This window comes from Plecotus auritus (genome assembly GCF_963455305.1).
Source record: "Plecotus auritus genome assembly, chromosome: 5".
Lineage (NCBI taxonomy): Eukaryota > Metazoa > Chordata > Mammalia > Chiroptera > Vespertilionidae > Plecotus > Plecotus auritus.
Genome location: NC_137776.1, coordinates 84,416,484 through 84,560,662, shown reverse-complemented (window position 1 = coordinate 84,560,662; position 144,179 = coordinate 84,416,484). Strand labels below are relative to the sequence as shown.

Here is a 144,179-nt window from a genome sequence, read left to right as displayed (position 1 = left end):
GTCAACTTTCCTAAACTTGGTAGATGTAACATTTGGGAAGAAACTGGACCAAGGCCAGCCAGAGAAGACCCATGAGACTGACTCCTCCTCGACACAGCACTGCAGACAGCCATTACCAGTTACTGTTATAGACGAGCCCCGTGCAAAGCGTTCCGTGTAGCTGTGGGAACACATTTAATAACATCGAACAGCACAAGATTCTTACATAGAGAGTGGAAGGAAGACTTGAAACACTTGGATTCTAGTCTTTCTTTTGCCCTTTTGGAATCTTGGTTTCTTCATCCGTAAAACGAGACGGTTGGACCAAATGATCTGTAAAATTTCTTTTGGAGCCTCTGGTCAACAATTCTAACTAAACAGTGAAGCAGGTTTTAGACAGTTGGAGAGACTGCATAGATTACGTAGAGAAGTCTTTTTGTAAATGGGGTCGTTTGGACAGTTGGGAAAGAAATAAGATGTAGTGATGGCCTCTTAGAAGCTTCTTGGTGATTTCAGAAAGAGCTCCCGTCAGGCCCAGGTTTCGCAGGCAGCTTCAACCGCCGAAATCCAAAGCACTTTTCACCTTGAATTCTGAATGAAAACGAATTGGCATCATCTTCTCAACATACACATGTTCAAAATCACCAACATCTGTATGTCATTGGGTCATCTTGGAACACAAAGGGCTACACGAGACAAATCATTATGTTTAGAATAAAGAGCAAAGAGTAATTAGAGATTCACCAGGAAGGATCCACCTTTCCCTGCTACCTGCCAGCAGGAGCGACAGGCCTCTCAAAGTGCCATAGGAGAGACTTATAGGCTTGCATGATAATGATGTGTCTGGATCAAGACTCGGGTATTTACTTCAAAAATTCCTGATATTGCTTCACAATAGCATGAAAAACAGTTCCCAGGTGCATGAAAACGCCCCCCTTTTTACAGGCAGCACTTCATTCGGGTCTTCAGCCATAATACAAATACTTACATGTTACTGTGATAGTGTGAATTTAGATGATAAATGATTGAAGTTCACTTTGTCAGTACAAAGTGCTTCATAAATACTTCATATGCAGAGAGACTTCAACTTAGAGCTTCTTACTCCATTTGGATTTCTGTTTATCCAGGTCACACAGGTCCCTGTTCCATTTGTAAATATTTCATGTTCTGCACTATCCGATTTACAGGTTCCCCTGCTTTCATGGATGCTGACTGGGATCTTGCCTTTTGGGAAGACTGAGAAATCAGGACAAGCCAGGAATGGTTTTGAGTAATTGATGATTTGCAAACAGCCCCACCAAGTTACCGTTTCTCTGTTTTTTCATGCTCTGAAGCAAAGACGAAACTACCTCTGTGACTTATCACAGACCAGAGGGATGGAAGGTTCATGGGAGGATGCTCTCCCCAGAGAAAAGCTCATGCTCTCCACCTAGCACTTTGGGCCCACCAACCATTCATCAGCCAATTTCCAAACCAGGAGCTAAATAGGAAGACAGCCAAAGGCTCGCATTCCCTGGGAACGCAGGGACAATGCAGATGCCGCCCCCTCTATATCCTTCCCTAAAGCAACAACCTGAAGACACTTGTTCAACACAGCTTTGGTCTGCACTGTAGAGCCTGAGGGCCTGGCTGGAGTCTTATTGGCCCAAGAATTAGTGGTTAGTAATGCAGCTCCGCAGCGATACTACTTCCTCTCCCTGGTCCTCACTCTTCTCATTTGTCTGTCTCTCAACGTTTTATAAATCATGGTAGCCTGTTTGGTGGACAGGCCTGAGTTCAGATCCCATCTCTGGCACTTACTGCTTGTGCTGCTCACTCTACCTGTCTGTGTAATAAAATAAAAACCTGTCTCACAAGGTAACTCTAAGAAACAAGTTAATTACGCATGTGAGGGCAGTTGTTAAACTGCAGTGAGCTGTTTTGCCCAAACACCCCTCCAGGTGTTGCTCTGAGCTCAAAGTGCAGCATCTGTGGACACGGCGGGAGCATCGCTGTGGCAGGTTTGGATGTGCTTCCCTTGTTGGGGACACCTAAGAAGTAAGAAAACAAGCCACCCGCTCCCACAAGCAAACCCGATATGGGATTAGGGACAAGGACATAATAAAAACTTCCATTTGGAAATGGAAGCACAGGAGCACACAGCAGGCCCTGACCCACAGCAATTGTAACGTCCTCCCCGCCACCGCAACCCCACCAGGCAGATGTGAGCAGCAACTGTCCTGAGGGTGAGGCACACTCCGTGCTTAGCCCCCACTGACTCAACCCCAGAGGAAACTCCCATCCACTGTGCTCTGTGGTCCTTGGCTCTATCCACTGGGAGTTCCTTCTTCTCTCATCACCTTCCTTAGCTACATCTCAAATGGAATATACTCTCGTTTGGTGGCTGAGCAGGGCCCTCAGCCTCCCTCCTACCTATAAAAGGTTGGGGGTGGATGCAAAGGTCGTTTTAAGTACCAAGTGGGCAGTCTTTTTTACTCCAGTCTGGTAGCTTCCTTGCCCATACGACTCTCTTAAAATGTTGGTTGGTTTCTTATATGTTTTATTCTACTCAGCCTCCAGAACCAACCAGGAAAGATAATAATAAAATGATTACCTTTGCTATAAGCCCCTTAGTTTGGGGTTGGTTTGTTATGTAGCCATAAATTAGCAGAACTACACACACCCCGGCTGCCAAGGCATAGTAAAAATCATTGTAATTTTCTGAAATTTAAATTTTAACTGGACAGCCTGTATTTTATCTGGCCACTCCCCAGGGGGCTCTGCTCCACATCCTCACTCTGGACTCAGGCTAATGGTGCATTCGCTGTCAGAATATTTTAGAAAGAAAGGGGATGTGGCCATTTGCACATACGTATACAAAACCAAACCACTGATTACTTGGAATTCAAATTCAGCTGGGGGTCCTGTATTTTTCTTTGTTATTCCTGGTACCCCAACCCCCAAGTGACCCATATGAAGCAGGTAGCATTAAGAAGAAATAAATCTTTGTTATTTTAAGCCCTAGAGAATCAGGACTGTTTGTTACAGACAAATAACTTAGCCTATACTGACTTAACTATTTCCCATCTTTGATGAGAAATTTTGTTGAGGCATAGGGTAGCACTAATATTTGAAATGAAGTAGGACACTTCTCTGCATGATAAAAGAGATAATTGAGAGCTCTGGGACATAATTTGGGAAGGAGAAAAAGACTTTAGAGGAAAGTAGGCTTGCCTGACTGAGGCATGGCCAAGTCAGTAGGATTTAGACCACTGAAGAGCTGGGTGCAAGAATGCTCTGAGTGGAGTGGGCACGGCTCTGCACCATCATGTCCAGCTCTGTCAGCACATGTGGGCTCAGGCTTCTGGGCAGGGCTGGAGATAAAGCTGTAGGGGGCCAGCTAGGCTCAGGTTCACAGGACTGCTCTGATGCTGAGAGATTGATTGCATTCCACAACACAGATGTCTGTGACTATTCTGGGCCTCTGGACCCAGAGGTGAAGTTAAGTCACTTTGATGGAGAGTTGACATTTCAACACACAAATCCAAACATTTTTGCTAATTTTTGATGGAAACATATGTGAGATGGAAAGCTCTGGATAGCAAGGGCCTGGCTGTCTCTATCTTCATGGACCAAGCTTAGTGCAACGTGGGTGAAATATACACTGAGTGGCCAGATTATTATGATCTCTGAACGCATAATAATCTGGCCACTCAGTGTATATCCTATATAATAAAAGGCTAATATGCAAATTGTCCCCTCAACCCGGAGTTTGGCCAGCAGGCAGGCCAGCCAACTGCCCATGTCCCCACCCCCTGGCCAGGCCAGGCTGGCCGGACCCCCACCCATGCACATATTCATGCGCCGGGCCTCTAATATATATATATATATAATGGCAACCTTCTGGTGTTGCAGAATGTTTTTAGAAAATTACTTTTTAAGTTTGTGAAATCACAAGTCAGATATCCATTAGTGGAGAATGTCAGAATCAGACAGGGCATATATATATACTGAGTGGCCAGATTATTATGCGTTCAGAGATCATAATAATCTGGCCACTCAGTGTATAGAGAATATAATCCATGAGACAAGGCCCTACGTATATATGTTATGAGACCCCGTTAGCCGCTACAGCTACTTCTTTTGACCACCAGGGGGCAACATGTCATCTTGAACTAAACTGAGTTCGGCATCAGGGTGGATTCAATGATTCTCAAAACCAGGATGCCAGTCTCAGCCTGACATTTTTCTAGGGCCTCAGCAATGGGGCAAAGTAGTCATTTTCCCCCCACAAACCTCTATTTATCCAATTTTAAGGAATATCCTTTATTCTGATTGTCTTTCCCTATGACGTTTTGTTATTAAAACATCCTTTTCTTTTGTGAAATGGTGGTGACTATATGTGGTTAGGGGTTTTGGTTGGTTTGTTTATTGTTAATGCTCTTTTTTAATCAAATAAATAATGGCAACCTTCTGGTGTTGCAGAATGTTTTTAGAAAATTACTTTTTAGGTTTGTGAAATCACAAGTCAGATATCCATTAGTGGAGAATGTCAGAATCAGACAGGGCTCATGACAAAATAAAAAAGGTGGGGGAGCAGCTACACCGAACCTCTGAGGCCCTGGGTCTTCTTTCTGCCACCCACTGCTCCTTCCTTTCCACTCCCCATGCCCTCTCCCTGCCCAGCTCCTGCCCTGGTTGAAACCTGCTCTCAGGAACGCATCTGCTATCAGCAGCTTAGACCTCGGTGAACATTTAAATGACTGCTTTTCCCTCCCGGGAAAGCATGCCTTCCGTGGCTTATCTCTGATTCCAGAACCCAGATGTGTGTGGCCAGTTCAAAGGATTTCAGACCTGAGCAGACAGAGGAAGATAGAGAGCGCAAAGCAGTCCGCATGGGGCTCCTGGGAGAGCCACCCCAGTGCGGGCACCTGGACCTCGGGCAGGGGGCCCAGATGCCTCCCTTTCTGCACCTCTCTGGAAGGTCAGAGGTCACACCCATAAATGCTGAGGGTATTCTGGCCCTGACCACAGAGAGCCTTCTGTCCATCGGACTAGCGCCTCCGGGCCAGAGACGGCACCCGGTTCATCAGGGCCTGCCGCCTCGCAAACCCGCAGGCACTGCCCCTGGCGCACTGGAGGATAGTGGGGTGTTAGCAATGATTACGCGACCGAATCACGCCCCTGTGGCCCTAGCACGGCGCCCCCTGCCCTGTGAGCCCTGCCATGGAGTGGGGCACCTGCTACTGTTACAGGGACAGAGAAATAGGGGAGGAAGTGTGTGTGGCGGTGAGGGGAGGGGGGGGCGCCCGTACAAAGACTCCAAAACGACCGGCGGAGTTGAAAGAGAGAGGACAGCTCGTCGGTCTGGAAAACTCCACAGGCGCCAGGAGCTGGGCCTGGATTCACAGCTGGGATTTTGACAGGCAACAGGAAAGGAAGGACCTGCGGGCAAGATGCAGCCTGATCTAGGGCCCGAGGAGAAAGCACAGGGCTGTGTTTAGGGTTCGGGCCCAGTTCAGTTTGTGGCTGCATCAAGAACGTCCTAGGAAAACACTGCAAAGCTAATCAAGGCAGGAGGGCTAGGCCAGCAGCGGATGGGGCTGGTCCCTGTGCACAGACCTCCCGCTGGCTGTGACCGACTCCCTGGCCTCGGCTCCCTGACCATCAAGTGTGGATAATAGAAAAGAATGGGTTTGTAATTGGTATTAAATTTTAACCAACAAACACAAACAGTAAAGAAGAAAAAAAGAACGCTTAAAGTTAATGTTTACTTTTTCCTTACTCAATGTCTGAGTAGCCTCATTCTTCCTGATGTCGGATGCACCCTCTCCTGTGCTTAGGACTCCACCGCAGAAGCCCATGCTGAGGGGCACCCAGCGCCAGCGTCCTCTCTCTGAGCTGCAGCTGCAGAGGCCTCTCTCCTGCTTTCTTGGGGCAGCCGGCACGGCTGCTTCTGCATCAGCCTTCCTCCTGTATGGGTTAGTTTGCCAGGGCTGCTGGGACAAAGCACCACAAACTGGGTGCCTTAAAGTCATAGAAATGTAAGCTCTGGCAGAAACCAAGGTGTTTGCAGGGCCAGGCTCCCTATGAAGGCTCCAGGGAAGACATCTTTGCCTCTTCCTGGCTCTGGGGGCTGCTGGCAATCCTTGGCGTCCTCAGTTTGTGGCTGCATCACTCAGTCTCGCCTCCCTCTTCACGTGGCCGACTTCACTCAGTGCGGGCAGCTCTGTGGGGGCAGCTCTGTGGGGGCAGCTCTGTGGGGGAAGCTCTGTGGGGGCAGCTCTGTGGGGGCAGCTCTGTGCGGGTAGCTCTGTGCGGGAAGCTCTGTGGGGGCAGCTCTGTGGGGGAAGCTCTGTGGGGGCAGCTCTGTGGGGGAAGCTCTGTGGGGGCAGCTCTGTGCGGGAAGCTCTGTGGGGGCAGCTCTGTGGGGGAAGCTCTGTGGGGCAGCTCTTGGGGGAAGCTCTGTGGGGGAAGCTCTGTGGGGGAAGCTCTGTGCGGGAAGCTCTGTGGGGGCAGCTCTGTGGGGGAAGCTCTGTGGGGGCAGCTCTGTGGGGGAAGCTCTGTGGGGGCAGCTCTGTGCAGGAAGCTCTGTGGGGGCAGCTCTGTGGGGGCAGCTCTGTGGGGGAAGCTCTGTGGGGGAAGCTCTGTGGGGGCAGCTCTGTGGGGGAAGCTCTGTGGGGGCAGCTCTGTGGGGGCAGCTCTGTGGGGGAAGCTCTGTGGGGGCAGCTCTTGGGGGAAGCTCTGTGGGGGAAGCTCTGTGGGGGAAGCTCTGTGGGGGCAGCTCTTGGGAGAAGCTCTGTGGGGGAAGCTCTGTGGGGGAAGCTCTGTGGGGGAAGCTCTTGGGGGAAGCTCTGTGGGGGAAGCTCTGTGGGGGAAGCTCTGTGCGGGAAGCTCTGTGCGGGAAGCTCTGTGGGGGAAGCTCTGTGCGGGAAGCTCTGTGGGGGAAGCTCTGTGGGGGCAGCTCTGTGGGGGAAGCTCTGTGGGGGCAGCTCTTGGGGGAAGCTCTGTGGGGGCAGCTCTGTGGGGGAAGCTCTGTGGGGGAAGCTCTGTGGGGGCAGCTCTATGTGGGCAGCTGTGTCGGAACTGCCTCTGCTTATGAGGACACAAACCCATTGGCTCACGCCCCCTCATCCAGTATGACTTCATCTTAACCTGATTGTCAAAGACCCTATTTCCAAGTCGGGCCACACTCTGAGGTCCCAGGTGGATGTGAATTTGGGAGGGACACGGTAACCTGGTCCACTTTCAGAGGCTCCTTCCAGCCCCCACTTCCCCGCTCATTCTGTGTTTCTGAAGCACCTGGACCTCTCTCCCTCTGCTCTGGGGCGAGGGAACAGCCCTCTCCTCTCCTCTCCTCTCCTCTCCTCTCCTCTCCTCTCCTCTCCTCTCCTCTCCTCTCCTCTCCTCTCCTCTCGGAGATCTCCACACCCTTCCCTGGCTCTCCCAGCCAAGAGGGCAGGCCCCTCACCCAAGATCTCACAGCCCACCCCTCCCCAGGGAGCTGGGCCAGGGTGGGTGAGAGGGCAGTGGCCTCCCTGTGCACAGCCCACCAGCGCCAATCTCTCACCCCACCACTCTTCTCTCTCCCCAGCCTGGGGAAGATGTAACGATCTGCCTTATCTCCTGACTTCCCCGAGTCTACTGAAGCAGGCCTAAATTCTGAAACTCAAAAGCCAAATCGACCCCCTTTTCTCCAGAGCTTTGTCTTTCCTGACATATGTCTCACTGGCTAAATGGGACAAGGGCATCTGGTAAGAAAACAACAGCAATAAAATGATTCATAATTGGACAGTATCATCCCCCTGCCCCAACCCCCAGGTCACTGGATGCGTGTGAGGGTCTAGCAATGTCCCCAGCGTGTACATTCCAGGCAACCAGGGACCAACCATGGAGGTTTCCTTTACTTTCAGTGTTAAAAGTAGCAAAGACCCAGGCAAAGCAGGACACGATGGTCACCCAGTAAAGATTAGTTGCCTTCCCCAAGGACTCTACACAACCTGGGGAGACTGTCTTGGGCCTCAGAACCCAAATTGCTAAACAAATGAGGAGGTCTCCCCACAAAGGCTTTCTTTACAGAGCAGCCCGTTCTCATGTCCAAGCTCCCATCAGCCCTGTGCAGACTCAGAGGTATCTGGCAACCAGCAGGATAACATAAAGGCACCCCAAGGACTGTCAGCCAGGCCCTGGGGCTCACCCTGCAGCCCTTCCCTCGCACGGCCTCCTCTGCGGCTGTTCCTTGCATGTGCCAGCGGCTCCCCCACCACAGAAAGGACACTGCGAGTTCTGTTCCATATTCTTGAAAATAAAAACACTGTACCACCCCCCCCCCCCCAAAAAAAAAAACAACTATTCCTTTCTTCGTAGCCCAAGTGGGCATCTCACTCGGTAGCTTGTCTGTGGGCTGGAAAACAATCTGAATTTCCACAACCTGAAACCTATTTCTGGTAGGAAGCTACCATCTGGTGGATATTTGAGAAACTGCTCACGTCCCGTGTTTGGAATGAACATCTGAGGGCAGCTGTCCTAACAGAAGGCCAACGGAAATATTACTGCAAGACGGGATGAGGGCTCCGCATTCCAACATGGGCCCGCCCCCTGCACATCTGGCTCCACACACAGGCAGTTATTCTTCCTCTAATCAGACACAGCTCGCAGCCTTCTCTGTTTTCTGACCTCCTCGGTCCAGTTTACAAACAATTAACACAGCTATTCATTGTCTAGTTTCTTCTCCCCAAGTGTAAGTCTTGTTCCTGGACACTCTCTCTGAGAGCTGTATCTTGAGGAATCGGTCAGGTCTCACTCAGAAGCCTTCTTCTTGTCGAGTCCAACCCTCCGGTGGACAGGGCCACACACTGGCCTTATCTTGGGCGGTTCCCTCCCCTGCTTGCCACAACCCGCCTCTGAAACTGTGCTCCCCTAACCAGGTGGGAGAGCTGCCACAGGACCCGTGCAGGTGTTGGCATGGGCTGAGCAGGCGGATGCTGCCTCCCCTGGGATCCTGGATTTGGAACCAGTGTCCAGAAAGCACGACCTGGTGAAGCCAAACCTGGGAGGGGACTCCAGGGCCTGGCAGCTGCCACCAAGTACATAGGAGAGCAGACCCCGCCGGGGCTGAGGCGGCGAGTGACCCTGGGCCTCACTCCACATCCCAGGCCACGGGCTTGCCCTTGGACTTCGTGAGTCTCATGTGTCTGACAAGGACAGCCCCTCTGAAGCAGGCTTGGGGGTGAAGGGGTGCTCACAGTTAGAGATGCACATGCACCTGACGAAGGTCTGAGTCGCCTGATAGTTGGGGACTTACCGCCTGCAGGGACCCGAGAATTTCATGGAAATAAATGGCTTCTAATCAAATTTCAGAGGGACTTTATACTCTGTATAATACATAGCGTCTGTGATCAACAGTGAGATAAAGCAACCTGCCCCAGGCCTGTCTGAAGGTTCCAGCAAGGGAGGTGGCTACCCTCTGCCCCCTGAGGAGCAGGTTTCCTCTGAGCACCTCCCATGATGCACGGTTTGGGGAGGAGTGCGTGGTGATGGGGGAAGGACACACTCACTCCCATCAGAACCACCGGGAGTGTTGGTGGAATGACAGGTGAGGTAGCCAGAGGGAGAGATTCCAGGATTGTGCCTGGGTTTGCAGGGAAGCAGTTTAGTGGGCAGGATGTGGGTGGGAAAGAAGCAGGGTGGGCAGAGGGGAATGGAGCTGGATGCAGCCCAAGAGCAGCTTGGCTGCCCCCATGGGAGCTCTGAGTGTAATTGGCTGGCCAGGGCTGCCTGGGGTGGGCCAAGAGGTCCTGACCTTTACACCCGCATGAGTCAGACATGGGATGCAGGTCACCTGGCAAAGACCAGGACCTTGGAAAAGGAGACTTTCTACAGCCCTAGGCTGTCTGCAACAGGCCTGCTGGCATGGGGTGACCAGTCCTTCCCTGGAGGAGTCCCTCATCTGTAAAAACCAACTCCTAATGTGGTGTTTACCTCCGTGTTACGGTCTCATTCCAACTAGGAGATGGCATCTCTCATGTTCTCTTCTTCCTTGCCCTCATTCAATGAGAAATCAAACACTGGAACTTACATGAAATAAATCAAAGCATCCTCCAAAGACCGGGACCTATGTAAGGAATATTGGAAAGTCATCAATATGTGTTCCATTTCCATATTTGTTCAATATTTTCTCCTTTACCCCTTCCCTTTACTGTACTGTTCCTCCCTTTTCTTGGTTTTCTACCCTCTTTCCAGTCTCTCCTTCTACAGTCAGAGTTTTTGTTTTCTAAGAAGATAAGCAACAGAACAGACTAATTCATGCTAAAGAGTGAGTGCTAACTAACCATTCACCCAATGCAAACTTCTATTCCTACTGTGGTCCAGATGTTCATCACAACTCTTCTACTTGGTCTCCCTTCTCCATTCCTCCGCTAGTTCACCCTGACCATGAAGTCCCCCACATCAACAAGTATATCTTATGTCATGTAACCCCTGTGTTCAGCGTCTCCTCAATCCCTTGCATGCTCAATCCAAGGACAAGGAGCACTGGACTAGGAGTCAAAGACCCAAGGGATCATGTAGCTCAGAAAGTAAGAAGATCACAAGCTCTGGAGTCCACCGTCCTGGTGTGAATCTCAGTTCCTCCACTTACTGGCTCTATGACTTTGGGCGAGATATTGCCCTCTTCTCCTCAGCTTTCCATCTGTGAAATAGAGGCGAAATAACATACCCTGCTGTACTAACTAACGCACTGAGAATAGTGGCTGGCATAGAGTGAGTTAGTTATTAGTACCACTGTTAGTGCTATTACTAGTAGTATTATTAGGACTGTTTTTATTACTCTCATTCATAATAGTATCACTGTGATTATTAGTTATGCCATTAGTACTAGTAGCAGTAGTACTATTAATCACCGAGTGCCAAAGAACTGAGTGACCTTGACCTTGAACAAACCACTTCATCTTGCTGAGGGGCCTCAGTTGCCTCATCTTTAAATTGAGGGGATGGCCTTGTGTGCCTTCCAGCCCCAAATTTTGTTTCTCTTATCCTCTTTATGTCATTCAGGATCTACCCCTCATCACGCATTACTACATTACTATGTGGTGGCTGTACGGTAGCTCTCCCCTTATTTGTGGGGATATGTCCCAAGGTGCCCAGTGGGTATCTGAAACCTCCGATGGTACTGGACACTACATATACTATGTTTTTTCCTATACATACATACATACCTATAGCAAAGTTTATTTATAAATTAGGCACTGTAAGAGATTTACAACAGTACATTATTTATAATACTATCTAATAAAAAGGGAATATGCTAATTGACTGCTCCACCCTCAAAGATGGCAGTGCCCACAGCCAAAAAGGAGGGTATGATGGTGGCGCCCACAGCCACAAGATGGCAGCGTCCAGTCCCCTCAGCCCCCCAGCCACCCAGGGCCAGCCCGAGGCACAGGCAAGCTTCAATGTCGGCTGCCCAGCCACCCAGGGCTGGCCTGAGGGACGACAAAACAACTGAACAAGCAGGCTGTGTGGGGTGACAAGGCTGGCAGGAGGGTTAGTGAGGGACGACCAAAAGACTGAACAGCAGGCTGTGTGGGGTGACCAGGCCAGCGGGGGTGGGGCAGTTAGGAACAACCAGGCCGGCAGGGAGGGGGCAGTTAGGGGCAATCAGGCCATCAGGTGGGGGCATTTAGGGGCAACCAGGCAGGCAGGCAGGTGAGCCATTAGGAGCCAACAGTCCAGGATTGTGAGTCTAGACTGGCACTCAGACATCCTGGCAGTTGGACATCCCCCAAGGGGTCCCAGATTGGAGAGGGTTCAGGCTGGGCTGAGGGAACCCCCTGCCCCCCGTGCATGAATTTCATGCACTGGGCCTCTAGTAAAAGCATAATATGCTAATTAGACTGGACATCCTCGGACAAAGCCAGGGCTACGAGGAAAGCCCGGGTCCTGGGTGCCAGAGGGAAGCCAGTGCCAGCATCTGGGGGAAGGAAGGCCTACTCTTGCACAAATTTCATGCATTGGGCCTCTAGTAATAAAATAGAATAATTGTAACAATATACTGTAATAAAAGTTCTGTGAATGTGGTCTCTCTCTCAAGATATCTTATGGTACCGTACTCACCTTTTCACTTAGAGGAAGCACTTCACAGCTTCTCTTTGGCCAATCTGAATTGCCAGCATCACTGCTCTTGTGCATTGAGCCATTGGGAAGTGAACTAGGGTGACTTGAACACAGCACTGTGATACTTACACAGTCAGTCTGATAACCAAGATGGCATCATTTAAAACTTAGGAATTTTTTATTTTTGGAGTTTTTCATTTCATATTTTCAGATCTTGGTTGACCACAAGTAACTGAAACCGAGAAAAGTGAAACCAAGATAAAGGTGGACTAATGACATTTTCAGCTCCCCCTTTCATAAGCCTTTGTTCCTACCTCCCATCCCAGACTTGCTCCTGAGCCCCTCCGTGTGCTGCCTTACTAGACAAAGCACAAAATGTAGGTGTGTGATCTGTGAGCGTCCCTATCATCTGGAATAGCTTATAGACCACACTGACTCTGAGCGCAGAGTTTCTGGCCACTTCCCAGCTATTTGCCCTCCCCATCCCTCCCTATCTGGAATCACTCCTTGAGCAGAGGGCCCAGAAATGCTCTGGCTCTTTCAATTGCCAGTTTAACTTGCCACCATCTGTCACAGAGAATGCAAGTTCCCAGAGCCCGAGCACATCTTCCAGAGTATAGCGCTGCCTCCCACCCAGCTACAGGCAGAGGAAGATCATCAGGGGGGAAGGAAGCTGAAGCTGGACCGAGTCCCACGGTGACAGCCGCCAGTTTCTGAACTATCCCCACTCAGTGTTCATAGATAGAATTCAGGATTTTTTAATATTTAGAAAATTAGTGTCCTCGAGTAATCTTCCGGAAAGATAGCCTCCTAGATACATCATCTATTCTTTTGTATGTTAACACCTTTAGTACCCACCACCAAGAGTTCGGGGTTAGGCCATGCTACCAGAAGGAACAAACAAAAAAATCTTAAGATCCACAGGTGTGGGAAGGGAGGTGGGAAGTGACTTTTTTCCCTAGAGGTATCAGTGGTAAACTCTGTCACATCTGATAAAGAAACCAAAGCAATGTGAATGAGTAGAGCAGCTTAGACCAGAGTCCTCTGCCTAGAAGGTCAACAAATATATTTACATCAGCTTCAATATTCATATATCTGGGCCTGTTACACTGGCCGTACAGAGAATTCTTGCTAGGGTTTTTAAAAAACATAGCCCTTTTAAGAAGTACCTGGATTTCTAGCAACTTCAACCCTCCAGAACCCACCCAGGAGCCTGGAGGTCAAGTAGAAGATATCACTGCCTCCCCCGAGCACCAGTGAGCATGCATTCGGGATACAGCATCATTCTAGCCTGAGCAAACCGTGTGCTCACAATCATGATATTAATTGTGAAGTCCATACAGTCTTCTGGGAGCCTCTTCTGTGCTGCTGATATAATTCTGTAAATGAACTCAACAAGAAGCACTTCTGAGTTCCAAGTCTGGCCTATCCTAGGGTCGCCTTGCCAACCTCCTTGGCCAATGCTAATCACAATTGTTAATGCGGGTAATTCCACCCCCAATTAATCCGATCAAAGGACGAGTGCCCAGAGTCCCTTGTTACCACCCCGTGGTCTGGTTCCTAACTCACAGCTTGCTGCCATGGGCCACAGCAGAATACAGTGTACAGTGGTTACAGCTGACGCTCGGGGGGGTGTGATCTCCACTACCTAGCCTTCTCTAGAAAGCCCTTCTCTGCATGTGCTGGTTTGAAATTCAACCACCTAAACACCAAAGAGGACATTTTATAAACTCCACATATTCAGAGCAAGTAGAACAACAACAACAAAAAATGTCTTAAGGAGCCATGTCATGTTGAGGACAAGCCCAAGCTACTCTACTCCGACCCAGGACTGTCCCACCCACCCTCTCCTCTACTGCTCCTGAGAAGAAGACCAACCCACCACTCTTTTCCAGAGCTAACCCACCCCCTCACTCTCCAGCCCATAGTCTCTTACCCATTCTGGAACTTGAGTCAGAAAGCACTCTCTCTCACCAAGCCCAGAAGTGCTCAACACTCCCCAGGGAACAAACCCACTCAACCTGTCCTCCATCCTTTCCATCCCCTCTCCTACCATTGAGCCCTCTTTTACTCCTTTAAATACACATTTATTGAAAAAAGGCTGTTTACAATGATCAGATCTGTCTCAGCACCTTCTCTTTCCCCTCGATCCTTGCTACCTGCTTCAGATCCCATTTCTCTTCTGAAGTTGGTCCCTCAAAAGCCACCAGTAAGCTCCCAATTGGGAAATTTAATAACCTTTTATTCAGACTTTAACTTGGTCAACTCTCTCTGCAGCTTTTGGCATTTCTGCCAGCTATTTCCTTAAAGTCCTCGGCTGTCCTGGTCCCCAGGACACTTATCTCTCTGATTCTCATACTAATTCCATGACTACCTCCTCTTTTTTCCTTTGATTTCATCTGCAGAGCATTCTCCAAAGCCCTGTCCTTGGCTTATTTCTCTCTCTTTCCTTTCTCAAGATGTCAGCATGTTCCTCTTTGTGAGGGGTGAATGCTGGATCTTCACCTTCAGTTCTGAAGATGCTATTTGAGCCAGAGAACTCTATCTGCACCTGCCTAGTAGACATTTCCATTGTTACCTTCAAAGTCAACAGGTAGCAAACTGAACTCATCATTTTCCATCCTAAACTTACTCTATGCCTCTTTTTGCTATTGGCACCAACATGCATTTTCACCCGTCGTCTTAGTCACCACCCAGGCTCAGCCATGCAGCATCGTCCTTCCTCCACCTCCACCTCCACCAGGTCTATTCTGTGGCAGACTAACTTGTTATAACATTACTTTGTGTGTTTTTGTGTTGCTTTTTCCCCTTCTCTATTCCATGAAGATAGCTAAACATCTTGTGCATCCTTCCTTACACACTGAATGCCTTTGAGGGCAACAAGAGGAGAGAGGGGATGCTTTAAGGAAAGAGGAAGATAGACTGAAAGACTTCACAGATAAAACAAGTGGAATCCTATTCAACAACAAGAAAGTAATACTAAGCAACAAAAAGGAACACATATTGACATACACAACAATGGGAGTGAGTCACTCAGGTATAGTGTTGGGAGAAAGAAGGCAAAGGATTTTATTCATATGAAATTCTAGAACAGGAATAGAACTCAAGAGTGGCTGCCTTGGGGTAGGAGGGTTGACAGGAAGGGGCACAAAGGAACAGCATTATGTGCAGGGTGGGTCCCAGCTGGCACCCTGAGCTGGCAAGATAGGCCACCGTGACCCCAAACTAGAATAAGCCAGCTGGATAATATCTTACCTTTATTCATCTTTCTTAAATGTATATACAGCTCACATTTATTTCAAATGTTTAATATTATAAGTGTTTTGGGTCTTTATTTAGAAGTTTAGTGATGCTTTTGTGACCAGAAATATGCCACAGGACTTTAACTCTTGTTTTATATCAATTGGGCTATGATAAAATTGGTTTCATTATACTTCATTTCACTTAAAGTCACAGCTTCCAAGAACCTATTGCCAACATTGAGGACTTACCTGCATCTCATCCTCCAGTCAGATGTCTGAACATTGAAGGTACCTGAGGTGGGGGTCTTCAGGCAGAAGACACAGGGCTCACCACTGTGGGCAGATCATGGCATTGTCAGCGAGGCCTACTGATCCCATCGGGCCCTAATGAATCTGTAGAATTAGGAACCAGTTGGCAGCAACAGATCATGGAAGAGAAGACAGCAAACTTCCCAGCCTCCCAGCCCCAGTGGAGCAGGAGCAGAGCAGGGAAAGAGGGCAAGGGAGGAGGTGGGGCCTGGGACATCCCGCCCCCAAGCAGCCTTGCCCACGTTGAGCTGTGCTCAGGACAGGAGCTTTGAAATGACTGGAGACTGCAGCGGTTCACAATGAATTTAACAGAGCAGACTGGGGGTCGCTTCCTCCTGGTAACTTCACACACGTTTGAGGGGAAAATAAAACCATTCCAGGTGTGTTCGTCCCCGAAGTGACTGGGTCCTCACACCAGTTAGTGAGCCTTGAGGAACATGGGCGCAGGAACACAGGTAAGCCCCTGTCACTAAGCTAAAATGCTGCAATTCCTGAGGGATAACAGCTTGCAGACTGCGTGTCTGGCCAGCCTGAATGAGGAGACCAGTGAGGAAGAGGGCTGCTCATTCTGAACGTGGACTTTTATCAGATCACCTCTGGATACCTGCTTCTTCCTCTGACTCCCTACCTCTGCTGGCTGTATGAAGACCTGCACACCTGAGCTTCAAGTGAGGAGAAGTGTTAATGACATAGGTCCCCTGCAGGCCACGAGAGCCAGAAATTCCTGCTTCTCCACTAACCCTCTGCATGAAGGGCAGGCCCACCTGGGAGGCAATGCGTAAATTGAGACGACTTTTTTGATGCTGCTCTGTTTAGATCTATTAATGTCTTCAGTGGTCCCCCTGAGCTATATCTTAATTAATGGTTTATGTGCCTCCATCAAAGTGGTGGGTGAGCAAAAGTAAATACGCAAAGATTTGAAAAACAAATCAAGTTCCGGTGAGGAATTGTGCAGTTACTTCTGCCCATTTTCAACTGCAAATGACAATCTGTATTTCCTCAGAGTGGAATCTGACAGCTTATCGCCTCTTTGAGTTCCTGAGCATCTATTTTATCTCTAATGATACTGCTAATGGGGGGCCTATTTGCACTCACCGCACATTATGACAAACACATCTATCCACTGACATTTAGGGGACTGCGGACAAATGGAGCCATAAAGAGCTTCAATTGCGCACTGCCTCATTGCCTAAGGGTGATTTGTACTTTATTAGGCAGAGGTAGGGTTGTGATGGAGAGGATATCACAATCTGTTACTTGGGTAAAGGCTCAAGGAAACTTCCCAGCCTCCCAGCTGAAGATGTGAAACTTCTTTGATTCCATGTGCAAAGTATTTATTGGACATCTACTATGTGGTCAAAACATTGAAAAAAAAATCAGGTGGAATTTTAAGCACAGACTCCACCCTCCAGGAAGAGATAATTACTTGGTGAAAGAAAACTATCTACACACAAAACCCTTAAAAGTGAAAAAATAGAATACAGGCATATGTGCAATGTATATATTAGGTAAATACATTACACACATATTTAATGATAAATTCAGAATTGTCAGAATGGAAAAAATTCAGTTCACTTGGTCTTACATCTATAACATTAAGTAAACTGTTAAAAAGTGACAACATCTAATAAATTATTAATGCAACTGCCTTCTTGGAGTGTTCCTGATACTCAGTTAAAATCAGTTCCTTCATCCCTTTGTCCCTTACACTTGGAATGTACTTCTGTTCTAGCCCAACAGCTGAAGGTTTCCAGAGCAACCAATCATCTGACAAAGGCAAGCTTATTGACCATTACTGTGAAGGGGACTGCACATGGAGGAAGTGTAAAAGTTACAGGATGTGGGGTGTGGACCCTTGTGCTGAGCCAGCTCAGCCAGGTTCGGTGAACCTGAGAGGGGGCGGTGAAGGATTAAGAAAAGACAGACAAGAGAATGAAAGCTGGGTCTGGGTGGGACGCTGTCCTCTCTGATGGACAGCACCACGGCCTATAAGCCTTGTCTTTATTTTATAGCCAGAGTCCATGAGGCAAAGTAAGGGCGTGGTTACAACGTTCTCATGAGTTTCGAATCTACTCAATTACATGCACCTGAACTCTATCAAGCCCACATCACTCAGACACGTGGGGCCACATGTTCGGACCACAGGTTCAAGCTTACAACTATAGCTGTTGGCTATAATTGTGCTGGGCGGGCTCTGCCCTCCAAGCTGGGACTTGCACGTGGCCATGAGAGGACTGTGCCCTCTCATTAGTCCGAGGCTTGAACCTGTCCAAACACTGTAGCCGCTCTCCACAGACCCTGACAAGATAGATTCATTATGTAAACTCTGAGAAGGAACTTAACTACTGAGATAGACTCTCCTGGTCAACTGGGGCCCCAAGTTTTATGCATAATAGGAGCCTATTGCGGACAGGGGCTCCTCATGTGCTCTGTCCACCGGGAAGAACCTGAGTGAACTCAGCTTCCCGCACTGCGCCTGCTGGTCAACCACTGCAGGGAAACCTGATTTTCTCTTTCTACCAACTGAGATCTGCCCTGTCCAATCAGAACCGCACATTTGGATGTCTCATTTACATAAAACAAACCTAATTGAGAACCAGGGCAGGAACTTTAGCTCTGAACTGGTGGAACACAATTTATGTGGCTACCTGAATCTGTATTTCCTGGGCTGCAGCTCCTTTGCTCAAATAAATGCTTCTTTAAATTCTTTTTTAGAGTCTAAAATTAATTTTGGTTTACAGGGGTAAGGGTGACATTTACATACATCAGCATTGCAACAGGCTCAGAGCAAAGCAGGGCTGCGCGGAAAGGGCTGGACCTCAGGTTGGAACTGCAAGTTTACATGTGGAATGTTGTGTTCCCAAACCCCTTTTCTGAGGCTCTGCACCGAATTTGTGAATTGAAGCAATTTTTCTGTATCAAAGTAAAATATGTTACAGTGGGAGATTCCATTTCATTCTTACTGATATACTTTCAAATAGCAAAATCTCTGATAGTCTATAATCTCAGAGAGCAAAGTTTCTCAGAATGTGAGAGCCAGTAGTCGCTCAAAGGGAGCTGTTATGACACGTTACAGCTGCAGCACGTCCTTGGGAGAGAAATTGCTTCCTATGAACTCTGCTGCTGGCTTTATCTGTGTCTGATGGAGGGCATGCGTATTTATATCTTCTCACCCTGAGCTAATTTTTACTTTCTCACGTCCATTACAACCCAAAACACACACCACCCTGAGTTTTGGTTAGTGTTCAGGGCTATCTCCATGCTAGGCTATAAATACAACATGCTCTGTATTCCCACCAAGGTCTAGCCCAGTCTCTTACATGGTGAATGCTAAAAAATATTTCTTGGATTGAATTTGATTTCCAAGAAATAACATTTCAAGTTCAGCAAAGATGGTACATCAGGCCCAGGTAAACCAAAGATTAATTAGGGCTAGTCCCGTGGGGGTTGGGGAGCTCTTCCACCGGAGAGGACACCAGGCTTGCAGCACTGGAAGCAGGACATTCCTTCTCAGCGGAGGAAAAAACATTATCTTAACAGGATTGCAACAGGCGTCCATTAACTTTCAAAGGACAGAGGCCTGGTTGGCTTTCCATGTAAATCCTGCTTCGGAACAATATGGTAATTTCAAACCTGTGTCCTTCAGATTTTGCTTTTTATGAATGGTGACAGTAATCAGCCTTTTCTTTGTCTTATCCTACCTTTAGCATATACTAATTGCTTTAAAAGGCAGAGCCTACCAAGTTTTATTGCTCAAGTAATGTATGTTCAATCATCTCAGCTCAAATATGTCATCATGAAACAATTACACCCGTTATAGAGAACATAATGAATCCATGTGGAGTGGAAACTGTTCTTAACCCGGCAGAACCCCTCAAGTAAAGGGCTTTTGTCTGACAGGAACACTTCCCACTTCATCTCATCCTGAAATGTTAACACACTGTGAAGAGTTGTTTGTAAATTGTTCTGGTGGGTATAAACGGAGCGCAGGAAGTACAGAGAGCTGTTGTTCACAAGACCTAAAGACGTGCCACTAGAATCTCTACATATTCAATAATTCTAAGGCAAACTTACTAGGAGTTGGTGAACACAAGACTTCTCATCTGATAAAGCAGTTCTGCTTTGCACCAAATTGCAGGCAAGAGTTCATCAGTCAATGCTTAGATTACTAAACAAAAACTAAGTCTAGATGACTAAATGAAAACTGTTCTTAAAGAACATTCCTCACTGAGCATTCCGCCACATCCTGTTGATCAGCAACACCTGGGGTTCTGGCCCTCATCTCAGGGGCAGCAAATTGCTTTTTCCATTCAATGTGTGGAGCTCCTTCTTGAGAGCAAGATGGACAGGATACATGCATTAGTGTAGTGGTGCCAGGTTTCATGTAATTTGAAAGCTCCCTCCCTCTAAGGTATCTCAAGACTACCTAAAATACTATACGCATGCAATGGCCCAGCCAGTGTTGCTCAGTGGTTAAGCATCGACCTGTGAACCAGGGGGTCGCAGTTTGATTCCCAGTGAGGGCACATGCCCGGGTTGCCAGCTCAATCCCCAGTGTGGGGTGTACAGGAGGCAGCCGATCAATGTTTCTCTCTCAGCATTGATGTTTCGCTCTCTTCCTCTCTGGAAGCAATAGAAATATTTTTTAAAAATAATTACCAGAATACAGAACAGAGGCAGGTATATCCTAAATATATTCTGGAATATAAAATCAAAATCACAATCCTCTCCCATGCTAAATCTCAAGTATGTCAGGGTCAGGACACCTCTGGTTAGTTCTATGCTAAAGTAGTAAAAGCAACTGGCTAGTTTCATACATCAAAGTAAAACACCCACTTATGGAGTTCTAGTGCAGTGGTCGGCAAACTCATTAGTCAACAGAGCCAAATATCAACAGTACAACGATTGAAATTTCTTTTGAGAGCCAAGTTTTTTAAACTTAAACTTCTTCTAACGCCACTTCTTCAAAATAGACTCGCCCAGGCCGTGGTATTTTGTGGAAGAGCCACACTCAAGGGGCCAAAGAGCCGCATGTGGCTCGTGAGCCGCAGTTTGCCGACCACTGTTCTAGTGGAAATGTTGCATAGCGGAAATAATTTCTGAGCTTCTTTTCTGAGTAAGAAACCTTCATTTACCCTATATGTTAATAGGAAAATGTGGGACATAACTTAATGGGTGCCTCAACTCTGCTTGATGAATTAAAGGCAATTATCATGTCAACAGAACTTGAGGAAATGAGTCTTAGATTTCTTTGTTGACTTTGCACCTTTTCAATCATCTATATCACTACAGAGAACTTGTATAAAGTCTTACCTTAAAGAAGCAGAGAGAATACAAGCAAGTACTGTTAGAAACTAAAATTTAAGGATGAAAAAACGTTTAGAATGTTACCCAATCCCTTACCTTTTCTGGCTTTCCTTAATGTTAGGATATAAACAATTTTGGTTCTGACATTGAAATTTTAATATATTTTGCCGTGACTTGGTTATTCCTTTAAAGTTCCAGAATGAAAACAAACTAGAAACCTCTTTTTTGCTATTATATCCTTAGCACCTTGAAAATGTTTAGCATATAAAACATTCCAAATTGATACTGCTGTATAAATAAATCCCACATTGAATTACTGCTGCAGCCTAAGAAATATCTTTATTTTTACTGAAGTCATGGGTTTATTACTGAAAATGACATCCTTTAAATGGGAAAATGAAATGTGTAATTTCTATAACCCAGACCCAATTTGCTTTTGATAGCAGCAAATTTAATTGAAATATACTCATTTACGGATGAGGGGAGAGAAGAGAGACACCTAGTGGATGGATTGAGAGACTAAACTCAAAACCCACCATCGGCCACTCCATCTCCTGCTGAAAGTCTGAAAAAGTCGTGTCTTTGAAATAGGTCAAAGCAAGTAGTTACTTCAATTTCAAGAATACTAGAATGCTAATGATTGAACAAAAAGTCTTCTACTCTAGGGAAAAAGAGTACTTAAAACCATTTCATTCATGCTTCCAGTACCCTAAGGACTAATGTTGAGGTGTAACTTTCCGTTTTATAAAGGTGAAGAGAAATAAGATCAAATACTATACTTTTCAGTGGCAGGTGAATCCAGACACACAATTCAAATGTAACCCAATGTGAGATCATTAGCAGACCCTTGATCTTGAGGTTATTAAAATATATGTATGTACACATAAGGGTTGAATCACTTCAATGGACTTGAAAGAGATGAATTTTTAAGACAGCTATAAATGGATATGTAAACAGAATTTTAATTTGTGCCAAATATGTGACATTTTTAAAGTAGCCATTACTCTGTGTCCTAAATATTATCTTTTAATTACTGGAGCAAAACAGTGATAGAGTCAGAAATACCATTTCTACATGTCTTTTCTGATCCAGATAACTTTATTCAACAAGTGTTTGAGCATCTGCCACATGTCAAGAATTGTATTTCATAACATTATCAGAAACCTCACTTTTATTTGTAGCCTAAAAATGCTTTCCCAGTCTTGAAAATCAGTTGTGGTACTTTCTGATTTACAAAAACCCAGTTATGTCTCTGGTAAGTTTAACTTTCAATATCAATGAAATCTGAAATAAGGTATCAATTTAGAGATTCATGGCTCAAATGTGCAAAGAGCTCAGAACAGTTTCAAGTTCCAATTGTCATTCTGAATAGAGTCCTTTTTTCCAATTCAGTCTCAAATAGACTTGCTGAGTTTTAGGCTCTTGTTATGAGCTCAGCACTTCAGCCTGGTAACTCTGGGCCTCCTGCATGGTTTGGTAGACATATATTGAGGTTATTTGATCTCTCTCCTCAGTAGCATCTAGCACAATAATGTTGATATCGGTTCTCCCAACAAAATGGGTCAGAGAGGCTAAGCAACATTGCTAAGTAAACTTTGAAAAAAAACTTTTAATAGACCATATGCTACTCGGTATAAACAAAACAAATTATTACAAGTCCTATTCTGTCACCATTTATGTGGCCTTTGCCAGCAAAATCCCTTCAAATGTTTTCTCATCTGTAAAATGTAGGACTAGACCAGACTCTGAACATTCCACAATGCAACTTATGTCAAGTGTGTGTGATTTCAACCTTAACTGCACCAATTTTTAAGTTTTCCTGTCAATGTCTGAATGGCAGATATCCTCCCATCTTATCCCCTACTCTTGCTTACAGTCACATCATGCTCATCCTTCCCCCCAATGACTAAGTGTTATGCAGGCGGTTTCTTTGATACCTAAAACATCTTCCCCACCTACACTCCATCTACCAAATTTTCTTCATCTTCCAAGCTATTGGAAAAGAGAAATCAAGTCTATTCTAGTAGAAACTATGCTATATAAAGTAATTTAGTCAACTCATGAATGTCTATGACATACCAACTAAGCATTGTGGCACCAAAAAACAAGTCTCAGATTTTCTTAAAGCCCAAACCTCTAAGCAGATTACAATTTGCTTGGGAAAAATACCATGCACTCTCAATAAGATGTATGGTTTCAACTCCCGTATTGACTCTCTAATAAACCTCCAATTTAAGATTAACAATCTACTGCACTAGTGACTCACTCACTGAAAATGGAGAACATTTTAAGTCATCATCTCTAAATTAATTGGTTTGAAAAGGGAGTTAGACCAGAGAAAATCAAAATTGTCAAATAAAATCCAGAACTGGAAATTAGAAGTGTTTCTGCTGATGTTCAATGCTATAAACATTTAAAGGCATTTCAATCAGCATTGTACAATGCTGTTTTAGAGCATAACATCATTTACACTATGGAGATTTCAAAATGATGACCTAATTAAGAAACTATTAAAGAACTACATCAGAAAATTTATGATCACTTTATAATCCCCCAGTGTTTTGTTGTTGTTGTTGTTGTTTTGTTTTGTTAATCCTCACCCGGGGATACTTTTTTTCCATTGATTTTTAGAGACCGGAAGGAGAAGAGACAGATAGAAACATCAATGTGAGAGAGACACATGGATTGGATGCCTCCCACACCCCAACCAGGGCTGGGAATCGAGCCTACAACCAAGGTACGTGGCCTTGACTGGAATCAAACTTGAGACCCTTTAATCCTTGGGCTGATGCTCTAACCACTGAGCAAAACAGGCTAGGGCAACCCCACTGTTTTATGTAGATTGTCGATGTTTAAGGCAAAAACTAGAATAGAAAAATGTAATAACCCAGTCTTATTTTCTGGATATTTTCAAAGGGACAAAAGTTGTATGCTCAAGTAATTCAAAGTTTTAATTTCAAAATGAAAACTGATTTTATTCACTCATTCACTAATCTATCAAACACATTCACTGAACCACTACTATGTGCCAGACAAAATGTTTAAGGCACTAGAAATACCAAATGAATAAGACGAATTACTTTCTTCAATTATTCAATTGTATACATCATTTATCATTTTAAGCATTTCAGGTGCACACAAAGTATTTTTAAACCATAGTCACCTTACCTGAGTCACCTTAACTGAGTTTTTTTTTTTTTTTTTTCTCCTCAAAACTACTGGGACCATCATCTTTATGAAGAGAAATTCTAAGCTTAGTGATCTCTCAAACTCTGGGCAAAATACTTTCACTCCTGACTGTGTCTTTACTACTATTACACTAGCCCAGCCGTGGGCAAACTACGGCCCACGGGCCAGATCCGGCTGTTCTATCCGGTTCTCTTGCTCTCCCCTCCGCTCCTTTACTTTGAATTTATATTAGTTCACACAAACACTCCATCCATGCTTTTGTTCCGGCCCTCCGGTCCAGTTTAAGAACCCATTGTGGCCCTCGAGTCAAAAAGTTTGCCCACCCCTGCACTAGCCACTAAGCTCAGGACAGGATGTTATTCATCTTCATGACAGTGCCCGAACTACAGCACACAATCAATGCCTCTGCGATTAGAGGCCCAAAACTTGATACTACTATATAGGTAGTACACTGTACACGATTGTAGTGTAAAACTATTTTGGCTCAATATCTGAGTTTCAATGTAAAGTGACCACAAAGGATGGTACACTGGAAAACAGAAATCATTTGCTAAATCAAAATAACAACAGTACTTTTCTTCTATTTTTTTTTCAGTTGTCATTTTTTCTAAATCATTCTTATCTATTTTTGGTCCCTTTTTTTCCTGCTCCTGTGATCACTGGAACAATGTTAATGCAATTCTAAATTCAGATAGTTGTTATTTAATTTCAGCTCCTGAGTTCCAAATGCATGTGTTAAACTGGGTTATGGCATGGAGATTACCAAAGACAACCACAGGCTTTAATTTTTTGTTGTTAAGATTCTATCAAGACCAAGCAGGTTATAACAAAAGATCTGGTATACTGAAAAACAAATTATGCAAGAGGGATGAACATTTACATAGTGTGCTGAGTTATCAACAATGAGTAGCAGAAATCCTTTTTCAGAGATCTAAAAACTTCCCAGACCCTCCAGGAGATCTAAACATTCTCGCTTAAGGTCAACTTAGATGTAGTTATGTCATTAATTAGTACTGCCCTGGCCCAGTGGGCTCAGTCACTTGGAGCATCATCCCGTTCCATATACCAAAAGTTTGTGGGTTCAATTCCCAGTCAAGGCACATACTAGTATCTAGGTTGCAGGGTTCGATCCCTGGTGGTGGGGGCACATTAAGGCAACCAATTGATGTTTTCCTCTCTCTTCCCACTTTCCTCTCAAAAGAAAAACAAAAAACAAAAAAAAAACAAGTACTTACTTTTAGGATTTGCTGTTCAAGTTCCTTGTAACTTCTTGATAACAAGTCTGTCCCTAGCCAACTACATAGACTAAGTGCTATTACACTGAAATATGTTCTAGCACAGGATTCCAATGAGTGGGAGAATGTTTCACTCCCGGAGTCTGCACACATTTTGGATTGTATTTTAGCCAATATATGTATATAGTGCCCATTAACCTAAGTTGGAATCAGGTGCTAACAGTTGAAGACTACAGAGGGCTAAGGTACTCATGCCCAGTGATTATGAACCATAATAGATCAGGGAGCAGGGTGTCACGGGAGTCAAAGATGGGCTGTTAACAAAGGAAGAATAAACCGGACTTTATTACTGACATCAACCAGTATTTAGAGGAATGACAACTCTCGTACAATGGTACTTCATTTCCTCAATGTTACAAATATTCTGGTACCATCTTTAGGGCTACCTGAAGTTTCTATTTATATAGATACTAGTGACCCGGTGCATGGATTCATGCACATTAAAAGGAAATTAGAAGGTGGCCAGCGGGGCGGGACTGGGCAAAAAGAACCGGACACACCCTGAAGCCAACCTCCCATGGTCCCTCCCCAGCATCTGCAGAATGAGCGGGGTCCCTCCAGCATGTGGGGTCCCTCGGCCTGGCCTGCAGGGATCGGGCCAAAACAAGCTCTCCAACATCCGCCGAGGGGTCCCAGAGTGCAAGAGGGCACTCTGCAAAGTTGCTTTCATACAGGGTGTGGAATGCAAACACAAGTGTGCAGTAAACCAGATTTGGGGCCGACAGTGCCCCAGCAACAACTAACCCATGGCTGAAGGTGGAATTGCGAGGAATCAGGTTCCCTCCTCTTTAGTTTCGGGGTGCGTCACCTGAGAACTGCCACTGCCAAGTCACTATAGCTCGGCAGCTTGTGCACTGAGCATCTGCCCGCTGGCGGTCAGTGCAGATCATAGTGACCAGTCGGATGGAAGGAGGGACACTTAGCACATTAGCCTTTTATATATACAGGCAGTCCTCCGGTTATGTCAGACTCAACATACGTCGTTTCATGGTTACGTCACTATCTCCCACTTATATATAAAAAAATAAAAGTTCCGTCATTTTGATGTATGTACATATGTGCTTTATGTTTTTTATTATTTATTTACAAGGTCAGGAATTGTTATCTTTCTTTTAAATTTTTTTTACTATTTCACTTCATTACGTACTACTGTTTATGTGCTCCACGTGAGTGACGTAGGTGCTTATGTAGGTGGGTTCCGACTTACAGCGAAAATCGTTTTACGTCGCACCGTAGAAATGGAACTCCGACGTAACCCAAGGACCTACTGTATAGATATTTTCTAGAACTTCTCTATAAAACTAAGGAAAGAATAAAGAACATAATAGCCTATTATCCTTATAATTCATATTATTACTTATAAAAAAAATTTCTAGAAATAACTGCAAGAACAGTTATTTCAATCTGTTGAGGTAGCCTGGAAAACAAACCAAAAAATTGTATGGGCGACCTGAATAGATACTACCTCATGAGAAAGGAAGCTAGGTCAGAAGATGGTGATTACTTGCAGTATATGCTATTTACCAATGTTTAAGTTGTGAAAACTTGCTTACTAAAGAGTAGGCATCAAGTTAGATAACTGTCATCTATTTATTTCTGTCCAATATTTCCCAATGATCAAAGCTCTATTAAAAATAAAACAGCTAGGTTATATTGTCAGAAATCACAAAAGTTGCATTGTTAATATAGATATCACCAATACCTTACATATAAATTAAGGTCCAGAAAGTTCAGAATTTATCCAAATTATATGTTTCTTGTGCTTAAAAAAAAAAAAATCAAACTTGAAGGAGTTGTATCCCAACTTGTAGATTCAGAATAAAATTCCAATGTACTACGCTCATGCAGCCTGACATCAAATTAGTGTGAGACCTGAATTCAGCTTGGCCAACCTCTACACATATACAACCAAAGGTGCTATAAAATGGAAAAATGATACATGATGACGGGAGAGATGTAAAGAAATAAGAGCACTGTTTCTACCATATTGATAGCTCACTCCTATAAGCACTTGCAAGGCAAAAGGCATATCAGAGTCCTCTTGTTTTCCCAAATAAGCATAAGCTTAAAAGAAAATATTTGTCCTTCACATTTTCTTATCAGTTAAGAACATATTTCAGTACGTATGAGATTGTAATCTGCAGCTTTGTAAATGTGTCTTCTGAGCTTATTCATTTACTATTCAACCATCCCAGGTACAAATGACATTTATGACAATGCTAATGATACTTTGAGCCAGGAGCATGAAATCTGTAATGTTTATCAGCTTAGGTCTGTATCAAAAGATATTTGCAACAGTATATATAGTAAGCTCCTATTTGTGTAAAATAAGAGAGCTATATTCATTTAAATATGCACAGAAAGTTACAAGGACACACCGACATTTCTAACAATGTAATGATGAGAAAATGAGACAGAACAGTTTGGTGAAGGCCAAGGGAGGGGGAAGTGGAGGTGGATGGAGATAGGCAAAGGGGGGAGGGGAAGGTAAAGGGGGGACACCTGCAATAATGTCAACATTAACAATTTTTTAATAAATAAAAAGAAGTGACACAGACTAGGATGGGAAAGAAACCTACTTTCACTATTTAGTTTTTTTAATAATGTCTATGAAATATTTTTCAAGTAAAAAAAGATATCTGATACTAACACTACTAATACTATAGGACATACAGTTTGTTCTTTATTCCACACTCAAAGAATTAAGATTCATATAAATTAATAATATAATTTTAAATATCCAGATTCATTCTAAATAAAAAATAAAGTTTACTCCCCAATCCTATCTTTATACTAAAAATAAACAACAAAAACACTTTGTTCTTTAACTTTTGGGTAGAGATATACTAATCATATGTGTTATTTTCATGGCTAATGAAGTTCAAGTGTTCACTGGTATTACTGCTTAAGTTCTAAAAAGCCTGTAAAATCTCCCATCTTTGTCTTCTAAAAATAACCAGATAAAATTTGAAGTTCACAAGAAATTTTCTACCATATACATTATAGAGATTTCAATGAATCCCACTATTCCAACAAACAGAAATAACATAAAATACAAAAGCACAAAACAGAATGACAATGCTTCTAAAAAAAAAAAAAAAAACATTAGAAAAGGTAATTCAGTTTTAATTTATTTTCATCACGTTTTCTTCATGATCCAGAGATTTTTAAATGCAAAGAAAATTAACTTTTCATGATATGTCAGGGACTGGCACTAAAAAAATTTTCAGACTGCAAATGAATTATACAAATGAAATATCAAATGGAGATCCAGTTATCAAAATGAAAGCACTCAACATATTAAAAGTTCACAATTATTTTTTTGGAGCACATAAAAAAGTCAGCTTGCTAACCAACTGTTTGATTTTTAAAGAACTATTGCAGAGATTTGAAGAAAATAGATTAGTTAACATAAAGATTAAAGAGCTTGAAACAAGTATTAAAAAGAAATCTGTGCCTTTATTAGAATGGTGTTAGGCTTTAAATATATGAATTTTGGTAATTCATTTTTTAAAAGAAATGACACTACAGAACTGCAATACTGGTCCAACAGTCTTGTCTTTACTTTTCCTTTAAAGCAACAAACAGAATGCAAATAATCAGAAAGCACTAGCAGGCATCAGTTAATCCAAGATACTAGCTTCTTAGTTCCAAAAGCACTTGCAAAGAAAACCATTGGGGCAGCACAGGGGGATGGCAGCAATTCATAATAACTGGAATCCCACGAGCATGTGTGTATATCAAGTCTCATGAGGCTATTTTTTGAATTTATCCTTTACTTGGTCACTTTTTTTGTACTCAAATACTAGTTTTTCTTTGACTTTTTTCCTCAAAGTATAAAAAGTATGAAATATAAACAAGCTCTTGCATTGCACACTTAGAAGTGCACAATTCAAGCATTATAGAGCTATCTACATACTGATAAATCCCATCAAATCTTGGATAATTCAATAATATACAAAATATCAGGACACAGAAAGAACTAAAACCCACTTCTTTTTGTTACACGTAAGATTCAAATATTCAACCTAAAGAAAAACAATCATTTTGGCGCTCCTCTACATTCGCATGTTGATATATTTATTAAAATATTCCTGTATAATTATGTTTGGTCTTATTATTTCAAGTCAGGTTTAAAACTTCAAAACCAGCCATCCAGACAAAACATGTAATCAGAAAGATTATTTCTTTCCCACCTCCCTAACCCCAACAACTATGAAGCCAATTTTACGACATGACTCCAAACACTGGATTGTGGCGACAAATGCTAGGTCCAATTTCTTCATAATCCTTTTTGGTGTGGCATACTTGGTAGAACTCAGGCTGAAAATAAAAACAAGTATTTTCATAAAGATCAAAAATCTACCACTTTTCAATATGCTTTAAAATAGATTTGTTAAGTCTAAAATGTTTATTAGTAGTCCATCCACAGTACTTGAACAAAGCTTAGAAATTCCAGCAACCAAAATCACCTATACGTCTAACTCAGAACTGAAAAGGAGCATTTAACCTATGTCCATCAACCTCCTCCTCAACACCTATTTGTCTTAGATTTTGAAATTTTAAGAAATGGAAAATTGATTCTCAAAGATTATTCTACTGAGACTTTGAAAATTGATTCTCAAGATTATTCTACTGAGACTTTCCCAAACTATATATTGAATCAATAATCTACAGAAGCAGCATTAATCTGAAGTACCAACAAATCACTCTTAGTGATGCTACAAAAACTTGTAGTCAATTTGCTTTCCTCACTCAAGGTCTGGTATAGACAGACTATTCAATACTCTCTCCGTTATCTCATTTCTCAAAGGGCAAGGCTACAAACTCAACTAGCTATATGGTACAAGTGAAGACAACTAAAATTAAGAAAGAAAATACTTTTACCTCTTATTGTTAAATGGTTTTAAATTCAAGGTTGTATAGTTTTTAATAATTCATATAAAAGCACCTTAATTTTATTTAATACTCTGTGCACTATGAGATAAAATAACCATATTTAATAGGCTAATGATGTTAAAATATCTTTTTAAGAGGCTTTAAGATGTTTTGGTTTGGGAAGAGGGCTCTCAGAATTCCTTTTACTTAATTTAGACCAGGGTACATCCTATCCAGTAAAACATTACTCTTAACTCAATGCTTTTAAATATCTGCACTGAGAAAACAATGACCTTCTGATATCTGCATTACCACAGGGTTCAAAAAATTTTCCCTACAGATACATTTAAAAATTCTAAATGCTCACTCTAAAAAAATGTCCAGCAAGCAAAGAAAAATATGGACATTAAATCCAAATGACTTGCACTTTTTAAAAATACTATGTACATATCCAATTTTAAAACTTGAAAACATTTTTTTAAATTTCTCATTTTTCTAAAATTTTTAAGTATTCAAGGATTCTTCTATCTAAAAAAAAAAATCAAATTATAAAAGTAAGCTTCTTCTCATTTACCGTGGAAGCCAGCATCGATCCTCCAAACCAAACTGCATATCGCTGCATGTGATGTGTAATAACTTGTACATCAATAGGTTTTGGCTGGAAAAAAAAAAAAAAAAAGTAAGATCAATTCAACAGTATATTAAAATAAGTTTCTTTGGATCATTTGCCTTAAATTTAAGTTTACATACATCAACTGTAATGTTTCACATACTTGAAAATACATAAAACTTTAAAAGATGTGAGAGGCACATTGGGCAAAACAACTAAGTAGAAAAACATTAAGCTCATTTTTTTAAAAGCATAACCACACTGAAGTTGGGGAAGGAACTACTCCAAGTAACTTGTGAACATATGATTATGACTATGCCCTCAGGCTTAAGATTAAAAACTACACAAATATTGAACTCTAGTTAGTAGGCCTATTTCTCACAGTGGTATGAATCAACAATTCTGAAGCTACTATAAAACATAGCCAAGGATAAAGCAAAAACATAAATATATTATAGATAACAGAAGCCAGTTTTCTCACTGTCCGAGAGGGCATTACAAATATGGAAAGGTAAAAGGCTAGAGCAAACCTCTGGTATTCTGGAACTGGCAGTATCAGCATGAATTCAGTTTTTAATTTACATAGAGAACTAGATATAGATGTTCACACACACACACACACACACACACACACACACCCTAGCTCCAACCGCCAAGAAGGCTTAGAAGCATTGATTGACACCCAGTAGCAATGAATATATCTAATGTCCAAAACTTGATTTCCTAATAGCATTTTCCACTAAAATGAACAAGGGTGCCTTGGGGAGAAAAGGGCTGATTCCTGGTTTGGAGAAGAAAATGTACAGGATGAGCGTGGAATATCTTGCTGTGCCAGAAAAATAAGAAAGTGCTTGAAAAATACTGGGACCACATCAAAAAATCTACTTTGAATGGCTCCCATTGGCCAAATCTGAGAAAATTTGAGCATCAAAAGTTATGATATTGCCAAAACCGGTTTGGCTTAGTGGATAGAGTGTCGGCCTGCGGACTGAAGGGTCCCGGGTTCGATTCCGGTCAAGGGCGTGTGCCTTGGTTGCGGGCATATCCCCAGTGGGGAGTGTGCGGGAGGCAGCTGATCGAGGTTTCTCTCTCATCGATGTTTCTAGCTCTCTATCCCTCTCCCTTCCTCTCTGTAAAATATCAATAAAATATATTTAAAAAAAAAAAAGTTATGATATTAATAATATTAATGTTGATATTAAATCACAATGATATTAATGATATAGCTATGGAGTAACATGAGAAATCAGTTTCTACAGATATGAATGAATGAATGAATGATTGAATGAAAGAAACACTTCTCCATAAGTAAAATGAGACTAAAAAACATAAAAGGAATGATGGAATTTGCAAAATACCACTTGGCAACTACCACCGTAATAACTATCTTAGGAAAGCAATATGGGTGTTAAAATTAGAGGTTAAAAGTTTGATGAGTATCACTATAGTTACAGAGTCTGAAAGTATCTTCCCATAAGATTCTCATTACATGTAAAAAAAAAAATAAATAAATCACCTTATAGTAGAAAAACCTGAAAGACACACCTTTAACCAAGTGATCTAAATTAATATACAGGACAAATCATATCATCTGTCTAGCAATAAATGCACTGAAAGGACACAACATCACTTCTGTGGTATTACTACCAAAAGTGCATAATCTGAACCTAATCACGAAGACACATCTGACAACCCCAAAATGAGAACCACTGCAAAAACAAATGATCTCCACTCTTTAAAAACATTAATGGTTAAAAAAGACTAAGTAATTGTTCCAGACTGAAGCGACATGGCAACTAATTCGAACATGTAATCCTGGACTGTGTCCTAGATCAGAAAAAATATGTATTTTTTTCCTTTTGCTATAAAAAGAACAATAATAATAGAACCGATGAAATTTGAATCAGATCTATAATTAGATAACATATTGTATTCAAGATGAATTTCCTGATTTTAAAATTGTGATATCCTGTTTTGGGGAAACACACTTTAAACTATTAGAAGTAATAGGCCACCATATATGCAACTCATTCCCAAACAGTTCAGAAAAAAAATAATTTTTGTATGTGTAGGTATATGTATATATTTGTGTGTGTGTGTATATATATATATATATATACATATATATATATATATATATATATATATAAAATATATAAAATACTAATATTTGGGGCATCTAGGTGAACAATATATAGGAATTCCTACTACGTTTTGCAATGTTTCTGGTAAATATGAAATTATTTCAAAAAAAAGTTTTCAAACTTACAAGTCATAAAAAGATGCGGCTTATTATTTTTTTATTTTTTGGGTCAAAAAAAGCTATTTGGTTGCCATTAAAAATTACAGATTAAAAATGAATGCCAGGTTTAGATACAGATATATAAAGATTTATGAAGATCTATAAAATGACTATCAAGTAAAATAAAGGGGAAAGAGGGAGAATCCTATATCAAGTTTTCCCACTATCACTAGATGTCAGTACAGCACTGATCAGCAAACCCCGAGGTGAGGGGGGCGAGGGGAAGCCCTCCTTTCTTATTTAGAAATGTACCAGAAGCTTAGAAATATGTTAAACAATTTTACTTTATTGAAATACTAAAAAACAGCATTTATTTTCTCATTTCATGTAGCTATAATGAATCCTATAAACTGAACCACCAATTTTCAACTGGTGAGCCACAAGAATTTTTAAAGCATGTAATACCTGACTATTTAGTCAGAGACACTGACCTCTTTTCCCTTAGATTGTCAAATAAAAAAATGACAACAATCAACACAACAGCCATCCGGTGTGAATGAATCAAAATTATAACCATTTTTTGGTCAGATCAGCAAAAAATATTTTTTCTGGGGCGCCAGAGAATTATAGTAATTAGTTTATGTGTGCCATGAAATGAAAAAGGTTGAAAATCACTGAACTCTTAAACATACTTTTTAACTGAACTTCAAGGGGTAGGATTAAAATAATCAAAATTTAGGGGCTGAAACAGTCAGCTGCCATGTAATTTCTCAAAAGGCAGCAAACTCTAGAGTGTTGTATTTTATTGTAATTTTGACTGACTGTAGTATCCCTCATTCTTGGTAATTTTCCAGTTGAATAAAATGTGTTTTATTTAGCAACATATCTTCTGAATTATGTTTTGTGTCAATTTTCTACATTTAACAAGGATGAAACATAAATCTCTTTCACAGCTATAAGAATATTTTTTAGAAATGTAGACAATATCCTAGAGGAATCAAATAGTCAAGAATATAGATATGAATGTTTAATATTAATCATTCTCCATTAAAATATCCAACAGTTCCTCTTATTTTCCAAATAAAAGCAAAAGTTGGCACTCATTTCCCATCCCTAGTACAATAATCAAGGCACCCTCAAATTTCCCATCAATTATAGAAAAAAACCAACCTTCAATCTACCGCCACTCAATTCCTCACTTAATTTCAGCCTGGCATCCACAGTTCTTTTCAAATCTCTTTGCAAGCGACGTCCGAAATCCCTGAACATGGTTGACCCTCCAGAGAGGACAATATTCTATATTAGTGGAGAAAAATAAATAAATAAATAAGCAAGCATGACCTTTATTTTAAAAGAGTAAAAAAACCTAAAGATATAAGAAATGGTAATAAAATCCAATTATATCCTTTAAAGAGAGGTGTTTTAAATGCAATATTCAACAATGGACAGAAAATAAAGAAGCTTTTAAAAGTATGACCTTGAATAACAATTTAGCTGTAAATACTGACCTTGTAGAGAGGACGTCTAACATCAATAGGACAATTCTGAATTACTTCATCTACAACTTCTGAGATAGGTTGAGTGAAGTCTGGATTAGCAAACTGAAAAGTAAGTAAAGTTGGATATATAATAGAGATTAGATCAATACTGACTTAAATGTCACAATTAAAAATGAAGTTTTAAAAACGTTATTATTTTTAACTTCATTCTACAATGATTTAAACTATCAAATGACTTTCCATCTCAACTCTACCTTCCTAACCAGTTAAAAAAAAAAAAAAAAAGAATCTGAAAAGTTATAACAAAAATGTACCTACTACCCCAAATAACCTCTACAACCTGAGAACCTGTCAATAGCTTAAGATATATAATTCTCAAAACCCGGACAGAAAATATTAACAATATGACAGAAAAAAATATGTGCTATAATATTCATTTTAAAAAATGTTATCAATTTGTTAATACAGAACTTGCAAATTCTCTATACTGATCTTTGTTAACCATACTCTTCACTATTTAATTAAAACAATAATACACACACAAGGTAATACTTTCCCTACCTTTAAGATAGTTTATCTGCTATACTATGAGCAAGTAAAATGCAGGGATAGGGTCATTCATTCCTGTGCTATAACTCTGTGCCCTTCTCACAGTTTTTAATCAAAAATATACAGAAATGAAAAATTTATAAAACATTTAAATCTTCCCATACTCTGGATCCACACACACAAAAAAATCTGATTTAGAAAGAAATTAAGTCTGATTTAAATATATCTTTTGAAAAAGCTCAGGGGCTATAGTGCTATAGAACCCCAGGTGACAAGTAGAATAATATGAAGTAAAGCAGCAAGCAATGAATATTTAGTAAATAAATTAAGGAAAAAATAATTCACAGTAAACAAATTAACAAATTGTTGAAGGTTATTCAATACTTTAATACTAGAAGGCTCAACCTAGGGTCCCTATTAAGAATATTTTTAGGCCTTTTCTTTCACTTTCAGCAAAAGGATGTCTTGCTTCCAAATGCTCCCTGATCAGGTTTTCATATTACCGCAAGTGGCTATCAGAGGAGGAATATATTTCCTCTCCTCTGAAAAATTTATAGAGAATACACCCAATGAAACACAACAATCCAAATAGTTTTGTCAAAAATTTATAATTTCCTTAAAAAGAAAAAAAGAAAAATACTAAACCCATTCCTCCTAAAAATAGTTCTTGTATTTGTGATGAATTTAACAGTTCAAAAATAAATATCCTTACTCTTTCGTACATTTTATCTTCAACTGTTCAAGTTCAGATGCCTATCCCTTCATCTAATCAAAACAAGAAACAGAGCAAATCCTTCAAATGACAGAGGAACTATAACAGAAATATCTAAAACTACAGGAGAATCTTAAAATTCATTTGGGAAGTGACCCAGTTAATATACATAAAACAGGTATATTCTTAAAAACTACAGTGAACTGAACACACATCCTATCCTATATAATAAAAGCCTAATATGCTAAGTGTCCAGTTGTACATTCAACCAATCAAAGTGTAATCTATAATAATAAAAGGGCAATATGCTAATTAGATCAGATGTCTTTCACATGTCATTCCAGACATCCTTCCTGACAAAGCCCAGGCCGGAGGGAAGCCGGCCTGGGTCCCGGGTGCCTGCGGGCGACCCGAGGAAAGCCAGCCCGGATCCTGGGTGCCTGCAGCAGCCCAAGAGCAGCAGACTGGGTCCCCGGTGCCTGCGGGCAACCGGAGGAGGGAAGCAGCCTGGGTCCCGGGTGCCTGCCAGCAGCCAGAGGAGGGAAGCCCGGGTCCTGGATGCTGGAGGGAAGCTGGTCCCGGCAGCCAGGGGAAGGAAGGCCTACTCTTGCACAAATTTTCATGCATCAGGCCTCTAGTATGCCAATAATATGCTAAGGCTGCTCAACCGCTTGCTCTGATGTGCACTGACCACCAGGGGGCAGACAGTCGACCGGTTGACCAGTCACTATGGCGTTAACTGACCACCAGGGGGGAAGACGTTCGACTGGTAGGTTAGCTTGCTGCTGGGGTCCTGCAGATCGGGACTGAGCAAGACTGACCAGACACACCCTGGAGTGCTCCCGCAGTCCCTCCCTGGCTGGCCAATTTTCTGCATCCCTGCCCAGGCCCCCATCAGGCACCAGTGGGGTCCCTCTGCCTGGCCTGTGCCCTCTCACAATCTGGGACCCCTCAGGGTAATGTTGGAGAGCTGGTTTTGGCCTGATCCCGCAGGCCAGGCTGAGGGACCCCACTGGTGCACGAATTTGTGCACCAGGCCTCTAGTATCTATATTGTTCTCTCTCTCTACTAAAAGCACCACTAAAGATAACTTTTTAAAAGGCATAATCCCAGGAGGTCCACACTATGAATTCCCAACTTTCATCCGTCACCGAGGCAACAAGCTGCCTCTATCACAACATTCCCCTAAAATTGTTCCCCCAGAACAGCAACAATCTGGATGCAAAAACCCACGAGTGCTTCTCAAGTTTCCTCTATTACCATACTGTATCAATGGGCGCTACTATTTAACCTCACTTCTTCAAATTCTCACTTCTTTTAATGTTAACAGCATAATCCTTTGGCTCAGCTGCTCCCTTTCTGCATTCTTCAGTATTCTTTGCAGGCTCCTCTTACTCTGCCTGTCCATAAAGTGCTGGTGTTAACTAGGGCCCCACTCTTCCCCTTATTCCCACTCCACATCCTTTCCCTGACCATTCTCTTCCTTTGTTCCGTATGTGCTAACTTCACATCTATCCTCACTTGAAAACACACTACAGTTCAAAATCCTTAGAACCCAAGTGTTCATTTTTGAATCCTTTAAAGATGCATAATAAAGTCATCTCATGTTTCCACCTCACCTATTCTTCCCCTTCACTGTTCCTAATCTGAGTGGATGGCATAACATCTAATTACGATACAAACCTGGGATTCATCAGATTCTTCATATTTTTACTCTTCTCACATCTAAGCATCAGTAAGTCACGTTGATTCTATTCGCTCTCTCTCACCTTCTTTCTCATTCTCATTGACCTACTAACATTTAACTTTCCTCTGAAAAACTGCAATAAACTCGCCTGCTTCCAACACAATTCACACCTCTATTCCAACCTATCCAACCCAGTACAGCCAGAGTGACTTTTTTAATACTGCACATAAAACTGTGTCATTTTCATGCTGAAGTTTTCTACACGACTACAGAATCCAGTAACTCCTTTACATAGCATATTAGTCCCTCATGAACACCAATCTGGATCTTATCTTCTACTACTCCCTTTATACTTTTACTAGAAGCCTGGTGCACGAAATTCATGCATGGGGAGGGGGAAGGGGGTGTCCTGGGGATCGGGCCTAAACTGGCAGTTGGACATCCCTCTCACAATCCAGGACCGCTGGCTTGTAAGTGCTCACTTGCCTGCCTGCCTGATTGCCCCTAACTGCCCGCCCCCTGCCAGCCTGGTCGCCCCTAACTGCCCCCACCCCCCGCCATCCTGGTCGCCCCTCACTGCCCGCCCTGCCGGCCCGGTCACCCCACGCAACCTACTGTTCAGTCGTTTGGTCATCCCTCACTAACCCCCCTGCCAGTCTGGTCGCCCCATGCAGCCTGTTATTCAGTTGTTTGGTCGTCCCTCACTAACCCCCCTGCCAGCCTTGTCATACCATGCAGCCTGTGTTCAGTCATCTGTCCAGTTGTTTCGGTCATGATGGCCCCTGGCTTTTTATATATTAGGATTATGTAGTTCTCATATCTCAGGACCTCTACCCAGCTTATTTCCTCTGCCAGATATATAGTCCCCTAGCATAACTGCCTAACAAACATCCACTCACCCTTTAAGTCTCAGTTCAACTGTTATCTCCTCTAAAAAGTTTCTCTGGTTCTCCCAAGCAAACTTTGATGCTCTTTGCTTCTATTTCTTCACCTGATGCATGCATCCATTAAAGCAACTATACCTGTTTAGGTATTCATCTCTCTTATTCTTTAAGCTCAGTAAGAGCAAGACAAATTAATTTTTGAATATCAAATACTTAAACTGAGAGCATGACAATTATATCCACTTATTATTTGCTAAATGAGTAAGCAAGAGTAAGCATTTAACTTTAGTAATTCTATTAATAAAGTTGTTTCTTATAAGTTATAAGAACTTTTCATTATTAAAAGCATGTACTTTTCATTAATTTAATATAGCCTGTATGTCACTAACATTTCATAGAGACAGAGACTATTTTGCTAACAATTAAATATTTTGTGACAACTGGTTTTTTTATAATGGTCATTTTACATATTTTATTTAAATCATCAAAAAGTTTAAGGACTCCCCTCTTTCTATGACCCCACATAAGCCACAAATATTAAAGATTTCATTTTTCTAAATACATGAAAAATAGTAATATTTAGCCTGTTTTGACAAAGTCCTTTTTAAAATATATATATAACTAACTATAGCATTTTAGTATACAAAAAAAAGTTCCTGAGATTAACTCTCTTGAATAATCTTATAGTTCACTGATATTTTTTGCTGAGTATTATAAAACAATTCCATCTAAAAAAATTACCTCTGGATGAAAGAAGATTTCAGGTCCCAAGAATCTCTCATAACCAACATCAATGGAAAATTCTTTCTTTGAGATAGCATTGATTCCAGTATACTGTTTAATCCACTTTGATCCATCTGTGTCATACTTGTTAAATTCTTTTACTAAATCTGGGCAGACATAACTATAGCGCTCCTAGAAAAACAAAGAAACAAGCAATTTATTCCTCTTGTTTTAGGAAAAGTACAAAAAGGGGGAAGGGCATATTTTCAGTAAACTAGAAACAAAAAAATCTTTAGAAAATAAAATTAGGAAATTAAAGAAAATTTTATGTAGTAGAAATAAACAGTTCACCTCCTGGCTTCATATATAAATAGACCGATTTGATAAATGAAAGAATAAAGTTCTACTATTTCAATGTTATCTCAAAAAATATTCAAAAATGTCTTCCAACATTTTATACTGTTTTAGTAATTAATGGACTCTATATTCTAAAGAAGAGAAAGCATAAAATATATAGAACTAAAGTACTATTCATAATTGATAAATCCACACAAATTAATGTATATCCTTAGCAGGAATAAAAGTGATTATAGTCTAAGTAAATAAGCAGAAGAAAAAAGGCTGAAAATATAAACTATTCTTTTTCACTACATCACCTGCACAACTGAATTGTTGCTTATCTGGTTATATGTCCCAGGAAAAAGCTATCATCTAAAATGCAATTCAAAATGTTATGGGTTATAATATTCTATTTGTAATTTATGGACTCCTGACTTCCAACCTCATTATTTCTTTTTAAAGAAAAATACATATTTCACATATTTTTACATATCAATTATTCTACCTAAGATAGATACAAACATTATTATTGATCAAAGGATATAAAGAGATATAAAGAGAAAGAATATTAGAAAACAAAAGGCAATTTGGTTAAGTTATATTAGGTCTTCTTTCTCCAAACCTTAGAAATAGTAATTACATAGTAATGATCTTTCCCCGGCCATGGTGGCTCAATGGTTAAGCATTGATTTATGAACCAGGAGGTCACAGTTTAATTCCTGGTCAGGGCACATGCCTGGGTTGTGGGCTCGATCCCCAATAGGGGATGTGCAATATTCAATGATTCTCTCATCATGATGTTTCTATCTCTCTCTCCCTCTTCCCTTCCTCTCTGAAATCAATAAAAATGTATTTTAAAAGAAGAAAAAGAAATTATCCTTAAAAAAAAAAGACATTCAGACTGAGCATCAGTATTCTCTAAAATAGATTTAATTCAAACTCCACAGATTTCCCAAAACTGTTAAAACCATAGTGTTCATATTGTTTACATATTTTAAGAATAATGTCACCAACTGTAGAGTGACGTTTGGCAGTCAGTTAGTAATTCCTTTACTACCTAGAAAGTAGTAAATTTATTTTCATTCCCAACCTTTAAAAATAATCATATAAAGACTAGTGGCCCTGTGCACGAAATCCATGCACAATAAAAGGGAATTAATTAGAGGAAATATTTTAATATTGCTATTTGCCCATTCTCTATAATAGAAGTGTCAGAGATTAAAGAAAATTAGTAAAATGTATATGAAAATCTCCCTCCTGTCTGAGTCTGGGGCTTGCCATGGGACCCATGGGACCCAGAGTCAAGTCCCTGCCCACCCGTGCATGCCTCAAAATCATGCGAGACCCAGACCCGGCCGGCCCCACCCCTGTCAAGTCCTGCAGGGCATGGGGCACAGCTTCAGGTCCCCCGCCAAGCCCCACCAGGTGGGGGACGCAGCCTCAGGTTCCCCGTCAAACCCTGCCAGGTGGGGAACGCAGCCTCAGGTCCCCCGGCTTCCCCCGGCCCAGCGCCAGGGTGGGGGACGTGGCCTCAGGTCCCCGGCACAGCCTCAGGTCCCACAGCCTGGCGCCAGGGTGGGGGGGCGTGGCCTCAGGTCCTCCAGCCCAGCGCTAGAGTGGGGGGCGCAGCCTCAAGTTTCCTGGTCCCAGCACGAGGGTGCGAGGGCACAATGACCATTTGCGTATTAGCTCTTTATAATATAGGATAGGCAAATTAATTAAGTCATTTTTGACAGGTTAGATTTCCTTTTACATATTCCAAACATATGTGATAGGCTCAATGAAATTTTGTAGGTATGTTGACAAATGATAAATGTAAAAAATGATGCTCAGTATTTTGATAGTTTGTATGAAACACTGAAATAATGAAGACGTATGTAGCATACAAGTTAATAGAATACTGACACAGCCTTCACATTTTTCTATTTGCCATTAACACTTGAGCTAACTATGCCAAAATCAATTAAATCAAAATAATTTTGCAACAGAAAACTTTCAGAATAAGGAATTCAGTGAAGAAATTGAGGTTTGAGGACTCTGAAGTGAACAAATTTATTTTACAAAAGGAAATCATGAAAATGTATGTTAGTCCTTTCAAATGTTAAGATGTGAGGAAAAAGGAATTGATAATCCCCCAAAATTTCCTTACAAGAGATACAGAGAATACACACACACACACACACACACACACACACACACACACACACAGTTAATTAATAATTTGTAACTGGCTAACACATGTTTTTTTTAAGTACCGTTCTTAAGAATTTTTCATGTTAATATTTTAAATTTGATTTTAATCTCTAACTGAATTACACCTCATCACTCTTTACCTTTACTGCCTTAGCAGTTTCCAAGGATTGCTCTGGAGGGATTCCTACTTCTCGGTCTCTCAGCAATTGCTGAATAAAATATGTTATATCTCGTCCTGCAATGGGAATGTGCTTAATACAGCTGCCAATCACATAACCTTCAGCCTAGGGGGAGGAAAAAAAGAGTATCAAATTTACTGTCAATGTTTTCAAAATTAATATAACCTAAATAATTAGCTATTAAAGACCAATACCTCAGGTTAGTGTAGTTATATCTAGAGAATTGCTTTATCCCAGGATAATTCTTCTAGTCTTTATTTCTCAATTGTATTCCCCATAGTTACTTATCATAGAATTTATAATACTGTACAGTAACAAAAATGAATGACCAGCAACTTAACATTCTCTCACTGATGAGTTTATAACCAAGACTGAAAAAACTCAATAATTTAGAAATAATGATTTTCAGAAGTAGTAATGTTTTAGATAATAGACTTCAGATGAGATGATTTTTAAATCTTCTAAAATTTCAATAAAAAATTTAGATTTCATCTTAGAAAATTTGATCATTAACTCAAAAGCTAGCTATCATTTTTCCCAATGAAGTAAGTACCAATTTCACAAGCTTCAGACATACCATGCACCATAACAATGCCAAATAATTAAGTTCTGCAGGATAAATTCATAAATTTATTGATCCAAGTCAGAAGAACAAAAAATAATGTAGCAAAATTCAATTTCATTAACAAATGAAATGTCAGAGATGTCCTCATGTGCCCATGACAATATAGTAGGGATTGAATTAACCCTCTCATCTTAAAAACAGGACAAATTATATGAAGTTGATTTTCAGATATTAGAGAATAGGCAGAGTAGATCAGTGATCCCTACGAGAAGGGAAAACAAACAAGGTGAGTGCTACAAACATTCCATCTTGCTACCCAGGGAGAGTTCTTAGGCAACAATAATGGGAATGAGAATCCAGAGACTGGTGGTCTCATTAAGCTGAGGATACAGAATCTGCAAGTCAAGACTACTAAAGTGGGAGAAGCTGCACAGAGCGAGAGCTCTGGAGATCTGAGGAGAATTATCATCTTAGCTGACTCGTAATCATGTGTATGTGAGAAAAATCAAGGCCAGAGAAAGGAGCAGGCAGAAAGAACGATCCCCAACTCATACATAGCTGGGAATAGTTTATGTTCCCACTCACCAGAGTTTAAAGACCTCAAACTCAGAGCACCTAGTAGTCTCCAGAAGAATATTGCCCCAACACTGGGGACAAAGTAGGCTAGATAAAACATTGTTCTGGACATGCTTAATGTTTTAAAGGAGTCCCTTAAAGGATCAAACTGATTCCTAGTCACTTACCTGTGTCCCAAGAAAATATCTTAAAATATTAAGCAAGAAAGGAACCAGGAAAATACAACCCCTGATCAAGAAGAAAATAAATCAAGAGAAACAGAAATATCAGATACAGAATTAGTAGACAAGGACATTAAAACAGATAATATACTCCATCTGATCCTAATCAAGAAGATCAATTGAAACATGAGGAACAGAGAAATAGAAGCTATAAAAAGGCCCAAACAGAACTTCTAAGAACAAAAATACATGAACTTAAAAAATACAATAAATGTAATTACAGCAGATTAGACAATGAATAAAAATCATGATCACGTAGAAATAGAAACTATCAAAAACGGTACAGAAAAAAAAAAGGTTGGAAAAAAATAAAGAGTATCAGTTAACTATGAGACAACTTTAAACAGTCTAATATACATGTAATTGGAGTTTCCAAAGATAAGGAGGTAAAGGAGGAAAAGAAAAGATGTGAAGAAATAATGGACAAAAACTTCTCAGATAACATAAAAACTACAAATTCATAGGTCCAAGCAGCTCAATGAGAATAAATGAAGAAAACCACATTTAGATACATCACAATCAAATCGCTGAAATCTAGTGAACCTGAATATGTAAAAAGATAACTTGACAGCAGCCAGACAAGAAATGTTACATTCAAAGGAACAAACCTGAAATTATAGCAGATACTTTCAAAAACAAAGTCAGTCAGGAAACAGTAGAGCCACATGTTTAAAATACTGAAAGGAAGAAAACTGTCAATCTAAAATTCTACACTAAGTAAAACTACTTGTCAAAAATGAAGGCAAAATAAAGACTTTTTTAAAGTATGTACATAAGTTGAAATAATTCATAGGCAGTGGATCAGCACCATAAGAATATTAAAAACCAACATTCAGACAGAAAGAAATGATGCTAGATGAAAATCTAGACCTTCACAAAGGAATAAAGAGCACTGAAAATGGTGTGTAGGTAAATATAAAAGAATTATATGTGTTTTTCAAAATCTCTTTTAAAGATGACTATTTATTATTAGGCTGACTTGTGACCTGTCCTTCCCAAAATTCTAAGTTAACATGCTAATCCCCAATACTGTCAAAATGTTAATGTCTTTGGAGATGGGGTATTTAAAGAGGTAATTAAGTTAAAATGAAATGATTAAAGTGGGCCCTGATCAGGTATGACTACTGTTCTTGAAAGAGGAGGAGACTGGAACACAGACACAGAGAAGACATATGGTCTACAAGAGAGTCCTCAGAAGTCAATATTACCAATACCTTGACCTCAAACTTTTTAGCCTCCATATCTGTGAAAAAATTACTTCATTATGGCTGCCCTAGCAAAACTAATATACAACTTACAATGAAACAAATTAATAATATACTATTGAATAAGTAACATGTAGAAGTAAAATGAATGACAATACAGACTAGAAAGGTTATGAAATGTTAGAATATTACTTGGAGTTAGATTGTGTTAAGTTAAAGTTGTTTACTATAAGCCCTGGAGCAACAACCACCAAGAAACAAGCAAATGACAATAACAAAAAAATATAGTATAGCTAATAGGTCAATAAAGAAGATAAAACAGCATTATTAAAATAACCCATTAACTCAACAGAAAATAAGAAAATAATGATCAGTATAAATCTGAGCTGTCATTTTGAATCTATGAGGCACAGTGAAAAAGCTAATTTGTCATTAAGATTAGAATCACAAAGGCCTTGGCAAAAAAATGTATCTCAGACAATAATCCAATCTGATGCATTTTTCTTAATATGCTTTACTAAATTCAAACCATGAAGCCCAATCATATCTTGAGCTATTAAAAAAAAAAAAAAGTTCCTTAAAAGTCATTAATAGTCATTGCTCATAACTAACTGCCATTTTGTTAATGTACACACCAGTCTGAAATGTGTTAAGGATAAGAGAGATTATCAACTTGCTAATATACACAAAGACACATCAAACTGGAAAAAAGAATTCCAAGTTTAAGAAAAGATGTATTTTTTCATTCCATATACTCCAATTCATCATTTCCCAATTATGAATTAAAAACTATTGCTAATAAATTTCTAATTATTTTCTAATAGTAGTATAAACCTATAGCAAAAGAAACATTTTAGAATTTGTTTATACAATTTTAACAATAATTTGAGCAAAATACAACTATAGTTAAACAAACGGCCAAATCACAGCAAAATTTTAAGCTATAATATTTAGTTTTAAAAAGTGGTATTAATTCATATAATTTAACTTGTCAGATGTGTAATTTGATGTCCTGTTCAGTAATTTTAAAATATTCTTACCACAGGAATGACATGTGTGACACCATCTCCACTGTCTATTACTGTACCAGTCAATGTCCGTTCCCCTACTTGTCTTGAGGTCCAGGATGCAGCTAAGGCAAGAACAGCCTTGAATAAAAAGAAGTAAGACAGGCAAAAAAGAAACACAAAGAGAGTTAAAATTACATATATTTTACTGGAGTACTTTATTCAATTTTAAATGTAGTATGTCTAGAAAGAAAATACACAAAATTAATTTATAATAATTTGCAATCAAATTATTCACATCCTACATTTTATTAAGACAAACTTACAAGCTTATATTTGCTTTCAGGGACATATTTATACATTTTCCATATTTTAGTGAGAGCCTTTTTTCTCCTAAAGCCAAAAAAATGTGGAAGACTAACGTGAAATTGTATAGTATAAGACTGCCAAGACTTAAACTATGTTTATATGGGATAGACTGTTAAAAACAACTAAGTAGGAGAAGCACACCACCAACCACCCAATCACCAGAATTATTCAGTACAAAAATGGCTATAAACAAGTATCACTCTTATAAGATTATCTCCAAATTTTCTAAGTGCAACATGCATCTAGGGATATGTAACAACTTATCACAGAAAAAGCCTTTGCACACTTCCAAATACTATAATTATAAAACAAAGTTGATAAGGTAACATTTTTCTGTGAAAAATTGTGGCATAGGCAATAAAGTGTAATTCTTTAAAAAAGGAGTTTACAAATTGAGAAATTAACACAGCTAGTTCATTTTTTAAAATCTGTTTATTTCATATAATCTAAGCCTCAAATAAGAAATATGACTAATAATTAAAAACAGAACAAAACTAGCTTTTTAAAATCTACCTGCAATATAAATAGCTAAAAAACGGACCTAGAAAGATGTCTAGGCTGACCTCCAATTATAACACAGGATCATACTACAAACATTGTGTGCCACCAGAACTATACAATAGTTTTTATACTCATTAAGCATCTGTGATATACCAGGTTATCACATTTACTATAGGGTTAAAAAATAAGAGGTGAGTTCTGATCCTGTGGGGTGGGACAGAAGCTGTACCATATAGATATACATACAAATTAAGTATAATAAAGTATTGCAGGGATTTATGATATATAGGATACAGAGAGGCACAAAGGAGAAGATGGTCAAATACACCTAGCAATAAATCAGTCAAAACAGACTGTACAAAAAGGACACAACGAATGTTATAAGGATAAATGAATATATATATATACACTAGAGGCCCGATGCGTGAAAATTCATGCACGAGTAAGCCTTCCTTCCCCAGGCTGCTGGCACCTGCTTCCCTCCCGCACCCAGAACCGGGCTGCTTCCCTCCGGCCCCAGCTTCGTCAGGAAGGACGTCCAGTGTTGGAAGCTGCCCAATGCCTTCACTAGCAGAAAGAGGTGGACAAGGAGTCCGCAAGGCTGGTCAACCTTGAGGCTCTGGCAAGGGTCAGAGCCATACACCCACTGTCTGGTGGAGACAAAGGGAGCTAAAGCAATTTCTACCTTTTAGTCTTATGTAAAATCCTTACTGATGGGCTATCATGGAGCTATTACTGGAATTGCCTGCCTAAGGGCTATGGGTGTATCCCAAAACCTGAATAAAATGGATCACAAGGCCAGAGCAAAGCGGAGTCCTCTCTTGGGCTTCAGCCTGGCCAATTCCCAAATTAGTATTTTCTCGTCTCTTTCATCTGTGTGCGGCCTCCTCCAGAACCCGAACCCCGAACCTGAACCACATGGGACGTGGGGGGTACACTCGCAGTCCGGAATGACGCCTGGAAGACGTCTGGTCTAATTAGCACATTACTCTTTTATTATTATAGATTATTATTATAGATATGAAGTTCTTGACATGGTAGAAACACTCAATTAACTTTAGTTCCCTTTTTTCTGCCCTATAAAAAGGCCATGAGTTAATCAAAAACCATTAACATACTTTAACACTTCTTTTCTACTGACTAAAACTCAATTTCCTATAATATGATTTCTAAATTATCAATTCAGGAGAGAACTATGATATGCTTTGAGGTTATAATACACACACATAGATAGATGATAGATAGATAAGAATTAAACCAGATTAAAATTTAAGAATCCAGATTCTCTTAACTTATGAACTTGCTTACCTGCACAGCAATGTACAAGCCTGGAACATTAAAGGACTCAAACATTATTTCAGCAGTATATTCCCTGTTTTCTGGAGTATTCAGAGGAGGTTCAGTCTATTAAATTGAATAACATTTTAAATAGACAATATCAGAATATTTTGATAACTTTATAGACAATTTTAAATGAGAAATAATTTATTTCAAACACTGTATTTAAAAGTCATTAAGCTTAGAGGTAAAGAGAGACACACAGATCAAAGAAAAAATAGAGAATTCAAACAGATTTAAACATATGCAAAAATGTGGTTATTCACATAAAAAAAAGAAACTGAATTCCTGTCACACCACTTGTAAGAATTAAACATTGAGAAAGGGAAAGAAGGAAGGAGGAAGGAGACCCAGTCAAATCACCTTGTAAACATGGTAATGAAAGACCTCCAATGGTATTTGCTAGTGGAAGAATCATCTATGCCAGTGGTCGGCAAACTCATTAGTCAACAGAGCCAAATATCAACAGTACAACAATTGAAATTTCTTTTGAGAGCCAAATTTTTTAAACTTAAACTTCTTCTAACGCCACTTCTTCAAAATAGACTCGCCCAGGCCGTGGTATTTTGTGCAAGAGCCACACTCAAGGGGCCAAAGAGCCACATGTGGCTCGTGAGCCGCAGTTTGCCGACCACAGATCTATGCATTGTTTATAGCAGAATGTACCTGATCTGTCTATAATTATAGTAAACTAGAGGCCTGGTGCACGAAATTTGTGAATGGGTAGGGTCCCTAGGCCTGGCCGGTGATCAGGGCTGATCTGCAGGGTGACTGGCAGTGTGATCATGTGGCCCCCACTTGCACCCACCTTGGCTGGCCTGGAACCACCTGCTTGCCAGCCCCACCCCTCACCACTGCCATAGGTCGGGGCCTGTGGGCTGGGGGCAGCTCCTGCGTTAAGCATCTACCCCCTAGTGGTCAGTGCGCATTATGGCGACTGGTTGTTCCGCCTTTCAGTCAATTTGCATATTAGTGTTTTATATAGATAAGTCAAGATTCTACAAATTTATGGCACAGCTTCCGGAAAAAAATGTTATATAAGTTAACGTAACTGTTAAACGACTATAAAATGGAGCTATTTACATATTTCTCTTCAGTTTAAGTTATGTGGCTGCATACATCACTTAGAAACCTGTGTCTGGGTTAAGTCTGAGGCAAAAACAACCTAGGGAACAGCACTGGCAATCCCAGACTTCATTTTCTGCTTATGTTCTCATGATCATTTAATTAACTTAAATTATTAAAGTTGAAAACTGGGTAAGGCTGATTCTTATGAGTCTGATATAACAATCCAATCCTTTTTGTTATCTCAAATATGTAAAGTTAAAAGGCAAAACTTTTAACCTTAACACAAAAGAATTATCTTTTTGAGCTTGAGGAAAGCCATGGATTCCTTACATTTACAGAGCAAAAATTACAAAAAAAAAAGAATAAAACTTGAATTCATTACAAATTAAATGTATTTTTTCAATTTTAAAAGACACTATTAAATAAAGTTTAAAAAATTAAGCAGGAATAGAGTGTTTCATATGTAAAACTTTTAATAGTCAAACTGCCTGATGTTAAGAGAGTTTGAAACTAGGTTCAACAGTATGAAGATATTTAGCAATACATACAAAATTAAGCAAACTAAAAAACCAAAGCAGTTAAACTTATAAACTCCAAAACAAAGTAAGTTCTACATAAAATATAATCAGAAACTTCACAAGGAAAACATACAGATAGCTAGTAAGTACATGAAAAAGTGCTCAATGTCATTAGTCATCAGGAAAATGTAAATTAAAACCAAAATGAGAAAGCTTACACACCCACTAAAATAGCTAAAACTAAAAAGACTAACACAGCAAATATTGGGCAGATTGTAGAGCAACCAACTTACTATCATCTTATATAAAAGGTTCTGAAAAAGTTCTGAAAGTTTCCTATAAAACCTATTATACACCTACCTACAGCAATTCTGTACCGATGTATACAAGAGAAATGAAAACATTTGTCCCAAAAAAGATCTATATAAGAATGTTCCCAGTAGCTAAAATATTGTTAATAGTAAAAAACAGGAAACAGCCTAGGACTAGGTGAACATCAATACAAATACATAGTAAGGCATATTCATCTAATGGAATACAACCCAGAAAAAGCAACAAGTTATTGGTATCCTCAACAACATGGATGAATTTTTAAATGTTAGTCTCTGGGAAATACGAATCAAGGGTTGGGAGAGGTGAGGAAGGAGAGTGCTATTTTTTTATTTTCGATCTTACACCATTTGATTTTTTTAAAGATATGAACATGCAACTATTTTGGTAAAAAGAAAAAAGTTTAAAAATTAAGTTATATTGTATTTTTGTTGCCAAGAATTACAAATGAAATAATAATCAGACTACAATTAAAAAGGGAAGTGCCACATTTCCAACTTTTTTCTGAACCTTACTATTCCTATTAAAAAAATTACATATTAATTATCAAAAGAATTTCTTAAGTGTCTAAACTTTGTTGTTTCAATATATTACTACTCTATTTGAACTCCAGAACAGGATAATCTTAAAAACAACAGAGCTTTTTAGCAGAGTCTTTTAGACATATGACAATTTAATAAAAAATAAAGCATGCCCTCGTGAATACAGATGTGATGAAAATATTCTCATTAAGTTTCTTCAAAACTTTCCTCAGTGAAATTACAATTTGTACTTACCAAAAGAAAATAATGGTCTTCAGGTTCTGCCCTTAAATATTTAAAGATCACTTGTTCCATAAACTTTTCCATCAAATCCCAATCTTCAACTATACCATGGCGAATTGGCCACTATTAAAACAAAAAAATAAAATACAAATATTATTAACATCAAAATAAACTACCAAAATTTAAAAACCCAGAGAATACTAGATCATTAGTGAATATTAGATAAGGACAGCATTTCTTAGGTGTGATAATCAAACTGTAGATCATTCTTTAGAGATTCATACATAACTATTTAGAAATAAGTAAAATTATCTCTACAATATATTTTCTGGTGATTCAATTAAAAATATAATGCAAACATGTAAAAATGTTAAAAATTGTAAATCTAGATGGAAGATCATTGTACCAGTCTGTCTGGATTTCTGAAAATTTTGCAATAAGTGAAAAAACTTAAAATTAAGCCTATGAAAATTATAGTTTACTACAATTTCCTTAATTTTTAATTTATTAGCTCTTTCACAAATATTTGATATGTGCCTAATATATAAAACACAGTTGGTAAGTATATAGCAATAATAAATCAAGCACGTAAATTTAAAGAAAAACTATATATATTTGTAAAGAAACATGCTTTCAAAACTGAGCCCCAGGGTACTACAGCAAATTCACAAAGACACCACCAATTACTTTAAATTTTTCAGGAAAATACAGTGACACCCAAAATCAGTTCAACACTGCATATCTTACTAGCAGAGAAATTCAGTTTCAACATTAGGTTAATACTACATATATTATTTTCAATAACATCACCTCTTTGAGAAGCTGAGTTGCCAATAGTTGCTATAATAAAAACTAGTACCTCCCCTCAAAACTCATCCTAATATATAAAGAGCCAGGTGCCGTCACAACTTAACAGATGACCGGTCACTATGAAGTGCATGGAGCACCTCTCAAGTCGACCCCCCGCACCGGCCCCCAAACTGCTTGCCATGAGCGGGGGAGAGGTGGTGGCGGGCAGGACTGGCGATTGTTGAGCAGCGGCGGCGGGCTGCTTCGCTGGGCGGCAGCGAGCTTAGCGGAGCAGTCACCGGGCAGCAGTGAGTTTCGCGGAGCAGTCGCAGGGTTGGGGGAGTTTCACGGAGCAGTCAAGGGGCAGCGGGAACCTCACAGAACAGTCGCGGGCTGGAGGGAGTTTCACAGAGCAGTGGTGGGGGCAGGAGGAGCCTCGCAGACCAGTTGCGGGGCAGGGGTAGTTTTGTGGAGCAGTGGCAGGGCAGGGGAAATTTCGCAGAGCATGGCGGGGCGGGAGGAGCCTTGTGGAGCAGTAGCGGGGTGGAGGGAGCCTTGCAGAGCAGTCGAGGGGCTGCGAGCATCGCGGGGCATCCCCGGGAGGGGAGCTTCACATAACGTCATAGGGCAGCAGAGGCCAGCGATGAAGGCCAGGCTAGGCCTAGGGACCCTAACCACGCACGATTTCGCATGCACTGGGCCTCTAGTGTAAAATAAGAAATGCAGGAGGCGAAGTGCAATCTGATTTCAGGTGTGAGAAGTTGTGAAGTACCCAACAAGCACATATAGTCTTACAGAATTGTAATTATTTAATAATTAAATCTTTTCCTTTCAAATAAGTGTCTTTAGACCTAGCTACTTAATAAGCAAACTGTTAGATATTTTTTTGGTCTAGATATCACTCTACACAATCTTAAAGAGACACTAAAAGGCATTGAGAAAATTTGTGAATCTCTGCAATAAAATACAGTTCCACAACACATATAACTAACCAAAGATTAGTATTCCAAATATATAAAGAATTCCTTAAATAAGCAAATTAAAATTTATGCAAAAAAATTTTAAATATATATAACAGAAAAAGAAACAAACAAAAATATATAGTTCTATGCACATAGTACATACTCAATACCTTACACTGAAAGAACAAGTAAATCTCCTATAGTCATTTACTCAGCCATTAAACCTATTATCAGTTAATCCCCAATATCCACATCTCACCCTAGTCTTCTCCATACTTTTTAAGGCATTATACTATGAATTCTCCTCGCTTTAAGTAAGGAAAAATATGTACTACATCGTTCATTTTATAACATTACTGAAGTTTACATATTTAAATAGTCTAAGTGTTATTTTATTGTGTAGCAACTGTGAACCATTGGCACAAATGCTAAGGACATGAACAACCTGCCCCCCAGAAGCTCAATCTAGTGAAAGAGATAGATACAAATCTATTGTAAGTTTTTAAAGAAATAAAGTACCTAGGACTAGATAAGGAGCTAGGCTCCTAAGGAAAAATAGAAATACTCCTATATGACTGATGAGGTCATATCTAAACTGGGTCTTAAAGGAGCAACCTTGTTGATTTTATTTTCTTGGAGGAGGGAGAGGGAAGAACATGTAGATATAGAATAGAAAGAAAAAAGATGTAAAAAGACAAACACTGCATTTAACAATGAGAATTATGTGTGACAAAAGGATGGGGGGGGGGGTGTAGAAAGACAGATCAGTTCTAGATAAAGGGACCAGATTCTCAAAAACTGTATTTTCCTTGTATTTAGATTTTATTCTGTAAGAAATAGGGCATCAGCAGAAAATTTTAAGCAGGGGAGTGACAAGAACAGCTTTGATTTTTAGGAAGATTATTATAGCAGCACTGAGAAAGCTGAAAAGAATTTAAGACAACTAAACAAGGAAAATAAAAGCCCCAACTGTGGTATCAATGATATTAGGCCAGATTTAAGATTTCTATCAATAAGAATGAGAAGAAACACAAAGATATCAATATTTTTAGCTTTGAAGTCAGACTGGAAAGAACCTATTAATCAAGACACAAAAGTTGTGTTTTAGTTTTTCTTGAACTAAGCAAGGGTAGAGTATATATAATAAGTTTTGTTTTGGTAGATTATATTTGAGAGCCAGGCAGTAGGTAGTTGACAGTAGGTAGTTGGAAATGTGGCCAAGGAATTGGAAGTAGAGATTTTAGGTTGTGGTTGCAGACAGAGGAGTGGATGAGATCACCTATACAAAGAATTTAAATAAGAAATAAAAGAGAATCAAGGACAGTACCTGGGAAATAAAAACATTTGAGTAGTGGGCAATGGAGGAAGAACCAGTAACAATAGCGAAAATAAAACAGTAACAAATAAAGAATAGTCTATGTTAGAAACAGAAAAGACAAATCAAGAAGGATGAAGACTGTTACATACAATCAGATTTAATAGTTTATCAAATAATTAGAGACTAAATAAGAAATTTGGTTTCAAAAGGAAAATAATAGCTAAAAGGCTGAGGAAAGAAGGTACAAATAAAGACTGAGAAAGTTTTAGTTTTTTAGGTTTGCTTGCAGAATTTGGAAGACATGAAAATATGTTTAAGGGAAAAGAATCAGTGTAGAGGAACTACACAGTATGGTCTCTCAGCTCACTGACTTCAACACCTTCAAAGATTTCTTTTCCCCATTTTGGCTAATTTAGATCTCAGTATCCTCAGCATCTCTAAGTACCAGAAATGCAAGGACGTTCCACTCTGATCATAACCGTTCATCCGCCAGCAACTTGCTATACCTCTCTTTATTACAATTAGACTAGCAGGCCAATGGCTATTATAATTATTCCCTAGCTATCACCACCCCCACCCCCAACACACACACACACACACACACACACACTTAGATTTTATGCCACATCACTTTGACTATTCTTATTTCCTTTTGTCATTCCATCTACCAAAGCCCAACTCAGCATGATTCTACCCTATACTTGCCTATACACAGAATGCTGATTATACTGAAGAAACACATGTAACTGGGTTGATAAAACTTAAGCATTCATACTTGCTATTCTCAAATGGACCTAACTTTGCCAGGCAAGCATTTGTTTCTCTACTCTATTCATCTTTACTCTCCACAATGCTGATTTTAAATGTCCCCATTATTCAGATTTCGCCTCCCACTATTTCCTGGGAAGCAGAGATGATAAAGCCATGTATTTCACAGAGACGGCAGACACCAACAGTCAGGAATCCCTTCATCAAATCTATAAAACTGACTCCATACGTATTCCTTTTTCTCTTTCACTCTTTCACTTTTTAATAACATAAGAGAATCTTCCACATATCAATTAGATCATCTGTGCTCTGGACCTCACCCTTCTGGCTTTCTCAGAGACCTGAATTATATGTTATTTTAATCTTTTTCTAATGGCGCTTTCACAATAGAATTTAAACATCTCTTCTACCTTAAACCCACATGTCTCTTGATCTCTCTCTCTCTCCCAATCACAGCCAAACCTCAATGAATAGTGACATTTTTTCCTGGCCTACCATTCACAATCCATCCTACTGTAATCCAGCCACACTACTCCTAAAATGAATTTTAATAAGGTGACAAATGACATCCTTGTAGCTAAAAAAAAACAGTAATTAATATATGGGCTCCAGGTGACTTGATATCTTAGCAACATTCCATGCTGTTTATCACTTTCCTGTTTACGCCATCCTCTAACCATGCCTTCTCAGTCTCCTTTGCAAAGATTTCCTCTTCTATTCAAACCTAAATAGAGCACTAATCAGGCTGTGTCCCAGGCTCTTCCCTGATATACACTTCCCTAGGTAATTTCAGCCCTTCTTAGGTAACTGATACCTTCCAAATATTTGTCCTTTTTTTTGAGTTCCAAAAGCCAAATATTTGTCTAATAATGTATCAGATGTCTCCCGGATACCTACAACACTAATTGTTAAAAACTAAACTTACCTTCTCCTCCCTATATCACACCCCAGCCAAAAGTGTTTCTCCTTAAATGTTCTCAATCTCAAGAAAAAAGGAGCAGCAAGGAAACTTTCCAAGAACTGAGAATTATCCTCAATTACTAGGTACAAAGTATTGCCACCAATATCTTGTTAACCATTCCCTGTTACTCCTTAAATATCCATTTTATTCTTGGCAAAAAAACAACAAACCCACATTATTTTTACAAAAATCTAATCAAACTTCTAGATTTAACTATCATTTTACAACAGCCCCTCCCCCCAAAGTAAATATAGAAAGTAGAGGACCACATTAAATGACACAAGGATGCAATCATCAGAATCCAGAGTATGAGTCATTTAACAAGACAACCAAAATTTTTCTATAAATAAAGGCAAAAGAGATAGCCTTGGCCAGTATGGCTCAGTTGGTTGGAGCATCGTCCTGTATACCGAAAGTTTGTGGGTTCAATTCCTGGTCAAAGCACTTGCCTAGATTTTGGGATCAATACCTGGTCAAGGCATGTATGGAAGGCAACCAATCGATGTTCTCTCTTGCACTGATCTATCCCACGCACCCCCGCTCCTTCTCTACCTCCTTCCTTCCCCCACTTTAAAAAAATCAATAAGCATATCAAGTGAAGATTGAAATTTTAAAAGGCAAGAAGAAACATACATACAGAGAAGAACCTATAAAAAGACTGAAGAGAGTTACCAACCAAATCTAATGAGTACACAATGTTTGAATCTTGATTCAAACAGATTAATAATCAGAGAAATTTGAGCACTGACTAGATTTTAGATAATATTAAGAAACTGCACTGTATTCAGGGGTAATATACTTAAAATATATTTTTTTAAGTCCTTACCTTTAAAGTTAAGTGTTTATAGGTAAAACAATATTTGGAATTTACTTTGAAATAATCTGGGGGTAAGAGGGAGATCTGATAAAAACAAGGGTGGTCCAAGGTTGATAAATTCCATTGCTCTGAGATGGATACCTGGAGTTCATTATATTCTTTCCTCTATTTTTATATATAAAGTTTCCCATGATAAAGGTTTATTTTTCCCCATTTTCAAATCATTTCTGTTTCAATTACATTTGACATACATTACTATATTAGTTTCATATGTGCACCCCAGCAATTAGATATTCCATAACTTACTAAGTGATCATCTGGATAAATCTCACACCCATCTGATACCATACATAGTTATTAGAATACTAGAGGCCCGATGCACAATAATCGTGCAAGAGGAGGCCTTCCTTCCCCTGGCTGCCAGCACCGGCTTCCCTCTGGCACCCGGGGCCTGGGCTTCCCTCACAGCCCCGGCTTCATCCGGAAGGTCATCCTGTGGACGGCCAGTCTAATTAGCATATTACACTTTTATTATTATAGATTACTGACTATATTCCCTATGCTGCACTTTACATCCTCACGACTATTCTGTAACAACCAATTTATACTTCTTAATCCTTTCACCTTTTTCACCCATTCTCCCAACCCCCCTCCTTTCTGGCAACAATCAAAATGTTCTCTGTATCTGTGAGGCTGTTTTCTGTGCTGCTTGTTTATTTTGTCTTTTAGATTCAATTATTGATAGATATGTACTTATTGCCATTTTATTGTTCATATTTTTATCTTTTTTTTCCCCTTAAAAAGAAAACTCGTTAACATTTCTTATATCACTTGTTTGGTAATGATCAATTCCTTCAGCATTTTCTTGTCTAGGAAGCTCTTTATGTCCTTCCATTCTAAATGACAGCTTTGCTGGGTAATCTTGGATGTAGGTCCTCGCTCTTCACGTTGAGTATTTCTTGCCAGCCCCTTCTGGCCTGCAAAGTTGTTGTGAAATCAGCTGACAGTCTTATGAGAGCTCTCTTGTAGGTAACTAACTGCTTTTTTCTTGCTGCTTTTAAGATTCTCTGTCTTTAACCTTTGGCATTTTAATAATGTGTTTTGGTGTGGGCCTCTTTGGTTCACCTTGTTTGAGACTCTCTGTGCTTCCTGGACTTGTATGTCTATTTTTTTCACTAGTTAAGTGAAGTTTTTGTCATTATTTTCTTAAATAGGTTTTTAAAATCTTGCTCCTTCTCTTCTCCTTCCAGCATCCCTATGATGTGAATGTTGGTATGCTTGAAGTTGTCCCAGAGGCTCCTTACACTATCTTCATATTTTCTCTTTCTTTTTGCTCTTCTAGTTGGTGTTTTTTGCTTCTTCATATTCCCTATCGCTGATTTCATCTCGGCATCCTCTACTCTACTATTGAATCCCTGTAAATTATTCTTCATTTCAGTTAATATATCCTTCACATCTGAATGATCCTTTTTCATACTGTGAGGTTCTCACTAAGTTCACTGAGCATCCTTATAAGCAGTGTTTGGAATTCTTCATCTAGTAGATTGCTTATCTATAATACATTTAGTTCTCTTTCTGGAGTTGAGTTCTGTTCTTTCATTTGGGACATGATTCTTTGTCTCCTCATTTTGGCAACCTTCCTCTGTTGGTTTCTATGCATTACGTAGAGCACTACATCTCCCAGGCTTGTAGAGTAGCCTAATATAGTAGGTGTTCTGTAGGGCCTAGTGACATAGCCTTTCTGATAACCCAAGATGGGCAATTGGGGTGTGCCCCCTGTGTGGGCTGTGTACACCCTCCTCTTGTAGTTGAGCTTTTGATTGCTGTTGGAACATCAATAGGAATGATTTATCCCCAGGCCCATCAGCTGCAAGGACTGGCTGTGACCACAGACCACTGACCTCTGATCATCATGGAGGATCAGCTATGCAGGGGCCCATCCCACAGAGTAGGACTTACTTCAGCAGGGCTCTGGTGCCCACTGAATTTGTCCCTTTAGTGTGTCACTTGTGGAGTTGTTTGTGAGGTGATGCTTCAACGTGGTCAGAAGCTGTCCTCTGGATGCGCGGGCTCTCAGGCCTCCAGGGAGGTGCAGGCCAAAATCAGCAATTGCCTGTTACTGCCCAGGGCCATCTGGCGTGAGCTACAAAGCAATCTGCAAATGTCTGCTACTTGTGTTGGCCCAGGAGAGGACAAGCTACAAATCAAGGCTAGCTGCTGCTAAGTGCCAGGCCTGGCGCCACTTAGTGAGAGGTATGGGGTATGCTGAGTCCAGGTGCTGCTTGTGTGAAAGATTTTTAGGAAAATCTAAAACATGAGCCAAGACAGGCCACTCATACAGAAAAGCCACTAGAAACAACATGGGTACTCCTTAAATTGGGTGGAGTGGGGCCTCAAAGGGATCACAAGGTGGGGAGAAGTGGACAGTGTTAGCCAAGCTGATGGAGACTCAGACATGCTAGCTCTGTGGAGGTGGAGAGCTTATCAAGGCAACAATGGCCTCTGCCAGCACTTCTGTCTGGAAGAAAGCTGCCTCCCCAGCTCTCGCCCTGATGGTAGACATTTCAGTCTATGTCTCTGATGCCTTTTTCACACTGTTGCCCAGTGACAGAGCTCAGAGGGAGTGAGTCCGAATAAGTCCGTGTGTGAGCCCTCTAACATAACATGTAATTTGCCACGCCTGTTTTGTCTTCCTTTCCATTTAGCCCTCAAAATCCGATTTCACCGATATACTGGCGGCACCAGTGACTGACCGGTCTGGATGGAAAGTATAGTGTCAGTCACTGGTGACTGGCATGGTGCTTAACATGTTAAAAGGAACTGCCTGGGATTCCAGCAGTCTACCATCTCCCTCAGCCTCAATCCCACTGGTTTTTACAACCAAAAGTTAGGGGGACTTCTCTTTTTGACATTGGAACCGTGGGCCAGGGGGCCTGATGTGGGGCTGGGACCCCTCACTACTAAAGGGGGATCTCTGTAGCTGAGATATCCCTTCTGATTTATATCTACCACATGTGAGTATGGGACCAGCACATTCAGCATTTCCACCCCTCTTACCAGTCTCAATGTGGCTTCTTCTTTAACTCCCTAGTTGTAAGGCTTCCATTCAGCCAGATTTTAGGTGGTTCTAAATAATAGTTGTCCTATGGTTTAGTTGTAATTTTGATTGTGGAAGGAAACGAGTACTAGATTTACCTATGCTGCCATCCTGACTGAAAGTCCCTATGATGAAAGTTAAATGTTTGTGTGCACACACACAATTTCTGTTTCTCTCTATGCCTACTGCCATAAATGTAGTCCAACTCACTAATATTCCTTGCCTTAGCAATTACAATAGTCTGGTCTTCCCAGAATGATGCTGTGTCCCCAAATAATAAAAACAGCCAATGCCCTAACTGGTTTGGCTCAGTCAATAGAGCGTCAGCCTGCAGACTGAAGGGTCCCAGGTTCGATTCCGGTCAAGGGCATGTACCTTGGCTGCAGGCACAGCCCCAGTAGGGGGTGTGCAGGAGGCAGCTGATCGATGTTTCTCTCTCATCCATCGATGTTTCTAACTCTATCCCTCTCCCTTCCTCTCTGTAAAAAAATCAATAAAATATATTTTTTAAATAAATAAAAACAGCCAATATATATGAGTATTCATTATGTACAAAGCACCATAACAATTGTTTGATATGCATCATCTCATTAAATCTCCCAACAATCCTGTACTATCTCCATTTAACAGATAAAGAAACAAAAAAACTCAGAAAGATTAAGTTACTGAATGATATCACAAAGCTAAGAAGTTGCACAGCCAGCTCTAGCTGGTTTGGCTCAGTGGATAGAGCGTCAACCTGTAGGCTAAAGGGTCCCAGGTTCAATTCCAGTCAAGGGCACATGCCTGAGTTGCAGGCTCGATCCCCAGTAGGGGCCATGCAGGAGGCAGCCAATCAATGATTCTCATCATTGATATTTCTCTCTACGCCTCTCCCTTCCTCTCTGAAGGAAAAAAAGAACGTTGCACAGCCAGAATTCCAGCCAAGCCAATATACTTCAATATTTGTGCTTTTAACCACTACTTAAAACCATTAATGTTACCCAAAGGACAGAGTTAAATTCTTTAACATGGCCTAACAACACTTTCAACAATTATATTCTGGCCTACCTGTTCAGCCTCCTCACTTCTTTTCACCTCCTCTATGCTTTAGGCACACTGGTCATTCAGTTTCAGGATCCCCTCATACTTTATAATGCCTTCCTGAATACTGGAATCTCTGCCTAGTATATATAACCTTGCCTACACAATTCATCTAACACCTATTTATTATTCAAGCCTCAGCTTAAAGATTTACTCCTTAAAGATTTTTCTGAGTCCACAAAATAGGTTAGCTACTCCTGATATACATTCCCAGAGTTATTCTGTACTTTCCTTTTTGTAACACCCTTAACACCTATAATTATTTCTTCAGTGTATTCCTTTCCACCACATTATAATTGCCTCATCAGGAAAGTCATTTTGTTATTTATCACTGTATTCTCAGCACTTAGCCAAATTTTTTACATATGGTAGTGTTCATTAATAAATTATGAGAAGAAATGAGGTACAAAGGAGGAAATTTGCAAATGAGGCAAAGTCAATGTTCAAAAATAAGATCATAAATGTCAGAATAGTGTTTACCTTTTGGTATGGGTAGGGGTGGTGATTATGGGAGTAGGCACAAGAAAAGCCTCTAGGTTACTAGATTTACTCTATATCCTGAACTTTTACGATTGGAGTCATAAAATTTTTCTAACTATATAATTAAGACTTACCTATTTTACTACATACAAATTATACCTCAATAAAAAGGAAGAAGGGGAAGAATGGCAGGATAAGAAAGGGAAAAAGAAAAAGAAGGGAAAAGAGAGCAGCACTTCCAGGTGACATAAGCTTCAAAAAGGAGAGAAATGGTATAGGTTTGAATACTTATGGGAAATGTCTCTAAATGTGGCAATGAGAAAGGCAATCACATTGATGATTCTGAGATTTAGTAGGTATGGAAAAGTAAATTCTACTCACTTGGGCAGACTGAAATTTTCCACTTGGAAAAAACATAAAGTTAAAGCTAAGTTGGGAGGGGCCACAGGGAAGAAGAAATTTCTATTGTGAAGAGGTTGAAGCTATCAGGCCTATAACAGAGTGAAATTCCAAATGGCACAATTATAAACTAATTTTTGAAAAGAAAATGTTATTTATAATTTAAAAATCATAAAATATACCTTTGTTGCATATGTAGGTTTTTCTATTGCTTCATCACCAATGAAGAAGTCTAAGTCATCAACACCTTTCAACACCCTCCTTTGAGCTTGATCACCCACTTTTGCTGACTCCTTAATAGCAATACCTTTAAAATAAAAGTTATTTATACATGTCAAAAACTTTATTTTCAGGTGAAACAAATTTATAAAATACTTCTTCCATTATAAAGTGCTATTAAACAAAACATGATCTAGCATATTTAAATTGCCAAACTAAAGCACATAGGTAAAAGGAAAAAAAAAAAGAAAAAGAATGACCAAATTCATTTAACGCAATGAAATCTCAATACAAAGACAAGGTCTCAAATGTTAAAAGCCAAAAAAAGAAGTATGGCTCTGGAAGTGTTTCAGTTATTTTTTTTAATACTAAGTTAAGATCTACTTTGATTTTATCATCCCACCAAATCAACATATGCCTGATGGACGATCAAAAAGAAAAAATTTAAAAACACTAACTAATGATAATACAAAAATTACAAGGGCAATTTTTTTTTAAAAGCTTTCTTCACGCCCAGACAGCATGGCTCAGTGGTTGAGTGTGGACCTATAAACCAGGTCACGGGTCAGGGCACATACCCAGGTTGTGGTCTCGATCCCCAATGGGGAGCATGCAGGAGGCAGCTGATCAATGATTCTCTCTTATCATTGATGTTTCTATCTCTCTCTCCCCATTCCTTTCCAAAATCAATAAAAATATATTGTTAAAATAAATAGATAAAAGCATTCATATTTCTATTCTATTTGTACTATAATAGATTAGTAATTTCAATATAACACTGACATAAGGTTCTGTTAAACTTTAATCATATATGAGAAAGTTTTTTTTTTTTCAAATCATTTAGGTGAAACCTATAATAATCCCCTTAAAAAACTTCAGAAATTCAGCATACAGTTCTATACGTAAAACTTATTATATTTCTTAATTAAGTTATGTTTATAAATCCTCCAAGTTAAGCAGTCCTTCATTATTATTATAATTACCTATACATAATACCTATATGTAACATCTATAATGTAAATAATAAAAAATGCATACACTTAAGTTAATCTGGCATTCAACTGTTACACTTTCATTTAATAACAGTTATATACTTAAGTGGGCAAAAAATGCTGAAGAAATTCTAAATCCACATTCTATTCCTAAATGTTAGAAACCTTCTCTAGCAATCTATATATATAAAAGCCTAAGCAATGGTTCAACCATTTGACTGGTAGCTATGATGCGCACTGAACACCAGGGGGCAGACACTCAATGCAAAGGCATGGAAACATGGAACACACTGATGAATCTCAGGGGGGAAGGGGGATGGGGGAGGGCGGGAAGAGACTAACCAAAGATCTTATAATGTATACTAGAGGCCCAGTGCACGAATTCATGCACCAGTGGGGTCCTTGGGCCTGGCCTGCGGGGATCAGGCCAAATCTGTGCACGGGGCCTCCAACATCCCCCAAGGGGTCCTGAATTACAAGAGGGCACAGGCCAGGCCGAGGGACCCCACCAGTGCACAAATCCATGCACTGGACCTCTAGTTCATTTATAATGTCCATAGACATCCAGATAATTCACTATAAATTTCCTGGAAAACAAAGATATATAAAAATAACTTTGAACCATATCTACAGCCTTTCCAGATCAATATTTATGCTCATCAGTAGCATGACTATATCTGCTGATTATAAACTCTGTACTTACAGTATTAAAGTACAAGTTGGGTGAAAAACCTCTAAAATCAAAAACTTTCTTTCAGAAGGCAAATAAATTTTTAACATGCTGCAACTTCTCATAATAAGACAATGAAAACTACCAGTTGGGTAACTGGAAATATCGGGGAACACTCTGTAAAGTATATGATTATCTAACCACTATGCTATACAACTGAAACTAACACAAAATAACACTGAATATATACTGGAAAAATAATGACAATAAAAACTAAAATATTTTGACAGAGAGACGAAATAGAGAATGGGTACAATGATGATGAGAATCTAAGGTTCAAAAGATCAAGATTTTAAAGGTCTTCAATAAACACTACATATAGCCACTTGAGAACATAAGCAAAACCAAATTTTGTAAAGATGAAAGTGACATATCAGTAATCTCCTAAAATAATTGTTTAATCACAACATAATGCCTTATAAAAGATTACATATTAAGAGATTGCAAAACCAGAAATAGGTTGAATTGTGTCCTGCAAAAAAAGTTATGTTGAAGCCCTAACCACAGAATGTGACCTTATCTGGAAGTAGGGTCTTGCCAGTTAAAATAAGGTTATTAGGGTGGGCCATACTCCAATTACTAGTGTCCTTTTAGAGGAAATTTGGACACAGAAAGCCACACAGAAGAAAGGCAATATGGAAACACACAGGGAGGAGACAGCCAAGTGATTGTATATACAAGCTGAGGAATGTCCAGTATTATCAGCAAACACCAGTAGCTACAAGAGGCAAGGTTTCTCCCCTAGAGCTGTCAGCAAGATCATGGCTCTGTTGGCAACTTGCTTTTGGACTTCTAGCCTCCAGAACTTAAGTCTCTTGTTGTTTTAAGCCACCCAATTTTTGGTACTTTGTTACAGCAGCCTTAGGAAACTAATACAAGCATATACAATGGTCTAACAGCACTAAACTCAAATACAGGGTGGGCAAAACTTGGTTTACAGTTGTAATACAAATAAATAATAAAAGAATAAGCTGTGTTCACATACAACTATAAACCTACTTTTGCCAACTCCTGTATAACTAAAGTCAAGTACTAGTCTACAAAAGTACTTCTATACAAGTCAGCAATAGAGCCAATATTTTGTCATCAAAAACAACTATAAATAAATTGATATATAAATGTGAGGAAAAGTAAAGAAAAGCAAACCTGCCCTTCAGTGTACACAAGGACAACATAATGGTACCACCAAACTAAGGCCACGATTCTCACATGAATAAGCTATATCATCAGTGTCACCTAAAATCCTTTCTAGGTATTAAAGAATTAGACTTAGGTAGTAGGCTAATTTCTTATAAAATCAATTCCTAGAAAAGTATACCAATAAACTATTCATGTCCAATTAGTACCCAACTGAGACTAAAGATGTGCAGTCTTTGGCAAGCCTAATAATTCCTACCTAGTTCTCAACTTCACTAATTCTGCAACATCAACTGCTTTCATTCCTCTCTGCATGTTTATTTTTCCATTTCTTTCTTATTTTCATAATAAGAATACACAAAAATATTCAGTCACATAAATACTACTGTGCAAAACTACTGACACTCCCAAAATTAAACTGTCCAGGAGTTAGCACCACTAAGCAAAGGCTCAAAAGGTCTGAAATGTAATAAGTTAAAGTTTCAATTCAACATTAGGACAAGTAAATCACAGGTGTTACTATATAGCATGAAAAAGATGAATCGTTTGAAAATCAAAAGTATGCCAAGGACCAGATACATAATCCATGCTAACAAATAAAAGCTCTAACAAAGCCAAGTATGAGAGTATTTTTAAAAAATTACTGAAAGACAAACTACTTAAAGTTGATGTTCAATTAGACAAAATAGGACAGAATAATAACACTGGGTGGTTATAAGATATTAGAAAACAGCTTAAGTCAACATCTCTAAAGATGAAATTCCGTCCTTATTTTAAAGCATGAGCTTTGGTCAGGATGTCAACAAGCACAAGGCCCTGCAAAAAGTAATCATATCCAAAAACCAAAGGACAGTCTTTGTAAGTGTGTGATAGGGATGCACTTCTTAACAGTTAGTTTACAAGCACATACTGTTAATAGCAATATCCTTAAAGCAGAAGCTTGTTTAATTCCTTCATCTTATCTTTAAAGAGACACTTGGAAGATTTGGTAAATGGAGTTAAACAGAGAGCTGAAATGAATGATTAAAGGTGCAGAAATGAGGCCACACTTAAAGTTTGCAAACCACAGTATTTAAAAGATTAAATAGTGCTGTGTATCAGAAATGATTATCTTTTACTTTAATTAAGAAAAAGATCTTTAAATCTGTTAATTTGTGGCTTAAAAGAAACACTTACAGGAAGGGATGATAAACTGTGGTTCTGTATTTCCAGCATATCCTATTTTTGTATACCTGCAAAATAAAAAGAATTTTATAAGGATTTCACTTACATCTTAGCAATTATTAATTTAATTCTTAGATTTCCATTTATTATAAAGTGAAGTTCCATGGTGGGTAAATAATATATAAAATTCCATAGCTTCAATTCATTTAAATATCTCTACTTTGAAAATTATAAATACCCATAGCTTTTAACCAGCACTTCCAGGTCTAGAAACTGATCCTGTAGAAATATTAATACACTAGAGGCCCGGTGCACAAAATTCATGCACCGGGGGGGGGGTGGGAGGGGGGGGTGTCCCTCAGTACAGCCTGCACCCTCTCCAATCTGGGATATCCCTCTCACAATCCAGGACTGCGAGCTCCCAACTGCTCACCTGCCTGCCTTTCTGATTGCCCCTAACCACTTCTGCCTGCCAGCCTGATCACCCCCTAATCACTCCCCTGCCAGCCTGATGGATGCCTAACTGCTCCCCTGCCAGCCTGTTTGCCCCTAACTGCCCTCCCCTGCAGGCCTTGTTGCCTCCAACTGCCCTCCCCTGCAGGCCTGGTACCCCCCAACTGCTCTCCCCTGCAGGCCTGGGTCACCCCCAACTTCCCTCCTCTGCCAGCCTGGTCACCCCTAACTGCCCTCCCCTGCAGGCTTGATCACCCCCAACTGCCCTCCCTTGCAGGCCTGGTCCCTCCCAACTGCCCTCCCCTGCTGGCCATCTTGTGGTGGCCACCTCGTGTCCACATGGGGGCATGATCTTTGACCACATGGCGCAGCCATCTTGTGTGTTGGAGTGATGGTCAAACTGCATATTACTCTTTTATTAGCTAGGATAGAGGTCTGGTGCACGGGTGGGGGCCAGCTGGTTTGCCCTGAAGGGTGTCCCGGATCAGGGTGGGGGTTCCCTTGGGGCGTGGGGCGAACTGGGTGAGGGGCCTGTGGTGGTTTGCAGGCCGGCCACGCCCCCCAGCGACCCAAGTGGAGGCCCTGGTATCTGGGATTTATCTATCTTCTACAATTGAAACTTTGTAGCCTGAAGCGGAGCCAAGCCTTCTGCTTGCTCAGTGGCGGCAGCCATTTCTGTTGGGATTTATTTATCTTCTATAATTGAAACTTTGTAGCCTTAAGTGGAGGCCAAAGCAGGCCAGGGTGTGTGGAAAGCTTGGCTTCCTCCATCACCAGGGGCAACCCTAGCCTCCTGCTCTTTCCAGCTCCGTGGCTGCCGCCATTTCTGTTTGGGTTTATGTATCTTCTATCATTGAAACTTTGTAGCTGGGAGTGGAGGCCTGGGCTGGCAAGGGCAAGCAGAAAGCTTGGCTTTCTCCATTGCCGGGAAACCCAAGCCTCCCTCTTGCTCTCTTTGGCCGCAGCCACCTTGGTTGGGTTTATTTGCATATTCGCTCCTGATTGGCTGGTGGGCGTGGCTTGTGGGTGTGGCGGAGGTATGGCCAATTTGCATATTACTCTTATATTAGATAGGGTACTTGAAGTAAAGTATAACAAGGCCATGTTAATGTACATATACATGTTAAATGTATATACTGCATCTTTTTTGCTACAATCTTGATTATAACAGCAAAAGACTGGAAATAATTTAAATAACCATCATATGAGAAACTAGTTAAATATGCTAAATTTATACTATGAAATATTACATAGCTATTAAAAAAGAGATTGAAGAACTCTTATGTACTGATTGAAACAATCTCCAAATTGTATTGCTAAGTGAACAAAGCAAGGTACAGAACAATGTTTCTTTCAAGTATTCCACATCTTGTATAAAAGTAAAAGGGCAAGATTAAAGACATATAGTTTATTGTATAGGCACAGAATATCTCTAAGAGTATGAAGAAATCAGCAACCGTAGTTATCCCCGGGGAAGAAAAATGGGGTAGGTGATGGTCAGGGGTGAGAAGGAGATTTTTTTTTTTTTTAAATATATTTTATTGATTTTTTACAGAGAGGAAGGGAGAGGGATAGAGAGTTAGAAACATCGATGACAGAGAAACATCGATCAGCTGCCTCCTGCACACCCCCTACTGGGGACGTGCCCGCAACCAAGGTACATGCCCTTGACCGGAATCGAACCTGGGACCTTTCAGTCCACAGGCTGACGCTCTATCCACTGAGCCAAACCGGTTTCGGCAGAAGGAGATTTTAATAGCCTATCATCTCATACCATTTGAATGCATTACAATTTAATAAGTATAGTTTTTTAAATGTTTTACCACAGTGAACTCTGCCTATATTTTTACAATAACAAATAATAAAAAAACAAGCAGCACATTGGGGTAACTACTTAGGAGATAACTGGACACTAAAAACAAAATCCTGTGAAGTCTGAATACAATGGATATACATGACTAAATTAGAGTATTTAATGACTATCAGAGATGCCAGTATTTTCACCAATTTTTTAAAAAATGTGAAGGGAAATGTCTTGGTTCACTTAACCTTAAAAGTTACTTAGCCTCTAAGAATTAATTTGGTTCCTGGCTAAAAGAAAAATGTGGTATATAGAATGCAATCTAAAAAATAGAGAAAGTAAAAAAGGTGAAGGAGTTAGGGGGAAAAAAACCACAAAACAACCTAATAGACTACAGTATGTTAATTACTAGAGGGAAAGAAAGGTGGAGGGAGGTAGAAGAGGGTAAAGGGGGGATTAATGGTGATGAAACTTGACTTGAGGTGAACACACAATACAATATACAAATAATATATTATAGAACTGTACCCCTGAAAACTATATAATTTGATTCACCAATGTCACCCCAATAAATTCAATTAAAAATTATCAAAAAACAAATGAAAAATAGAGAAAGTCATATACTAAAATCTGGAAAAAATTTGCTGAGTTAGGCTGAGCCCTCGAAACCTCACATTTTTTCTGGTGGAGAGATAGCAAAGAACTAGATGAAAAAAGAAGAATTGGACTCTTTAAAAACTCTTACATTATTAGGAAACTTTAAAAAATGGTTTGAAAATTAGACTTTGAAAATACTCACAAAAAAATCCAAAGTTCAGAAAGAATCAAAGTTCCAGAAAGCATTTAGAAAATATCTAACAAGAATAAAAAAATCAGAATAGGGACTTATAGAACTCTCAGACTTAAAAGAAACATTTTAATACTCATATACTTTGAGTGGTGCAATACAGAGATTTTGTAACATAGAAACCCACACCCGAAACCTATATGTTCATGTTGACCAATGTCACCCCAATAAATTTATTTTTTAAAAAGAAAAAAAAATACTACGTAATATAAGAGTAATATGCAAACTGACCATCACTCCAACACACAAGATGGCTGCCCCGATGTGGTCAAAGATGGCCATCCCCATGTAGACACAAGATGGCCAGCAGGGGAGGGCAGTTGAGGGTGAACAGGCCTGCAGGGGAGGGCAGTTGAGGAGGACCCAGACCTGCAGGGGAGGGCAGTTGGGGGAGGGACCAGGCCTGCAGGGGAGGGCAGTTAGGGGCAACTAGGCTGGCAGGGAAGTGCAGCTAAGGGCAACCAGGCTGGCAGGGAAGGGCAGTTAGGGGGGACCAGGCCTGCAGGGGAGGGCAGTTGGAAGGGACAAGGCCTGCAGGGGAGCATAGTTGGGGGGGACCAGACCTGCAGGGGAGAGCAGTTGGGAGGGACCAGGCCAGCAGGGGAGGGCAGCTGGGGGGGACCAGGCCTGCAGGGGAGGGCAGTTGGGGGGGACCAGGCCTGCAGGGGAGGACAGTTCAGGGGACCAGGCCTGCAGGAGAGGGCAGTTGGGGACAACCAGGCCAGCAGGGGAGGGCAGTTGGGGGCGACCAGGCCAGCAAGGGAGGGCAGTTAGGTGTGACTGGGCCAGCAGGGGAGGGCATTTGGGGGCAACCAGGCCTGCAGGTGAGGACAGTTAGGGGTGACCAGGCCTGCAGGGGAGGGCAGTTAGGGGTGTCCAGGCTGGCAGGGGAGGGCAGTTAGGGGCAATTGGGCCGGCAGGGGAGGGATGGATGTTAGGGGTGACCAAGCCAGCAGGGGAGGGCAGTTGGGAGCGACCAGGCCTGCAGGGGAGGACAGTTAGTGGTGACCAGGCCAGCAGGGGAGGGCAGTTAGGGGTGACCAGGCCAGCAGGGGAGGGCAGTTAGGGGCAATCGGGCTGGCAGGGGAGCATTTAGGCGTCGATCAGGCCAGCAGTGGAGTGGTTAGGGGGTGATCAGGCTGAAAACCAGAGTGGTTAGGGGCAATCAGGCAGGCAGGCAGGCAAGGGGTTGGGAGCCAGCAGTCCTGGATTGTGAGAGGGATCCCAGATTGGAGAGGGTGCAGGCTGGGCTGAGGGACAAATACCCTCCCCCCAACCCTGTGCATATATTTTATGCATCGGGCCTCTAGTGCTCATATAAAATACTTTAACCCTCATATATAAGAAAAGAATAGAAGCATTTAAGTAGGGAAAGTAGAAGAGATGAGAGGAAAACATTCTAGGGAGATTTGAAGGAACTGAGTCTAAAAGCTGAGTCTAAAAGAATGAGCTGGAATAGGCAGTACATTTCTAACCCTTTACATATCAATGCATATAAAATATAGTAATATTTGAAGAGTACATTATTTTATTTTTTCCATTACCACTTATCCCATCTATGCCCTCTTGCACACATACACCTCCCATATCACCACACAGTTGTGCATGTCCATGAATTCTCTCTTTTTTTTCCTTTTTTAAAGAGCACATTCTAATAAGTTGGAGGAAGCTTGGTATAGCTAGCTATAAGAAGTTTGCTTAAATTTTTATGTAATTAAAATTATTGGAAAAAATGAAATAAAACACTTAAAACTATCAAATAAAAAGCTTTCCAAAAGTAAACTTCCATTAACCTAACTTAACTCTATCAGTTTTCATACTTGAAATGGCTAATTTGATTAAGTCATTTTTACAATAAACTCAAAATTTTTGAAAGCCACACAGAAGAAATTGTACAAGTAGATGGCAGAAAAGCTCCTCTCTGACTAAAAGAAACTCCTTTTTGAGGGATGAAAAAGGATATTTCATACAAATGGAAATGGGAAAAAATCTGGAGTAGCAATACTTATATTTCACAAAATAGACTTTAAAACAAAGGCTATAGTAAGAGACAAAGAAGGACACTACCTAATGATAAAGGGAACACCCAGCATAGGAGCATCTAAATATATAAAGGCAATCTTGATGGACATGAATAGAGAGATTGACAGTATTACAGTCATTACAGAGTAAGTTAACACACCATTTATATCAATGGATAGATTTTCCAGAGAGAAAATCACAAGGAAACAGTGGTCTTAGGTAACACACTAGATCATATGGATTTAATTGAAACCTTTTAAAGCATTTTACCCCAAAGCAGCAGAATATACATTTTTTTCAAGTGTACATGGAACGTTTCCTAGGATCGACCACATGTTAAAATACAAGACAAGTCTCAATAAATTTAAGATTGAAGTCATATCAAACATATTCTCTGACCATAATGGTATGAAACTAGAAATCAAACACAAGAAAAAAAATAACCTGAAAAACAAACAAAAACATGGAGGCTAAGATACATGATACTAAACAATAAATGGGTTAAAAGTGAGATCAAGGAAGAAATCAAAAGATACCCTGAAACAGCCGAAACCGGTTTGGCTCAGTGGATAGAGCGTCGGCCTGCGGACTGAAGGGTGCCGGGTTCGATTCCGGTCAAGGGCATGTACCTTGGTTGTGGGCACATCCCCAGTGGGAGGTGTGCAGGAGGCAGCTGATCGATGTTTCTCTCTCATCGATGTTTCTAGCTCTCTATCCCTCTCCCTTCCTCTCTGTAAAAATATCAATAAAATATATTTTAAAAAAAAAGATACCCTGAAACAAATAAAAATGAGAACACAACAATCCCAAATCTCTGAGACACATCAAAAGAAGTCCTAAAAGGGAAATTCATAGTATTACAGGCCTATCTCAAGAAACAAGAAAAATCTCAAATTAAACAACCTAACTTACACCTAAAGGAATTAGAAAAAGAACAACAAACACAGCCCACAGTGAGTAGAAGGAAGAAAATAACTAAGATCAGGGCTGAAATAAATGAAACAGTCTTTAAAAAAAATACAAAAGACCAATGAAACAAAGAGCTGGGTTTTTGAAAAGATAAACAAGATGGGCAAACCTCTAATAAGACTCATCAAGAAGAAAAGAGAGAGAACTCAAAGTTAAAAAAAATCAGAAATGAAAGAGGAGAAGTAACAACTAACTTCACAGAAATACAAAGGACTATAAAAAAATATTACAAACAACTACATGCCAACAAATTGGAAGATCAGGACATAACAAATAAATTCCTAAAAATATACAACCTTCCAAAAATGAATCAGGAAAAATCAGAGAATGTGAAGGGACAAATTACAACTAATGAAACTGAAGCAGTAATCATACAACTCCCAACAAACAAAAGTCCTGGACCAGATGGCTTCACGGGTGAATTTTACCAAAAACATTCAAAGAACACCTATCCTTCTCAAACTATTCCAAAAAAATATCAGAGGAGGAACAACTCCTAGGCTCATTCTACAAGGCCAACATTATCCTAATTTCAAAACCAGCCCAGCTGATGTGGTTCTGTGGTTGAGCATCAACTTATGAACCAGGAGGTCAGGGTTCAATTCCTGGTAAGGGCACGTGCCCGCCGGGTTGTGGGCTGGATCCCCAGTGTGGGGCATGCAGAAGGCATCCAACTAATTCTCTTTTATCATTGATGTTTCTATCTCTCTCTTCCTTTCTCCCTCTGAAATAAATAAAAATGTATTTTAAAAAACAAAACAGAAAAGGATACTACAAAAAAAAATTATAGGCCAATATCCCTGATGAACAGATACTAAAATCCTCAATAAAATATTAGCAAGCCGGTTCCAGCAATACATTAAAAAGATCATACACCATAATCAAGTGGGATGTATTCTGGAGATACAACATTGGTACAAAAGCCACAAATCAATAAACATGATATACAATATAAAAAACATGAATGATAAAAATGACATAATCATACCAATAAATACAGAAAAAAGCATCTGATAAAATCCAGCACGTTTAAGATAATAATTCTCAGCAAAGTGAAAATAGAGGGATATGCCTCAACATAATAAAAGGCCATAATAAAAGGCCACAAACTCACAGCCAACATCATATTTAATAGGCAGAAATGAAAAGCATTTCCCTTAGGATACCCACTTTCACCACTTTTTAAAAAATTAATATACTTTTAAAATTATATTTTTATTGATTTCAAAGAGGAAGGGAGAGGGAGAGAAAGATAGAAACATCAATGATAGAGAATCATTGATCAGCTGCCTTCTGCACATCCCACACTGAGGATAGCGCCCACAACCCGGTAGGTATGTGCCCTGACCAGGAATGGAACTGTAACCTCCTGGTTCATAGGTTGACACTCAACCACTGAGGCATGCCGGCTGAGCTCACCACTTTTATTCAACACTAAAGGAACAATGCACGAAATTTGTGCAAGAGTAGGCCTTCCTTACCCTGGCTGCTGGCACCAGCTTCTCTCTGGCACCGGGGGCCCAACCTTCGCTCCGGCCGCCAGCAGGGACCTGCGATTCGGGCTTCCCTCTCAGCCCCAGTTTCATCCAAAAAGTCGTCCAGAAGGACATCCAGTCTAATTAGCATATAACACTTTTATTATTATAGACTAGAGGCCCGGTGCACGAAATTTGTGCACGGGGGGGGGGGGGGGAAGGGAGTGTCTCTCAGCCCAGCCTGCACCCTCTCCAATCTGGGACCCCTCGAGGGATGTCTGACTGCCCGTTTAGACCCAATCCAGGTAGGAACGGACCTAAACGGGCAGTCGGACATCCCTCTAACAATCCAGGACTGCTGGCTCCCAACTGCTCGCCTGCCTGCCTTCCTGATTGCCCCTAACCACTTCTGCCTGCCAGCCTGATCACCCCCTAACCACTCCCCTGATAGCCTGTTTGCCCCTAACTGCCCTCCCCTGCAGGACTGGTCCTCCCCCCAACTACCCTCCTCTGCAGGCCTGGGTCGTCCCCCCCAACTGCCTTTCTCTGGAGGCCCGGTCGCCCCCAACTTTCCTCCTCTGCCGGCCTGGTCACGCCTAACTGAACTGCCCTCCCCTGCAGGCTTGATTGCCCCCAACTGCCCTCCCTTGCAGGCCTGGTCCCTCCCAACTGCCTTCCCCTGCTGGCCTGATCGCTCACAAGTGCCCTCCTTTGCAGACCTGGCCCCTCCCAAATGCCCTCCCCTGCTGGCCATCTTGTGGTGGCCATCTTGTGTCCACATGGGGACAGTCATCTTTGACCACATGGGGCAGCCATCTTGTGTGTTGGAGTGACGGTCAATTTGCATATTATCCTTTTATTAGATAGGATAGAGGCCTGGTGCACAGGTGGGGGCCGGCTGGTTTGCCCTGAAGGGTGTCCCGGATCAGGGTGGGGGTTCCCTTGGGGCGTGGGGCAGCCTGGGCGAGGGGCCTGTAGTGGTTTGCAGGCCGGCCACACCCCCCGGCGATCCAATCGGAGGCCCTGGCATCTGGGATTTATTTATCTTCTATAATTGAAACTTTGTAGCCTGGAGCGGAGCCAAGCCTCTTGCTCGCTCCGTGGCCACAGCCATTTTTGTTGGGGTTTATTTATTTTCTATAATTCAAACTTTGTAGCCTTGAGTGGAGGCCTGGGCCCGCCAAGGCAGGCGGAAAGCTTGGCTTCCTCCATTGCCAGGGGCAACTCAAGCCTCCTGCTCTCTCCAGCTCTGTGGCTGCCACCATTTTTGTTGGTATTTATTTATCTTCTATAATTGAAACTTTGTAGCCTTAAAGCAGGCCTGGGCTATGGAAGCTTGGCTTCCTCCATCGCCAGGGGCAACTCAAGCCTCCTGCTCTTTCCAGCTCGGTGGCTGCCGCCATTTTTGTTGGGATTTATTTATCTTCTATAATTCAAACTTTGTAGCCTTAAGTGGAGGCCTGGGCCCACGAGGGCAGACGGAAAGCTAGGCTTCCTTCATTGCCAGGGAAACCCAAGCCTCCTGCTCTCTCCGTGGCCGCAGCCATCTTGGTTGGGTTAATTTGCATACTCGCTCCTGATTGGCTAGTGGGCATGGTTTGTGGGTGTAGCGGAAGTACGATAAATTTGCATATTACTCTTTTATTAGATAGAATAGTAGTGCAAGTCCTAACCATAGCAATCAGAAAAAAGAAAAAGAAATAAAAGTCATTCAAATTGGAAAAGTAAAACCGTCAACATTTGCAGATAATATGATATTGTACATAAGAACCCTATAGATTCCACCAAAAAACTACTAGAACTGATAAATTCAGTAGAGTAGCAGAATACGAAGTAAATACCCAGAAATCAGCTGAATTTTTATACACCAATAATGAACTATCAGAAAGGCAAACTAAGAAAACAATCCCAGTTACAATTGCATAAAAAAAAATACCTAGGAACAATTTTAACCAAGGAAGTAATAGACCTGTACTCAGAAAATTGTAAGATGCTAAAGAAAGAAACTGAGGAAGATATAAATAAAAGCATATACTGAGTTCATGGAAAGGAAGAATTAAGACCATTAAAATGTCCATACAATCCAAAGCAATCTGTAGATAGCAATTGCGTATTCCACAGGACTAGAACAAATATTCCAAAAATTTATATGGAACCACAAAATACCCTGAATAGCAACAGGAATCTTGAGGGGAAAAAAACAAAGTAGGAGGAATCATGCTACCTAATATCAAACTATACTACAAGGCCATAGTAATCAAAATAGCATGGTACTGGCATAAAAATAGACATATACATCACTGGAACAAAATAGAGAGCCCAGAAATAAACCCATGTCTTTATGTTCAATTAATATGTATTTGACAAAGGAGGCAAGAACATATACAACGGGGCAAAGATATTCTACTTGAAAAATGGTGCTGGGAAAATTGGACAGATATTGCAAAAAAAATGACATCAGACTACCTTTTTACATCGAACACAAGAATAAACTCAAAATGGATTAAAGAATTAAATGCTAGACTCAAAACCAATAAAATCCTAGAAGAAAACATAGGCAGTGCGATCAGACATTTCTTGTAGCAATATCTTTGGAAATATCTCTTCAGGCAAGGGAAACAAAAGAAAAAGTTAACAAATGGGCCTACAACAAACAAAAATGTTTTTGTACAGCAAAGGAAACCATCAACAAAATTAAAAGACATCTTATCTAATAAAAAGGAAATATGCTAATTGACACTCACGCCGTCGCAAATATGGCAGCACCCACCGCCAATGAGGGAATATGCTAATTGACTCCCACGCCCTCAAAGATGGAGGCACCCACAGCCAATAAGGAGGGAATATGCTAATTGACTGCCATGCCCTCAAAGATGATGTTGCCCACAGGCACAAGGTGGCGACACCCAGTCCCCTCAGCCCCGAAGGGGCTGCAGGCGCGCGGCACACTCCGCGTGCCTGCCTCCAGAGTCCCCCAGTCCCCTCAGCTGCCCAGGGTCAGCCCGAGGCACAGGCAAGCCTCGGATGGTGGCTGCCCAGCCACCCAGGGTCGGCCTGAGGTGCAGGCAAGCCTTGGATGGCAGCTCCTCAGTCGCCCAGGGCCGCCCAAGGCTCAGGTAAGCAGGGTGTGATGAGGTCATCGCCTTCCCCTGATTGCCGGGTTACCTCCCGCCCCTGAGGGCTCCCAGACTGTGAGAGGGGGCAGGTCGTGCTGAGGGAACCCCACTCCAGTGCATGAATTTTCATGCACCGGGCCTCTAGTAAGAACATTTGCCAATGATATATCTGATAAGGGGTTAATATCCAAAGGTTATAAAGAACTTACAAAACTCAAAACCAGCAAAACAAATAATCTAATTAAAAAATGGGCAAAGGAACTGAATAGACACTTCTCCAAAGAGGACATACAGATGTCCAATAGACATATGAAAAGATGCTCAATGTCAATAATCATCAGAAAAATACAAATTAAAACCACAATAAAATATCACCTCACAACTGTCAGAATAGCTATCATCAATAAAATAACAATCAACAAGTGTTGGGGAGGACATGGAGAAAATGGAACTCTTGTGCACTGTTGATGGGAATGCATATTCGTGTAGCCACTGTGGGAAATAGTATGGAGTAGGCGTCCTCAAACTACGGCCCGCGGGCCACATGCAGCCCGCCGAGGACATTTATCCAGCCCACCGGGTGCCGCTGCCTGTCCTGCTTAGCAGCCGACTCGTCCCGGGCCCGCAGTGCGCATAGGAATTTGTTCATAGTTTTTTTTTTAAACTATAGTCCGGCCCTCCAACGGTCTGAGGGACAGTGAACTGGCTCCCTGTTTAAAAAGTGTGAGGACCCCTGGTATGGAGTTACCTGGAATAATTAAAAATATAACTGCCTTGCCCGACCAGTGTGGCTCAGTGGTTGAGTGTTGACCAATGAACCCGGAGGGCACAGTTCGATTCCCGGTCAGAGCACATGCCCAGGTTGAGGGCTCGATTCGCAGTGGGGAGTGTGCAGGAAGCAGCTGATCAATGTTTCTCTCTCATCAATGATGTTTCTCTCTCTCCCCCCTCTCCTTTCCTCTCTGAAATCAGTAAAATAGATATACACATACACATATACATACTTATACATACTAGAGGCCCGGTGCACAAAATCCGTGCATGGCAGGGGGTGTCCCTCAGGGGGAGGGGTGGTTCCTCAGCCCGGCCTGCACCCTCTCCAATCCAGGACCCCCTCAGGGGATTCCCGACTGACAGTTTAGGCCCGATGCCAGATCGGGCCTAAACCAGCAGTCGGACATCCCTCTCACAATCCGAGACCACTGGCTCCTAACCGCTCATCTGCCTGATCAACCCTAACCATTCTGCCTGCCTGCCTGCCTGATCGCCCCTAACCGCTCTCGCCTGCTGGCCTGATCCCCCTAATCGCCTCTGCCTCAGCCCCCGCCACCGTGGCTTTGTCCAGAAGGACGTCCAGAAAATGTCTGGTCTATCCGGTCTAATTAGCATATTACCCTTTTATTAGTGTGTATATGTATGTGTGTGTGTGTGTGTGTGTGTGTATATACTAATTAGTGTGTGTGTGTGTGTGTGCAATTCTACTTCTGGGAATATATCCAAAGAAACCCAAAATACTGATTCAAAAAATTGTAAGTGCCCCTATGTTTATTGCAACTTGTTTATATTAACTGAGATAAGGATGCAGAGCAAGTGTCCATCAGTAGATGAGTGGATAAAAAAGTTGTGGTACAATGTACACAATGAAATACTACTCATCAGTAAAAAAGAAGGAACCCTTACCTTTTGCCATAGCATGGATGGACCTGGAGAGCATTATGCTAAGTGAAATAAGCCAGTCAGAGAAAGGGAAGTACCATATGATTTCATTTATATGTGGAATCTAATGAACAAAATAAACTAACAAACAAAATATAAACAGATTCATAGATACAGAGAACAGACTGCCAGCTGTCTGAGGAGAGGGGGGTTGAAAGACTGGGTGAAAAAGGTGAAGGAATTAAGAAAAAGAAAAAAAAAGCCAACTCACAGGCAACAGTATGATTACCAGAAGGAAAGGGGGGTTGGGAGAGGTAGAAGAGGGTAAAGGGGAGATCAATGGAGATGGAAGGAGACAACCTGGAGTGGTGAACACATAATAAAACATACAGATGATATATTATAGAATTGTACACCTGAAACCCTATATAATTTTATTAACCAGTGTCACCCCAATAAAATCAATTTTAAGAAAAGTCGTGAGTAAAATATCTGTTCAAGCATTTACTACATTGTGATCATACACTTTATTTCTAATGCATAAGGTATAAAAACTGAATTCACAAGGCTGTCATGAGGATTAAAGACAACAGTGAATGACACTCACTAAGTGTTCATTAAACATTTTTTCCCAGTATCATTTTCCTTTATTTCTTTTATTCCTCTATCCATTCCTATAATTACTCCTTCAAATGGGGAAGGGGGGGGAAAGAGATATATGTACTACTATATGTAATACTTTAAACAATAAAATTTTAAAAAGAGAGAGAAAAAAAAGATTCTTGGCAATGTTTTCCCAAACTCTTTGCTAGTGTACCAGCCCAACTATCCACCACTGAAGAAATACAGCAGTCAATACTTGCCTCATTAAAGAAGCCAGCCAGAAAAAGACCACAAACCATTGATAAGAAATGGCCAGAATAGGCAAATCCATCAAAAGACAGGCAGTAAATTTGTGGTTACCAAGGGCTGAGGGCAGGAAGCATGAAGAGTTGATGGTTAATGGATATGAGGTTTCTTTTGGGGGTGATAAAAATGTTCTAAAATTGATTGTGGGGATGGTTGAACAACCTTGTGAATGTACAAAAACATCACTCAATTAAAATTTTAAAAGGTAAATTTTATGGTATGTTAATATTCAATAGAACTGTTTAAAACAAAATAAAATACTATACTTAGGCTAATAATGTATAAATTTAATTTTTATCAATTTCCTTAATGATCTACACAATCACTGCCCATCAAATCAATTCCAAACCACTATGCCTCATCCTATCCTATCTAATAAAAGAGTAATATGCAAATCGACCATCACACCAACACACAAGATGGCTGCCCCCATGTGGTCAAAGATCATGCCCCCATGTGGACACAAGATGGCCACCACAAGATGGCCAGCAGGGGAGGGCAGTTGGGAGGGACCAGGCCTGCAAGGGAGGGCAGTTGAGGGTGTTCAAGCCTGCAGGGGAGGGCAGTTAGGGGTGACCAGGCCGGCAGAGGAAAGAAGTTGAGGGCGACGGGGGCAACTGGGCCTACAGGGAAGGGCAGTTGGGGGGGACCCAGGCCTGCAGGGGAGAGCAGTTGAGGGTGCAGGCTGGGCTGAGGGACACCCCCTCCCCCGTGCACGAATTTCATGCACCGGGCCTCTAGTCTAATCTAATAAAAGAGTAATATGCAAATTGACCATCACTCCAACACACAAGATGGCAGCCCCCTTGTGGTCAAAGATGGCTATCCCCATGTGGACACAAGGTGGCCGCCACAAGATGGCCAGCAGGGGAGGGCAGTTGGGAGGAACCAGTCCTGCAAGGGAGGGCAGTTGTGGGCAATCAGGCAGCAGGGGAGGGCAGTTGGGAGCCAGCATTCCTGGATTGTGAGAGGGGTGATCCTACCAGGATCGGGCCTAAAAGGGCAGTCAGACATCCCTCGAGGGGTCCCAGATTGGAGAGGGTTCAGGCTGGGCTGAGGGACACACACTCCCCTGAACAAATTTCGTGCACCGGGCCTCTAGTCTTAAATACTGAAATAAGGCAGGATAGAAATAAATAATATAAACTACTTGCTGTCCCACAGCTACCTACCTCAAATATTTTCAACTCCTTCCTGACTTCCCTTCATCAATAAAATATTTACTAGGAATTACTAAATACTATATACAAGGCCATAACTTGGAGAAAGGGTGGAAAAAAAAGACATATTGCCATCACAGAGCTTTCAATTTAACTTATATTGACAGTCTTCCTTCCCTTCCATCTATCATGTATTTATGCTTTTCCAAGGATGTAGTCAAGTTCAGCTCCTTCATCCTTCAAATACTACAGCTCTTATTAATCTCCCCAAACAACTGAAGACTAATATACCATAATTATTTCATATACATTTGTTTCTGCGGGAAGCCGCCCATTGTCTTCACTAGCAGAGAGGTGTGGACAAGGAACCCGGAAGGCTGGTGACCCTTGAGCTCTGGCAAAGGTCAGGACTGTACACCCACTGCTTAGTCCAGACAATGGTAGCTGAAGCAACTTTCCCACCAGACAGTCATGTAAATCCTTACTGATAAGATAGTCTGCCTGTTACTGGAAATTGCCTGCCTAAGGGCTATAGGTGTATCCCAAATTGAATAAAAGGATGGCGAGTCCGGAGCCCAGGTGGAATCCTTCCTCTTGAGCTGGGCTCCCACCTGGTCCCCCAATATTTCCAAATTATTTCTTGTCTTGTCTCTTTCATTTGTGTGCGGGCTCCTCTTCCAGAGCCCGAACCCTGAACCACACGGGACGTGGGAATTCACAGTTTCATCTGTGGAACTAAACTTTAAGCCAAGTACAAGATCATGCTATATCTTTCTGTATATACCATAGTATTCATCATAGAACTAAGAACATTTTAATAGTGAAATAAGTAGTTACTTTCAATACATTTATATAATAACTAGAGGCCCAGTGCACAAATTCATGCACCAGTGGGGAGGGGGTCCCTCGGCCTGGCCAGCGATCGAGGCCAATGGGGGGGAAGCTGGGAGGAGGGACTGTGGGAGGTTGGATGTGGGAGCACACTACCACCAGGGGGAAGCTCCTGCATTGAGCATCTGCCTCCTAATGGTCAGTGCACATCAAAGCAACCAGTTGACCGGTCTCTTAGGCATATATATATATATATATATATATATATATATAGATTATAAATATAGCTGCCCTTAATTATTATATGTAAACAGCTGTTCTATCTTTGTTTACATAATATTGGAAAACTGCAGCTCAAAGAAGCCACTTCAGAGAAACAGTAAAGCTATATCTGAACTCAAGTATCTATAATCCTCCAAAGTCAATGCTTTTGTCATCTCCCTTAAGCATGAGTAGTGACAACCAAAATAAAACCAGAGAAAAGACCTAACAGTATAGTTTATCATGCTAGCTAAATGATCTTTGGCAAGCAATTTATACTCTCTGTGTCACAGTTTCATCTGTAAAGAGTAACAGTACTTAGCCCATAGGGTTAAGTATCAAGTGAATTAATACATATAAAATAATTAGAATAGTGCCTGCCACATAGTATGCACTATGTAACTGTTGTCTACTATTTTTATCATCATAATTCACCAGAACAGTCATAAAATATACTTTCTTCTATCATAAACCTGGTTTATGATAGATTATGATTTCATACTACCCACAATATAAATACCATAGAATTCAAGAATTTCCAGAACTCCGTAATCCAGTTCCAACATATCTTTTTTAATTTAAATCAACAAGAAGCACTTACTGAGCATCTTCCATGTATCAGACTCTTTCACTACTTCCCTGTACCATATCAAACATTTCAATACTTTTGTGTAACATATGAAACACACTACTTCCTTGTATATCAAACCTAACATACCTAAATTCAACCTTTCCTTTTCCCACCTCACTTTGTCTCCTCCCACTGTTCTCTTATATCTGCCTATCAGTCAAGGCCTTCAGTTATTATCTCTACCAGGAAGACTTTTTTCATCTTCCCTGGAAAATATAAATTTTCCTTCACCTATAATTCCAAAAAGTTTCATTAATACCTGCCAGAATACTTGCCACATTGTCATAATTATTTGTGTATATGTGAGCTTTCTAAAGGCAGGCACCATTTTCTATTCAACTTTATATTCTCCATGACAAAAGTATTGCAAAAGTGTTCATTTCCAGAGTTGATGCTTAATAGATATTTACTGAAGACGAATTTCTCCAACTATAAACAAATAAATGCATAAGCTATTTCCTCCCGTGTTTAGGGGGGAGAGGTGTGTGTGTGTGTGAGTGTGTGTGTGCACGCGCATGCGACTCATTATATTCTGAAAAAAATAAGTGAGTGCAGCTCAAATTCTTCACATCATAATTCTGGGTTCAATATTTTTTTAAAAGCCTTAAAGAAGTAGCCTCTCATATCACTGCATTTCCAAAATATTCCATGATCACAAAAATACTAGACTTTTATTCCTCTGTTCTACTGAAAATCCTGTATTATTCAAACCATCAATTATTCTTAAAAAAAAAAAAACTTCTTTCAAGTACAGTACAGACGACTGGAATCATAAGCCAGCCTAAGGAACAACACTTCACTTTTATTTTCATTTTTTTAATTATCCCTTTTTTTTTTCTTCTTTATTTTCTTCTTTCTTTTCCTGTTTTTGTTTCTTGCTTCTTTTCTATTTCTTTTCACATTATTTTTCCATCACTATTTTTATTTGCTATTTTTAATTTTTTATACCATTTCTGAAATCAATTTTTTTGTAAATTTATTATTTTTTTTCTCATTCTCTTTCTTCTCACTTATTCCCTTTCTACTTCCTCAATACTAAATTGAGGTCCTCCCCATATTCATCCACTTTTTAATCTTATTTTCACTATATAAGCTCAGCCTCTACAGATTCTGCCCCAATCCTCTTTGTTGGGTGTGTGGTGTTTGCATTATTATTATTATTTTTTGGTTTATCTATTGGTTCTGTCGTGTCTTACCCCCACATACATATATATATTCTCCTTTTTATTCCTTTGTGTCTTATCCCTTATCTTTTTCTTTCTTCGATAGCATTTGTGCTCTCTTTTCTCTACCCTCTCTTTGCTCAGGTGGTCACTTATATTGGGGTTATTGGTGTCATGAGTACATTTGTGCTTAGTTCCCTCTGTGTTGTGTCTTGTTGAGGTGAATTTTATCCTGTCTGGTCAAGGGGCTTGAGAGCAAGCCACATAACCAGACACCTAGAGAGGAAACTCCAGGAACGGGTCAATAACACCTCAGACCCAACTATAGAGGCAGGAAGAATGCGGCAGTGAGGGAAACAGCATGAGTGAGTGAGGGAGTAAAAGAGGAGCGTGTGGTCAGGTGGGGGGTGTGTGTGTGTGTGTGTGCGTGTGCGTGTGCGTGTGTGTGTGTGTGTGTGAGAGTGAGTGAGGCACAGTTAGATCCCACAGGACCTTCAGGGGCAGGCTAATCAGGCTTGCCTAACAAGGCAGCTTTTGCTACCATTGCAAACAGTACCGGGAGGCCAGCTTGTCCTTAGAGGCCTAGCCTTTTTGAAGGGGAGAGCTGCTGTAACTGGGTTCCCAGCCTCAACTCCACCCAGAGTGCCCTCAGATAACACCTGGGACTCTACAGCCACCCCTGCCAGGGACATGCTACCTAGGCTGTGATGCCACGGTCAACGAGGCTCCAGCCACCCTGGGCGCAGGTTCCTGTGAGCTCGGAAGCAGGCTCCTCTCTGACAGGCTTTAGCCCAGGGCACTGCAACCACGTGAACAGCAGACACATGAGAAGCCCGCTCCTGTCCAAGAAGCAGTTGCCCTGAAAGCAACCCGCCCCAGGCCTAAGAGCAGCAGCTGTGTGAGCAGCCTGTTCCTCCATCTGAGGAGCAGCAACCACGTGAGCAGCTCGCCCCACCCGAGGAGCAGTCGCAGCCTGAGAAGCCCACCCACTATTGAGGAGCAGCAGCCCCACGCAGCCGGCCCCCTTCTGAGGAGCAGCAGCTGCACGCAGCCCACACCCTGCACCTGTCCGAAGAGGAGCAGCTGTGCCACATGAGTAGCCAGCAGCCTTCCAAGGAGCAGCAGCTGTGTGAGTAGACCGTCCCTTTCCGAGGAGCAGCAGCCGCACGAACCACCTGCCCCCATCCAAGGAGCAGCAGTTGTGTGAGCTGCCTGCCCCCATCCGAGGTGCAGAACCTGTGTGAGCAGCCCACCCCCTTCTGAGGAGCAACAGCCACAAGAGCAGCCTCCCCCCATCTGAGGAGCAGCACCCACATAAGCAGCCCACCCACGTCCAAGGAGCAGCAGCCCTGTGCAGTCTGCACTGGTCCGAGGAGCAGCACCCACACGCAGCCTGCACCTGTCCGACGAGAAGGAGCCAGGTGAGCGGCCCGTCCCTGTCCAAATAGCATCAACAGCATGAACAGCTCACTCCCACGTAAGGAGCAGCAGCCACATGAGCAGACCGCCCCCTGTCTGAGCAGAAGCAGCTGTACGAGCAACCCGCACCCATACAAGGAGCAGCAGCCCTGCAAGCAACCTGCCCCTGTCCAAGGAGCAGCGGCATCATGAGTAGCCCGTCCCATCTGAGGAACAGCAGCAGCACGCAGCGAGTCCCCATCTAAAGAACAGCAGCCACATGAACAGTCCGCCCCTATCTGAGGAGAAGCAGCCACGTGAGCAGCTGGCCCCATCCAAGGAGCAGCAAACACGAGCAACCCGTCCCCGTCTGATGAGCAGCAATGTCATAATCAGCCCACCCCCATCCCAGGAACAGCAGCTATACTAGCAGGTTCCCCCACCAGCCAGAGAAGGCACCACTGCTGCAAACAGCACCCACCAGAGGAGCCGCTGCCAACTGAGAAGCAGCTGCTACCGTAACCGCCCGAGGAGCAACCACAGCCAAGGAAGCCACTGCCACCCAGGGAGCAGCCCCTGCACAGCTCGACATCTAGATCAGTCGGTGAAACCAAAACTGGGTAGACAAAGATACCCCCAAAGGAAAGAAAAGAAGGAATCGCCAATAAAGCAGCTCAGTGAAACAGAGGCATGCAATATGTCAGAAAAAGAATTCAGAATAAGGGTTATAGAGTTCATAAACCAGATGGAAGTAAAAATCAACAACTTATGTAAGAATCAAGAAGAAATGAAGAGTGATATAGCTGCAATAAAAAACACCATGGAAAGTTTCCACAGTAGACTAGGAGAAGCGGAGGACCGAATTAGTGAACTAGAACACAGGGAAGCAAAACACAGCCAAACTGAATTGCAACTGGAGAAAAAAATTAAAACATAGGAGAGCCTAAGGGAGCTATGGGACAACATGAAACGAAGCAACATATGAATAATAGGGGTGCCAGAACAACAGGAAGAGGAACAAGGGTTAGAAGAACTATTTGAAGAAATAATGTCAGAAAACTTCCCTGATGTGGCAAAGTAAAAAGTCACACAAGCACAGAGAGTCCCAAACAGGATGAACCCGAAAAGACCCACACCAAGACACATCAGAATTACGATGGCAAATATTCAGGACAAGGAGAGAATCTTAAAGGCCGCAAGAGAGAGACAGAAAGTTACATACACGGGAGCTCCCATTACATTATCAAATGATTTCTCAACAGAAACACATCAAGCCAGAAAAGAATGGAAGGAAATTTACAAAGTGATGCAAACCAAGGGACTGAATCCAAGAATACTCTATTCAGCAAGGTTATCATTCAAAATTGAAGGGGAAATAAGAAGCTTCAGACAAAAAAATGCTAAGGGAGTTTATCACTACCAAGCCAGCAATGCAAGAAATGCTAAAGGGACTGGTGTGCAAAGAAGAAATAAAAAGGTAAGAAGGAACACAGACACAGAAAATAAAAATGGCTACGAATAAGTTCCTTTCAATTAACGTTAAACGTAAATGGACTAAATGCTCCAATCAAAAGACATCAAGTGGCTGAATGGATGAAAAAACACGACCCATATATATGCTGTCTACAAGAGACCCACCTCAGAAAAAGGGACTCATACAGACTTAAAGTGAAGGGATGGAAAAACATCTTTCAGGCAAATGAAAATGAAAAGAAAGCTGGGGTAGCAGTACTTATTTCTGACAAAATAGACCTCCAAGTAAAGGCTATAACAAGAGAAAAGGAAGGCCACTTCATAATAATAAAGGGGTTGATACCACAAGAGGATATAACCCTGATAAACATATACGCACCCAATGCAGGAGCACACAAATACATTAAAAAAAAAAAAAAAAACTCCTGGAAGATATCAAGGGAGAGATCGATCACAATACCATCACAGTAAGAGACTTTAATACACCACTGACATCACTGGATAAATCCTCTAGACAAAAAATCAGCAAAGAAACAGCAATTCTCAATGACACACTAGATCAGATGGACCTAATTGACATCTTCAGAACATTTCACCCCAAAGCCACAGAATATACGTTCTTCTCAACTGCACATGGGACATTTTCAAAAACAGATCACATACTGGGTCACAAACAAAGTCTCCCCAAATTCAAAAAGACTGAAATCATATCAAGCATGTTCTCAGATCACAATGGCATAATATTACAAATAAACTACAATTATAACATTCCAAAAAATTCGAACACTTTGAAGCTCAATAGCATGCTATTAAACAATGACTGGGTTATCAAGGAGATCAAAAAAGAAATTAAAAACATCCTGGAGACTAATGACAATAAAAACACAACAATGCAAATACTATGGGACACAATGAAAGCAGTCCTTAGGGGGAAGTTTATAGTTCTACAGGCCTACCTCAAAAAACAAGGAAAAATGTTAATAAATCATCTAACTCAAAAACTCAAAGAATTAGAAAGAGAGCAACAAGAAAAGCCCACAGTGAGCAGAAGGAATGAAATATTAAAGATCAGAGCAGAAATGAATGACATAGAGACCAAAAAAAATACAAAATATCAATGAAACCAAGAGCCAGTTCTTCAAAGGATAAAAAAGATTGATGAACCTCTAGCCACGCTCACCAAGAAGCAAAGAGAGAGGACCCAAATAAACAAAATCAGAAATGAAAGAGGAGAAATAACAGACCCCACAGAAATACAAAAGATTATTAAAAAGTACTATGAACAACTCTATTCTAACAAACTAGACAACCTGGAAGAAATGGACACATTCCTAGAAAAATACAACCTTCCAAAACTTACTCAGGAAGATACTAAAAATCTCAATAGGCTGATAACTATGGAAGAAATTGAAGCAGTCATCAAAAAGCTTCCAGCAAACAAAAGCCTGGGGCCAGATGGTTTCACAGGGGAGTTTTACCAAACATTCAAGGAAGAACTAAAACCTATCCTCCTCAGACTATTCCAGAAAATTTAAGAGGAAGGAACACTTCCAAGCTCCTTCTATGAAGCCAGCATCACCCTAATACCAAAAACAGATAAAGATAACACAATGAAAGAGAATTACAGGCCAATATCCCTCATGAATGTAGATGCCAAAATCCTCAACAAAATTCTAGCAAATCAGATCCAGCACTACATCAGAAAGGTCATACACCATGACCAAGTAGGACTTATCCCAGGGATGCAAGGATGGTATAATATTCGCAAATCAATAAACGTGATACATCACATAAACAAATTGAGAGATAAAAATCACATAGTCTTATCAACAGATGCAGAAAAAGCATTTGACAAAATCCAATACCCTTTCTTGATAAAAACTCTCAGCAAGGTGGGAATAGAAGGATCATACCTCAACATAATAAAAGCTATATATGAAAAACTCACAGCAAACATCATACTCAATGGGCAAAAACTAAAACCATTTCCCCTAAGAACAGGAACAAGACAGGGATGCCCACTCTCACCACTCCTGTTCAACATAGTGCTGGAAGTACTAGCTATAGCGATCAGACAAGAAAAAATAAAAGGCATCCAAATTGGAAAAGAAGAAGTAAAACTGTCCTTATTTGTAGATGACATGATACTGTACATAGAAAACCCTAAAGACTCCATCAAAAAATTATTAGACTTAATAAATGAATTCGGCAATGTAGCAAGATACAAAATTAATGCCAAGAAATCTACGGCATTTCTATACACCAATAATGAACTTACAGAAAGATAGACTAAAAAAAAATCCCATTTACCATGGCACCAAAAAAATTAAGGTATCTAGGAATAAACTTAACTAAGGAGGTAAAAGATCTATACGCGGAAAACTACACGACACTGAAAAAAGAGATAGAGGAAGACAGAAACAGATGGAAGAACATACCATGTTCATGGATTGGTAGAATCAACATCATCAAAATGTCCATACTACCCAAAGCAATCTATAGATTCAATGCACTTCCCATTAAAATACCAATGGCATATTTCACAGACTTAGACAAACTTTACAAAACTTCATCTGGAATAAAAAAAGACCCCAAATAGCTACAGCAATCCTGAGAAATAATAACAAAGTAGGTGGGATCTCAATACCAGATTTCAAGCTGTATTACAAAGCCACTGTTCTCAAAACTGCCTGGTATTGGCACAAGAACAGACATATAGATCAATGGAATAGAGAACCCAGAAATAGACCCAAATCACTATGCTCAATTAATATTTGACAAAGGAGGCATGAACATACAATGGAGTCAAGACAGTCTCTTCAATAAATAGTGTTGGAAAAACTGGACAGATAGATGCAAAAAAAATGAAACTAGACCACCAACTTACACCATACACAAAAATAAACTCAAAATGGATACAGGACTTAAACATAAGATGGGAAACCATAAAAATACTAGAGGAATCCATAGGCAGAAAAATCTCTGACATATGCCAAAGCAATTTCTTCACTGATACTGCTCCTAGGGCAATGGAAACTAAAGAGAAAATAAACAAATGGGACTACATCAAAATAAAAAGCTTTTGCACAGCAAAGGAAACCATCAATAAAACAACAAGAAAGCCCACTGCATGGGAGAACATATTTGCCAATGATATCAACGATAAGGGTTTAAGCTCCAACATTTACAGGGAACTCATGCAGCTTAACAAAAAGAAGATAAACAACCCAATCAAAAAATGGGCAACTGATCTAAATAGACACTTTCCGAAAGAAGACAGAAGGCCAAGAGACATATGAAAACCTGCTCAAAATCACTAATCATCAGCGAGATGCAAATCAAAACAACAATGCGGTACATCTCACACCTGTCAGAATGGCTATTATCAACAAGTCAACAAATGACAAGTGCTGGCGAGGATGCGGAGAAAAAGGAACCCTCATGCACTGCTGGTGGGAATGCAGACTGGTGCAGCCACTGTGGAGAGCAGTATGGAGTTTCCTCCAAAAACTAAAAATGGAACTCCCATTTGACCCAGTGATCCCACTTCTAGGAATATATTCCAAGAAACTAGAAACACGAATCAGAAAGGATATATGCACCCCTACGTTCATAGCAGCACAATTCACCATAGCTAAGATTTGGAAACAGCCTAAGTGCCCGTCAGCAGATGAGTGGATTAAATAGTTGTGGTACATCTACACAATGGAATACTATGCTGCAGTAAAAAAGGAGTTCTTACCATTTACAACAACACGGATGGAGATGGAGAGCATTATGCTAAGTGAAATAAGCCAGGCAGAGAAAGATAAATATCACATAATCTCACTCATTTGTGGAATATAATGAACAATATAAACTGATGAACAAAAATAGATCCAGAGACAGAGAAACATCAATCAGAACGTCAAACCTTAGGGAAGGTAGGGGACAGTGGGGGTACGGGGGAGAGATCAACCAAAGGACTTATATGCATACATATAAGCCTAATCAATGGACACAGACAACAGGGGGGTGGGGGCATGAATGGGAGGTGGGGGGTAATGGGGGAATAAGGTTACATATGTAATACCTTAATCAATAAAGAAATTTTAAAAAAAACTTCTTTCACATGTTTAGATTAAACACAAATTCTAAGGATTTTTGCACTTTTGGAAAAGAATGCTGATTCAAACTGCTAGTTAGCAACAGATCAAATCGTTATTAAAATAAGGAATTTAAGGCAACATAAAGAAAAATGATCAAAATATTTTCCCATACTTATCTTTTCCCCTATAGTGGACACTCATTTTTTCTGCCAGAATCAAATCCCCATTCCTCTTCTGAGGAACCCACCAATGATTAAGACTTAATAGCAGGAGGCAAAACCACACATCCCATTATAGAAGGAACTAATATTGACCTGATGTCATCACATGATCTATGTCTAGCCAATCTGAGCTTACATCAGAACTTTGAATATTGACAAGATGAAGAGATGGTTTAGAATTCATTTGGTGAATATCTAGTTGCAGCATCCTGCAGACCTCCCACAGCATGACTTTGGTGGCAGAGTGTTGTTACCTAGTCTCCCTTTTTCTCTGCTTTTCTGAGCCTGGTTCTCCAGACTTCCCATCAATTTTGTGGTCTACACCACTGCCTTTTAAATAATTCCTTTTTTCTTTTTGCTTTATTTTAGCTAGAGTCATTATGTTGTTTGTATCCAAGATTCCTCACTGATATAGCAACAAGTTACATTTCTCTTCTTCTCACAGTCTTCCTATCAATTTTAATTCCTGTTCACTTAAAATATATATATATATCAAACCCTTGTTATGTTTAAGTAACTTTCCTGACAGAAAGGCAATCTGAAATAAGCAAAGCAGGTCCCTTTGAAAGGCATTTTGGAAGCAATAAAATTTTCAACTAATCTTTTAAACAAATAACAAATTAACCGAGAAAAGGCAAGGGAAAAAAACTCTAAAAGTTCTCTTCTTTGGTTACCTCTACTTTTATTATTATACAGCAAAATTTTTAAATACTTTCAAACAGGAAACATACAAGCTTTTACTAAAACCCTGTGTGCTTTTTATATAAAATGCATCTAAATCTATCATACACTCAGGATAACAATCTCTTTAGTTCTATTTTAGAAAAAACTACTTTGTGGTTAACCCGGTTTCCCTTAAACTATATATTCTTTATTTTCAGAGTCAAATACTAAGGTCTTCTGAGTTTAATAAAAACAAAAATTTTAACAGTCCTGTATTATTAAATTATTCTTATTTTTTTTTCTTTTTTGTTAATCCTCACCCAAGGATATTTTTCCATTGATTTTTAGAAAGAGTGGAAGGGTTCAAGGGCAGAGGGCGGGAGAGAAGAAGGGAGAGAGACGGAGGTATCAATGTGAGAGAGACATATGGATTGGTTGCCTCCCATAAGCTCCCAGATCAGGGCGAGGGAGTGAATCTGCAACCCAGGCATGTGCCCTTCATAGGGAATTGAACCTGAGACCCTTTCGGTGCACAGGCTGAGGCTAGTCTAACCACTAAACAACACGATCCAGGACTATTAAGTTATTCTAGTGAACTATTTCATTTCTGTGTTTTATTCAGTTACTAAAGAGAGAGGAATTACTTTTTTAATGCATAAATTATTCATTTTCAAATTGCAGCTTCAGAAATACCTTCATTTTAAAATTATATGTAATGAAATATCATTTCTTTAATTGAACTGTCCTGAGTTAACCAGCAATTGTCAATTTTATCATGTTAGATACAACATGTCCTTGCAATATTCACACTGCTAATGAGTAAGCCTTTATCATTTAACATGCATGTATTTTAGGTTAATCAAAGCAATAAATTAGTCACTAAGACTTCCCTATATATTTCATATTTGTACAAAAATTAGTAGTTCTAAATGTAGATTTATTATTTTTATATGTAAGTTCAAATTTGAACATTCTTCAAAAACTGGGTTAACAATTTAACCATCCTTGTTGAATATATCCCAACTGGGGGCAGTATATCAATGGACTCTAGAATCAGACTGCCTCAGGGCTCAAATTCTAGATTTATTACTTAACTGTATCCACTATGTACTTTAGCAAGTTAATTAAGTTCGCTATACCTCAGTTTCCTCATCTTTAAAATGGTAATTACATAATATTACCTACTTCAAAGGGTTTCTAAAAAGGTTATAAACAGTCCTGGCTGGGTGGCTCCGTCTTTTGGAGCATGGTCCCTTACACTGAAAAGGTTGCAGGTTTGATTCCCCATCAAGGCACATACCTAGGTTGGTGGTTTGATCCCAGGTTAAGGAGAGTAAGGGAGGCAACCAACAGATGTTTTTCTTTCTTAGTTTCTCTCTCTCTTTCCCCTTCCCTTCCTCCCTCCCTCTCTCTCTCTCTCTCTCAAATCAATAAAAACATATCCTCAGGTAAGGATTAAAAAAGAAGAGAAGGTACAAAACTATTACAGGGCCTTGAAATGTCTCATTTGTTTGTACATATCCCATGTAAATAACTGAAATCCAAAAACTAACATAAATATATTTAAGATATGTATGACTCAAACAATGAAAAGCATAGTTCTTTATAAAGAGCATTCATTTTACAAAAAAAATTTTCTAAACTTGGTTTAAAATGTTATGTTAGGGAACATAAAATTATATATTTTTTTTATTTCTCACATAATGTGTTTATATTACAACAAAAACACTAAAGAATTATCATGCACATGCTGTACCAGGCCTCAACAAAAATTACCTTAACTATAATTAACACATTATGGCATATTAATTACGAATAAGAAATTTCAACTACTATAACCCATGAATGTGAACGCCGAAGAAAATTTAAAAGAATTCAACAAAGCTATCCTATATAATAAAATAGGTAATATGCAAATTGACCATCACACCCTCACAAGATGGCTGCCTACGACCAGGCCAGCAGGGGGGTGAGGGACGACCAAATGACTGAACAGCAGGCTGGTGGGGCGACTAGGCCGGGAGGAGGGTTAGTGAGGGACGACCAGGCTGGCGGGGGGGGGGGGGGCAGTTGGGGGCGATCAGGTTGGCGGGGGGGCAGTTAGGGCTGACCAGGCCGGCAGGCAGGGTGCAGTTGGGGGTGACTAGGCCAGTGGGGGGAGGGGGGGAAGTTGGGGGTGATTAGGCTGGCGGGGGGGAGGGGGCAGTGAGGGGCAACTAGGCCAGTGGGTAGGTGGGGGGGGGGCGGCAGTTGAGGGCGACCAGGCTGGCGGGGGGGCAGTTGGGGGCAACCTGGCCGGCAGTGGGGGGCAGTTAGGGGCGATCAGGCTGGCACACAGAGGCAGTGAGGGGTAATCAGGCTGGCAGGGAGTGGGCAGTTGGGGGGCAACTTGGCCGGCGGGGGGGTGGGGTGGGGCGCGCACTTAAGGTCAACCAGGCAGGCAGGCGAGCAATTAGGAGCCAGCGGTCCAGGATTGTGAGAGGGATGTCCGACTGCCGGCAGTCGGACATCCCCCGAGGGGTCCAGGATTGGAGAGGGTGTAGGCTGGGCTAAGGGGGAACCCCCCGCCCCCCGTGCACAAATTTCATGCACCGGGCCTCTAGTCAATCAATAACTAGGAACAATCCTGAAAGACATTTCTCAACTCTGGACCTCTATTTCATTTGTAAAGTATGGTTTAAATTATTTCTCAAATTCTTTTGCAGCTCCACAATTTTATGTGAGTCATTAGGCACTTCCCTTAATTCATGAAAGTGTCTCAAATGCACATTAAATGCTATTTTTGTAGCCTTAAGTAACTGAATTTTAAAAATGCTTACGTAGCAGAAGAAAAGTGCACTGTATTTAATTAGACTAAGCTCTAAAACTTTAAATAATTGAACACTTGTATTTTATCATAGACCAGTGGTCGGCAAACTCATTAGTCAACAGAGCCAAATATCAACAGTACAACGATTGAAATTTCTTTTGAGAGCCGAAAACCAACTTCTGCGCATGGGCCACGAAGTTTCAATCACACTGTACATGCGCGCCTGCATGCAGTATTTTGTCGAAGAGCCACACTCAAGGGGCCAAAGGGCCACGTGTGGCTCGTGAGCCGCAGTTTGCCAACCACTGTCATAGACCAATACTATGTAGTTTACATTTTTAAATAATTTCAAAAACCAACCCTAAAATGTATTTCCCCTTTAAGACTTTTATTCTCCTTGTAGCAATGGCTCATTCACACTAATTACTGTAAATGACTAAGTCTCAAAGACACCCTTCACAAAGGGCAAGAATCCTTAAAGGAGAGAATGTTTAAAGATGAAATATTCAGCATCAGAACAGATGGAGAAAATGTTTTTTGAGATAGGGGTAGGGAGGAAGAGTAGAAGGCAAAAAGAATATACCTGACCACGCAAATCCAAGTCTGTTCCTTTCCTGGTTACAAGGAGTATGTAAGAATGACGAATTTAAATCAACAGTTTGGAATGGTTTTGAAAAAATTTTTGAAAGGAAAGTATTAAAATTCTACAAAATGGTCCTTTTTAAAAATTAGGATATTTGTCTATTTGCTTTGGTATTACTCAACCTTTTATATATTTTATGATATAAAGACCCACATAAAGTTATAAAACAAATAGCACACGAAGTAGTATGAATCACTATCCTATTCTGAAGAACCAAACTTAAAACATTAATCCAATAACATCACCTTATTTTGCACTGTGACTAAATAATGCATGTATCTATAAGTACTTGGTAAGCTATAAAGCATGTTAATGTAGTGTTATTACCTAACTGCTCTGTTCTTGCCTCTCTATGCCAGTGGCTATTACAGATCAGTAGTGTCATAAAAGAGGCCACAAGTCCAATAGAATTACAGGTGAGCATTCAAATGTTTTTATAGAGGATTTGTTTCAGAAGATATATTGCTTGAAGCTACATTTTAACCATTCCACACTTCTGCCCCTAGTCCAAGCATTTATCAGTTTCCACATGTTGAAGGAGGGGAAGCATGTAGGACAAGGAGGAATACTTGTGAAGGAAAATTTAGCCCTATTTTGAACATACTCTCCACCTAAGGAGTAAAAAATAGGATGAGATAAGAGACTAGCTGGAGATAAGAAAACAGGCATGACACTGTGTTCCTTTCCTTAAAACCTTCAATTCAACTTAAAAAAAAAAGGGGGGGGGGGGCTAACTGATAATTGAAATAATTACAATGTATTGGGCTCTTACTGTATGCCAATCACTGTGATGAACCACTTTTATTCATTATCTCAAAAAAAATTTAGATATTATGATTGCCAAATAACAGGTGAAAAAAAATAATACCTGCAGCATTTGAAGTGTACAGCTTCAGGTCATACTAAATGGTAGAGCTTGAACTGAAAAACAGCTATGATTGCAAAGATCTTGCTGACCATAAATAAACAATGGCAATATAATTTCCAGAAGAAAGGTACAAACTAAATAAAAGAAACAACCTTTCCCAAATTTCTCTCTTCTACTCCATTCCCACTGCCAATACCTTATTTCAGCCCACTCTGCAAAGCTAGTGTTTAGAGGGCTAATTAAAAATCATCTAGGAAGCCTATTAAAATGAATATTCCTAGGCGTAACCCTTGAAATCCTGAGTCACTGGGTATGGGTGTTTCTGAAGCAGTTTTGTAAATCAAACCCCTAATTCTTGTTTATTCATTCATTCATTCATTCATTCAAAAAAATTTAGTTCCTACTTCTGTGCCAGGTGCCATAACTGCATCCCAAATACCTCTTTTACATCTGATCCTACTGCATTCCACCCTGAAAATATTCTGAAATCCCTATTTTCAACATTTCACTATTCTATATTTTTATTCTTTATCAAGTAAAAATACTTTGAATCAAAACTTTGCTGACATATAATGAACACCTGGATACACAGTAAGTGCTCAATAAGTGTTAGCACCTTTTCACATTACACAATCTAGTCTGCATTATGTTATTATGTAGTCAATTCACAATGTGGGGAATATGCAACATATGCTAAGAGGGCTAAAGACAAGAACCAGTTACTCTTTCCATTTTGTTATATATGCTTTTCATTCTGCATCCTTCCAAATCCTTAAAAAGAGAGCTCATATCCTACTTTCACTAAACATTTCTTGATTCTTCATGACAACAATCTCTTTCTTTCCTTACAACCTACAAAAGAGCTGTTGCTGTCAGAAAAGTTAAGTATCTTAATGTTTGATTAATGCAGTCTTCCATAAGCCTCTAATTTTTTTAATGATTTTTAGGTCTTGTAATTAAGATTCCTGAAAGCAGATTTTATTATGCCTTTTCATTATATTTCCAAGAGTGCCTGGCCTGCTGCTAAGTATACATTAAGACTTGATTTGACAATACTACTTTCTACCTGTGCAAGCAGTACTTAATTACTAACATTGCTTTCTGCCTTAATCAACATCCTATCAAAGGCTCATCTTCTATGTAAGAAGACCACTATACAGGGTGGGGCAAAAGGGGTAGGTTTTTAGTTTTTCTTATAGAAAATACAATAATTAATAAATAATAATACAAGAAATAAACTCTTGTGTTTCGCATACCCACAACTGCAAATCTACTTTTGCCCCACCCTGTATGGTGACTCTATCAGTTATTTGCTACAATACCTTGGACAAGCAGTTTAACTTCCCTCACCCTAAATTTTCTTGTCTATAAAATGGAGATAATACTTCTCAGTTAATGTGAAAAGTAAATGAGATAATATAAAGCATTTAGCACAGGGCCTGACACACAATTCTTGATAAATGTTAACTGTTATTACCTGATAAACAAAACCTTTTGTCTGTTTCTCTCTCTCTTTTATAAGAGTAAATTTTTTCTAGAGAATACATATAAGCAAAGTTATAAGGAAGTCAAAGAATCCACATAACGAGAAAAAAAATCTTTAAGTCAGAAAGATTTGCACAATAAGGTTTCTCTAATTAATTAAATCAAAGGAGTAATACTAGGATTTTTTAATGATTACTTTAAACAAGAATAAACTGAGTTGATCTTACCAATAAAAATAAAGCAAAGTGCATAGTTCTGAAAAGAGGCTGAGTCCCTATAGTGTAAGAGAAAAACACAGGGCTCAAGTACAGGAAAGCTTAAGTCCAAATAGCAACTCTTACTAGCTGCTAACTACATGACATTAAAAAGGTAATTTAAATTTTCTAATCTAATTTTCTTACTTTTGTAAAATTAGGTTAAAAAAATAGTTGTCACAAGTTTAAATAAGATAACTAAAAAACCTGACTAGCAAGTCCTCTACTGGTGGATCTTTCCCTTCTATGCTTAAAAATAAAAATTTTGAACTGCATTTTACAATAAGGCTGGAAAGTTCATTAGATACAACATATATCCAATCCAAAAATCAATGTTTCATCACAAAATAATCAGGAAAGGAAAAAAAGGAGAAAGAGATTTTAGGAAAATCTAAATAAGATTAACTTCTCAACAGGAACATGTCTGTTACTTCAAACAGCATGCAAAACATGACCCATGAAGGAATAAAAATTTTAATGAACTTTTTTGGGGTAACAGATATAGTAACTATTTCTGCCCTTGGAGATAGCTGGAGAAACAAATAGCATTATAAAATAATATGTATAGAATTAATGTAAAAAACATGAACTTTCCACTTGTTTTCCCCCATGCACTTAGCCCTTCCCCTCTGCTCTCAAGGTCATCCCACCTATACTCATTGCTGGAATGTGGTTACAGGATGAATAAAATAAGCTCCTTATGAATGGACTTCAACAAAATATTTACGCTTACATTTTAAGACTGCTAAGAAGTTAAGTCAAATAGGGAAATTCCTTAATTTATCCTAGATCTAAATATATCTAATAGTTCTACAATAAGGCTATTAACCTCTGCTATCATAATCAATGGAAATAATTTACTGATACAATATATATGGGGCGGGGGGGGGGGGGGGGTCCTTTAAAGGGGAAAAGAAATTTTACAATGCAAAGCTCTGTAACCAAGCCACAACATAATAAAAGTACATTAAAAGCTCCTTTATTTGGCTTGACTGAAATGTGAGTGAAAACATGCAAAAAAATAACAAGATAATTTTAACTTTTCATGTGTTTAAAGTGCTTTTAAAAAAATGTTTTCCTGGCTCTAGCCAGCTTGCTCAGTGGATAGAGCATTGGCCTGGGGACTGAAGGGTCCCTGGTTCCAGGGCACCTGCCTGCGTTGCAGGCTCAAAGCCCAGTAGGGGGCATGCAGGAGGCGGCCGATCCACCATCCTCTCTCATCATTGATGTTTCTAGCTCTCTCTCCCTCTCCCTTCCTCTCTGAAATCAATAAAAAAAAAATATTTTAAAAAAATGTTTCCTCACCACTTGTTGTAGCTTTAAGTTCTGTAATTTAGTTCTTAAGCAACCAATTCTATCAATGAGAATCCTTGTGGCCAAATTTTACTCTGCAGCACTATTCTAATACAAACCAAAAAAGTATGTAGATAGAGTATTAATATGAAAGAACTATTTCTTTCTAAATTTTTTTCAAAAGGAGTTATTTTTTATGTTCTGAGCTTAAGTGATTGTTCATCATATGTTGAGATAAAGGATCTTTGCTGAAGGATTTTTAAATTCTAGTTCTAAGCTTCGTTTCCTAACTCTTACAGCTTTTCTTACCTAAGATCACCAAGTTTCATAGATGGCCACTTTCTTCAGTCACCTTTTGCCTAATGTATATAATTAAATGGAATGAGCAACATGATTAAGGTTTTCATTTTTCACTTACATTAAGTGGGAAACTGCAATTAGACCTCAGACATGAATGCATTCTCTAAAGCACAAAGGAATACAGAAATTATAGGTGCAGCCCCAACTGGTTTGGCTCAGTGGATAGAGCATCAGCCTGCAGACTGAAGGGTCCAAGGTTCGATTCCGGTCAAGGGCACATCCCCAGTAGGGGGTGTGCAGGAGGCAGCTGATTGATGTTTCCCTCTCATCCGTGTTTCTAGCTTTCTATCCCTCTCCCTTCCTCTCTGTAAAAAAATCAATAAAATATATTTTTTTAAAAAAAGAAATTATAGGTGCACAATTTGCATCTGGAGACCACACACACTATTCTGAAACAAAACTCCCTATCAAGTAAGGCCTCACTTAGAGATGCTTGTCCCACAGTCCAATCTCAATGAGCTATCCTCTATGTGCTAATAAAGCTAAAGGTTTATTCTAGGAGTTGCATTAAAAAGCAACCGAAAGACCAAAAAGCCTTTTGAAGACCAAAATAAATGGATCTCTAAAGATGGAATTTCAAATTGTGATACATGTTTTGTAAAAGAAAGTAATGGGCAATGAGGAATCCTAATCAGTTCCATTGAAATCATGAGTGTCCAATTAACAACCCCTCTTTGTGAGGTAAAACTAATGTAATAATGTAAAATGTAACAAAGTAGTAATAACTGAAATGTTAAAACAAAAATATCTAAATATAAACTGAACCCTCCCCACACCTCCTGGTCACTTGGCAGATGTTTTAAGGTCAAAGTTGTCCTATCAGAAAGGTCACTTAAGGACAGTTAACCTCAATGAAATATCTAGTATACTAATTCAAATATAACCAAAACTGCATTTCAAAAGGGAAAAAAATGAAGGAAGACAAGGTAACATCCTACTTGAGATGTTATTTACTGGGGTGAGGGTGACAATTATCTATACTAATTTTATTGACAACCCAATAATTTCTAAAGTATAAAAATATTAACTATGTAGCAATATTTTTCAGTTTAACAAAACACTGAAAATTCCTTCTCAGTCAGGCCAAATCTGATTTTAAAACTAACCCTGAACATAAAACTATTCACCAATTAGAGTAAGAAGGGAGAAAAAGAAAATACTGGAAAGTAAGACTGGATTAAGAAAAAGTAGTTTTAATAAGCTGTCCACACACAAAAAAAAATACATGTAACCAAGGCTAAACTAGGCTAATTTTCCCCAAGGGAAAATATTAATAGATGGGTTGTTTCCCTATGCATGGCTGGGATTTTAGAAACTGCCACACTAGCATAAAGTTAAGAGAAATTTTACAGAGAGCAAATAGAGGAACATCCTTTAAGAATGGTTTGCCCCATAATAAAGGGTGGGAGATGAAGACTGGCAATCGACCTCTCCCAACCCCCCCCCCCCCAAAAAAAATTGGGAGCATTTTGGAAATCAACAGATGTAATAATAAATCAGCGCAGGACACATCCACAAAAAGACAACACTTACAATACAGTAACATAAAGCAGTCCTTCCACATTAAAATATAGACAGTATTTTCTATATATAACTCCAAAGTGTGGTATAACTCTTTACAACGCCTAATAATGCAAAAGGAAAGACCACTTTTTAACGCCATTCTATATTTCAGTAAATGACACTACAAATCTATGATAAACAGCTCTTGGAAAAGTAAGCACATCCCCTTATTCACTCCATGCCTTCCTTCTCGCTGTAAGATACCGTCACTGAATGAACGTACACCACTTAAAATTATTTTCCTGGGTGCTTCCCATCCTCCATCCCCGGAAAACAAGTATATTTTTTTAAGTTCACATAATTTGACACCTAGCACCAGTAACTCGGGTCTATATGAAATCGGCTTAATTTTGAAAGTTCTAATAAGATGTGCTCAGGTTGGAAAAGAAAAACTACCTTATAAGGGTATAAAAGACTGAAAGCAGGAAGCGGCTTTGACAAAACTAAGGAAGTTGCAGCGCGCTTGCTCACTGGGGGACTTTTTTAAGGCAAGAGAAGTAACACATGACATCTTTCTCAAATTAAAATGTGCCTTGGTTCGCCGGTTAAAACGCAGGCTGAGAGGGAAAAGGCCGGGAGTTGAAGAGGAGGAGGAGGTGGGTGGCCAATGAAAGCCCGGATTTAGCTTCCCATTTTCCGAGGCCGATTCTTCCCATTCCCCACCCACACCCTGGGCAGTGTTGTCACAGCGATCTTGCAAAACCGACAAGGAGCGCTTCTCTTTTCTCGCTCCTCTGCCAAGCCAGTCCCCGCGCCCGACCCCTCGGGCCCCCAACAACGGGCAGGAAGGACGCGGAGGGAAGGGAGCCGGGCGCGGAGGGAAAGGCGAGCCGGCGCCGGGCGCGGCGACCCCAGCACCACGTCCGCGCGCCCCGGGAGGCGACCTCTGCGCACCCCGGGCGGCAGCCCACCGCGGCGGGGGAAGGGCGGGAAGGGTTCGCGGAGAAATCCATCCCGTGGGGGGTTCTCGGCCCCGCGCACCCGCCCAAGTCCCAGAGTGTGAAACCGGGAACGCGGGCGGCCTGTCTCGCCGGGCCCCACCCCTCGCACCCCGACCGGGCCAGAGCTGACACCGCAGGCGGCGGCACCTGGCCGCACCATTCATCCCCCGACCTCCTCCTCCCCGCCATTTTCCCACCTCAGCCTCAGTTTCCCCACCCCCGCCCGCAAGCCCCCGTACCCGGTGCCACAGTCCACCACACAGGCCGGCAGCCGTCCCGCCATCTTCCTCCTCGCCTGCTGCTGCCGCTGCCGCCGTCTGCTCCGTACTGGTTGTGGCCAGGGATCGGCGGCGGAAGACAGGAGCTATCTGACCATCCACAGCCGGGCCGCCCTCTCCGTCCGTGGGGGAACTGGGAAGCTGAAGCAGCAGCGAGAAAGCAGCAAGCTCGGTCAGCGGCTACCACTTCCGCAACCCAGGCGGGCAGGCAGTCCCCGCCCTGCCCCACCGCGGCCTCCTCCCCCTCTTCTCCCCTCCTCCTCACTCCGGCCCCCACCCTACAACTTCTTCCCCTCTCGCCGCCTCGCCGGGGAAGCCAAGATGGCCGCCGGTGCCGACGCCCTGGCCAGGCCGGGCCGGCTGCGAGCTCCGCTTCCGGCTCCGAGCGGGCGGGGCAAGAGAGCATGCGCAGTGAGGTGCGTCGCCGGTGGCCGCTCCCGTCGCTCCGTGAATGAAATCCACTGCGGGTTTTCCTGGAGCCGAGGGGCGGGGAAGTCGTCCCGAGCCTCCCGTGCTTCTGAAGCTGAAAGGGCTTTTAGTCTCAATTACTTCTGTGCCAGGTCCGGGAAGGGGTGGGACGGGGCTCCGCAGCCCCGGGGAGGACGATCTGATTGAAAACGTCAGCGGCACACAACCATTCTTATAACTTGAGTGACTGCTTTTCTGGGTGGAAAAAGGCAGTGTCAGATCGGAGGTGGGCAGGCCGGGGACGGACGAACAAAGGTTTGCACCCTGGCTCTTCTGCCTTTGTGCCGAGGTTTCATTCATTCACGCTTGTGCATTTTTATATTTCCCTCTGGGGGAGTTTAAGATTATACCATTCTACGAGCAGGACTATGCCGAGGATTAAGGACCAAAATTTTTAATGTAAAAAGGTTAAAACTGGAAAGCCTTGAAGGATGGTTTTCAAACTGAAGCGTGTATCAGAATTACCTGGAAGGCTTGTTACAACACAGAATGCTGGGCCACACCCCGGAGTTCTCTGATTAAGTGGTCTGGAGTGGGGCCTGGTGATTTGTTTTTCTACTCAATTCCTAGGTGATGGTCTGGGGAAACTAAAAGTTTAATAGCTGTCCTCTCCACCAGGCTTATCTTCTGATAAAGCTGCTTATATGAGGCTGTAATAAAAAATATCATTCTTAAGAAAGGATGTCTAATTCACTCCAGGAGATCACATAGTGTGGTATTGACTGGCCTGGGGGATGGAATGTGGGTTTTTCATTCATTTGATTAAAAAATATATATATTGCTCACGGACTCTATTATAGATGAGACTGGGCTGACACTGAATAGTCAATAGGCACAAAATGGTAAGGTCTCTACTCTCATAGAGTTTACAGTTTGGTGGGGAAACACACAAATTGTGTTAAGAATAATAGCAGACATGGTGCTATGAGAAATGGGGATGATGGGTGGGAGAGTGGGAGGGAGGTAGAAGATAGAGAAGGCTTCTCTGCCGAAGTAGGATTTAAAAGCTGAGGGCTGAAGGATAATAGGTGTTAGGAGAAAGGGGAGCCCTCCAGGAAGAAGGGGCAGCAAGCATCAAGGCCCTGTAGTGGGAAAGAACTTGGCCTCTTCCACAAATTGAAGGAAGACCCAAGGGGTCAAATTAAAGTGAGCCAGGGAAGATGCTAAGGGAGGTGAAGTCTGAGAGATAAAGAAGACGCAAACAAGGCAAGGATTTGTAGACTCTTCTAAGCGTCTTAAAATTTAGCCTCAAAGCAACTCAGAAATCATCGAAGAGATTTAAGCAAGGAAATGTGGCTGCTTTGTAGGGAATGGATTCCACAAAGGAGAGGGTGAACTGAATGGTCTCTGCCCTACATTGTGTGCTGTAGTTCAGGGATAGAAATATATGAGGAGTAGCATCCAGATGGGATCAGCTGTGTGCAGAGGAGACTCACTTAGGGGAATCATCATCTATTAGTGCCTTGCACATCCACAGCTACTCACAGAAAATAAATGAACAAATAGCCCTGGAGGAAGATTTTCCTCAGAGATTGTCTTCCAAGAAGACAAGGAAATGTTTCCAGATGCATAGTTGTGTCCCCCGCCCCCTACATTTTAGAAGATGCTAAGTGGGGATTCTTTGCTGCCTTTTCCACCATCAGATATTTAAGGTCATTTAGGAGAACAGATGCCTGAAGATTGGCTCTGACAGGAGAGAGAGATGTGGCTTGATTGGGGTAGAGGAAATGGTTGTTTCTAGCATGACAGGCGTAAGTCGGGAGCAAAGGGATCCTACCAAAGGAGTCCCAAGGACAGAGGTTAGGGCAGCCGTGGGCAAACTACGGCCCGCGGGCCGGATCCGGCTGTTCTATCCGGTTCTCTTGCTCTCCCCTCCGCTCCTTTACTTTGAATTTATATTAGTTCACACAAACACTCCATGCATGCTTTTGTTCCGGCCCTCCGGTCCAGTTTAAGAACCCATTGTGGCCCTCGAGTCAAAAAGTTTGCCCACCCCTGGGTTAGGGACTTGAACAGGTCACTGAGGGAAGCCCACACTGGTAGATCCTCAAGATGGCAGCGCACATGCCAGCCTTCGCTGGGTTGTCATGGAAGTAGTTATGGCACGGGTCAGAACCTGGAATGCTCCCAGGGTCCAGGCAGGCATCGTTATGAGTGGAGAGGGCCATGAGGAGGGTATGGCAAGCTGGAGAGCCAGCATCCTGACAGAAGACAATGGAAAACTTGCTCTGCAGGCCCAGTGTTGCCAGAACCTCCTTTTTTTTTTTTTTTTCAAGAAAAGTCGGAAATTGTATTTTTATCTCTTGGTAACAAATTCTTTGCAAAGCTAGGCTTGACCTGTGGGCTGCACGTTTGCAAATTGTGATTGGAAAGACTGTAAACGTATATTCGTGTACGGCATTCAAATGCAAAGCTCATGGTGGTGCTTCATTTGCAGGCATGAAGAAACCTCCCACCATAGTCTCTTACACATAGTCAAGACTGCCCTTTGTCTGGAAAGGCTGTGACTGTTAGAAGTGTTTGGAATTTTCCAGCATTTGTTAGAAGTGTCATTTGTGCTTGTTCCTCATAATTTGTCTACCCAAACCCTTTACTTGCTTAACACCCCTTCTACTTCCTGCTTGCTACTTGCCAAATTGGTCTGCCTCTGTACTGCCATGGTGGCTCAGCCTTCCTCAGCTGTGCAGAGCCTTCAGGGAAACATCCGGCCACAGCATTTCTGACCACCCTATTTGCATATGTCCTCTTCCTGCTCCCCCTTCTCCAAATAAAGGGAAGCAGAAGATGTCAGAGCTAAAAGATGTCCTAAAGATTATCTTGTTAGATACCAAAAGGAAAGAAATAGTGGATGGGTGGGGTTTGACTGTCCTATATCCATTACTCCCTAATAGTACCCCGGTTCCTTTAGCTCAGGTCAATCAGATGTTTGGTTCTTGGTTTCCAAGCCTGGTTTTGAACCTTTGAAGCATTTGTGAGTCTTGTAGTATCCTTCCAATAAATCCCCTGTTGCTTAAGTTAGTAGTAATCTGTTTATATGACTTGCATCAAATTTAAGAACCCTAAGTGATACAGAAGCTCAGAGAGTGTAAGTGATTTTCCCCAATATCTTAGAGAGCTAGGGAACAGAGTCCAGACCAAAACCTGGTCCTGACCCCTTTTCAGGGCCTTTAGTTGTAATGCCACAAGCATTGTTTAATTTTGACTGATATACTAGTTACCAGGTACCATGAGATTTCCTAGATTATTCCTATATTCAAGGTCGACTTAGCAAATGTCTCTGGATCTTAAAATGACCAAGAAATTCACATGTCACTCAATCTCCATTATTTTAAAATGTGAAATATTTTTTAAAAAATCAACTTAGGTACTTGCTGCAGGGATGACTATTTGCAAATTGGCAGACCAATCAAATCCACAGAGAACATTCATTAAGGGCAGATAGCTCAATGGTCAAGATGTTCATGTAGCTAGTGGTCAGGGAGGTGGCTGTGAACTCTGGCTTCTCCCTTTTCAAGTTGTGTGGTCTTAGAACTAACTTAGTGTGTAAAGAGGGCACTGAACTTGGAATCAAGAAACTTGAATTAGGTATGAGTTCTTTAATCTTTCTTCTGCTAAAAATTGGCAGAAATACCTAACCTACACGGTGTTATAAAGCTTAAATTTTTTAAAAGCATTTAACAAATTACAGAGTGATCTTATGGACAGATCAAGAGAAATAAGGTATAACTATAAATTAATGATTCTTACTTATTTCTTAAACATATAGACTTAAACATCTCAAAACAGGTCCTCCTCTTCACATAAGTTACCATAGGGCCCGTGTGCCTACTCTTGTCATGCTGCTATTGTGCAAAAATAGTTTTGGAAGATCTCTTCAGGCTTGTCTTTGGAGTCTTAGCACATTCTTTTAAATATCTTTATTGAGGGCAAATCTTGGCCCTTTGTGGGGAGATTTGACTTTTGGAATTGGCCAAAAGTCATTTTTCTCAGAGCCAAGTTCAGTGAATAAAATAGCTGATCAACTAGGGCTATATTTTTGGATAAAAAGCTTTATGTAACTATAAAGTAATAAAACTGGTTTTCATAGGTGACTTATCAACTGCTTCTGACCATAGTTCTAAAAAGAAGTTCTGAAAGGATTTTATTCAATGATCACATACATTCCCTGGCATAAAAACATTATACTCATTATATATTTAATTTCAATTGAAAATATATTTCACATAATGATAATAGCTGTACAGTGTTTAAAGTGAAGTGAGATTCTGTGAGATATCACCCTAGTCCCCCTACCACCTGCAAAAAATGAATAGCTTGTTTTACATATAACTCTCAAAGAAAGATTGAGAAAGGAAAATAAAAGACTCCACATCCCCACATCACATTACCTATAAACACAAATTCCAGATAAACTACAAATCTTCAATGTAGAATAAAACCCATACCCCTCATTGTGGCCCACTAAGCCCTTATGTTCTAGAGCCTGTCTCCCTCTCCAACTTGCCTCCCCTTTCCCTGATGCATTAGCTACATCAGCCTTCTTGCTCTTCTTCACACACCAAGGCCATTTCTACCTGCCTCCTCTCCCTGTACTTCCCCACTAATCATTAGTGGTTCCTGAGTCAGTTTAAATTTTACCTCCTCAAAGATGCCTTTCCTGACCACCCAATCTGAAGCAGCCTGCCTCACACTATCATGCACTATGTCTAATTCTCTGGTGAAATGCCTGGTTTATCTTTTGGTTCATTTGTTTATTGTCTATCTCTCCCAACTAGGAAATATCCCCACTAGAATTTGAAGAGGACCAGGCACATAATAAGTGTTCAACAAATATTAGTTGAATGAATGAGTCTAATAATAAAAACAAAACTATAAATATTTTATAAGAAAATTTAGGAAAATATTTGTATAATCTCAGAGTGGGGGAAACTTTCTTAAATAAAGCCCTAGCTGGTTTGGCTCAGTGGATAGAGCATCGACCTGCGGACTCAAGGGTCCCGGGTTCTATTCCAGTCAAGGGCACGTGCCCGGGTTGTGGACTTGATCCTTAGTGGGGGTGGGGGCATGCAGGAGGCAGCCAATCAATGATTCTCTTTCATCACTGATGTTTCTATCTCTCTCTCCCTTCCTCTCTGAAATCAATAAAAATATATTTTAAAAAAATAGAAACCCATAGCTATTAATGGAAAGCTTTGTTTACATACTCAACTTTCCATTGGCTAAAGACTTAAATTATAGATTAAAAGAAAATATTTGCATCACATATGACAAAGGTTAATATATCTAATAGTTTTTAAAATGATAAGAAAAAGGCAAACAATCCAACAGAAACATTGGCAAAGAGTACTACCTAACACCACTTCTACAAAGTTAATTTAAACAGAAAATTCACATAGGAAAAGAGGTTTTTTATTGCTGATAGTAAGGGAACTACAAATTAGACAATGACAGATACCATTTTTTCCCACCCATCATTCACAACATTTAAAAGGAGAAAAAAAAAATACCCAGTGCTGATAAGTGTATAAGAAAATGGACATGCACTGACCCTGTTCCTGAGAACGTGAATTGCTAGAACCTTCTACAAAGTTAACCATCGATATTTATTAATATCCTCTGAGACAGCATGGAAGCATGTAACAGACTGAGGAATCTCAGAGGCAAGGGTAGGAGTTGGGGGAGCGCAAGAAGAGATTAACCAAAGAATTTATATGCATAGTCCATGGACACAGACAATAGTGCAGTCAAGACCTGGGGAAAGGAGGTCAATGGGGGAGGAAGAAGGAGGACGTCTGTAATACTTTCAACTATAAAGATAAAATTTTTTAAAGTTAAAATTTGTATATGTTAGTCTTAGAAATCCCATTTGGGTGACCCCTTAAAAAATAAAAGTACTGGATGTTGGAGGGAGAAAAGATTATGATCACAAAGAATTATTTAAAATTGTGAAGAATTAGAAATGCATCTTTTATTTCAAGTGTCTCTGTGACCAGGTATCTCTTAGGTTTCTTTTAACTTAGAAGGGGAGGCTGGATGTTGAGGGGCCCTCGCAATCTCTTCCACGTACCTGTTTTAATTTGCAGGGATATGTAAGAGAGATTGGTATTTATGCTTTCTTCTTAATACTACTAGCACCTGGGTTTTATTCAGATGCATATGTGCCCAACCAAAAGACTGCATTTCTCAATCTCAATTTCAGGCAGGTGTGGCTGTGTGATCAAGTTATGACCAATGAAATACAAGTAGAAGTAGTTGAGTGGAACTTCTGGAAAATATCTTTTAAGAAGTTTGACTCGGGAATTTTAGTTTTGTGTCTTCCACTTTCCTTCCTGCCCGAAATACAGATAAAATGGCTTCTCAGCCACTATGGATTATTAACTCGCCTGAGACCAGAGGCTGTGTCCTAAGGAAAGTGGAGCAGAAAACTAGGAACTCGGGCCCCTAATGACCCTGAAGTGCTCTATAACAGCTCTGGAACCCCCTCTTCCAGACTTATTTCACAGGAAAGAAAAATAAACCCTAATGTTTAAGCCTGTATAATTTGGCTTTTTCAGTTATATGCAGCGGAATCTAATTCTAATTGATAATACCATGATATGATAAATCCCCAAAGCAAAATGCTAAGTAATATCAGAGGGCTATAAACACAAATGCTTATGGGTGATATACCAGTAATAGAGCAAGGTGGACTAGTGAAGGTATAAATAACAGGGAATGGAAACTGGAGGGCCTGTGCAGCATCAATAATATTATCATCACACAGGCATGTGGAGCCAGGTCTTCCAGTTTTCATGTCAAATTTCCATAATGTTTTGGAAACAAAATATTTCCCTGGATATATCTATACTGCAGGCCATCAATTTGTGACCTTTGATTTGTAGTGTGATCTAATATTCGGAAAAATACAGAAAAGGGAGGAGTAAAGGAGGGAAAGGAAGGAAGGGTGAGTCCTATATGTATATATTTATACTAGAGGCTTAGTGCACGAAATTCGTGCACTAGAGGGGGGTTGTCCCTCAGCCCAGCCTGCACCCTCTCCGATCTGGGACCCCTCGGGGGATGTTGGACTGCCAGTTTAGGCCCGATCCCACAAGGAGCGGGCCTACACCGGCATTTGGACATCCCTCTCACAATCCAGGACTGCTGGCTCCCAAACTGCTCGCCTGCCTGCCAGCCTGATCACCCCCTAACCACTCCCCTGCCAGTCTGATCGATGCCTAACTGCTCCCCTGCCAGCACTATTTCCCCCAACTGCCCTCCCCTGCCGGCCCAATCACCCCCAACTGCACTCCCCTGCAGGCCTGGTCACCCCCAACTGCCCTCCCCTGCCAGCCCAGTCACCCCTAACTGCCCTCCCCTGCTGGCCTGATCACCCACAACTACCCTCCCCTGCCGGCTGTCTTGTGGCGGCCATCTTTGACCACATGGAAGTGGGCATCTTGTGCGACTGCATGAGGGTCAATTTGCATATTACCTCTTTATTATATAGGATATGGTATAAACAGAGATGATATGGACAGCTGTACATGAAACAATGGGAAACCTAAGAGGAATGAGATTAAAGGGGAAGATTATTCACTTCTTGTTATAACTACTAGTAAATTTCTGTCTTGTTACATTGATTTTGTAATTTTAAAAAATCTAGTAGGATAGGAGAGAAATTTCTAAGTTACCTGGACTGCACATCCAATGCCAATGCCACAACATAATAAAAAAAAAGCTTTTAGGAAAATTCAGTCTAAGTTCAACCTGTCTTAGGAGAAGGTCATTAATTTAAGTATTACTATCTAAAAATAGAGAAAAAACAGATATGAGAGGGAAAACAAACACACTGTAGGTTGCAGTGACATTTTTATGTGTAAATAAACTGGAAGTCATGCATAAACACATGTGCTTGCCAGTTGGATAAAAAAAATGTTATCGGAAATGGTACCTTTGATTATTTTTAAAATAAAAGATAAAAAGAAGTGCATTCTTGTTATAATTTATTGGGGTGAAATGGGTTAATAAAATTATATAGGTTTCATGGGTACAATTCTACAATACATCATCTGTACATTTTGTATTGTGGATTCACCACCCCAAGTCAAGTCTCCTTCCATCTCTATTGATTCCCCCATTTTTTCTCTCCTACCTCCCCCGCCCTCTTTCCCTCTGGTAATCACCTTCACCTTTTTCACCCAGCCCTACAACCTCCCTCCCCTCTGAGAGCTGGCTATGTTCTGTTCTCTATCTATGAGTCTGTTTCTATTTTCTTTGTTAGTTTATTTTGTTCATTAGATTCCACATATAAGTGAAATCTTTCTCTGACTGGCTTATTTCACTTAGCATAGTGCTCTCCAGGTCCATCCATGTTATTGCAAAAGATAAGATTTCATTCTTTTTTACTGATGACTAGTATTCCATTGTGTAAATGTACCACAGCTTTTTTATCCACTCATCTAATGATGGGCACTTGGGCTGCTTCCAAATCTTGGCTATTCCAAATAATGCTGCAGTGAACATAGGGGTGCATATATTCTTTTGAATTAATGCCTAGGGTTTTTTCAGATACATTACCAGAAGTGGTACTACTGGGTCATAAGGCAGTTTCATTTCTAATTTTTTGAGGTAACTCCACACTGTTTTCCGCAGTGGCTGCACCAGTCTGCATTCCCATCAACAGTGTCTGAGGGTTCCCCTTCCTCCACATCCTGGCCAACACTTCTTGTTTGTTGTGCATTCTTAATTCTTTGAAATTTTAATGTGGTCTAATGCATACATTGCATTTAGTTTAACATGCCATGTTGTTTTTTCCTAAAACTGGTTCTAGTTTTAGAGCAACTCAGATTTTTAAATATTCATTGGGTTGTTTTTTTTCTACTGCTGTCTCAGGCATTGCCATCCTCCTTAAAACATGTTTGAAAAATGTTCAGGCTTCTAATCTCAATCTGAAACTGTGTATTTGGTTCCAGTTTAATGAGAACAAACTCAATTATGAATACATTTTTTCTGACACATCTTTTATTTTTCACCCTTCAGTAAATTCAACAACCTGTAATAGTTCTCACATTTCTGAAACAAGTGTCCCAGTTTCAAAAGAAGCTAATGATAATATGATAAATAATATTTTTTTTTACTGTTTTGGATTTATCCAAAAAAAATTATCAAATTTTCTCTTCCTACTCCACCTGCTTCTAGGCCCCCACAAGCCTGATGCATATTTGTGCCATTGCTGCATTTATGCCTGGGGAATTATGATCCTTAAATAGCAGTCAATTGCTCTAACATTGTGTCTGGTATTTTTTTAATAGAATAATAATTTTTCAAAAGGACTCAACATAACACCCTAGTTTAGCAAATGAAGAAACTGGGGTACAGAGAAATAAGTAACTTATTTAAGATTTCACAACAAATTACTGGTGTACTTCTATTGAAATATATCTCTAGAGAGCCTTAAAAGATAAAAGCTATATGAAAATTCACACAATTCTTGTAGAATATAACAAACTTAATGATGTTATAAAATCTGGCATAATGTCCTACTTATTGGCCAAGAAACTTGTGGTAGTAAATGAAAGAAAGAAAACTGAAACCAGCTTAAGAATAAAAAGGAACTTTTTCCTTTAAAGTGAGTGGATCTCCAAGTGTAAATTCCAAGGGGTAAATCGGGTTCAGGCATAGCTGGATGCAAAGACTAAAAATATCATCAGAATCTGCCATTCTCTTTTGGCTTTGTTTACCACTGTGCCTGCTTCGCTCCCAGGCAGCTGTACTCACAGTGGCAAAAATAGCTTATGTTCTAACCCCAGTGCAGAGAATACTCTTTCTCAGTGGTCCCAACAGAGAAACCGGGAGTGACTCCCATTAGCTGGCTTGGATCGGGCACCCTACTGAGCACTTCACTGTGACTCCAGTTGGCCAAGCCTAGGTCATGCCCACACCACCTCCACAAGTCCCACCAAAAAGAACCACATGGACAGAAAGCACAGGAGGGGTAGTCACAAGAGGAAAAAAAATAAGTGTTTATTACCTGAAGAGAGGTAATGAATGTAAGGCAAGTTAGAACACGCGAGGTTCATTAAACATTTCATTTATGTTGAATCGTAAACCTACACAGCTAAGTTAATTTCTTGCTTAATGGTTGGCAGTTCATGAGATTTTCATTAAGAAAAAAAATTACCAACACTAAATAAGAGGATATTGTGAAAGCAGAAAAATTAAAAATATATTGAAAAATATTGTTGACTTTGTAAAAAAAAATATGCAGTACATGTGTGTGTTTATATTGCCAGTCCATAAGTGAACACAAAGGCAAATGAAAAATAAAAATGTTGGACAATTTCCAGACATTGCATTAAATGCTTAATGATCCCCCTCAATCCTGCACTAGGAAAGCAGTCATTATATTTTTGCAGTAACATTTGTTTATTTGGGTTTCTATTTCATCTCAAAGGCTGATGATCTTGTGCTAGCTACACTTAATAGTATTCTATTGGAAGTTACAAAATTATTCAGTTCATAAAGAGTAATGGCTTCATACACAGTCAATTTTTATCATGGTGTAACTAGAACTCTACTCATTCATTTGCCCATTCATTCATTTATACCATGTGCCAGTTATGAATTGGGAACAAGGCTGGACACTAAGATTAAAGAGATGACTCATTTGCAGCCCCATCTCTTGAAGAACTCAAAGTACAATAAAGGAAACAGATAAGTAAAAATTAAAGTACACCATGAGGAGGGATTTGTACAGGCTTTTAGGAGCAGAGGAGGACCCATAGCTCACTCAGCTGAGAGATCCAGAAAGGCTTCCAAGGTTTAGGGAATGCTTTCAGAGAGGAAAAGGAGGCGAAAGCACCTCTGGGGAGCATAATGTATAATGACAGAGGGTTAAAAGAAAACCTGGGGTTTTCAGAAATGGGTTCCAACTGTGCTGTGATATAGAGAGTATACAAGGGAAGAGTCTATGTGAATATGTGAATGATTGTGAGCTACATTTGACTTTATCTTGCAGTTCCAAAAATCCTGGTCCCCCAATTAGAACCAGGCTGACAGGAAAGCCATCTGGAGAACTTGTAAAAAATACAGATTGTCCTCGCCCCACTTCTGGAAATTTTGGTTCTGGAGGAATCTGTGTTTTGTTTTTTTGTTTTTTTAAAAAAAAATTCCTTCAGTGATTCTTGAGCACTTCCAAGTCTGAGAATCACTGTGTATAGACAATGGGGATCCAACAGAAGGTACTGGAAAAGAGAAGAACATGTTTTAGAAAGATAGCTCTTTACCAGTGAAAAGTAGCAATAGAGCAGGTCAAACAAACCAGGAGATGGGGAGACCTGATAAGAGACCACTGTGATAGAATAAATTAAGAAATGGCACTGCCATTTGATCCAGTAATACCACTTCTAAGAATATATCCCAAGAAAACAGAAACACCAATCAGAAAGGATATATGCACCCCTGAGTTCATAGCAGCACAATTTACAATAGCTAAGATTTGGAAACAGCCTAAATGCCCATCAGCAGATGAGTGGATTAGAAAACAGTGGTACATCTATACAATGGAATACTATGCTGATATAAAAAAGAAGGAATTCTTACCATTTGCAACTGCATGGATGGAACTGGAGAGCATTATGCTAAGTGAAATAAGCCAGTCAGTGAAAGAAAAATACCATATGATCTCACTCATTTATGGATAATAAAAAATATTATAACCTGATGAACAAAAATAGATACAGAGGCAGAGAAGCATCAAACAGACTGTCAAACTACAGTGGAAAGGCTGGGGAGGGTTGGGGGAGGTGAGGTAAGAGATCAACCGAAGAACTTGTATGCATGCATATAAGCATAACCAATGGACACAAGACACTGGGAGTGGGGTGAAGGCATGTGCCGGGGGGTAGGGGATGCTGGGGGAAGGTCAATTGGGAAGAAAAAAAAAAGGAGACATATGTACTACTATTTGTAATACTTTACACAAACAAACAAAAAAGAAATGGCAAGCAGAGCAGTGCAGGTGCAGAGGAGGTGAATGTTCAGAGTTATTTCTGAGTGATGCAATCCACAGGACCAAATGATCTGTTTGGTGTGGAAAGTGAAGTGTGTGTGTGTGTGTGTGTGTGTGTGTGTGTGTAGAGGTGGAATTCTAGTTTGCAAAGTGTGCCCTGTGGTCTGGGAGTGAGAGGATAGCAGAAGGTGTGGCTGTGTGTACAGCAGTGTGATGTTAGCTCAAGGTGGTAGACCAGGCTGGAGCTTGCCATGGGCAGGAGGTCGAGGCCTGGGACTGAGCTATCTAAGATCCAGAGGCTCAGATCTGCCAACCCTGAGGTTGAAAACTTGCTGATGGTTCCTCACCTGGGGACATCTCCCTTCTTTGTGCCTCCTGTGGTGCTGCTAGTAGTCATTTCTCATAGTCCACTGAGTAGCCTCTTGGGCTTTCTCTCTAGCTTATAAACTTCCTGAAGTCATGAATTATGTGAGGCTATGTTCTCAGAGTCTAGCCTAGTGCCTTCACATAGTTGATGCTCACATTTCTAGGTGAATGAATTTTATTAATTACCTAGGTAATTATAGCTACAGTAGCCTCATTATATCTGTATAGGCTTTGGGCCTCAGTTGTGTGTGTCATTGCATAAACTTGTATTTCTGTAATTCTACATTCTTCCTTTATTACACTCCAAAATGCACATTTTTATAATTAATAACAGTATGCAAAATACATTGCTTTCTTCCAAATATTATTTATTGCAAGAAGCCTGTGTAATTAGTGAATGAGGCATCTCCTGAAAATATTAATTTAGATTCCACCAAAAGATCTTCATTAATAAAAATATATTTTAAAAACTTTAAATCTAATTAATTAAAGGCTAGGTATAATTTTTGATTCAGTTATCCAAATAAGCATATATGGATTCAGAGAGATGATTTTTACACTAGAGGCCCAGTGCATGAAATTTGTGCACTCAGGGGGGTTCCTCAGCCCGGCCTGCATCCTCTCAAAGTCCGGGAGCCCTCAGGGGATGTCCAACTGATGGCCCACGGGGAGTGGGCCTAAGCCAACAGTCAGACATCCTTAGTGCTGCCATGGCTGTTCTCGCCAGCTATGAGCCCATCTCAGGGCTTCTGGCTGAGCAGCGCTCCCATGGGGAGCACACTGATCACCAGGGGGTAGCTCTTGTGTTGAGTGTCAGTGCACATCATAGCGCCCAGTCGTTCCACCATTTGGTTGATTTGCATATTAGCCTTTTATTATATAGAATAGAGTGGTATGATCACTTTAAAGTATCTATCTTTCTCTTATATGATGCTAAAAGGAATAAATAGGAGATTGTCATGAAAGGATAGAAAATGTAAGACTAACTTGAAAGTTATATTACTTTTTAAGTATAAGCTTTTGTTCTGTTCATTGTTTGGACGATTTCTCTTTTTATTTCCCATTATCTTTGCCTTCTTTTTTGCAGTTAAATGCCCATTGAGTATAACAGGAATATCCTACTTAAAGAGCTTGAAATCAACAGAAAACTCCAATACATAACGACTTTCCTTTACAGTCTGCTCTCCTGAGAAAGAGCAATAAGTAGGCAAGCTAATACCAGCGATTTTAAAGTACAATTTTCAAGCAGATGTGGAAATTAACTTGGATAACAAAAAATATGTAAAATAGGAAAGATATTGGCAAAAACTAAGAAAAGCATTTTTTAGATTCAACTCTACATTTCAACTAATTTGGAATGAATTCTTAGGTACAGATAACATATTGTACTTCTCTAGCATATTTGAGCTTGTTATTTTTCCATGTGTGTTGATTTTCTATCTCCTGTGTGACCTAATTATTGGGAAAATCTGTAACTTCCTGTTTCCCAATCTCCAGGGAACTGTTTTAATCTTCTCAACTTATAATTTATGATATGTATGTGCTAGTCCCCTATATTGCCTCAACTTCTATTTATGACCCAGTATTTTATATGCAATATCCATGATACTTCACTGGCCTTGCCCAACCCCTAGTTTGGGCTTCTCTGGCCTGCTTTGAGCTTTTGCTACCCCAAGTCCAATATAACACATGCTCTAACTTTAATGTATTGGTCATTTGCCTACTTGCTTTCAGATCCATTAATTTCTTGCCTGTCTCTTACTCCGTTTTGAAGGAAACTGATTCCTGCCAACTCCATTTGCTAAACTCACTTGTCCGTGCCCCAAACAAATTAAGACAATGAAAGATAAAGAGATAAAGTAGGAGCATGGGCAGAAAGAAGAGGAGAAGCCAACTTATTTCTCCCCCACCTTATTCAGGGAGCTTCTCCCACAGCTTCTCCTCAATGATTCCCATTCTGGGTCCAGCCAGGGAAAGTGGCTCCAAGGGTCTGTCACTTCAGCTCCTCTGTTTGTCTCTCCAACCCTAGGGGTGAGAGGTAAAGGCTTTTGATACCAGAGTGCTCCTCCTTCCCCAATTTGGCTTTCCTGCCTTCCCTATATCTTTGTAATTAGTTCCTGGTATTAAATTCCCTCAAATGATCTACCTCACTTGGGCTCTCATTTCTGACCAGACGCCATCTCATACATTGAAGTGATAATCCCTGGCCAGTTGTTAGGCTGTTAGGCAAAGAAAATTGTCATCATCACAGAAAGATTCGTATCAGTATTGCAAGGCTCACATCCCAAAATATCCAGCAAAAAGATATAAGGAATAAATACGTTGTTAAAAACATATAACACAATGGAAACAGTCATTTACCTTTTTAAAAGCCACTTCCACTTAGTTCTTATCCTTATTCATTAGTATATTCCCATCAATAGGGAAACCACGGGAAATGGAGCAGAGTGAACAAAGACTCAAGCCCACACTGAGCCCAAAATAGTTCCAAGTAGATTTGCCTGCACAAAGGAGGGAAAGATGTAATCAGTACCAAGTAGGTAATAAAGCACATTTAAGACTGTGAATGTTAAATAAAAATTAAGACCCCTCTGAAGATCCCTGATGCTCTCCCCCTAGAAACTCTCTCTGCATTAGTTTGACCTTCGAATGACATAGAAGCAGTTAAGCTTGTTGCATGAAAGAGTCCAGGGAAGTTGTCAGTGGCCTAAATGACCTTGGAGGAACCCATCCTTTGACATAGGTTTTGAAGTCACACTTGTGTTTTGTGAAAGGTGGAGGCTTTGGTTTCATGATCGTGGGTAGGATTCGATTCATCATGTCTAGCTTTAAGTAATTCCTTTTCTGGTTTTGTTGAGATGGAGCAGAATTAGAAGCCACAAGGCGGGCTAGTTTTATTCTTCAACCAGTGATGGGCCATGTATGAGTTTCCTGGAGCTGCCCTAACAAAGTACCGACCACACACTGGGTGGCTTAAACAACAGAAATGTATGTGTCATAGTTCTAAAGGCTAGAGGTCTGAGATCAAGGTGCTGGCTGGTTGCTTCCTTCTGACAGCTGTGGGGGAAGGATCTGTTCCGAGGCTGTCTCCTAGTTTTTGGTGGCCTGTTGACAATCTTCATTGTTCCTTGGTTTAAAGAAGCATCATCCTGATCTCTGCCTTCTTCTTCACTGGCGTTTTCTGTGTGTGTGCTTGTCTGTCTCTGTTTTCCGTATTACCCTTTTATAAGGAGACCAGTCATTTTGAATTAGTACCTACCCTAACGATCTCACATTAAGTTAGTTACTTCTATAAAGGCCCAGTCTCCGAATAAAGCCACATTATGAGTACTGGGGGTTAAAACTCCAACATATCCTTTTAAGAGAGACAGATTTTAACCCATACCAGACCACTTACCCAGATTAGCTCACTATCTCTTGCTGGACTCTTATTTTCATCCCACCTGTCCATTTCTCTCCACCAAATCCTTCTGGGCAAGAAAACATTGGATAAACTCATTGTGGTAAAAAACATTGGGTAAACTCATTCACAATGAAATATAATTGGCTAAAATTGTTTGTGTCTATTTATAAAGTACAGCAGTCCAAAAATATATAAAGCAACAATAAGAAACAGCTAAAATTTAATATATTGTTCCTCCTGGAAGTAGCTATAATTTTAACAAATCACAAGGAATTATATACATGCCTCACTATAACATAAGTAGTAGCAAAACTTAGGGTTATTAGTAAAAACTTGCTAAATAACCCGTGGTTTTCATTGTAGTTAAGAAAAAGCTACATTTTCTACTAATGGCAAAATAAGGTTGAATTCTAAGTTGTTGATACAATAATATGCACTCATAATTCCCTATTGAAAATGACTGCAAATTTCTTCTTTAACATTAATAAAAGATATAAATACTCCTGAAGGAACTGCAAACTTGGTAGCCACTGCTACATTATCTATTTCATAAGTATATGAAATTGGAAAGATATTTGAACCACTCAAACTAACAATGGCTTTCTTTTAAGTCCATGCCTTCCAGTAATACCTTCATCCATAGCATTTAGGAGCCTCTTTTGCACACACCCCACTCAAAATTATTTTTAAAAAATAAAGAACATAGCCGGAACCGGTTTGGCTCAGTGGATAGAGCGTCGGCCTGCGGACTGAAGGGTCCCGGGTTCGATTCCGGTCAAGGGCATGTACCTTGGTTGCGGGCACATCCCCAGTGGGGGGGTGTGCAGGAGGCAGCTGATCGATGTATCTCTCTCATCGATGTTTCTAGCTATCTATCATCTCCCTTTCCTCTCTGTAAAAAATCAATAAAATATATTTAAAAAAAAATAAAATAAATAAAGAACATAGGATATGAAAGCACAACTATCATATTTAAGAAAAACTTAAGTCAAACTAACATTAAAAACTAAAAAGTAAGATAAGAAAACTTGACTTTATGTGTTATGTTCTAAAATACAGTTGATTCTTATTTTTCTCAGTAACTATATTCTATCAAGTCTCTACCAGTGCTGAATTAGCAAATACTGAACCATTGCTCCTAGGGAAATACAAGGTTAGGTTCCTACAAGCCTCTAGTCACAACATGTCTGTCAGCCAAACACATAACCATTTTTTATGTGTGTTCATTTAAAGACAGCTTAGTTAGCCCTGGCCAGTTTGTGGATACAGCGTCAGCCTGTGGACTGAAGGATCCCAAGTTTGATTTCTGTCAAGGGCACGCACCTTGGTTACAGGCTGGATCTGGACCCTGGTTGGGGTGCATGTGGGAGGCAACCAATTGATGTGTCTCTCTCACATCAATGTTTGTCTCTCCCTCCCTCTCCTTCTTCCTTCCACTCTCTAAAAATCAGTGGGAAAATATCCTTGGGTGAGAATTTAAAAATAAATAAATAAATAAAGACACTTTATTTAATATACATTGCCAATCTATATATATAAAAGACTAAGCAGCCATCTGACCATTTGACCAGCCTGTAGGTATGACGTGCACTGACCGCCAGGGGGGCAGACGCTCAACACAGGAGCTGCCGAGCTGCAGTGACTTGGCAATGGTGGTTCTCCGGTGACACACCCCAGAACCAGAGAGGAGGGAGCCCAATTCCTTGCCTGGCCATGCAATTCCACCTTAGGCTGTGGGTTATGTTGTTGCTGGGGCACTGTCGGCCCTGAATCTGATTTACTGCACACTTGCATTTGTGTTCCACACCCTGTATGACAGCAACTTTGCAGAGTGCCCTCTAGCACTCTGGGACCCCTCGGGGGATGCCAGAGAGCTGGTTTTGGCCAGATCCTCGCAGGCCAGGCTGAGGGACCCCACCTGCTGGAAGGACCCTGCTCACTCCGCAGATTCCCTTCAAGCCGCAGCGCTGCCCCAGGTGCGGCGGCTGGGAAGGGATGACGGGAGGTTGGCTCTAGGGCATGTCCAGCCCCAACTCACCCAGTCCCACCTGCTGGCTACCTTCTAATTAATTTCCTTTCAATGTGCACAAATCTGCGCACCAGATCACTAGTTAATTAATAATGAACTCACAGCCAATAACACTAATATTTATGCCTGAATGAAGCTTACCTAACATTGTATTTTCTCCATAAGACACATCACAGCCTCATGCACTTAGGAACACAAGACAGCACTTCAACACTATGCTTCGGGGCCATTTTAAACAGCAAAATGAACAACAGCAAAAAACAAAAATGTGAAAAACATAGCTGAAAGTAGACTGCAAAAAGGACACTTGTATGACAGGAAGAAAGCAAAGTGTCGCCATGTGTGACCTCAACTGGGAACATAGCAATCAGCAACTCAAAGGTATTGCCACTCTGCTCATATCTGGAAATGACCATAAAGTACCATGGGTATTGGTTTTGGGGTAACAGATAAATTATGAGCAAGTAGAAAAATTCACAAATGTGGAAGTCAGGAATAATAAGGTATTGTAACCTGGCTTTCATTGCCCATAAGCCAAGAAATAATTTTTTTTAAAAAGTCTTTATTTGCCTAAAAAAATAAGTTACTTGATTTAAGGTTCGTATTTGTAATGTGAAAACTTGTAATGTTGTGGATGAGTGTAATTAATGTAAAGACCCACTACTGATTCTCTGGGTTTCCTTGGACAAAGAGACTAGATTTCTGTGGGCCTCAGATTCTTAGTCATAAACTAAAAGTCCTGGACTATAGCGCGCTCTCTCTCTCTCTCTTTATTCATATAAAGACAGATATTTTATGTCCATATAAATACAGATAGTTTTAAAGCTATTCTTAGAACTCTAACATATATTTTGGTTTTTGAACCATGAAAACATTAACTATTTTAAAAAGTGAGCTTTCTAAAAAAGAAGAGGAAAGGAAAAATATTAAACTTTAAGAAGAAGAAAGAGAAGAAGAAGAAGGAAGGGGAAGAGAAGGAAGAAGAAAAAGAAGAGGAAGAAGAAAAAGAAGGAGGAGGAGGAGGAGGAGGAGGAGGAGGAGGAGGAGGAGGAGGAGGAGGAGAATGTAAAGAGAAGAAGAAAGAGATCACTTAATAGGCATTTTATATTCTGTACTAGTAGCCCTGTGCAGGAATCTGTGCACCAGTAGCTCGCCAGTAGCTCACTGCTGCCATCCAGTAGTTCTCGCCAGCTGCCCCACCCTCCTGTAGCTCCCCCCCCCTCCCACCTTCCCTCATAGCTTGCTGCCCTGCCCCCCTCCTGTAGCTCTCCACCACCCGCTTGTAGCTTGGCTACCCCACCCTCCTGCTGATTCATGATCTGGTCATTCCTCGGTTGGTCGTTACGCTTCACGGTGTAACGACCATTTGCATATTACATCTTTATTATATAGGATGGTAAGGGGCAGATATTTTGAGCTCAGATTATACTATGAGTATTAAACCACAGGGTTTAATTTATATATCTTTTTATAATTCATGTACTTATTTAGCACTTACTGAACACCAGGGACAGTCTAGGATATTATTCTATGTATTTTTTTCCTCATGCCTGTGAACTAGGTATTAGGTTGAATCACATGAAAATGCTGATATTCAATGACTTTTTTTACCACAAAAATGTCAGTTGCATATGTTCAACCTAATGTCAACATCCCCATTTTAATGGTGAGGAATTCAAGGTTGACAAAAGCTGAGAAACTGCCCGATGGCGCACAAAACCTGCAAGAGACTCTTGACCTGACCCCAGACCTCCTGCTTCCACTGAGTAGTGGGTATGAATTTCAGGCCAAAAAAAATAAAGGTACAAGAAATGTTTAATTTCCCTTTCCTATATGTGCCCTTAAGTGCCACCAAGTGGTAGAGATTTGATATCAATTAAGTCAAGATTTTCTCCTCTCGCCATTTCCGTCTCCTTCTCCAGAACTGTGCCTGGGAAGTGCCTCAGGCCTAGCTGCCCAGGTTCTCCCTGCCCACCCTACTCTGGTATCTCCCTGCCTTACCTCAGATGGAGGGCACCTGTCACCTTTGTTCTCAGACAGAAGGTATACTTCACAGACCACTTGCTCTGAAACTGCTAAGTCTACCCACCACTAGCTTCCTCACGAGGGATCCTGGATCCAGACCCTTACTAAGCAAGTCTGGCTCTGACATAGTGCACAGGCCCCACCCTTCAAGGCATTGGCTTGGAAATATCAAAAGCTTAATATTTTGCCTTCAACAGTCTCTTCTTTTCAACTCTTCCCCGCTTATGGTTCAAAGTCTGTTTTAAAATGAAAAAAAAAAGTCAACAATCGACTCTGTTTTTGTGGGGGTTTTTTCTTCATTTCTTTTTCTTAAGACAATAAAGGCAAAATAATTAGTAGCCTGAAGGTTGAAGGTAAAAAGTAGAGATAACAGGAAAGAACAGATGGCAAAAAAGGGAAAGCATCAATTAATGTTCAAAATACCATCCTGACACATACATTTGTTGATCTTTTCTCAAGACAGCTTCCCAGAGAATTCTCAAACTTGAGGATGTTCAAGAATGGCCCAGGGAAGATGCTCAGGCCCCACTTTTATTTGAAGAGTACTACTCTGTACAGATGGAAAAAGGCTAACCCATATGATTACATTACTTTTCACTGTGAACACATCCAGATTGAAATAAGAGGTTGCAGTCTTACAGAATAGGGGAAAAAATGTTAAGGTGATTAAAACTGAAATTTATTTTTTAATGAAGAGTTGTATGGCAACCTGCCACTGTTTGTATAGCATCGCCCACTGTGACTGCAGCTCTGTGGCCCTTTCACTTTGCCTGGGAAGCAGTTCTTTTAGGCACAGTTGGGGTGCTGGGCCATTATCTAGGCAAGACTTATATAAGATAGAAATCCATCAAAATGACATGATAAACCAGAGAGGATAGTCAAGGAAACTGCACTGTTGTGTTGCATCTAAAATTGCAAAGGAGAGAATGGATGGGGAAACTGTAATTAGAGGCATTTTAAGCTCTCTCGTGGGAAGAACAGCAAAGTATTCTATATTTGAAACTGCAATGTGAATTTGAAGTTCTAAGGTGGTAGGGAGAGGGACAGGGAAGAAGGAGAAAGAAAGAAGAAGCCACAATGTGTACTTGGACTCACACTCAAAGAATTAGAAACAGTTCTAGGAAAAAGGAATAGCATTTCTCTTAAGTACAATGAGCAATGTAAGGCTGGAGAGAAAATGAATAAGGGATGGTGGGCGAGGGTTTGACAGGGTAGATAGAACTGAAATGGAATCAGATTGAATATTTACAAGGGTTAGAATTAAAAAATTGATTTTTAAGTAAAAATATTTCACTAGTATAAAGCGCCTAGGCATGCCATTAATGTTTAATTTAGATTATACAACTTTATTATACTATGTTGTTGTTGTTTTTTTCTAAAAATACTGTAATAAGTGCTACTCAACCTTCTTGGCCACACTTCAGAGTCTGATTATGAGTCTCATATAGAGTTTCTTTTCCTGAAGGTTAATTTTGTTCTGTACCTGACCTTGCCAAATTGAGAAAACAAACACACCTTGTTTCTTTGACAAGAAGCAACTCTCAAAACTGCTCCAGTTCTCAAAGGAGAGGCAAAAATACCCGTTTCAAGTTTCTCTTGTAAAAAGTTTCTCCTTATATAAAGAATTCTTCACAGTTGTATAGCACTTTAAGCTTTAAATCCCTTTCAGATGCGTTTTCTCATTTGAATTTCGGTGGATTCTGTCATAACGGGCATTTCCTATGTCATGTGTTTTTATGTAGTGCTCTTTCTACTATCCAAACCAATACAACATTAGTTATGCTAATGAGCTTCTTGCACCCTACTATTCTCAACCTTTCTGTTTTCCCTTAGTTGTTCTTTTTCTTTTTTTCTGACTAGAGAGCATTTTGTGCCACTGATCAGTCCTCTTGACTTTCCAAACTTCTAGTCTTTCACTTAACAAAGTAACCAAGACCTGTAAGACATAAAACAAATTCTGGGTTGGCATGAATATCTGGCCCGCTGTGTCATAGCCAATTGCTAAGTCATTCATTGGTTATTTGAGGGCATCAGGGGCTAAAGTTTAAAGCCAGATTTGACCTGGCTTTGAACCCTGGCTTTACCACTTAATAGCTACGTGGCATCCTCCATAAAGTGGTGCTATCTTACTTAATAACTTTGGTGAAGTTTCTAAGGGCAGCAAAGCTCCTGCCATACAGTAGGCATTGAATGAATGTTCACTCCTCTCCCTTACCTCCTAGGAGGACTGCCAAAGTCACCCATAGCTTATATGACAAGGGCTATGGTTTGATCTTGATAGAAGTAGAGATGGGAACTCTACCCTCAAACAATCACCCAGGATCATTGTGGGCACTACTAAACTCTGACTGGCCCACCAAGCCTGATGACACCAGTGCATCTGCTGACACTTGAGTGGATGACATAATCCCCATCAGGCAAGGCCAGGAGGCGCCTGCATAACATAATTCCAGAGAAGACCCTTCTAATCATCCCTGAATTATGCAACAACAGATGCAGATATTGCCAGCCAAACAACATCACTCAGGCATTTTACTGTTCTAATATGGGTCAGAAACAGTTTGAATGTTTTTGCTGTAGAAGATCTACCCCCTTTATCCTTTCCCAAATCTCATCCCTGAACGACTCCTAGCTCTGTGCCTCTGTCTGGGTCAAGTTCCCTGCTTGTCCATTCAGGCCCCATCTTAGGTCTCTAATAGTCTATATTTTTTATTTAATGGCACATAGAAAGAATTATTGTTTTATTCTCTGTGGAAAAGCCATACAGAAGAAAGGAAGCAAAAGCTCCTGTGAACATAACATGACAGGTGTTGATTCTCTGCCTAAGGAAAAGCTGTTCAGTCATTTGGTAGGAATAGGTTACTTCAACAGGACAACTGATTTCTCTGTGACAGGCAGTGGCTCAGCAAGCAAGTATAGAGTACATACATTGGCCAAATCCTGCAGTGGATGCTGGAGATATGAGGTGAGTAGAACATGGTCCTTATCTAAGGACTTCAAAGCCTATTGGGAAGGATAAATGAAATACAGTGCAACCCATCATGATGCTAAAAAAGACTCAAAATGAAAATACTTTCTGGTCCTAAAGAGGGACTGGTCAACTTTAATGGGGGAGGGAGTTAAGAGAAGGCTTCACACAAGGGGTAATAGTAATGCTAATTAGGATCTCCATATTGGTTCTAGCCAATGTGAAAATGAAATAAATTATGGAGTTTATTGGTATTTCTGGCCTGTCCTAATTCTTTTAAATGATCTTTTCAACTTATTCATAAATTTGTCTTTCAAATGAGTGTTTATATATATATATATATATATGTGTGTGTATATATGTATATATACATATGTATGTGTCTATATTAGAAATATTGTGCTTTCTTTTGTGACTTTATTCCTGCTTTTCTGACATATGTTCAAGTGTTTAAATATGCTCGGAGCTATGCTTCTTCTACATTGTAGATATAAATGGTGATCTCTTCTAAATAAACTGGAGCTGGTATAGGTATGCAATTTACATATATCTGTGCCACTTTTGACATTAATCGACAAACTCTCCTTCTTCCTTCCTGTCTAAGGCTCCCATCTCTGTTTTCTGCTCTGTGTTTTCCTGACCATGCTTGCTGCGTGGTTCACCAGCATTAGCGCCTGTGACTCAGCAGCATGCCCCAGGATCTCTTAGAAGAAACACCTGGAAAGGCCTTACATTGTGGTCTTAGCATGCAGCGTTGCTCTTACTTTCAAAGCTCCGTGCAATCCAGCAACTTCCAAATGGGCTCGCACTTTGGAAAGTGCTGCTCTCTTTACTGGGAAAGATGCTCTATGCCCTGAATGGCTCTCTTGATCGCCCTCAAGAGTATTTTCTGTTAATGGCGGAAGTTCTCAATTCCAACCTGTCTAAAGCTGTCCCTCCTTGAACTGTCTCTGGGTAGGACTGATCCAAGAAGAAGGGATTTTGCTGTTCATGTTTCAACAGGAGGAAAGTTTGTAGTGTCACTTGGTAAAGATTCCTTAACTGGACCAAAGACCTACCTTCTGTGTAGTTCCAGTAAGCACCCTCCCTAGCTGCTGCAACCTTCAGCATCCCATGCCCACCTCTGGAGTGTGGGCAGCCTTGGTGGAAGCTCACCTCCCATCCCATTACTATACAGGCCACAAAAGCACTTTGCAAACTATAATGCATTACACAAGCAGAGTACTATGCAATGAAGTTGGAAACAGCAACCCATTAAAGAGCAGTCTTTCTGCATAGGTCACACCCATTTCTCCTTCCTCTACCATTTACATGAACTACTTTGGGATGAAGTTGCCTTGGTCCTTGGAGTTATTAAGAGGTCACTTCTGTGACTACAGAGGGGTCCAAAGGAAACATCAACTTTTCAGGAGTTTAAACTAATATGATTTTAAACTAATGTGATGAACATTGATTAATTTTGGGTCCACATGTATTTTTATTAGCTATGTTTATTTCTGCATTTGTAAATGTCTTCGAGTTCAAAAATTAGGAATCTCCCTTAGCAGAACAGTATGCCTGCTAAGTCATACCTAATTAATATAAAAGAAACAGGGACACAGTTCTGCTGAATCAACTGGCTCCTAACGATAACTTCTAAATCTCCCATGTTCACCTCTTTTCTCTTAAAAAGAAATGCTCATTTTCTAATTTTCCTTAGTATCCTTTCCCCTATTTATGTTGCGAATATTCACTGTGCCTACAGGAGCATATTTATAATATAGTAGTCCCCCTTTATCCATGGTGTCACTTTCCATTGTCTTTGTTACCTGCAGTTAACCACAGTTAGAAATATGAAGTGGAGGATTCCAGAACTTTAAGCAATTCATAAGTCTCAAATTTCACATTGTTCTGAGTAGTGTGATGAAATCTCGAGAGTCCCGCTCAGTTTTGCCTGGGCCTGACTCATGTCTTTGTCTAGCGTCTCCACGCTGTGGACACTCCCTGCCTGTTGGTCACTTAGTAGCCATCTTGGTTAGCAGATCAACTGTCGAGGTGTCACATTGCTTATGTCCAAGTACCCCTCATTTTACTTGATGATGCCACTTTCACGTAACTTTTATAAGAGTATATTGTCATAATTGTTCTATTTTATTATTGTTGTTGTTAGTCTCTTACTGTTCCTGATTTATAAATTAATCTCAGGTCCCACGTGTAGGAAAAAAACAGTATATATAGGGTTCGATGCAATCTGCGGTGTCAGGCATCCATTGGGGAACTTGGGACATATCACCCACAGATAAGGGGGCTACTGTAGTAGCCATGGAAACAATAGGCACTAGGTGCAGTCACCGAGAATAAGTCTAATGGCTAAAACCCTGTCATGAATGCATATCCAATTTTAAAAGGGGCACAAGGAACTGTGTATCACACAATGATTAAAAGTAGGTATAATAAAAAATAAAAATAACAGTAAGAAAAAAAGTAGGTCTACATGACATACATACTCGTGTGTGTGTGTGTGTGTGCGTGTGTGTGTGTGTGTGTGTGTGTGTGTGTGTGTGTGTAGAGGGGGGATACAATTGGGAAAGAATATGAAGAAACAAAAATTTCCTGTATGGTAATATAGGAATTATGTGTGGCAAAACATCTCTTGTAAAATTTTAGTTTATCTATAATAATAAAAGGGTAATATGCTAATTAGACTGGATGTGTTCCAGACATCATTCCCGACGTCATTCCTGATGTCCTTCCTGATAAAGCTGGGGCTCGGGATGCCTGCAGGTGGCCCATGGGAAGCCAGACGGGGTCTCGGGTGCCTGCCGGTGGCGGGAGGAGGGAAACCTGGGTCCTGGGTGCCAGAGGGAAGCCGGTGCTGGCAGCAGGTGGAAGGAAGGCCTACTCTTGCATGAATTTTCGTGCATTGGTCCTCTAGTTTAGTAATAAAGAAAAATTAATGTCCCTACATTAATATCTTCATGCCATTGAGCTTTTCTTTGCCTCCCATTCTCTTAACTTTGTGCTTTCTTTTGTGCCTCTTGCTTCTGCTTCTCTGGCAGGTGCTCACATGTTTAAATTCAGGATGCTAAGCTTCTTCTGTTACACATTCTAGCTGTAAATGGTAATATCTTCTGCATAAGCAGAAAATGGGTCAGTGACAGGTCCCTGTTCCTTCTTCCTTAAATCTTATTTCTCTGAAGTGCGATTCATGCTGTTAGGCACCATGAGGACCAGACTTGTCGCTTGGCCCTGATATTCTTTCTACGCACCCATGAAAGTAGTGAGGGGAATCTGCTAGGGGATGTCCTCTTCAGTTTCAGCCCTTCATTTGCATGGAGGCTCAATCTTAAATCAGTCTTGATGCAAAATTAAATATCACCTTCCTGATTCTCTACTTTGGTGTACCCCATAATTCCTCTTAAGCCACCAAGCTATTATTTTTTTTTTACCCATTAATGGTATATTTTGTGCCTTGTGAGTCATGTTCCTGGAAATCGTTTGCCATAAGATTTACCTCAAAATCTTAGAATTTAGGAATATTAGTGCTCCTCAATCCCAGTAGCTTTCATTTTACTTTTGAAAGAGTCATTATTAATATATGATATATGGGTGCCAAAGTATGTGTCAAAAATACATACTGGGTTAGGATAATAACCACTGAATTAATAAGAGGTTTGATATAATCATAAATGCTAGGGTGGGAGAGAGAGTCAGTAATCAGTATAAGAGCCCTCAATTGATTGGCAATGCTTTTTAAAAGGGGTAGCAAATAAGTTATAATGTTAAAATTTGATAAAGCTGAGTGGTGAATGCATATGTTCTTATATTAGTCTCTAGTATTATCTGTGTGTATGAACTAATTCACAATTTTTTAAAAATGTCATTTTTAAAACTTCTTATTCCATTGTGCTGGTTATGTGGACTTTTTCATTGAAATCTTACAGAAAACAGCAGTGTGAGAGTTTTAAAAGTGGAAAGGGAGGGAACTTCACAAAGTGGGGAGTAGAGAGATACAGGTTATAGTTATTGGAATAGGAAACAAAAGTACATATATTTTAAAAGTTATGAAAAGGAACTGAAGTTAGTGCATTACCTGAAATTACAATAGAGGAATTAAAAATAGGCATTCATATTGAGAGTGGGGAGGGGTAAGTGAACTAAGCGCTCATCTGTCAGAATGGGAAGGAAGTTGGAAGTCCACAGATTGCCTGTCTGCTTGATAAATAAAGAAGTGGCAAAATGACTGTATTATTGAGAGATAGGGAAGTAACCACCCAGAAAAAATTTAAAAACTGTAGCCATTTAAAGTTTAAACTTGGTTGCTTTTCTAGTGTGGGTCTAGGGTTTGAGTGGAAGACAAAGGGGTATGGTAGGGCTAGAATGTGCTCTCCAAAGTGTTTAATTACATATTCACTTTTTTATCTGTTTTCTTCATAGTTTTGGGTTTGATGTTACTCTCATTCTTGTTTGACTTTTCCTTTTCATTATCTTGTTGCTGCCAAATTTTTACTTGCATTTTGCTCTTTCTGCTCTGTTTTCTTCACTCACTGTAACACTTTGCTTTGCTGCTTTCCATGAAAGTTCTCCCTGAATTACATACAAATGCCTTAACCAAATTATGTCTTTGTTTCAAAGGGAGCTGGATTTTCCTGCCTTGAATCATTCCTCAGTCTAATCAAAACTGGCCGGGAATCTGGAGTAGGGGGGAAAGGAGGACAAGAGAATTAGAGGAGGAGAAACTTTAAAAATCTTTAATAATAAAAGCATAATATGCTAATTAGGCTGGACGACCTTCCGGATGAAGCCCGGGTCCCAGGTGCCTGCCGGTGGCTGGAGGAAAGCCCGGGTTCTGGGTGCCAGAGGGAAGCTGGTGCTGGCAGCCAGGGGAAGGAAGGCCTACTCTTGCATGAATTTCATGCATTGGGCCTCTAGTGAATAAATAAAGGAGAGACTGATATTTATTGATCTCTGCTAGGTGCCTTGCTCTGTACATGCATTTTCTCAGTTCTCCCTCAAGCCTGAGAGGCACTTTTATTACCCTCTTCTTTTCAGTGCATACTCTGTGGCTCAGATAGGCTAAGCAATGTGCTCAAGGTCACACACCAGGTAAATACCAGAGGAAAGTATCAGACTCAGTTGTGTTTAACTTCAAAACCAGTACTCTCTCCTCTACTTTTTATTTTTAACTAGAGGCCCAGTGCATGAAATTAGTGCATGGAGAGGGGGTTCCCTCAACCCAGCCTGCACCCTCTCCAATTGGGGACCCCTTGGGAGTTATCCGACTGCTGGTTTAGGCCCAATCCCACAGGGCCTAAACTGGCAGTCAGACATCCCTCTCGCAATCTGGGACCTCTGGCTCCTAACTACTCACCTGCCTGCCTGCCTGATCGCCCCTAACTGCCTCTGCCTGCCAGCCTGATCATCCCTAACTGCTCTCCCCTGCCGGCCTGGTTGCCCCTAACTGCCTCTGCCTGCCTGCCTGATTGCCCCTAACTGCCCTCCCCTGCTGGCCTGGTTACCCCCAACTGCCCTCCCCTACTGGCCCTCCTTATTGGCTGTGGGCACGACCATCTTTGAGGGTGTGGCAGTCAATTAACATATTCCCTTCTTATTGGCTATGGGCACCACCATCTTTGCGACGGCATTCGGGTCAATTAGCATATTTCCTCTTTATTAGATAGAATAATGACTCTTTACTTTCTGTTATAATTATTATTTCCTTTATTGCCATTTACCTCCCAACTTTGTTTATAGTACTTTTAAATGTAAAACAATTATAGTTGTTTACATTTTAATATTTTTTATAGTTATGAGTTTAATGTTACTTTTGAAAGAATTTTATCACCCTGAGGTAATTCACATTTCTGTGAATTTTGTTCCTGGTAGTTTTATAATTTTCTTTTTTATTAAAAAACTAGAGGCCCGATGCACTGAATTTGTGCAAGAGTAGGCCTTCCTTCCCCTGGCTGCCAGCACCAGCTTCCCTCTGGCACCTGGGACCCGGGTTTCCCTGCAGCCACCAGCAGGCACCCGGGACCTGGGCTTCCCTCACAGCCCCGGCTTCATCTGGAAGGTCATCCGGAAGGATGTCTGGTCTAATTAGCATATTACGCTTTTATTATTATAGATGTTCAGGTCCTTGACCTATCAGGATTTAGCGTAGTATATGGTGTGAGAGGGAATTAACATTATTTTTTCTCCTAAACAATAGCCAGTTGTCCCAAACTAATTCATTTTATTTTATATATTGCTTGTGTGTTACCTTTGTGGAGTAACACACACACACACACACACACACACACACACACAAAGAATCTGTCTCTAAATTTTCTAGTCTGTTCCACTGACTTATTGCGTAGTCCTAAAACAGTGCCATGTTGTTAAATTTGATATTTGGTAGGACAAAGCCCATCTTCTTGTAATATCTTTTAAATAAATAAATAAATAAATACATAAATACATAAATAAATAAAAATCTCACAAATCAAGAATTAAATAGAACTTACATCTTGTTAAATGACTTGCTAAAATTCATGTGTCATTTAGAGGTTGAATTTGGAGAAAAATCACAGTCTTTTGAGTTTGGGTCACTTATTCATTTTAGTTTCCAGATTTTTTTGCGCACCTACTATAAAGTAGAAGCTATTCTAGCTTCTAAGAATCCAGCAGTGAAGAAAACAACAAAATCTATGCCCTCCTGGAGTTAACACATGTTCAACATTATTATTCATTTTCAAATAGATATATCCTCCATATACCTCTGCTAAATTTTCCAATTTTGGGAAATAAATCTTAGTTATTACTTAAGCTTAATTAAAAGAGTTGGAATCTTGCACTTATATTTCACAGCTTCTTTTTCTTGCATATAAATTTTGTAAGCTCTACAGTTTCACTTCTCTTTTTTTAATGCAAAGTAGTCTCTCATACATCCATGTTTGGTTTCTGAAAACCTCTTTGTACAGAATTAATTGTTAAGAAGCTTAAGACCTTGTGAGAAAAAATTAGGGAAATCAAGGTTATAATTAAACTAGAAAAATAATTTTTTCCTTAAACATTTATTAAAATAAAGTAATACATTTGGCATATTATGCATCTGAAATTACTAATTAATTTCCATTCAGCATTTCTTCCTTTGGGGGAACTTTTTAGAACTTATGTTATTAAATTTCATCAAGATTGTTTTATTTTATAGCACATGATAGTCACGATAAGAATCTCCCCCCCCCCATTTTATTAATTCTTTCTGATCATCACATTTCAAATTTTATGAGTTGGAGTAGTTGACTCCAACTATCTAGTCCAAAATGATCCCAAAGAAAGAGACTAACTTAACAGGAGTTAAATATAATTAATTATATGTTTGGGCTCTAAAGATGTGGATTTAGAACCAGCTTTGCTGTAGAATAGCTGTGTGACCTTGAATAACTGAGGTAACCTCTCTAAGTTAGATTTCTCTGCGTATAAATTGGTGAGAATATGAATAGAGTCTCAAAGATTGTTGAGAAAATTAAATGAGCTTGAACATGTAAAATTAACAGCCCAATGCTTGTCACATAATACGTGTTAAATGATTGTTAGCCAATATTATTATTGAGATGTTTGTCAGTGTCCTTTCACTACAAAGAGCAATGGTTCATTTGGGTGATGGAAGCAGGGGTATTGTGAGAATATTTGTGGAAATGAGGACTGTAGAAACCTCCTGGGGATTCAGGGAAAGCTATGGAGCTGGGCTGGCGGGGACCCTGGCAGTCACTCAGGAACTAGAGGCATGCAGTGAAGAGTTACTGATCTGAATCACCTCTTTGCCTTGGCAAGGTCATGGATCCCATAACTGCAATGACTCAGCATCCTTTCATCTGTGCAGCTACCATTCCTATTTCTAGTCACCAACTTCTTAACTCTCCTACGAATACCTTTTGATTTCAGCTTACCTTGACTTTTGCTTGTTCATATCTGCTTCCTCAACTTTTCTAATAACTCAAAGCTTTCAACGTATTCACAATTTATCAGTTCTATGTCAGATTTCTAGGAGTTGGTCTCTGCTAACCCAACAATATCCCTATTTGAATAGAGCTCTATGCCAACCTCCTCATAAGCCATAAACCCATCTAAAAACTGGTTGCCTTGGTGTTGCATGCTCATTCCTAGTTTTGGTCAGCTGAGGTGGGAGAACTGGAGATTGAGGGTTTAGGGAAGGTTAGCAGAGGCCACGTGGTGACGACCCTCTTAGTAGGAGCCATAGGCTGTTTCCCCAAAAGGGCTGTGATGACTTGCTTGTCCATAAGCTCCACCTTGGGTAAATGACATCTATCCTATTCAACATAGACAAAGAGAAATGTATTACTCTTTTTCCTCCATTCATAATTATTTTATTATTTTGGTTGGTTTCAAGTGGCACAAAATAGGGAAATTATTGGCTCAGAGGATCCAGAAAAGGTTTAAAAAGTACATGCCCAAACCCAGTCTTTGTTCCCATCTTACTTTGTTTCTTGTTTTAAAATTATACCCTGTTGCCCTAGCCCAGTGGTCGGCAAACTCATTAGTCAACAGAGCCAAATATCAACAGTACAATGATTGAAATTTCTTTTGAGAGCCAATTTTTTTAAACTTAAACTTCTAATGCCACTTCTTCAAAACAGACTCGCCCAGGCCGTGGTATTTTGTGGAAGAGCCACACTCAAGGGGCCAAAGAGCTGCATGTGGCTTGCAAGCCACAGTTTGCCAACCACTGCCCTAGCCGGTTTGGCTCAGTGGATAGAGCGTCGGCCTGCGGACTGAAGGGTCCCAGGTTCGATTCCGGCCAAGGGCACATGCCTGGGTTGCAGGCTCAATCTCCAGTGGGGGCGTGCAAGAGGCAGCCGATCAATGATTCTCTCTCATCATTGATGTTTCTATCTCTTTATCCCTCTCCCTTCTTCTCTGAAATCAATAAAAATGTATTTAAAAAAATAAAAAATAAAATTATACCGTTTCTTTCTTTTCTGATCCCTGTAAACTGCGATTCTAGCCTTTAATGATCTAATGCTATCTCAATGGCCTGTTTCTGGTTTACATAACACTTGGCCCTTATGTTTAATGGTTTATTTTTAGCTCCTCTAGGCTTCATTCAAACTTCTTTTACTTCCTTCGATTCTTAATTTTTTTATTTCCTTTAATCTCAGGACTCATGTTACTTCCCTGTCTATATTCTGCTTTCAATAATTTAGGCTCTTGATGGTGCTTCTCATTTCCTTTGGGCTTTGCCTTCATGGATTTCCCTGGAAGTTCTTTCTTTCCACTTCTTCCTTGCCTCTTTGTCATTGAGCTCATGGAATTTTCTCTCCCATTGACTCAAAACAAGGGTATCTCTGCTGGAGTAAGTAAGCTTGGTACTCTTTCCTCAACAAAAGTTTATTGTGCTAATCACTGTCCACTTTTTCTTATTCATTTATATTTATCTACGCCATTTCATAAAATTTATCTTCTTGTTTTTATCAATCTCTTCTATTGCCCCTTTATTTCCTTCTTGTCTTATAGAATCAGTTAATTCCCCTGCATTCAAAGGATAAATGATACCAGGTACTGCTTGTCTTAATGTGCTAGGGCTGCTATAACAAAGCACCAGAGACGAGGGACTTGAAAAACAGAAATTTATTTTCTCAAAACTTAGGAGGTTGGAAGTCCAAGATCAAGGTATGAGCAGGACTGGTTTCCTCTGAGGCCTCTGGCATGTAGACAGTCATATTCTCTCTGTGTCCTCATATGGTCTTCTTTCTCTGTCTGTGCCCTAATTACCTCTTCTTATGGGGACACCAGTTGTATGAGATTAGACCCTACTCTAATGACCTCATCTGAACTTAATTACCTCTTTAAAGACCCATCTTAGCCCTAACTGGTTTGGCTCAGTGGATAGAGTCGGCCTGCGGGCTCAAGGTCCCGGGTTCGATTCCGGTCAAGGGCATGTACCTTGGTTGTGGGCACATACCCGGTAGGGAGTGTGCAGGAGGCAGCTGATCGATGTTTCTCTCTCATCGATGTTTCTAACTCTCTGTCCCTCTCCCTTCCTCTCTGTAAAAAATCAATAAAATATATTTTAAAAAAATAAAGACCCATCCTATATCAAAATATAATCACATTCTAAGGTACTGGGGGTTAGGACTTCAACATTCGGGAGGCAGGGCACAATTCAGCCCATAATATTACCTATACTTTAACATACAGGTCAAACATTTCCTCTTTCCCCATGACATTTCCTTTTCTGAAAAGCCCACAGCAATTTGGTCCTTCTTGAATATGTGTGGAAGTTACTATCCTGACCATCTATCTGGTAATCAATCACGTGTTCTCTTGTAAACATCTCTTGTTTTGCCATATTAAGTTATTATGTACTAGTGGCCCGGTGCACGAAATTCGTGCACATTAAAAGGGGATTAATTAGAGGAAATATTTTAATATTGCTATTTGCCCTTTCTCTATAATACAAGTGTCAGAGATGAAAGAAAATTAGTAAAATGTATATGAAAACCTTCCTCCTGTCAGAGTCTGGGGCACACCACAGGACCCAGAGTCAAGTCCCTGTCCACCCACATGCTCCTCAAAATCGCGTGAGACCCATACCCGGCCACCACCCCCCCGCTCTCATTGGGATAGATCCAGACCTGGCTTGTTAAGCCCCACCCTTGTTAAGCCCCGCTGGGTAGGGAACGTAGCCTCAGGTCCCCTGGCCCGGCGCCAGGACAGGGGTGTGGCCTGAGGTCCCCCAGCCCAGACCGGGGTGGGGGGGGGCATGCCTTGAGGTTCCCCATCAAGCCCCGCCAGGTATGGGACATGGCCTGAGATCCCCTGTCAAGCCCCACTGGGTGGGGGGCATGGCCTGAGGTCCCCTGACCCAGCACTGGGGGTGCACCTTGAGGTCCCCTGTCAAGCCCCGCTAGGCAGGGGGGTGTAGCTTCAGGTTCCCTGGCTTGGTGCTGGGGCGGGGGTGCAGCCTGAGGTCCCCCGGCCTGGTGCCGGGGTGGGGAGCATGGCCGGAAGTCCCCTGTCAAGCCCCACCTAGTGGGGGGCATGGCCTGAAGTCCCTGGCCTGGTGCTGGGGCTGGGGGAGCAGCCTGAGGTCCCCTAGCCCAGCACCAGGACAGGAAGTACACCTTGAGGTCCCCCGTCAAGCCCCGCTGGGTGTGGGGCATGGCCTGAGGTCCCCCATCAAGCCCTGCCAGGTGGGGGGCGTGGCCTGAGGTCCCCCAGCCTGGCGCTGGGGTGGGGGGAGCAGCCTGAGGTCCCCTAGCCCAGCACCAGGACTGGAAGTGCACCTTGAGGTCCCCTGTCAAGCCCTACCAGTGGGGGGTGTGGCCTGAAGTCCCCTGTCAAGCCCCACCTGGTGGGGGGCACAGCCTGAGGTCCCCTGGCCTGGCACTGGGGCGGGGGGAGCAGCCTGAGGTCCCCTAGCCCAGCACCAGGACTGGAAGCGCACCTTGAGGTCCCCTGTCAAGCCCCATGGGGGCGGGGGAGGGCGTAGCCTCAGGTCCCTGCTGATTGCTTGTTAAGGCTCCTTATGGGAACTTGGCCTCAGCTGTGGGTGCAGCCATCTTTGTGACAGAGTGATGGTTAATTAGCATATTCCCTCTTTATTAGATAGGATGATTTGTGTTGTTAATTTTGTGTGCTCTATTTTATTTCCCAAATAGGGTAGATGAAGATGAACTATACCTTCGACTCTCTGAATTTCCATAATATCTGATCTAGTACTTTGCATGTCCGTTTTTCTCAGAAAGTTTGACATTTTAGTCTTTATATTCTCCTAAGTTCAAGCCATCTTAAAGCTTGCCACCACTTAATTGCGTTCAGTTAATTCCTAAAAATGTGTTCTCTTTTGGAAAGGGCCCTGTTGAGTCAGATTAACAAGAACCCAATCAGGTAGGGCTAGGGAAGTGTTGGAATATGCTTGGAGTTGTTCAGATAGAGGTCAAAATCAACTGGAGTTACTGGTAAGGTTTGGATGGGGTGAGTTCAGGACCAGGTCCTTAATAAGATGGTGGTCAGAGAGCAGATGTTGGGGTTCATTTGATTGGTAAGGTGAGTTTGGGGCAAGAACACACCCAGGTGTCAAGTTAGGCTTTTGTTAGTGGAGCAGGGAGAAGGCATCAGTCAGTGGATAACGCCTTGGGTGAGTCTGAGAGAGAAACTGCCTCAATGCTCAGCTGATCAAGAAGCACTTTCTACTGAGTGCTTCACTGCCAAGGCTCACAGTTGGTACAATGACCCATGTACAAGATTTCATCTTCCTAACAGGAAAAATCTCTCCCTGGCCCAGTGAGTGTGGCCTTGCAGAGATCCTTAGTTTCTACCTCACCAGAGACTTCTTCCACTGGTGCCTCAATTCCCCTGCCACTGAGCATTGATATTTCTCTCCAGTATTCCCAAATGGCCCCAAAGAGCATGAGGCTAGAGGCCTTCTCCCTCTGGCCATACCTGCATCACTAACCATACTCCCTCACAAAGCAACACCTAACTTCCTCTTTCTTGACAGGACCCTCACCTCTCATTGACTTATTTTCTCAAATCTGGTCATCCAAAATCATATGTCATGTTTTTAAGTTAGGGTTTATTAAGCATTTTACTATATATTAAGCACTATGATAAATACTTTAGACACATCCTTTTATTACAACCCATTGAGGTAATACATTAGTTTTCTATTGCCAATAATTCTATAAAAAGCATCATAAACTTAGTGGCTTAGAACAACACAACTTTATTCTCTTACAGTTTCTGGGGTCAGGGGTCTAGGTCCAGGTTACCTGGGTCCTCTACTCAGGATCTCACAAACCAAGGTGCAATACATTGGAGTTCCTCTTCCAAGTTCACTGCTTGTTGGTGGCGTTCAATTCCTTTCAGCAAGATGCCCAAGGTCCTGCTTTCTTGCTAGCTCTCAGCTGGACATTACTTTCAGCTCCAAGAGGTCACTCTCAGGTTCTTGTCCTGTGGCTCTGTCTCACGGTCTGTTTTATTTCTTCCATGGCAGTGGTAGAGTAGGAGGGTCTCTCTGAGGCTTCCCCTTCTTCCTGACGAGGCTTACCTGATTATGTCAGGTTCATGCAGGATTATTTCTCTTTGATGGACTCTAAGGCAAGTGATTAATAACCTAATTGCAGGAGTGGTAGCCCATTATGCTCACTGGTGCCATCCAACATTCAAGGAGAGAGGCATGCACACCATCGAGCAGAAATCTTAAGGCCATGTTGGAATTCTGCTCACTACCTGGAGGTACCCCTGTGACCCCCATCTTATAGATGTGAAGCACAGTCACACAGCTTGCAAGTGGCAGGCCATTTTTATTTCAAAATCAGTGTTCTGACTCCATATACTAAACCACCTTTATTATCTCAACATCTGCCTTCAACATTGCCCTTATCCCTAATTCTTCATGAAAAATTGTATTTCTACCATCTGTCAGAGTTCAACATAATTTTCATGTCCCCCAGGAAGTCCTGATTAACCAAGCTTGATGTTGACCACAACTAACCATTATATCTCTCATATTCTCCAAACCATTTATCAGTTAAATATTTACAGGACACACTAAGTATCAAGATCTAATATTTTGTGTTTATGCTAGAAATATATTGGCTGCTTTCCATAACTGGCCAATGGTTGTCAAACTTTGCCTAAAAATATTTTTTATCCCTGGGAAAACCTTAGTTATAATTTCTATAGTTAGAAATTTAAGAACTGAAAGCTACACTTGCTTCTACCCCTCAAAAGGGGTATAACCAATGATATGCTTTTCGACCAAGAGATAAACTATACTGGAAAGAGTCAAGTGTCTTTTGAGAATCAGACCAGCAGATTGTAGCATCAGTGTGACTAAAAACTCCAGATCAAGCTAAATGTGTCCAAGAAAGCTGGTCCAGGAGGGGTCTTGCTTTCTGATGCAGGAGTTCTCAAACTTGAGTACATCAGAATCATCTGAGGGCTTGTAAAAATACAGAGTTCTGAGCCCTGTCCCCAGTGTTTCTGTTCAGTAAATCTGCAGGGGGGTGGGGGCGGGGCAAGAATTTGCATTTCTAATGAGTTCCCCGGTAATGCTGATACTGATGGTCTGGGGACCACATTGAAAAACACTATTCTGGTCCTAGTCAGTTTGGCTTAGTGGATAGAGTGATGGCCTGTGAACTGAAGGGTCCCGGGTTCAATTCAGGTCAAGGTCACATACCTTGGTTGCAGGCACCACCCCTGGTTGAGGTTCGTGCAGGAGGTAACCAATCCATGTGTTTCTCTCACATCGATATTTCTCTCTGTTTTTCCCTCTCTCTTCCACTCCCTCTAAAAACCAGTGTAAAAATATCCTTGGGTGTGGATTAACAAAAGAAAAAGACTATTCTGGAGGGAAGAACCAATGGCCAGAAAGTATAAGATAGCTAGTTTTAGCTAAGAATCTGGAGGAATCTTTTTTAAAAAAAATCATTATTACTCTTTCACAATGGCCATGCTCTTCCACGAATAAGAAAGCTTTCCATGACTAGAAATAAGCAGACATTGGTTGATGGCTCATAGGTGAATTGTAACAATGATTGCTGCATAAGCAATCCATGGAGCCAGGATTGATCTGAGGAGATTGATTGGTAGGGCACATGGAGGGGAACATAGAGTTTTGCCAGGACATAGCCAGTAGAAAGAGAAGCCGAGGTGCTGAGACAAAAAGGCTTGGTATTACCTGGAAGAGTGTATTAAATTTCACCAAACAAGAATGAGAAATTAAAGCAGCAACTAGGGAGCAGATTTTAGACTGGAGCTGGGAATAACACACCTGCATCATTCCAGAAAGGACTATGTGGCTTATAATGGCAGGGTAGGTAGAAATGAGTCCAATATAAGGAAGAAAGCAAGGTATTTCAGGATGATAATTCACAACTGCTGGACTTCCATAAAGTGGCCCTATTGGTCACTGGTCAAACATTTCCATATTGAGAGGAAGGCTAGAAGATAGAATGGGGAAGAAAAATCACTAAACAGATCAGCGTTGTGCTAGAATTGCTTCTCAAGTCTAGCAGATCATCCATCACCAGGGAAGATTTTAACGATTGACTCCAGATTTCAGAGCACCAGTGAGTTTAGGGTTTGTCAGAGGGAAACAGGAATCTGATTCCATGGCACTTTCAGGATGGGAATACACTCATCTTGATGATCTCTATCAATATTAATGTTTGGCCACTGTCCCTAAAGTTAACAACAGGAGACTTGGGCCTTTGAGATATTAATCCTTAAGCAATTCCATTCAGTCCTCTTGATAGAAACACATTTATTTTTATAGGAAGGCCACTGAATGGACCAAAATGCTTCCACCTTTATCTTTCTTCTGCAGAGCTATTATGTGATAATTTTCTTTTATTTTTATTGAAAATATTTTAAGGCTTCTGCTTTTAAAATAAATGATTTGAAAACAATGGTAGCAGTGAAAGGAGGGTCAGCCTTGGAAGACAAACAGACCAAGATTTGAATTCCAGTGCTACCACTTACCTCACAGCAACCTTGGGTGCATGGCTTTGTCTTTCTGAGTCTGGCTTTCCTTATCAGTTTATGATGGAAACGACGCCAGGCGTGGACAGAGGTGATTATGAATTCTTTGAGGTCATTGTTGTCTTTCTAGTCCTTGGCTCTTAGTAGTTGCTCACAAAACATTTGCTGAATGAACTCATAATGTCTAGTATAGCACCTGCTTAGTAAAAGGGAATTCATATTATAATTGCTGCCATGCTTATTATTATTATTTCTAGAGGCCTGGTGTATGAATTCGTGCACGGGTGGGGTCCCTCAGGGTGGCCTGTGGGGATTGGGGACCCAGCTCAGGCCCCCAGCCTCGCAGCCCCACAGCCCTGCTTGGCACCCCACCGTGGCCTGGCACCACCCGCTCACCTGCTCCACCATCCCGCTGTGGTCCCACTCTTGTTGGGGCCCATCGGGGCTGGCAGTGCCTCCACTGCTGCCCACTGCCAGTGCCACAGCACAGACGCCCGTCATGTTCTGCGCCGCCCCCTGGTGATCAGCACACATCATAGCGAGCGGTCAAACTCACAGTCAAATGACCGCCTGAGGGGACAATTTGAATATTAGGCTTTTATTATATAGGATTATTTGTATCATGCTCAAATTTTGACAGGAGGTGGCCAGAGGGAACTTTATTTTGACCTGCAACTTTTATAAATTTTGCAAGGAAAATATATTTCTCCAGTTAGGAAAAAATTGGGAATTTAAAGTAAACTTAAAACCTCCATCACAACACCTCATTAATCCTCTTCAAGGCAGCTTAGGGTTTTTTTTTTTTTTCTTTTACACACACACACACACACACACACACACACACACACGAAACACTCAACTTTTGATCTAATTAGCATATTTTCCTTTCCATTAAACAAGCTACCTACTGGAGAAATATGTTCATCTCTTCTTATTCAGCAGCTGCCTCACTTGCTATCATCTAAACCCCTTATCTTATCACATTCAGAACAATTCTGATTAATTTATTTAAGCTTTTTATCTTATCTCAGGCAGGACTCTGATTACCACATCTCTTTTTCTCTGTGGTGAGTGTGGTGGTGTATGAAGCCTGGGCATAGAGCAACATCTTAACCCTTTGCTGCTCCAAAGCTCCCATTTGACAGCCATCAGTCCACAGTTCCTAGATGGCTGGCAGGACCCACCCGGCTTGGCCTCACTTGACCTACATTCTCTTCCAGCCATGGGTACACGACTCAGCTCTTCAGTGGATGATGAAATCCTCATGAGGGGCGCTTAAGCCAGCAAACTGTTTACTTCCTTTTTGCCCAATAGTGCTTTGGTCACATAGGAAAGGTTCTGTTGGATGAATGAACCTGGAGTCTTGAGCTTGTATATAAAAAAAAGTGTTCAGTTATTACTTTTTATCTACAATAAATAGAAGTTGTGGCCAAGAAGCAACTTCCAATTTTTGTAACAATTTCCAATTGTCTACTGTTTTTCAAGGTTTTCTCTAACTTCTGATTAAGTTTTTAAATGTGAGTGTTTTAACTTCTCTAGGCCATGTGCTTAAACCTGCCCTGAGTTCTTCTCTGAACGCCCTTCATTCCCCCACTAATTTTGCTAATAACATCTTTAACTTCTACTCTTGCATAATATGCTGATTTTATAGTTTATTTTCAGTGACAACCGAGTCATTGGATGGGAATATTTTATTGGAGAAATTTCAACATCTTTTCATCCGGAGGGTGTTTTGTTTGTTTTATTTTTTGGTATTGCTTAGTAAAGACTGATGGCTTTGGAATTAGATTTGGGTTTGAATCCTGAATCTGCTATTTAGCAATTATGTAACAGTGGACTACTTATTTCACTTTTCTAAACCCTATTTTTTCATTTATAATATTTTAAAAACCTGCTCATATATAATCATTGTAAGGATTAAATGAGGAAATGATGATAAGGATTTAGCTCAATGGCCAGCCCACAGTTAGTGCTTAATGAATAGTGGATATTAGCAAGATGGATATTGTATACTTTATTCATTCATTTATTCATCCATTTATCCAGTTATTATAATGTACAGATCATAGCAAAACTATTTCCCTAGGCACTAGGGGAAAACCAAAATGATTGAGACATTCTTCCTGCTTTTACTAAATGAACATAGGTGTGTATGTGTGTGCCTGTGTGTGTTTTACTATCTCTATATACTTAACTATGAAAACCATGGTGATATAATTTAAGTTAATGGCAGTACCCATGCTTTTTAATGTTAATCATTCAACCAACCAGTCTTTATTAAATATTTTCAATATCTGGTATTCTGAGGAACTCAGATGTACTGTATTCAAAGGAGTCCTTACAAGAGGTCACTATGGGGCTGTAAATACATATGTACCAAATGACTGTATATAATTATAGTATTAAGGTTCAAAATTGTGGACTACAGTTCAACCTGTTCTCAGCCAGGACACACCCAAGGGACTATAATTTACAAGGACACCTTCTACAGGTAAGCATGGCTGTGCCAATATCTACTCCATTTCTATTAACCTCATTCAACAGGATTGAATGAGTAAGTGTATTTTAAGATAGTGTATGCTAAGTGTATGAACTCAATCTTTTTGTTTTTAAGTTAACACTTAACAAACTTCAGCACTTTCACTTCCATCAGGTACAAATGATTTGGCTAAAATGGAGAAACAGAGTCAGAAAAGGGTCATAACTAAAATGCCTGCAGGGAGTGAGATGAATGGAATCTGAGAACCCACAGGAAGCCAGGGAGGAAAACCTTGGTGCACTGGATCACAAACACCTCCTAAACAGACTATAATATAATTTATAAATTATATACATGCACTCGAAATCTATGAATTCAATGTTAATAATGCCTTCTTTCTTTTAAGAAAACGGTATTCTAAGCAGATGTTCTCACATTTTTCATTTTCACCCTGTGGACCATCTGTGCAGCACTGTGGAGATTGCTGCTGGACTCTGGGTGCCGTAGAAGTTTGAAGGTCCTGGGACCTAAAGAAGAGAAAAGTAAGTCTTCCTTATTCTCTCATCCCTGACACTCAGGTTCCCAGTTCTCCTTCCCAAAGCAGCCACTATGAATAGTTTTAAAAATCTTGTGCATATTTTTCATTGTTTATTAATTTATTCAAAAGAAATTAATAGCTAATCTGCATGGGGCCTTATCTTGAATGCTTAGGAATAAATGCAATAAACACAACAGATACATATAGCTGTCTTCATGGGGACTTCACATTTTGTTGGGGGAGACAACTAAATATTAATGTTAAATATATTTAAATGTCCATTGTTGATAACTCCTATGAAGAAAAATAAATCAGGGTGAGGTGCTAGACAATGATAGGTAGGTAGTGTGGGGAGAGAAAGGGTACAGTGAAGAGGGCTGGGGAAGGTCACTCTAAGGAAATGACAATTGAGCAGGGATCTAAGTGAGGGGTCAGGCTCACAGATAATCTGGGGAAGCATTCTGGCAGAGGGGCCATGAGTTGCAAAGACCCTGAGGTGAGAATGGACTAGAACAAGATGGACATGAGGTCAGAACCAGATCACACAAGGCTATGGAGCCCTGGTGAGGAGTCTGGCTTTATTCAACCTGTTAAAACAAACCAAAAAAAAAAAAAAACTTTAAGGTTTTCAATGGGGGATTAAGTCATTAAATTTTTGTTTAATGGATTCCTTGGGCTGCTGTGGGTACTAGACTGAATGGCAGGGAGGCCAGGGAAGCAATGAGAAGGCCAACGGCCTAGTGTACCAAGAGGTGATAGCTTTCTTATGGATGAGGGTGACAGAGGGGTGAGATATGGTTGGAATCGGAAATTGTTCTGAAGGTAGATTCAACAGAACTTGCTGACTAATTATGCTATAAATATACAAGCATATACTTTCCACTTCCTCCATTTTCAAAATACAAATAATAGCTTACAAACTATTCTGCATTTCGTTTTTATTACTTGGTATTAGACAGGGATTACTGCATATTAATCTGATTACTTTTCTCTTTTTGTTGTTTTTTAATTTCTATTTTAAGTTAACATGCACATACTTTTGAAGAAAAATAGATCTCCAAGACTTACTGTGAAACACAGCAGGCCCTTGTCCCCTCATTCATTTCCTCCTTTCTAGAGGCACCAGTTTTACCTCTTTTATCTGATTTTTTTGGTATTTATCTTCATTTTTCTAGATAACATTCTTACTTCTTGACTTTCTGGTTTTAGATATGATCTCTTGTTTTTCCATTCAGACAGAAGAGTGAAAGAGTAGGACTCAGCTCTTTTTTATCCTTCCTGCCATTTGTACCAACTTTTTGTACTCAACTTTCTCCTTACATGGCCAAATGGAAATTTTGCTTAATTCAATATTCAGTGTTAACCGGCTGACATATGACTAAGTAAACACTAATTACCACTAAATTTGTTGCAAACTATGCTTATTTTAAATTGCTAAATGCTGTTCTGTTATCCTCAGAGTTAATTGCCAATTTTTTTTCTTTGCCTGGTTATCTTAATATTTTTCAAGAATTCAGCA

At 40.6% G+C, this 144,179-nt stretch overlaps 1 protein-coding gene across 1 annotated transcript; it reads right to left on the bottom strand.

Moving 5' to 3' along the window:
• Positions 1–28,527: 28,527 nt before the first annotated feature.
• Positions 28,528–101,305, bottom strand: ACTR3 (actin related protein 3). Its single transcript, XM_080669599.1, has 13 exons — positions 101,196–101,305; positions 100,880–101,059; positions 65,300–65,355; positions 61,228–61,352; positions 50,384–50,494; positions 47,662–47,757; positions 45,517–45,624; positions 41,871–42,014; positions 39,217–39,390; positions 34,653–34,745; positions 34,315–34,440; positions 30,867–30,950; positions 28,528–29,737 (listed from the first exon to the last, which is right to left on the bottom strand). The coding sequence occupies exons 2-13, from the start codon at positions 100,921–100,923 to the stop codon at positions 29,642–29,644; spliced, it is 1,257 nt and encodes a 418-aa protein (XP_080525725.1). The 5' UTR covers positions 100,924–101,059; positions 101,196–101,305; the 3' UTR covers positions 28,528–29,641.
• Positions 101,306–144,179: the final 42,874 nt, after the last annotated feature.

What these genes read in the sequence shown, in the direction of transcription:
- ACTR3 (XM_080669599.1), bottom strand. Translation starts at nt 100,923, where the DNA reads ATGGCGGGACGGCTGCCGGCCTGTGTGGTGGACTGTGGCACCGG. An exon ending in ACAGTTTATCATCCCTTCCT is followed by an intron (nt 61,353 to 65,299) that starts GTAAGTGTTTCT and finishes TTTATTTTAAAG; the next exon opens with GTATTGCTATTAAGGAGTCA. An exon ending in AACCTACATATGCAACAAAG is followed by an intron (nt 50,495 to 61,227) that starts GTATATTTTATG and finishes TTGTTTTAATAG; the next exon opens with TGGCCAATTCGCCATGGTAT.